The 143,408-nt window shown below is 40.5% G+C and overlaps 7 protein-coding genes, 2 long non-coding RNA genes, 1 other non-coding gene and 3 pseudogenes across 27 annotated transcripts in view; 5 read left to right on the plus strand and 8 right to left on the minus strand.

Annotated features, from left to right (window-relative positions):
* The window catches only part of LOC148293134 (uncharacterized), a 1,686-nt gene extending 1,215 nt beyond the window's left edge, over positions 1–471 (minus strand). The window contains exon 1 of the mRNA XM_088244604.1: positions 181–471. Within this exon, the coding sequence (XP_088100730.1) occupies positions 181–471 (291 nt within the window). The remainder of the gene's footprint in view (positions 1–180) is intronic.
* A 17,917-nt stretch (positions 472–18,388) lies between these two features.
* On the minus strand, positions 18,389–20,808 carry LOC110746217 (uncharacterized). Its single transcript, XR_015837182.1, has 3 exons — positions 20,368–20,808; positions 19,550–19,613; positions 18,389–18,613 (listed from the first exon to the last, which is right to left on the minus strand). It is a non-coding gene; the product is annotated as an uncharacterized LOC110746217 (long non-coding RNA).
* Positions 20,809–31,194: 10,386 nt separating this feature from the next.
* LOC110763516 (transcription factor ORG2-like) lies at positions 31,195–32,413 on the minus strand. Its single transcript, XM_021966312.2, has 3 exons — positions 32,076–32,413; positions 31,444–31,800; positions 31,195–31,344 (listed from the first exon to the last, which is right to left on the minus strand). Exons 1-3 carry the CDS (start codon positions 32,379–32,381, stop codon positions 31,279–31,281), a joined length of 729 nt encoding a protein of 242 aa, XP_021822004.1. The 5' UTR covers positions 32,382–32,413; the 3' UTR covers positions 31,195–31,278.
* Positions 32,414–38,606: 6,193 nt separating this feature from the next.
* LOC110763517 (transcription factor ORG2-like) lies at positions 38,607–39,600 on the minus strand (annotated as a pseudogene). The gene is made up of 3 exons (XR_015825828.1): positions 39,299–39,600; positions 38,830–39,177; positions 38,607–38,735 (listed from the first exon to the last, which is right to left on the minus strand). The product of XR_015825828.1 is annotated as a transcription factor ORG2-like (transcript).
* A 4,594-nt stretch (positions 39,601–44,194) lies between these two features.
* LOC110763518 (pentatricopeptide repeat-containing protein At4g18975, chloroplastic-like) lies at positions 44,195–45,068 on the plus strand (annotated as a pseudogene).
* Positions 45,069–45,584: 516 nt separating this feature from the next.
* Positions 45,585–47,848, plus strand: LOC110763514 (putative polygalacturonase At3g15720). Its single transcript, XM_088244605.1, has 9 exons — positions 45,585–45,749; positions 45,882–45,971; positions 46,087–46,317; positions 46,422–46,592; positions 46,697–46,904; positions 47,020–47,101; positions 47,204–47,312; positions 47,405–47,509; positions 47,627–47,848. The coding sequence occupies exons 1-9, from the start codon at positions 45,585–45,587 to the stop codon at positions 47,846–47,848; spliced, it is 1,383 nt and encodes a 460-aa protein (XP_088100731.1).
* Positions 47,849–49,271: 1,423 nt separating this feature from the next.
* LOC110760183 (defective in cullin neddylation protein AAR3-like) lies at positions 49,272–53,307 on the minus strand. 15 transcript variants are annotated; one of them, XM_088255845.1, is made up of 9 exons: positions 53,145–53,307; positions 52,865–53,047; positions 52,151–52,280; positions 51,900–51,951; positions 51,665–51,740; positions 51,463–51,544; positions 50,574–50,616; positions 49,708–50,439; positions 49,272–49,598 (listed from the first exon to the last, which is right to left on the minus strand). In XM_088255845.1, exons 2-6 carry the CDS (start codon positions 52,956–52,958, stop codon positions 51,513–51,515), a joined length of 384 nt encoding a protein of 127 aa, XP_088111971.1. In that variant the 5' UTR covers positions 52,959–53,047; positions 53,145–53,307; the 3' UTR covers positions 49,272–49,598; positions 49,708–50,439; positions 50,574–50,616; positions 51,463–51,512. The 15 variants fall into 15 exon arrangements, 9 of the variants coding, with proteins under 9 accessions (XP_088111971.1, XP_088111973.1, XP_088111972.1 ...); XM_088255847.1 differs by lacking the exon at positions 50,574–50,616 and having other exon boundaries at positions 49,708–49,994; XM_088255846.1 differs by lacking the exon at positions 50,574–50,616 and having other exon boundaries at positions 49,708–50,058.
* Positions 53,308–55,579: 2,272 nt separating this feature from the next.
* Positions 55,580–56,824, minus strand: LOC110763510 (transcription factor ORG2-like). Its single transcript, XM_021966308.1, has 3 exons — positions 56,510–56,824; positions 55,759–56,118; positions 55,580–55,645 (listed from the first exon to the last, which is right to left on the minus strand). The coding sequence occupies exons 1-3, from the start codon at positions 56,822–56,824 to the stop codon at positions 55,580–55,582; spliced, it is 741 nt and encodes a 246-aa protein (XP_021822000.1).
* Positions 56,825–62,439: 5,615 nt separating this feature from the next.
* On the plus strand, positions 62,440–85,226 carry LOC110763511 (uncharacterized). Of its 3 annotated transcripts, none has more exons than XR_015825705.1 (10): positions 62,440–62,904; positions 63,374–63,400; positions 63,685–63,853; positions 64,615–64,697; positions 65,433–65,647; positions 67,023–67,083; positions 67,268–67,354; positions 68,415–68,497; positions 68,907–68,952; positions 69,055–85,226. It is a non-coding gene; the product is annotated as an uncharacterized LOC110763511 (long non-coding RNA). The 3 variants fall into 3 exon arrangements; XR_015825706.1 differs by lacking the exon at positions 68,415–68,497 and having other exon boundaries at positions 69,055–69,153; positions 69,365–85,226; XR_002527738.2 differs by lacking the exon at positions 68,415–68,497.
* On the plus strand, positions 64,337–64,518 carry LOC148293135 (U2 spliceosomal RNA; annotated as a pseudogene).
* A 28,139-nt stretch (positions 85,227–113,365) lies between the features above and the next one.
* On the plus strand, positions 113,366–116,743 carry LOC148293136 (uncharacterized). The gene is made up of 3 exons (XM_088244743.1): positions 113,366–115,818; positions 115,916–116,021; positions 116,104–116,743. Exons 1-3 carry the CDS (start codon positions 115,472–115,474, stop codon positions 116,698–116,700), a joined length of 1,050 nt encoding a protein of 349 aa, XP_088100869.1. The 5' UTR covers positions 113,366–115,471; the 3' UTR covers positions 116,701–116,743.
* An 11,323-nt stretch (positions 116,744–128,066) lies between these two features.
* Positions 128,067–128,173, minus strand: LOC148293137 (small nucleolar RNA R71). The gene has a single exon (XR_015825906.1). It is a non-coding gene; the product is annotated as a small nucleolar RNA R71 (small nucleolar RNA).
* Positions 128,174–139,466: 11,293 nt separating this feature from the next.
* LOC110762181 (nucleolar essential protein-like protein) overlaps positions 139,467–143,408 on the minus strand; it is a 4,221-nt gene continuing 279 nt past the window's right edge. Inside the window, exons 2-8 of the mRNA XM_021964786.2 lie at positions 143,094–143,408; positions 141,970–142,062; positions 140,918–141,062; positions 140,700–140,810; positions 140,543–140,625; positions 140,400–140,457; positions 139,467–139,871 (exon numbers count right to left, since the gene is read on the minus strand). The exon at positions 143,094–143,408 is cut by the window's right edge and continues 16 nt beyond it. Of these exons, the coding sequence (XP_021820478.2) occupies positions 139,792–139,871; positions 140,400–140,457; positions 140,543–140,625; positions 140,700–140,810; positions 140,918–141,062; positions 141,970–142,062; positions 143,094–143,405 (882 nt within the window). The 5' untranslated portion in view covers positions 143,406–143,408 and the 3' untranslated portion in view covers positions 139,467–139,791. The remainder of the gene's footprint in view (positions 139,872–140,399; positions 140,458–140,542; positions 140,626–140,699; positions 140,811–140,917; positions 141,063–141,969; positions 142,063–143,093) is intronic.

A 143,408-nucleotide genomic window follows, 5' to 3' on the forward strand; every position in this document is an offset into this window, starting at 1 on the left:
TTCCGAGGTGGTAGAGCTTCTATGATGGACTTTGCTTTGTTCTTGTCAACCTCTATGCCTCTTTAATGGACCAGGAAACCTAGGAAATTCCTTGCTTGGACCCCAAAAACACATTTCTTAGGATTCATTTTCAATTTGTGCTGGCACATCCTTAGGAAAGCTTTTCTTAGATTAAAGTACATGATTCTCTTTTTCTTGAGACTTGATGACTACGTCGTCAATGTACACTTCTAGGGAATGGCCAATCATATCATGGAACATAGAATTCATTGCTGTTTGGTAGGTAGCTCCTACATTTCTTAGGCCAAATGTCATTACAACATATTCAAATGCACCTATATGCCCTGGACACATGAAAGCAGTCTTGTGGATGTCCTCTTCTACCACCATTATCTGATTATACCCTGCATTGCCATCCATGAAAGACAACATTTCGTTGTGAGCAGCTCCATCCACCAGCATATCTGCCATTGGCATAGGATATTCATCTTTGGGAGATGCCTCATTCAGATTTCTGTAATCTACACAAATTCTGACGGCCCCTGTCTTCCTTTTAAGGACTGGCACAATGTTGGCCAGCTAGTCGGCATAGATGGCTGCTCTGATGAATCCTACCTTGAGCAATCTCTCTACTTCTTCCTTGACTTTTAGTTCTGTCTCCATAGACATTCTTCTTCTGGCCTGTTTAACTGGAAGGTATCCTTCTTTGATTGGCAGCTTGTGTTATACTAATCCTCTATCCAGTCCGGCATCTCATGATAATGTCATGCAAAATAGTCTCTGAAATCATGCAGAAGTGCAATGATTTCATTCTTCAAAGGGTTCTTCCAGCAGTGCACTAATAAAAGTGGGTCTAGGATCCTCTTCTGTCCCTAAGTTTATCTCCTGTAGAGGATCTTCCACTTCTGGTAAAGAATCATCCAATGTTGTTGGTGCAAATTCCAATTCCTCCTCCTGTAAACTCTCTTCATGTTCTTTAATACTCTCATGCGTGAATTCTGCCATGTTAATGGCCAGATCCTGCATAGAGAGCCTTCTTTCTCCCCAGTATATCAACAATCTATTTGTAATGGATCGAATTGTTGCTGCTCGATGCTTTTCTTATTGATTGGGGCTAAACATCAGAGTTCTGGAGGTTCAGAACAAGAGGTCTATTCCAGTCCTCTAGGGAACTAGCTAGACCTTTCTCAATGAGTCTCTGGGCCATGACACCATGGGGGTGGCCGTTCTGGTTGACTCCAAAGATAGTGAAAGGACCAAGGTCATCATGATAATACCTGGCTTCAAAATACATTGCAGATGGTAGAAATGGCCATGGATCGGCCTCTACTATCTCCGTGAAGCCCTCTTCATGCCAAAGGGCAATTGTTGGTGTAGAGTGGAAGGAACACATAGACTCTGGTGAATCCAGTCCCTGCCAAGTAATGCATTGTAAGTGGTAGAAGTGGTGTCCACCACAAAGAAAGCAATATTTAGCATCTTGGTTCCTACTATGACATCCACATCTAGTATTTCGTGGGTTTTTGGTGATGCCCCCAGCAAAATTGGTGACTGTTAAGCGCGTTGGAATCAAGTCCTTCTCTGTTCTACCTATCCTTGTCAACAACCTGTGGGGTAATAGATTGATGGCTGCGCCTCCATCCACCATCACTTTAGGGATAGGAATTCCTCCTAAGTTTGCAGTGATGAACAATGGTCTGAGGTGGTTGGCCATCTCCTTGGTAGGCTTGGAAAAGCATATTCCTTTTGCGGCTGTCTTGATGGCAGTTCTGTCGGTTATGGATGCAAAATTTTGCTGCTCTGGTACCTCTCTCCTTCCAAGGTACTTTCTTGTCCCTCTACTGCCCTGAACTGTTCTGGCAGGACATAAACCATGTTGACAGCTAGATCTCCCTACAGCAAGCTTTCCAGTTCTGTTCCGAAAGCCTGGGTTTCTTCATCAAGTTCTTCATTATATTCCGCAGTCCAGTTCTCTTGACCTTCGGTTTCGAGGAATGCAGCCTGGTCTTCTGCATATGGTTCATAATCTACATGCTCCTCTTCATATTCTTCTGTCCAGTCCTCTTGATCATCTGCTGGAAAGACTCTGGACTGTTCCTGTGAAGATGAAACCTAGTAAAAAGAGGATCCAGCTAAACTGTCCTGTTGGTGTGTTAGCTGTCCTGCTTGAATACTTCTTTCTGGATCATTCTTAATCCTGGCAGAGTTGACATCTGGGAAATTTTTTGTATCTCTGCTGTTCTTCAAGAATGTGCAATACTGTCTTTGGATTCTCCTTTTTTGTGTTATGGTTAGCTCCAAAGTTGGCCTACCATTCCTTCCAACAGAATACCATCTGCCATCTATGATTGTAGCCAAAGGTTAAACATTTCCAGGTAGTTTCACTGGCACTTCCTTTTTTGGCAGTTCGGCTACTTTCTTAATTTGTTGGGTAGGTCTGCTATTGAACCTCTGTCTGACTGTACTTCTGGATAGAATTGGCACTAGTGTCTGCTGAGATAAAGTTCCAATTCTGTCAAAGACATATGTGGCAAGTGGGGTCTGTTTGTCCAGAGCTATTTCTAGTTTGCATTCGCATTTACAACTGCTGCACAGAACTACTCCAGCTGAGATAGTAGCCTTTGGTAGTTGATTAGACCTTTTCGTGACTCTAGTTTGCTAACTTCCACTGTTACCTTGTCTTTCTCCTGTTTTGGCTAGTTTAAATTGACCATATTTACCTGTGGCTGAGGAAAAGGATCTGTAGTGACAGTAGGAGGCTTCTCAGCTAGCTTCAACTTTCCTGTGGTTATTCCCTCTTGTATAATGTCCCTAAAAACCACACAGCTATTGGTGGAGTGGTTCCAAGAGTTATGCCACTTGCAATACTGCCTGCCTTTGAGCTCTTCTGGCTTAGGCAACCTATGAGGCGTTTCTATTGCCTTTTGTAAGAACATTTCATCAAACAAGGCATCAACCTTGGTCAAATCAAAAGAATAGACCTTGTTCTGTGCTGGCTTGTTTGGGACAAACCCGCCTGTGAACTTTGGTGGCTTGATCAAAGCCTTGCAGCTGATCAGGTGTTTCAACTTTGCCATTTCCGCCACTGCTATTTCCAATTCTGCATAATTCCCTTGGTCTTCTTCTGACTCTACTTCAACCAAATGGACTGAAGACGGTGGCGTTTTATAGTATGTGCCCTTAGAAGAATTTCTCTTATGTTGTTCTTCCTTTAGTATATGCTCAACAGATGATGCATAAGCATCCTCTCCATTGAATAAAGTGAAGTTTGGCATTTTAAATCCAGGGGGTAAAGGCATTTGATCAATGTAGGGTGGATACGGCTTTTTGTAAGTGGGCCTTTCTCCTCTTCTGGCCTCGGGCTCCATCATTTCCCTGATTATCCTCTGTAATGACCCCATGTCATTTAAAGCATTGATAGGGGGTTGGTTTCGTCCCTGTTCTAGCTGATTCTGTTCAGCCCTCTGCTCCATTCTGTACGGTCTGGGCACTTCTTCCTTGTGTTCTTCATCTTCTTCGAGATCTAGATGATTTCTCCCATTTGCCCCCAGTCTGTTCCTGTCATTATTGGCTAAGAGGTTAGCTCCTCCTTTGCCTCTTCTGCCTCTTGGTAATGGGGGGAATGGATTGGCATCCATTCTTCTGGGTCTGTAAGGTAACACTGCTGGATGTTCTGGAAGAGGTGCTGCTGGTTGGTTACGCAGAACTTCTGGCCGTAAAGGAATGAGTTCTGGTTGGTTCTGAGCAACCTGGACTGGTGCTGGACCTGCTGGAAAGGCTGGAACTTCCTGTTCTGGGATGGCAAAAGCCTATCCCCATTATGCAGCCTAAATTCTTCCATGTTCAGGCACTCTGGCTATCTGTGCAATCATGGGATTTTCTTGATAGGGCCATGCGAAGCGTGGTGGGGACCCAAAAGGGAGATCTAGCTGCTAGACCATAGGGTCTGGATTTGGATTCCATGCAATAGCAGCGTCTTGATCTTTCTAAACTGCCTATTAACTTGCCATCTCATCATGGTAGTCATGTTATCCAGGGTGTCCTGGCTTCTCTATACTGCAGCCTCCTGTCGGAGTACAGCTTCTTGTATTTGGCTTATCCACCTGGAACTAGATCTGGAACGTCTGCTTCTAGTACTACCGTCCGCTGACTGTCTAGCATCGCTCTCTTCTGATTCATGTACTTCCATTCGGACAGCTGGCTGTTCTCTTTCCATGGCTATACGTGGATTCTGGCTAGAACTTCCAAAATTCATATACTAAGAGAAGTCTTAGAGATATGTGTACTAAGAAGTCCCACTGGGCGTGCTAAATTGTTTCACCCGTTTTGTTTGTGTTCCTGTGATTGTAGGGTAAAAATCCCCATTGGCCTGAGAACCATTTGTGGTCAACAGGTCAACTTTCTTTTTCGCGAGCGTGCCACTGTTAGCAGTTAAGACCCTAACAGACTTGTGAAAAATAGATAACTTGCGCCCCAAGTTACTGACTTTAATCAAGTGATCGTGAAGTTGGGTGAGGAATATCTTCCCAAGTAAAGTTCTTTTCTTGCCTCAAACTGGTTAAGACTTTAATAATTTATCACAGTAAAAGCAATTGGGAGTTCTGGCCAAAATAAAAGCTTGGAACAATAGGTCAAACTGATTGAAAATAAAGATGACCTTTTGTTCAACATTAAAACAAAGTAAAGCTGCCATTTCTGCTTGAAAGAAAGGGGAAGCAGGAGCTTGGACTTTCACTTCTGCCTATATTATGATCTGTGAGCCTGGCTGGACTGGATGTATCTATATTGCAATTGCTTGTCAGTATCTTCAACTGATGGGACTCAGCTGGAAATCGATACCAATGTTGAAATTGGTAGAGCTTTAATCTGTTTTAGCCATGGAAAGGCTTGCTGGATAGGCAGAATTGCCGTTTCGTCAGTCTAGACTGGGCTGGAAGTGGCTAGATTGATGATTGGATGCCTGGAGCTGTACCAAGGTACTTGTTATGCCTGATGTGAAATGAAGGCAAGAGCTGGGAGCTGTTCTGAGTACTCAGAAGTACTTCTGGAAATTTGTTGAGGTTTTCTGCTTGTGGAAAAACCAGAATTCTGTCTGATTAGGCTTGAGCTGAACCAAATTTGTAATGAGTGAAATCTCGTTTTTCTCATTTGTGAGCTGTCTCTTTAAGTTGGATTGCTTGTGAGCTGGATTTTCTACAAGCTGTGTGGCTTGGTTGCTTCTGGAATCGAGTGCCTTTGGGATTTTTGTAAGCTAAAAAGCTTAATTGCTTCTGGATTTGAAGGCTTTTGAGATCAATTGATCTTTGATTTTGTCAATTTGACTGAGAGTTTCTGGCTTTGGCCATTTTGAAATGTTTGTTTGATTGAGTTGTTGGAGAGATTTTTTGAGAACACCATTAAAAAACGCAGACTTCACATCCATTTGAAACACCTTCCAATTCTTTTGCGCTACAAGAGAAATGATTAAATGAATGGTGTCAAGCCTAGAAACAGGAGCAAATACCTCAGTATAATCTTCTCCTTCTTTTTGTTTGTATCCCTTCGCCACAAGCCTCGCCTTGTAGTTTGTTGCATCGATTCAGCTGCACCAAAATGGATTCAGCTACATCCTCAACTTGTGATACTCGCAAGTGCACGAGCCGTTGGTAGTTTTGCATATGTAAGTGCGAGGCCGATTCCACAGGGATTGGTGATTGAATGATCCAATTTAGTTTCCCTATACAAAACATAAATGAAAAAAAAAAGGAAATAAATAAAACAAGAAAGAAAGAAAAGCAATTAACTCAAGCAAATAAGTTCCCAAGTTCAATTTAGATTTACGGATTAATTCTAGCTAAAGTATGATTAAGCCATGGTGTTTGGTCATAACCTTGTATTTTTAATTTGATTTATTTGTTGTCTAACCTAAGCATTAGAAATCCATTAAGCCTAGAAGAACATTTTAAACAACCAAGTATGCATCTAATCCTTGTTGTTGAATTTCCATACATACTCTTCCTATTCATAGTTCAATTCGAATTACAGTATGGTGTCTACTCTTAATTCAAACCAAGATAGCTAACATGCAAGCCTTAATGGTGATCAATCATTCAAACTAGCATATTAACTTATAAGCATAATGAATAAGAACAAAAACCATAATTGAAACTTGGAAACTAATAAAACTTGAAAACTAGAAATTACATTACAATGAAAAATAAAATAGAACTTAGAAAAACTTAAAAGAAAATTTAGAAAAAGGATTTTGTTACAACAATTGAGAACTAGAAAGGAAAACTAGGAGAATTTGAGAGAGAGAAAGGAGGGGAGCTCTAAAAAAGTGTTTGAGAGCTCCTCCCCTAGGGGTGTGTTTACAAGCTTGGAGAACCTCACTATTTATAGGCCTAAGAGAAGTAAAAATCTAATTATACAATTGAGTGCACTAATCACACTCACTTCACCTAACACACAATTGCATTTGAAAACAATTTCTCTTGTCTTTAGGCTTAGTGTTGCAGCTCCCACTTCATCTTCTTTTAATTCTTTTAGCTGCTGCAAAACTCCACTAACAAATCTCACCACAAACAATTAGCTATGCATGTGTCATGCATGACAATGCATTGCAGTCTTCTTTTGGGATTGTTTTGGGCTTGTTCCTCCAATCTGAAAAATCTGGAAAAATATGTATCTTGAAGCTCTTTGTCTTATCTTTTCAAGCATATGCAGCCCAGCTCAAGGAAAAATCGGAAAGACCTTCAAATGTCATTTTTGGCCCAGTAATGCAAATGCTGCCAAATTTGACCTTAAGCTGCCAAACTTGCATAACTTCCTCTAGAAGACTCGGAATCATGAACCGTAAAATGCTCCAGAAACTAGACTTCCGTATCTTTCCAATGATTTATGGCTCATTATCTAGTTCTTCCTGAGCAAGTACAGTCCAATCTATGAAGTTGACTGATCTGCAGACACAGTTTTGAACCCTTGACTCCAAAATGCATTAAATGAGTCTCAAAGCTTAATACACCAAAACAAATACAAAATAGATTAAAAGCACAAGTTTAACTCAAAAACATAACCAAATCATAAGTTAGAAGGATACAAAATGATATGTAACTATGCACCGATCATATTTATTTATGGACCCATCTGGATTCATCTTTGTTTTGTACACCCATTTCACACCAATAGGATCCTTGTGCTGTGGTAAATCGGTGAGCTCCCATGTATCATTTTTTTTCAATGGCTTTTATTTCTTCATCCATAGCTCTCTTCCATTTTTCTTCTTTGGATGCATCATCAAAAGAAATTGGGTCTTTTCCTGCAAAGAAAGCAAAATATACAGCTTCATTCGGCAAATCTAGATGCCGAGCATATTCATAAATTTATTCTAATCTTCTCATCTTTATCGGGAGTTTGGGAAGGGCCTTCATTGCCATTAGTTGCTGGTCTTGGAGAACTTTAGGAAGAGTCATTGGTGGAGTGACAATACTCATCACTATCATCTTGAAGAGTTGATGCTACACCATGATCATAAAAATTAGAGTATTCATCAAATTGAACATCTCGACTCACCAAGAATTTCTTTGTCTTTGGATTGTACAGCTTGTAGGCCTTGCTTCTTTCACTATATCCAATAAAAATGCATTTCTCTGACTTGTCATCAAGCTTATTGCTCACTGCATTTGGAACATGAGCATAGGCAATACTTCCAAAAATTCTCAAATGATGAACACTTGGTTTCGTTCCATACCATGCCTCATGAGGTGTGCAATCATTCAAAGCTTTTGTTGGTGATCGATTGATCAAATAAACTGCACATGCACTACTTTAGCCCACAATTCTTTCTACAAATTTTTCTTTGTCAGCATGCTTCTTACCATCTCCATGATAGTTCCGTTTTTTCTTTCGCTCACACCATTTTGTTGTGGTGTGTAACGAGCTGTCAACTGATGCATTATTCCATGATTTCTGCAATATTTTTCAAATTCATTGGAGAGATATTCTCCTCCATGGTCAGTCCTCAAAGTTTTAATTGGAAAAACCCACAAATTTCTCAACCTCAACCTTGAAATCTTTGAAAGCTTGAAATGCCTCAGATTTTTCTTTAAGCAAATAAACCCAAACTTTTCTTCAGAAATCATCAATAAATGAGATAAAATACTTGTTACCTCCATGCGATGTCACTGGCATTGGACCACATAAATCAGAATGAACAAGTTCCAGGGCTTCTTTGCTTGCCATGAGGAATGTGTAGCGAACGAATTCCTATGCTGCTTGCCTAGTTGGCATTCTTCACAAACATGATCTATATGATCAATTTGAGGCAGCCCATCTACCATCTCTTTACTTGACAACAACTTCAGACTTGCATAGTTTAGATGCCCGAATCTGTCATATGCTTGCTAGCTCCGCTGTCTAGATACCACACATCATCCATACTATCTCCATGACATGCGAACAATAAAGTTTCTTTGGACTCTCCATCACCAACCTTGCTTTCATGCATAAACCCAGCTGCCCCATTTTGTTTTTCATTTTCTTGCTTGAATCAACACTCTCTCATTATGTGCCCAGACTTGTCACAATAATAACACTTGAAATAACCGCGTCCTCTTCCTCTTTGAAAGCCATTTTCTCTTCCTCTATATGATGATGACGAACTGGAATTTTTCTCACCATCACTTGAATTGTTTGATGAGCCTCTTCCACTTTGAAAATTAGAATTTCTTCCTCTTCCTCTTCCGCCTTAATCACCGTCAGAAAATTGAGAGAGAGAGAGAGAGAGAGAGAGTGGTCTGTTTTAAAAATCCAACTTCGAAATATTTATGGTTGTGCCACTGCACTTCCGTTGACTACAACTTCTTCGTTAAAACTCCGATTTGGGCCCAGTACGTGTCTACGAACTCATGAGAGCGAGCTCTATGCAATGGTGCCACTCATTTCCTCAAAATCCTTCTGGATTAAAAATTGACCAAAGCACCCCTACTCCCAAGGGCAAAATTGTAATTTCTCAATTAAATAAATTGAATAAATGGTTAAAATTGGGTCAGATATAGAATGCAACCCCATTTGTTCAATAAAGTCATGCATGATGTTTGCAATTACGATGCATACTTTGTTCAGAAGTGTGATGCTGCTCGGGTTTTGGGGCTTCTTCCAAAGTAAAAGCTTACAGCTGCTTTACGAATGCTGGCATTTGGTGCATCTGCTGATCAGGTGGATGAGATTGCTAGGATGGGGAAGTCCACTACTCTAGAGAGCTTGGTCAGATTCTGTGATGCAATCGAAACTCTCTACACCAGTGACTACCTCCGCAAACCTACGCTTAGGGACCTCCAAAGGCTTCTACAAAAAGCCGAAGCTCGAGGTGGGAAGAATGAAAACTGGAGGAGTGATCAATCTAACAAGAATGATCAGAACAAGGGAACTTGCAAACACTGTAACAAGTTGCATTATGGTGAATGTTGGTTCAAAGATAAAGTCAAGTGTCATCGATGTAGCAAATTTGGTCACATTGCTAGGAATTGCTCTAGCAATATATAGAACAAGGCTGGACCAGTTGCTCATTTTGCAAAGAATCAAACATCGGGGATAGCCAACATGTTCTATGCCTCTCACTCGCTGTCAAAGCCAACTGACCTTGGTGCTTGGTATATTGATAGTGGGTACAGTAACCATATGACAACTCACGAGTCACTGCTCTCTAACATTGATAGGAGCTTGAAGTGCAAAGTGAAGATGGGAACATGCGAATTGGTTCAAGCTTCTGGAAAAGGGACCCTTGTAATCGAGTTGAAGGATGGTCCCAAATACATACAAGAAGTGATGATTGTACCAGGCTTATATGAAAATCTTCTAAGTGTTGGACAAATGATTGAGCATGGCTATTGGCTAGTATTTGGTGATTCCATGGTGAATATATATGCTGATAAGGAAATGAAAGAGCTGGTGGCTAATGTTCCAATGAAAGGGAATAGATGCTTCCCTAAGAAGTTTGAATTCATGAACCCCGTGATGGCAAATAAAGCATAAGTTGAGGATCACTCATGGAAATGACATAGAAGATTTGGTCACTTGAACTATGTTAGCCTGAAGATGCTACAAGATAAAGAAATGGTGGTTGGACTTCCTAAGTTGGAAAGTTTTGGAGATGTGTGTGAGGGCTGTGCTACGGGTAAGGCTCACAGAGAAGCATTTGACAAAACTAAAGTGTGGAGAGCTTCACAACCATTGGAGCTAGTACACTCAGATGTGTGTGGCCCGATGTAGGTCACTACAATTGGAGGAAACAGATATTTCCTCACTTTCATTGATGATCATACAAGGATGTGTTGGGTGTTCTTTTTGCAACACAAATCATGTGTTTTCTCAGTGTTCAAAATATTTAAAGCCATGGTGAAGTTGCGAAGTGGATTTTGGATCAAGAAGCTAAGATCAAACAGAGGTGGTGAATACACTTCAACAGAATTCAGCAAGTTCTGTGAAGACTTGGGGCTTGAAAGGCAATTAACAATGGCTTATTCTCCTCAACAAAATGGAGTTGCAGAGAGGAAGAATAGAACCATTATGGAGATGGCTAAAACAATGCTTCATGAAAAGAGAATGCCTACCAAGTTCTGGGGAGAAGCAGTTAGCACTGCAATCTACATTCTCAACAGGTGTCCTACAAGTGCTCTTAAGAACAAGACCCCGTTTGAAGCATTCAGTGGAAGAAAACCTGGAGTAAAGCATATGAGAGTGTTTGGTTCTCTCTGTTATACTCATATTCTATCTCAGTAGAGGGATAAGTTGGAAGAAACTAGTGAGAAGGGAGTCTTTGTTGGATATGGAACCAGCGAGAAAGGGTATAGGGTGTTTAACCTGAGAACTCAGAAAGTAATTGTGTTAAGAAGTGTGATATTTGATGAGAAATCTCTCTGGAATTGGGAAACAAATGAAGATGTGAACATGTCAATTCCTTAGAACAATAGTAAGGAAGCAGGGATGACTGAAGGCGAGATGGAGTTTGAGTCTTCTAATCAAACTCTATCTTCTCCATGTGCCCGATCTCCATCAAATGATGCCTCACCAAGTACCCGATCTGGACAAAGTACCCGATCTTCATTAAATGGTGTTCCACCAAGTGCCCGATGTACATCAAATGAAGCTGAAACGTCTGAACTTTATGATCACACACCTGTGAAGTGGAAGAATCTAAATGACATCTTTGCACAATGCAAAGTAAGCATTGTGGAACTTGAAAACTTTGCTAAAACAACTCTAGATGAGGCTTGGAATCAAGCTATGAGAGAAGAGATCACAATGATCGAGAAGAATTCTACATGGGAGATGGTTAACAGACCTGGTAACAAGCCAGTTGTGGGTGTGAGATGGATCTTCAAGACAAAGCTAAATCTTGATGGTTCTATCCAAAAGGACAAGGCACAGCTTGTAACTAAGGGATAAACAGAAAAGCCAGGAGTAGATTTCAACGAAACTTTTGCTCCAATGGCAAGATTGGATACAATTAGAACTCTAATTGCTCTCGCTGCTCAAAGGAATTGGAAACTTTTCCAATTGGATGTGAAATCAGCATTTCTAAATGGAGTGTTGAAGGAGGAAGTTTACATCAAGAAACCTTAAGGTTTTGAGGTTAAGGGAGCAGGAGACAAGGTGTATAAGTTGAAGAAGGCTCTCTATGGTTTGAAGCAGGCACCAACGGCCTGGTATAGTGAAATTGACACTCATCTTCTCAAATGTGAAGACTATAGAAGGTATTGGTACAGTCCTTGTGTCAATATATGTGGATGACATTCTATACACTGGAAGTAGCAGTGAAATGATGAAAGAATTCAAGGAGGATATGATGAACAAGTATGAGATGACTGATCTGGGCTTGCTGCATCATTTCCTAGGAATGAGGGTAATCCAGAAAGAAGGGAGAATCTTCATTCATCAATAGAAGTATGCCAAGACTCTGCTTGATAGATTTGGTTTGAAGGACTGCAAAACAATGAGCACACCACTAGTTCCAACAGAGACTCAAAAGAGAAGATGAAAGTGAACTTGCAGATGAGGAGACCTACAGGAAAATTGTGGGGAGTTTACTATATCTTACAGCAACTAGGCCTGACATCATGTATTCAGCTAGTTTGCTTGCCCACTTTATGCATGGATCCTCAAAGACGCATTTTGGCCCTACAAGAAGAGTATTGAGGTATGTACAAGGAACTCTGGATTTTGGCATTGAATATGTGTTTGGAAAATCTGGTGTCTTAATTGGATTTTGCGATAGTGATTGGAATAGTTCAGAGGAGGATATGAAAAGCACTCTGGGTATGCTTTTTCATTTGGCAGTGGTGCATTTTCTTGGGCCTCAGTGAAAGAAAACAATGTTGCTTTGTCAACTGCAGAGGCTGAATATGTAAGTGCTGCAGAAGCAACAACTCAGGCAATCTGGCTAAGATTTGTGCTGGGTGATTTTGGAGAGGAGCAACTGGAAGCTACACCAATTATGTGTGACAATACTTCTGCTATCACTACTACGTTTTTCTATTTCCGCGACGATAGTTTGCGCGACGAAGAACAAATCGTCGCATAAAAGATCATCGCGCGACGGACAATCATATGCGTAGCGCAAACTAGAGCGACGAATAAATTTCGTCGCGCAAAACAACTTCGCGCGACAGCAAAAACGACCGTCGCGTAAAACAAGGGGAAAAAACCGCCAACAAATATTCTGGCGCCTAATTCTTGCGCGACGACTAAACTCGTCGCAAATGACATCTTTGCGCGACAAAACACCTATCCGTCGCGCAAGGTACGATATACAAAACCATTAATCCTAAGCCTTAATTTTAATTTTGCCATCTAAATCATATGTTTTTCATTGATTTTAGTGAAGATCATCATTCATACCCTTTTAATTATGGGAATGGTAGAGGAGAATCTTTTTGTTTGGTTATCAACCTCCATACGAATAAATTTCAGGGTTATCAATTTCCGTACGAATCTTTTTGTAGGGTTATCAACCTCCATATGTTTTGAAACTAAAAAGCGTTCATTCAACTCTACAAAACTAATTTCAACGATCCAACCGTTAAATGTGTTTGTATATACTGTGAGATCATATACCCCAAAAATCGCAAATAACAAATATTCAGAGATCTAGAAATGGGACAAAATATTCAACGGTTATAAATGAAAACGTTTGCGCGACAAAGATTTGAGCGACGAAGACATATTCGTCGCCGTATCATGTTTAGCGCGACCAAAAAATCAATACGTCGCGCACAATAAATAGCGGGAAAACAAACAGTGTTCCAGATGTTTCGCGCCACAACTTTGCGCGACGAAACAGTAAATTAGTCGTGCAAGGTGGCTATCGTGGCTGCGTGCGTGTCAAACTGGGCTTTTGCGGGACGGAAAGTCTCTATTGCGCGACTAACATCATGTGCGACGAAACGATTGTTTCGTCGCGCAAAGGTGTGATGTCGGCATGTCTTTGCGCGCCGCGCAAGTCGATTTTGCATGACGGAATTTGTTTTGTGCGACGAAAAAATGTGTTCGTCGCGCAAAGATGTGATGTCGGCACGACTTTGCGCGTCGCTGAAGTGGAATTTGCGTGACTAATTTATTTGCGCGACGAATTAAGCCTTCATCGCGCAAAGCCGTCTTCTTTAACAGATTCATTTCAGCCATTGCAGAGGCAAACTGAAAAATCAGTTTTGCCTCTGCTTCTGCCCCTCTCTCTCTCCGTTCTCTCCATTTTCTCAGCTGCAAATCAGTTCATGACATATTGAAGAAGGTATTTTATTTGTTTTGTATTTATTTAAAATATCAATTTAATTTCTTTATATATTGTTTTTGTGAAATTATATTTGTATTATGTTGTTAAATTATGCACGGCAATGTACGAAGTTAATTGAAATTAACTTCATACATTTTTAATTGAAGTTCCCGTTCGAGGTTAGTTGGACCGCGCATGGGTGGGTAAACCACGACTACGGTCCAATTAATTCTTTAATTGTCCCATATTTTGGACAGTTTGGAAATGTATAGTCCTGTCACGTAGTTTACAGCTACAGGATTAGGTTTCGATTGTGGAGATTTCGGTGTCATCTCGGTACGTTCTTCGGGTGGTACGTAGGTATTTGATATCTACGGTACACCTCAAGAACTGTAGTGAGATGCTGCCAAAATTCATCCACGTCGAAATCTAATCTCATGTAGCTGTAAATTACGTGGCATGACTATGCATTTCCGAATGGGATAGGGCCCTTACCGGAGGCATAATGTGACGTTATGATTTTCTAAGAATACAACATAATTGTTGTATTGTGATTGTGGTTCCAGGAAATATGAGCAGAAGGTGGATACAGAACCCTAACAGGTGCGCAGATGAATACTTGGATGGAATCGAGGAATTTATTCACTTTGCACGGTCACACAACCCGGGTGCAACTAGAATCAGATGTCCTTGTAGGAGGTGTAACAACATGTTGTGGGATACAATTGAAAATGTTCCATTTTATTTAGTAAGGAATGGAATGATTGAGACATACAGCAGGTGGAACCATCACGGAGAACAATTAGACATTGGTTCGTCTTCAAGGGCCACAAGAGTGGACAATGTTGAACCTATTGCGGATGCTAATGAACAAGTCATGGATATTATACATGATGCTTTTCCATTTGCATCAACCAGCAGCAATCAGGAAAGGGAAGATGACGTGCCTACACCAATGGATAGTGCAGAGTTTGAACAGTATGAAGAACTGTTAAGAAATGCCAACCAAGAGTTATATCCGGGGTGCGAGAGCTTTTCCGTTCTTACGGCGATTGTGGAGCTAATGCACGGAAAAATAAAGTATCGTATGTCGAACCTGTGTTTCGATTACTTTTTGGGGGTTTTCAAGAGAATGCTTCCGACGGACAATTGTTTGTCGAAAGACCACAGACATGCACAGAAGATGTTGAGTGGTCTTGGATTGGGTTATGAAAAAATCTACGCTTGCAAAAACAATTGCATGTTATTCTACAAAGAGTATGAAACATTGGATACATGCCCTATATGCAATGAGTCGAGGTTCAAACAGACGTCTCAGAATAGAAAGACTAAGGTTCCACAAAAAGTCATGCGTTATTTGCCCCTGAAGCCAAGATTGCAGCGATTGTATATGTCGACACATACTGCCATAGACATGAGATGGCATAAGGAAAAACGGGTAGACAACGATGTGATGCGGCATCCTGCAGATGGGGAGGCATGGAAAGAGTTCGATCGAACGTTCCCCGAGTTTGCTGCTGATCCCCGAAATGTTAGGTTGGGACTTGCCACTGACGGATTCAATCCGTACGGGGTTCTAAACCAACACCATAGCACTTGGCCGATTTTCGTATTCCCATATAATTTGCCGCCTTGGAAATGCATGAAAAAAGAGTACATGATGATGACTGTTTTGATAACTGAGGATCCTGGCAGGTCAATCGATGTGTACTTAAGGCCGTTGGCTGATGAGCTCAAGGATTTATGGACAAACGGTGTGCGTACGTACGATAAATCCACTGGAAAGATGTTCACTTTGTGGGCGGCAGTTATGTGGACTGTGAATGATTTTCCCGCATATGCAATGGTGTCGGGGTGGAGCACAAAGGGTTATATGGCATGCCCTGTATGCAAGGAAGATGTAACTTCTGGTTGGCACGCTGGAAAAGTGTGTTACCTTGGGCATCGAAGATGGTTGCCATGGGACCACGAGTGGCGGGAAAAGGATAAAGAGTTCGACGGGAACAAAGAGCGTCGCGCAAGACCTAGAGAATCGTCCGGTGATCAAATCTTGGAACAGCTTAATCGTTTGGATTTTGCTCCGTTTGGGAAAACAGTTAGTCGGACTAAACCTGCTACACATATGAACTGGACGCACAAGTCTATGTTTTTTGAGCTTCCATATTGGTCGAAACTAAAATTGAGGCACAATCTCGACGTTATGCATGTTGAGAAAAATGTATTTGACACATTGATGGGAACGATTCTAGATATCAAGGAGAAGACAAAGGACACGATAAAAGCTCGTCTTGATTTGGAAAGAATGGGCATACGAAGGGGTTTATGGCTGAAAAGGGGCACTGATAAAGCTATAAGAGATCTTGCATTTTTTTCCGTGAAACCGAATGACAGAAAAGAGTTTCTACAGTTTGTATCGTCTGTTAAGTTTCCTGACGGATATGCTTCTAATATCGCACGTTGCGTGAATGTTGACGGGGGTAAATTTACTGGACTCAAGAGCCATGACTATCATGTGTTTATGCAACGCCTACTTCCTGTGGGGATTCGACACCTATTGCCGGAAGATGTAGTGAAGCCAATCATATTGTTGTCCAGATTTTTTTCCCAACTGAAGGCAAAAACATTGCGAAAGACAGACATTGATCAGTTGCGCCATGACATTGTCCAAGTCTTATGCAAGTTTGAGATGATATTCCCTCCGGCTTTCTTCACGAGTATGATTCATGTGATGGTTCACTTACCAGAAGAGCATTGCTTGCTGGTCCAGTCAACTATCGCTGGATGTATCCAATAGAAAGGTATATAATCATCATCATTTGTGTAAGCATCATTATCTTATGCTTCCTACTTGCTAATTTGCATCTTTTCATTTTATTTTGGCAGGCTACTCGGAAAGCTAAAAAAAAGCATACGCAACAGAGCGAAGCCCGAAGGATCAATTGTAGAGGCTTGGGTTCAATATGAGGCGCTTACTTTTTGTGGAATGTATTTAAAAGACGTGGACACGGCTTTCAATCGACCTCAGTGCAATAATGACGGAGGTGTGAGAAATGAGCAACTTTCTGTTTTTGCCCAAAGTGCACGACCCTTTGGAGATCCTGTACGAGGAGAGTCGTTTTCCAGAAATGACATGGAGGTAGCGCATTGGTCCGTATTGAACAATTGTGATGAGATAATGGCATATTTAGATGAGCATGAAGAGATGATGAAGCGAGAACATCCATCGCATTTGTATTCCAAGAAACACCGTGAATTGTTTCCAAAATGGTTTTTGGAATATGTAAGTTATAAGTGTTTTGTAATTGACATATATATTGTAGTATTTAATTTTCTCAAACTAACATGTGAATGTTTTTGTATAATATTAGGTGAATAAGTTGAAATCAGATAATTCCCCCACTTACAATGAAGAGTTGTATAACTTGGCATTCGGCCCAATTCGAGCTAAATTATTCTCGAGTTGTCATGTTAATGGCGTCAAGTTTTTAGGGACTGCACGAGATGACAAGTTGTGTACGCAAAACAGCGGTGTCCATGTTCCAGGTGGAGGGGAAAGTACGGACATTGATTTCTATGGCAAACTCACAATTGTCGTGCAATTGCTTTACAAAGACCGATACCAAGTCATCATGTTTAAGTGTCGATGGTTTGATACAAACCCAAATAGGCAGGGAAGTGTTAAAATCGATCAAGGGTTACTATCTGTGAACATAAACAGAACTTGGTATGATGACGACCCATACATTTTGGCAAACATGGCAAAACAAATTGTCTATGTAGATGACCCTAAAGCAGGGAGCGGGTGGAAAGTTGTTCAGCAGATGGATCACAGGAACGTATATGCTATACCAGAACTAGACCCATCTGACGTCGATGTCGCTGACCAACGGTCAGAATCTTGCATGGAAAATGATGCGGAAACGCTTTGCGATACAAATGTTGTTCAGGAACCGTTTCAGCTCGAAGGAGTGTCTTCAAGAGAAATACCAATTCAACCATTACAATTGACCTCGGTGATCTTCCTAGATACGATGCTGTAGTGGGCCCCAACAACGACGATGATGTAGTTATGGAGGGGGAGGAGGATGAGGAGGAGACTGAAAGTGATGATAGCGAAGACAACGAAGGTTATTATAGTTCGGATGATGAATAATGCAATTTATTTGTGACTCACTATGTTTTAGTATAGGTAATATCTTGTAATGTAATTACGTTAGTGTAAATATATTGGCAACTCTACTTTTGTTGAATATATGTACTTGATATATCTAATTTCCAATTATATATGTATGTGGCAACTCTACTGAGAAGATTAATGTAAAAAGCAATGAACTCAAGTCATTCATACTTTTTTAATTAAATTATTTTACATTTAATTATGGCGTAAATGCAAATTATTACAGTTAGGAAATGAATCTCGTGTCTGAAAAGTTGCACATTGACAGGACCCGCCCCGGATTTCCTCGGAACCCGGGTCGGATCCCGCCTAAATATCCGGCATTCCGCAGATGCCGGGCCCATGTACTAAAACCCGAGACTTTCTACCAAAATTTTGGCAGAGTCTCCCCTGTAAACAGGACATAACCCAAAAATTTCAACCTGTCAAAAACACAGATATTTATAACCCAACAGCCAGCATGCATTACACAATACATAGCATTTACAAACTATGGCCTCCGGCCTCAAAATACCAAAATTCTAACTGGGCAATAACAGAGCATCTAACAGAATTCAAAGAAAATAAAAGTGGGAAGGAAGTTTAACGATTTTACATAGCACAGAGGCCCTGAGAAGGCTCAAGTGCTGAAGCTCGTGAAAACAGGAGCACAAGACACGGCACTGCGGCTCGTTCCAGTCAACTACTGGCTGTGGGGCGCAAAACAGAAAATTGTGAGTGGACAAAACAACGTTTAGTTCAATTTAAACCAAAGTAGTATAACCCCACTGTTAGAAAACCATGCATGAACTCAATACATTAAAAACCATCATATTCATACATATATAGTTTGCTCAACCCGAGCTAAATCCGAAATTCAGTGAAACTTGCAAATCAACCCATCCATCCATCCTTTCCATTATAAAACTCAAATCAAACTCTCGAAACCCGTGCCCACCGGCACGACGAGCGGGGAAGTATCCTCGCTCAAAAATAAGAACAATTGCATAATGCTAAAATATGAGAGATACACTCTATATATATATATATATATAAGACACACCTAATTGTACCGGGGAAACAATCCAGCAGGGGATTGTTGACTAGCTCACAATTATCAGCCCTCAAACGGACTATGTGGCTAGGGACAAGCCGTCCAACTGGGGGACTAACTCTCAGCCAGCACGTACAGACGAAGAATCAAGACCCGTACGCCTGTAAACAGTCCTACGCGCGCAGACTACCCAATTAAGGGTCTACAGCGACACCCCGTTAAGGTATGCCCCGGGTTCCGATATTTCCAAGTATCACATTTCCATAATCCATTCACAAATCCAGGGGGAGGTACACGGGGTAGTGCTTATAGCACTTCAAACTGACAATCTATACCACATCTTTCCACAACTCATAAAACAACCCCGTACTTCCCACACATAGCCCTCAAAGATAGATAACAATTCACATATATCAATTCATATATACTCAAGATACTTAGAATATCAAAACCCAGAAAATATACCAAATACTTACGAACATATTAGTTTCACTTTAAAGCACAAATTAACTGTCAGTAAATCCTTAAATTCTTATACATGCAATTTCCAAGATAAATCCATGCTATTTATTTGAAAACAAAGTCCACTCACAAGTAGTCCCAAGCTGCGTGACCCCGAGAGGGTCCTGCCTGCTCCGAAGGCGGATTCGGATTACCTATTTCAGAATAGGAATACGACATAAAAATCCAACTCTTTAAAATAAGACTTTAAAATAAAATCCTAATTTTCCCGGGTTTCTAGCACGCACGAGGAACGAGACACTCCTAGGGTCCACCTAAGAGTTTCAAACGCTGGAAAAGTCTCGGAAGACACTCGGTCAACCGAACGGTCAAAACTCACGATCGAACGGTTATCGTAAATCTTAAACTTTAAATTATTGAACCGGAACATCCGGGGCTCCGATTCACGATCCGCGAATTCCTATACGATCCTAGGAATACCAGGAACAACATACGGGAAATTGGGTTTGATCCAACGGTCCAAACACATCAAACCCGAAAATCACATATTAGGTAAAATTAGTTCGAGGCCCAAACGATATCTAAATTGAGATCCGTAAACTCCTACGCGCTCGTGACAACACAAGGATCATTCTAGGATAAAGTATGACCTCTGCAGGACTGCCCACGAGCCGCCCCACGCGCTGCCGCGCGTGGGTGGCTTGATCACAATTCCGGTGACCGGAAAAACTTAGTATTTTGGCTCCAAACTCCTAACCTAGGTAATACACCTAATTTGGAACCACTTTTCTTCTTGGGTGAAGGCCAGAAAATGGCCGGAAGTGGCCGGAAATTTCAACTGAAAACCGGCTGTAGCTAAATTTCGAAATTTGACTTGTAATCTCTCAAAATTTCGGGAAACCTAACCAACAGGCAGCTAGAGCATGAAAAATAGATAGATTTCCATACCTCACTCGTCCAATTTGGTTGAGAAACGAAGGAGAACGAGCCTTTGGAAAATCTGCCAAAAACCAGCAAATTTTCTGCGTTTTTTCCGGTGGCTGCAGCGGCTGGCGACGGCAGAGATGGCGGGGGAGGAGACGGCAGGGCCGGGCTTGTGAGCTTGGCTCCGACGGTGGGGGCTACGGTGGTCAGTGGTGGTGGCTGGGGGTTTTGCAGAGGGAGAGGGAGTCGACGGGAGAGAGAGAGACGCACGGGAGAGAGAGAGGGAAATGAGAGAAAGTGAGGAAAAATAAAAAGAAAACTGATTTTATAAAAATGAAATTCTGGAAATTACCAATTAGGCCCTTAATGGTTTTTCGACCATAACTTCTTCGTTTCAAATCCGAATCGAGCCTACCGCGTGTCTACGGACTCGGCTCAGTACCACCTTTCTAAAAACACCACTTGCTGCTCCAAACTCTCTCCGGATAAAAATTGACCTTTTTGCCCCCACTTCAAAGGCAAAAATTGGAAATTCCAAATTTTAATTTAATTAAAATCCAAACTTAATAATATTTTGGGTCGGGATGTTACACACATCTTCCCAATTTCATCATATACATCTCAAATTAAGAAAGAATCTCAATGCTCATGTACTTGAGTTGTACTAAAATAAAAAAAAAGTACTTTTGTCTAAAACGACCGGTCTTCATTTTTGCGGGACGGAAATCTTCGTCCGTAATTGTTTTTGACTTTTGGTCCGCGCAGTGTTCTTTGTTTTTCTGTGTTGAATCCAACCGTATAAAAAACTCGAAATTTGAACTTACGGTCAGGAAGTTATAGATTAAAAACTGAACAGAGGTCGGAATTGCAAAAAAGGGTCCAAGAATCTGTAAAAAAAGACCGGTCGTCACTGTTAACCGACAGGTCTTATCATTGCGCGATGAATAATACTCTGGCGTCGCACAAGGAAGTTTTGCGGGACGAATAATTTCGTCGCGACAGTTAACAAATATGCAATAATCTTTGATTAATAGAAAATAATCTTGCGCGATGAAAATATTTACCCGTCGCAATAGGAGGTTATGCGGGACGCCGTGTTTCGTCGCGGAAGTTAACACATATGCTACAAATTTTTGAAATAATAGAAAATAATCTTGCGCAACGAACAAAATTACCCGTCGCGCATAAGACATGTCCAAAAAAATCTCAACTTATTGCGAAATAACATAAATAACCTTGTGCGACGAAGACTATCGTCGCGCAGTTATCTGGTCGACGAATAATAACGCCTCGTCGCAATCCTCGTTTAAAAAATAATCAATATAAATTATTTATTATTTTCTGTTTCACTTTGCGCGACGAATATGTATATTGTGTAACTAATCGTCGCGCAAAGTGTGGTTAAAAAAAACGGGGAAATTAAACTGTAAATATTTTTAAATGAACATCAAATTCCGTTATTATATTCATACGGGGTCAAGGTTTGTAGACGTAAAAAATCATCAAATTTGGAGTTAAATTAACCGTTAAAATTTGATTTTTCATTTGTAACCGTTGAAAATTTTGGTCCCGTTACATCATGTATGATTGTATATTTTTTCCAAATTTTGGCGTGTACGATCTCTGAGTATAAACCAACAACTCTACTGGTTGGATCGTTGAAACTACTTTCCTAGAATGCGTGTGTCCTGAAAACACTATATTAAAAAAGAATGACTACATTTTGTATATGTTTGTTAAATAGAACATACGAGTTTGTGGTATCCACTATTGTAAATATTTTTAAATGACGATCCAATTCAATCATTGTATTCATATACAGTAAAGGAGTGCACCCGTAAAAAATCATCAAAATCGGAGTTAAAAAAACCGTTAAATCGTGATTTTTAGTTTATAACCGTCGAAAATTTTGATCCCGTAACATCATCTTTGAATCTTGCATTTTTTCAATTTTTGGTGTGTACGATCTCTAAGTATAAACAAACAAGTTTGACGGTTGGATCGGTGAAACAAGTATCGTACAATGCGTAGCCCCATTAAAACAATATATTCACTAACATTTTATATTGTTTACTTTTTGTACTTTGTGCGACGAATATTTGTCTGATTCGTCGCGCAATAAACGATAGCGCGACGTAAGGAAATTGCCGTCACGCAAGGAAATTGCCGTCACGCAATGTAATTCTCAGGATTTAGGGTTCTGAAAGGGTTTAGGGTTTAGGGTTTAGGGTTTATGTTGCGCGACGATGTTGTTTTTCCGTCGCGTAAAGTACGAAATTTAACTTTGCGCGACCGATGTTTTTTCGTCGCGCAAAGACGCAAACATTTAGGGAAAGAAATGCGCAGTTTTGGTCTGTCTTCAACCTCTCTCACTCTCTCAGTCTCGACTTCAAAATCGCAGCCCCGATGCATTTCCGACTCATCCCTCTCTATCCCTCTCTATCCCTCTATCTCATCCCTCTCTATCCCTCTCTCCTCCATCCCCACTCATCCCTCTCAGTCCCTCTCTCCTCGGACCCCTCTCATCCCTCGCATTTCGTGGCTCCTCCGGGCCGCTCTCTCTCCTCCATCCCCACTCATCCCTCTTAGTCTCCTCCGTCCCCACTTATCCCTCTCAGTCCCTCTCTTCTCCGTCCCCTGTCAGTCTGTCGCCTCCTCCGTCTCCGCTCATCCCTGTTAGACGGCGGCCCCCCACTCTCTGTCTCGCTCGCCACCGCCAAACTGCCGTGCTCTCCGGTCTCCCTCGAAACCCAGTTGGTAAATTTCCCAACTCTACCCGACATATATTTTTTCAATTGTTAAGTTTTATTTCTGAAATTTTCGGATTAAGTTTGGAATTGTTTTGCTGTTTCAATTTGTATATTTATTTTGTAATTGTTTGAATTGCTGCTTAGTCTGATGGTTGGTTAGGATTTGTATTGGATTTGTATTGCGGCATCCTAAGTGTTTAAATTGCTGTTTCAATTTTATTTTTGTATTGGATTTGTATTTTTTATTTCAGATTTGTTTTTGTATTGAAATTGCATTGTGGTGTACGATTTGTGAATTTTTAGGTGTATTGCTGTTAGATTTCAGATTTGATTGGAGCATCTGCTGCTGTTTTTTGTATTTTGATTAATTTTCGGGGGCTTTAAACTATGTGCTACTAACCAAATTTTGTATTTTGCTTTGTATTTTTATCACATACTGACTATTTCAAAATTGGGCAGCAATTTGATTTTTCTTTATTATGTGCTTCTGTTTTTTGTAATATCATACATGTTTCTATTTTGTTTGCTTTAAAAAATGTGCTTCTGTTTTTTGCCATATAAAGAATACATGTTTCTGTTTGTTTTTTAAATATTGAATTTGTTGTTCATTAGGCTTTGAGGTTTTTTTTTTTACAAAATAATAATTTTAGCCAAGGATGTTTTTTTAATTGTAAGACCTTATCAGATGTCACAACTTATCAGACGTCGTAAGACGGTGATGACTTCACCTAGTTCAGCTCCCCCGACTGCGGTGTCAGCTCCCACTGGTGTAGCACAGTCGCAGGACATGCCAGTTTCTCCCCACGTCTCCCGGGCGCCGGTGTCATCAGAGTCATCAGTGGCGCAACCAGTTAGTGCCAGGCGGCGTCACCACTCTCCCAGCACGACCGACACCACGTCGCCATCTGCTGCTAGTGCGTCGGGGTCACAACCAGGTAAAGATTTTCCTTCAACTCCAGTTGTTTCAGACCAAGAATGTTAGTAGGATTTGTTATTTAATGTTAATTTTATATTTTTTTCCAGCCAAGAAGAACACCCGAGGACCCTGTCGCCAGTTGACGACGGCCAAAGTCACCCGAGTGAACAACAGTCGTATAAACATCGCATACGACGCGCGACATCGGGCTGCACCAACGGCTGACCAGCACAGCTCGTTGGCCCATGACATTGGATCCGTCGTTCGGACTTATTGCCCGATCAAATGGAAGTCCTGGAGGGTCATGCCTGATCATGTGCGGATGGAGATGTTAGGACACCTGTCGGTATGTATTCTATACCTTTTAATTGTTTTTCCCTTCAAATTTTATTTCTAATATTTAATGTATGTAATGAATTTATTTTAGACAAACTACAATTTGGAGAACGTCGGCGAAGAGTTGTTGGCCTACATCAACAGACTCTTTGCTGACAGGTACAAGCAGTGGAAGAGCGACTTGCATCACCATTTTCAGGCATATGATGATCCGCAGGTTGCTCTTCAAAAGGGTTGCCCGAAGGAGCTTGAGGGCCGGGAGGATAGTTGGCAGTGGCTCTGCGGTCATTTTCAAGAGGCCGATTATGTGGTATTTTTATATATTAAATTGAAACTTATTACATGTTTCTTACTAATGTGTATTTAATTTTTTATATTTCATTTCACTTTCAACTAATACGTTTTATTTTTTATATAACAGAAGAAGGCCAAAGCAAATAAGGGCAATAGGCAGAGGAAGACTCTTCTCCACCATTCAGGTTCCAGGCCCTTCTCTTATAGGATGGAGGCGCGGCGCCAGGTAATAATAAAGTCATTTTTATTTATTTTTTAATATGTCATTAATATTAATTTGTTTTTTTCGTACTAACATTTTTTTTTTCTGCTCAATTTAAAGGGGGGGGGGGTCCAAATTCCCAGAGATTGATGTATTTGGCGACGTTTATGTTCGACCTGGGAATGAGTTGGCGGAGTCCCTTCATGTAAGTAGCCTTTAATTTAAATTACTATGTAAGCGTTCAAGTTTTTATAGTTATTATATGAATGTTTTAATTCATATTTTATGTTATGTTCAACAGATGATGAAGATTGAGAGGAGCCAGTTGGTTCTTCAGGAGTCCGCCTCCCAGCTTCCTCCCGATACGCCGCTCGAGTCCGTGGTTCCTCCATCAGATGCAGGGTTTCAAATCCTGACTGAAACCTTGGATCAGAGTCTCGGGAGGCGCCCAGGGACATATTGTCGAGGGATGGGGAATGCCAGGCAGCGGCCACCTAGACCCCGTGAATCATCGGAGTCAAATGAAGAGGTGACTGCTTTGAAGACAGAGGTGGCGGACCTCAAGAGTCATTTGTCTCATATTCTACAGTCCCTCGCTCACTCCGGCATTTCAATCCCGCCTTTTACTCCCCCATCGACCTCCGAGCATGGCAACCACACCTCTCCCCCTGTCAACAATGTCCAGACCTCCGAGCTGCATTTGCCAGACGACAATGTAGATCTTGGAGGGTTGTTTGATTAGATTTTAACATTCTTAATTACATTTTAAATATTTCTATTGTACTAAATACATTATGTTATAACATTTTACATATTTCTCTTTATTACCTTTTCTAATTGCAATTTCATTTCATTATTATTATTATTATTTTTTAAAAACCAAATTTATTTTTTTTACCAAAATAATTAAATTTAATTTTAAATTAATAATAAATTTTAAAGAATTTATTCTATTTTGCGCGACGAAAGAATTTGTCTCTCTAGGTAAATGCGACAAAAATGTTTCGTCGCGCAAATATTTTAATCACGAATACACTCGTCGCACAATACCTGCGCGACGAACGTTAGTCGTTGCGCAGTGTCCTTACAACGACTATGTTTCGTCGCGCAAATATTTTAGACACGAACATACTCTCGTCCCTCTACTTTAGCGCGACGATTACTATTCCTCGCGATATGTTAATGCAACGAACGTACTTTCGTCGCGCAAAACTTTGACCGACGAAAAATCTCATCGTCCCGTGAAATATTGTGCAACGAAGGTTTACCGTCGTGCCTTTTGCGCGACAATTCGAATATTTTCGTCGCGCAAAGTCATTCTTTACGATCTTTGCGCAACAGATTTTGCGCGATGAATCTTCTGTCGCATTACTATTTGTGCGACACAAATGTACTTTGCGCAACCAAAACTCCTTCGTCGCGCAAATACAAAAATCTAGTAGTGTATAGCTATGTCTAAGAATCCTATGTTCCATCAAAGGTCAAAGCACATAGGAAGAATGTTCCATTTCATCAGAGATGCAATTCAAGAAGGAGTGGTGGATTTGATCTATTGCAAAGGTCAAGATCAAGTTGCAGACATCTTCACGAAGGCATTACCAAAGGAAAGGTTTTGCATTCTAAGAGAGCTACTTGGAGTGAAATCAGCAAACCATTTAAAAGGGAGTGTTGATGTGTAAATTGGTTTACTGATTTAGTGTTACTGTTTTACTATTTACAGCCAGAATGTCTAAGTAACATCAGCTTATACGGTTTTGCAGAAATATTGTTCCAGCTCCTTCTTTCATCTCCTTCCCTTTTCTCCCTAAAATCCAAATCAGTACCTAACATTTCAACAGAAGTAATCTCATATTCTTTCCTACATTCAGACTACTGTATTTACTTACTGTTTTAGTTTGCATAGAGTCAACTCTATTTATTATAATTGTTGTTTCCTTTGTACTAGAAAAATTATTGAAGTCCTAAAAGGCATAGAAAAGAACCTATCACTACGCCAAAAATTGAAAGCTACGTCACCTAAAAGATGTCGAAAAGTGAATTTCACGATGTTGTTTTAAAATTGGCTACAAATCACGTCAGCGTTTATAGAAGCGACGTCCTAGGATATCTAATACGGTGGTTTATGAAAACATATTTCAAAACCACGTCGGTTGTCAAGACAAGGTGACGTGGATTCAAAACACGCTAAACACTGTACACTCAAGTGACCTAAATTTTCACGACTCGCGCTTGCTCTTCTAAGTTTCCCTCTCGTTGCACTCGATGAAAATTTCCAATCTCTCTCGACCTCTCCCTATCTAGACCTCACTTGGTTCAAACCATCTCTCTCTCTCTCTCTCTCTCTCTCTCTCTCTCTCTCTCTCTCGTTCTATCATATATATATATATATATATATATATATATATATATATATATCTCTCTCTCTCTCTCTCTATCTCTCTCTCTCTCTCTCGTTCTATCATATCTCTAAGGTCGTCATCTCTTTCGCGTTCACTGTGGGTTCCGTCGATTTGGAGTTGTCTTGCCGTTGCTACCGTCGGCATTGGCGTTCACTGCCCTACCCTTGGCTATCGTTGACATTCGCGTTCGCTACTGTCGATTTCTCATTCCCTGGGCTTATGCCATTGGAGGTCACTGAGCTCCCTCAAGTTCATGACCCTTCATCAACACTCTCGGGTACTTTCGCTAAGCCTTTGATTTTCTCAATCACGAATTTGGGTTTGGGCTTCTCCCTCTTCTGAGTCAGAGATATGTTTTTTTGGCTTGTTTGGTTAGATTGGAAGGCTTCTCCCTTAAGAAATACTGTTGTTCATATTTTAAGAATTACTCATGTTCCTTCATTTTGCTTGATTTGGTTGTTGCGGTGCTATTTTCATGCGTTGTTTATTTATTTTGTTTTGTTCTTTCTGTAGATTTCTTGTCATTGGTAGATTTTGATTGAAATTGTTGGGTTAATTGAAATAGGTTCTGGGTTCTATAGATTTATGTTTATAGCAAAGTGGCATGCTGATATATGATTGAAAATATTAGAGTTGGGTGTGAGGATATATGGGTGGTGGATAAAGTACATGTCAATAACTGAATGAAGTTAATCATGTATGACATTTCTCTATTTGATTTGTTTCAATGTATGAAGTTTTCTATAATTTGAGAATTATATTGTAATGTACGAATTTTACAGATCAAAAACCATGATATGTGTCTCTACATTTAGTTACTTAAAGGTTATTTGATCATTGTACTATAGCTCTGATTTTGTGCACCTTACTTAACGTTCATCATTTTTCTGTAATTTTCCTACTATGGCTGTGATATTTTGCAGGTTTATATCTTTAATTTTCCTACACTATGGGGACATCAACAGGCCCTCAAAAAAGCCACCCAATTCTCCCAAAAAGAACCTATGCATGACTCCTAAAAAAATGAAATTGGTTCCAGCTCATTCCAACGATTCAAGTCCGAGTACAATTACATCGAATTCTGGGAAAAAAGCCTTGCGGTATGAACACAATGCCCCAAGTTATAAAGAGGAAAAAAGCAGTAATAGAGTACAACACCAAGTGTATTTGTTTCATCCCACAAGTCCTTGTGTGTTTGAATTATTCTTCAGTTTTTTTGAACGTCAATTATGGTCTTTCACTTGAGAGCAAAACTTGCTAGCCTGGACAACTTTCAGCCATATGTATTGCTCTTTTTCTCCTTATGAACACGTGAAGGTAATAGCTTATCCAAGTATATTATTGTCGTGCTTCTTTTGTGAGATCATGCTCTAACTCTTCTTTTTTTATTTGCAGATTTATATCTTTTCACCATCATTTTATTTATAATTTTTTTCCTTTTGCAGGTTCCCTATGGTCCTTTTATGCTCATTTTTACTGGTTTTCTATGGAAATATAGTTCAATGGTAAAATTTCTCTTTCACTAATTTTATTTGTTTATAATCTTAGCTTTTTTTTTCTTTCTGTCATTTTGATTTATTTACAGGGATGATGGAGGAGACTTCAATTGTGCATCATTTGTATGTTTGGATGAGGAAGGCTTGGATTAGGAGTACATAGGTCTTGTTAGGAAAAGCTTGTACTACTTAATTACCATGTATCAATTGAATATTTATATTTAATTGGTAGGAAGTATGTTTGTTGTAGACTAAAGATTGGTTAACCATGTAATAACTATTGAATCTTCAAGTTTTATGAATGAAACTATTTTTGAGTGTATATATTCATTAATAAAGCATTACGGTTGGTTTTCTAGTTAAAATCGTTGTATAGCATCATAGGAAACCAAAAGGAACTAAAATGTAATAACTTGGGAACTTATTAGACGACAGTTTTTATAATAAATTGTGGTCTTTATAAATAATTAACGACGATTTTTATAAAACAACCGTTATCTATACAAATAATTAACGACGGTTTTTATAAAAACTGTCGTCTTTCCACCTATAATTAACGATCTTTACCTCTAAATAACGACGGTTGTTCTTAAAAACCGTCATCTTTATATAACAACAATGACGGTTTTCTTTAAAAACCGTCGTCTTTATAGTAAATAACGATGGTGAAAAGCCGTCGTAGTTTGACTCCCAAAAAGATGGCGGTCGATTTAACGACGGTTTTCAAAGCATTACAACAACGGTGGATCCCCGTCATCTATTTCGTTTTTTGCAGTAGTGTATATTCGACTCACAGTGGCTCGATTAGAGGGTTATATTATGTGGGGCGCAATTTATTGTTCATTCATTCAGTGTATTAGACATTCTCAAGTACTTGGCCTATTTCTGAGGCTAAGGCGATTTGGGGTAAAAGAAGTAGCTTCTGATTCCACCAACAAATAAAAAATGTCTGTGAAAAAATTAGATCACTTCAACTAACAAGATAATTTTTTTACGGATTGACCTTTCAGATTGCAATCAATGTTTTACAGTCCTTATGCTGGTTTGCTCAACATTTCGTGATGCTTCTAGGAAAAGCCAATTAGTAAACAGAGTAGGCCAGCTTTTTGTCATGAACTTATTACTTTTCCCTTTATGGTGTTGTCAGCAGTTATATTTTTAAGACAGATTACTGATATGTGAGGTGCAGGTTATGCTCTCTTATATGGATTACTAATAATAGATTCAATTTTTCTTTAATTTGATCTAGGATAATTATCAAGTGAACTTTGTTAGATTAAAATGTTTGACGCATAACTTATAAATCATACACTTATACATATGTTCTTATAGGTGTGGAGATGTTACCAGGGAGTTCCTCTCTCTAGGAAGAAAATCCTAGTTTTGAAGACTTAGCCGCCACCCCCTTTGGAGGTGGGTGGCCTCTACATTTCCCCCTCCCTCCCCGCCCTTTTCCTTCCTAGTTTCCAGTCCGCTCCTCCCCTCCCTCCTTTGCTTTCTTTTCCTGTTCCTATTTCTCTTTTCCTATTCTTTTGATTTGGCTGGGCATTTTTGTGGTTGGGTTTTGGTGGTTTAATTGGGTTTTAGCCCTTTGTATTTGGTTTTGTTTCTTTTGTAGATCAGGGATTTGAATCCCCTGTTTTCACCCAGTTCCCTCCCCCTCCCAGCCTGTGCTGGGATCTGGGGTTGGTCTTGATGGATTCAGCTGTCTGCCCAATCTATCGGTTGCCCTGTGGTCCTGTGGTGGTGGCTAATGCTACGAGCTCTTTTTTTTTTTTTGGTGAACTACGAGCTCTTTTCTTCTCCAGGGACTGCCTATCAATTTTGGTCGTTCTGGGTGGTTTTGTTGGATCTGTGCTTTTCCTGGAGTCTTCGAGCTTGCTGTGCTCTTTACAGGTTTCTGCAATGCATTTTCTCTCCTCAGTGTTGGAGGTTGTGTCACATCGTTTGGTCTTAACCACTATCATCGGCTCTTTGACTCCACGGATGTTTCTTCCGTTGTTTATCCTCAGTGGAACTTATGGAGTTTGGGATGCCCTTAAAGTGCAAATAGCACTTATTGCTTGGATTATGGTAGCACTACTCCTACTAGGTGTAGCTTGGGTGGCTTGCTCACCACCATTTTCTGTTGGTTACTGGTTTCTTTTTGGTGGTTGTCAGCTTGCTTTGGTGGCACGGCTTGTGGCTGTTGGATTGTGCGGCACATACTTGTTATTGGTGTTAGGGTTTCCTAATGTTGTGTTGTGTTTTGTGGGCTTTTGCCTTTTGTGGGCTTTTTGCCATTATGTGGGCTCTTTGCCTTTATGTGGGCTTAATGCCTTTACATGTGCTTTATGCATTTTGTTAGTTTTATTTGTAGTGTGATCTATGTCTGTTTGTATTGCATTTTGTGTGAACTCAATTATTTGAGTTCATTTTGATGTAATCTGGCTTTGACCTTCTATTTAATGAAACTCAATTCCGACAAAAAAAATAAGGTTGGGTACTTTCAACCAGTACTTTACATGCAAAATTCATATGGAAATAACTCTCTTGCCTTTTCTCACGCATAGAAGGACATGAGCTTCTCGCTTAAATTCTCACATTCTAATCTGTCAGCTCGTTCCACCTGTATATAATATATAAGATATTGGTTAGTTGTGGCACTTTGTAAACAAATTAGTTAGATCGAAGCAAGCTAAATATATGTTGTACAAAATTAACATACCTGAAGATGTATAATATAGAAGACCCTCCCTCCAGATGACCGGAAGGAAGAAGCATTTAGAACTTGAAGCCCCTCCTCCTCCAAATTTAGCAATATCTCAGATAATAGATTGTTGTGGGTCTTCAAGGTGGATATTTGAATTGCTACTGCTCTATCACTAAGCCGATAGGTTGAAACGGCAGATAATGAGCTCCGAGCTGTGCTTTTTATTCGCTTCTCCTCATGCATTGCAGCTTCTTGCTTACAAGTTCTTGATAAGAGCTCCTCCCTCTTTCGAATTAATCCCTCCACTTGCTTTTGAAGCTCTGGTATATATTTCAGCACGTGCGAAATTGTATTCGGAATGCTTAATTTTTTCTGTAACAATCACATGGAATTAAAGAAAGTTACGCGGTGTTCATAACTTTCTTGTGTTTAAAATTGATACTCCAAAAGTTTTCCTCGTCATAGAGTTACATATGTTGTCAGACTGTTAATTCCGGCTGTACATGTAGATAAGGTGAGTTTTTGTTTGAATCCACAGTCCAAATTCATAGTCTGCCCTGCCGATATATTATATGCCAAATATCTGACAAGAGAAATGAGGAAACTGATGCAGTTCGATGTTAATAAAATCATCATTTTGTACGTACCCCTTGATCGACAGGAAGCAGTGAACGCAGTGAGGAATACAAGCTGTTCATCTTCTTGCGACGGTCACGCTCGCTAGCATTATGGTTAAGCTTCTTCGCCATTGTGGAAACGCCGGAGTAATCGCCGCTGATAGCAGTGGAAGGATCGAGGTCAACTTGTGGCTGATGAGATGGAAGGATATGAAGGAAGGACTCTGCACTTTGATCAATAGAACTGTCTCTGTAGAAGTAGTTCTGGTCATGACTTAAGAGATCCTCTGAAGGCCATGCAATGGTTGAAAACATAGGAGGAGATAAACCTAGCATGATGTACGATGATCAGTTAATTTGGGGCTGCGTTTTGGCCAAATTTTCTTAGAAAGTGAGATATTCATGTCATCTATATATACAAACAGCCGTCATTTTCATGATTCATCTCAGCATTTGTTAATTAAAATATTGGTTTTTTTCTTTACAAAATGAACATATGCTTTACAATAAGATATGGTTGTGAAAATGACTTGTCAACTTCCACTGCGTGTGGGCATGTGCCCTTTGTTGGGGGAGCGATCCACGTGGCTTAACCTTATGTATTATTACTATTAAGGTTTAGAGTTCAGTCTTTAATAGTAATAATAATAATAATAAACTCAAGTAATAAGTCATGTGAAGGACACCTGATTTTTTGGATGTGAAAAAGTGGATGAAATTCGAAAAATTTGACAATAAGGGCAAAATTTGATGTTTAAATGAGTTCGGATGGTAACTTGGCTGATTTTTTAATTCTAGCGTTATAGTTCGAATTTGAGTAAAACAGTTGAAAATCCAATTGGAAAACATAGAGATAGAGACCCAAATAAGTCATGATAATTAGTTATCTCTCACTCTGATGAATGTTTATGCATAGAGGCGAGGATATTGTAGTTTCGTACTTTGAGTAACACTAGAGGGATTGTACTTTTTTGCCAAATTAATTCGATCATTATAGTGTGACAGTTTTTTTAATTAATAATTTACTCTATAATTCATGTATTAAGAACACATCAATTGCAACATAATATGATCTAGTGTCATTTTATCTTTGACGTTGTATAAACATGTTATATATTGTTAAAATTCCCAACTTTGCTTTCGAATACTTGGAGTTGAGAAATGTTGATATAAAAGATGAGAGTTTTTTCAAATGCATTTAAATGCTCCGTGGGTTCTTTCCAGAAGTTACTGTAAATGTGCTCTTCATTTTATACCCGAGTTCAAATCCTCTTATCCACAGTTTAAATTAAAATAAAATCTTGTCTGTATAAAAGAAAAACAAAAAATTGTCTCGGGTTTGGCTGAGGTCGAAACTGCAAAGGAATAGAGTTGGTGAGATTTCTTACAAGATTCACAAATAGTTGGAAGTGCAGACAGCGCGTGTCAAGCATTAACATACACGAGGCCACGACGGAGTTTGCTACTTATTCCACGTGAATAAGCTGCTGTGTCCCATGGAGACCGCACATCCTCCTTATATGCAGAAACAAACATTTGTATATCTATATATTTTCACACAAGCAACAAATGACGTTTGCTTTGTTGACATTTTCCCTTGCAATGTGTTTTTCCTGTTCAATATAAGTTCATTGATTATCTTTCGACGTTAACTAAGCTCATATATATATATATAATATTCTTTTTTAACGAATCATATAGTCCTATGATTTCATCTACTAATAAAGTTATCAAATGAATTGTAATTACATTGAAACGATAGAAGAGGATATATGAGTTAATATATGCCCTAAAGTTGAAAATATCATAAAAATTATTAAAAAGGGGTCTCACAATTATAGGAATTGAAATCTGGACTTGAATTCATTATAGGACTAACTCTTTTAGAAGATGCCATGCTGCCACTTGGACTCGAACCGAGATGCTCTAGCATTGCTTCCTAAGAGCAACGTGTCTACCAATTTCACCACAGCAGCTTATTTTGCTTCGTAAGAGCAGCGTGTCTATCGATTTCACCATAGCGGCTTATTCTGCTTCGTAAGAGCAGCGTGTCTGCCGATTTCATTGTGTACAAGAATTTGTGTTAAGATTTAACAACCCGATTAAGTTAGGTATTAGTATGGGTGTATCAATTATATATCATGTTATGTATATATACATACAGAGAGCTTCCATTGAGTGATCCTTGAAATAAGCTTATTTGAGGGACACCCTTGTAATGCCCACTCCGGATTGTATTTCACTAATCCAAACTGTCTGTTTTGTAGATATTCATTCAAAGATAATCTCTACAAAAAAAATCACTTAAATCTGATATCACTTGAGTACCCAATTAAATTATTGAAATTTTAGTACTTTCTTGAAGCACCATCTTCGTTGATTTTGTAGGACACAATTAGATGTCTAAACGGTTTCCGATTTGTCTAATTTTTTGCAAGGATGATATATGAATGAAGACCTAAAAAATAGATGGTTTGGATTGTTCAAAAAATATATATATCGTAGGGTACCCTAAATGGCGTCTCTTAAATAAAATTATTTGAGGGATCCCTCAAAAGAGAGCCAGGGGTAGGCATAGACCAGATTCAATTAGTTTCACCTAAAAATCGTGACCAAACCAATTACGATAAAACGATTTGGTTCGATTCAGTAATTGAAAAAGTAAGGATGGAAACCAAACCAACCCAATTCTTTTTCCTTTTCCGTTTGTAAGCCCTTTTTTTTTCTTTCTCATTTCTAGTGTATCAAACCATCCTAAAATTTAACATGCTAATATAATTAAAATTCAAATATCAATAACTTAACTTTCATCAAACTTCACATTCAACATCCTGATATAATTATTATCGAATGAAAGGGCTGCACATGTAATATAAAATAAAATAAATATAAATATACAAGTAGATCGTCCGGTTCAATTTAGGTCGGTTTGTCAAAACTCAAAACCGAATCAAACCAAACCATCACGGTATGGTTTGCTTTTTTAAACCGTTTGAATTCTCTTTAGGTCAAAATCAAACCAAACCAGCTATTACGGTTTGCTTAGGCCAGTTTAGTCAGTCGGCCGAATTGATGTCCACCCTAACTATAGGAATTGATGTCCACCCCTAACCATAGGAATCAAAACAAGAGTGGGGTCTGCAAAAAATCAGCAATCAGACTCCTGATTCATTTTTCAAGAGTGGGACTCCATAATAAGGGCGGTATTGTGATTACAGCTAATCATCATGAGTCATGAACATGATTAATCACTCCGATGGTAAAAATGATAGAAATTGTTTGTCGAATTTAAAGTTAATTTAATTATGACATTAAAAAGGGAAAACAAATTAGTTTTTGGGTTAATAATTATTAGATTTAACTACCTGAAAGAATTCCTCAACATATGTGTGTTTTTCATTCCGATGGGATTAGTAAGTGAAGAACATGTTAGACTCCGACTTTTCCCTTTCTCATTGAAGGATAAAGCCAAGGGATAAAGCCAAGGTATTGCTCAACTCTGTCACTGCCGATCTATCACTACTTGGGAAGGTTTGGTCGAGAAGTTCATATTAAAGTGGTTCCTCGCTCAAAACACGAACGCTTTGGGGAAAGAGATTATGGGTTTTGCTCAATAAGATGGACATCGGTTTTAATTATGAAAGTTGGAAGGGCTATAAAGATATGTTTTTAGGTATCCTTCCTCGTCATGATTTTATCACATGTGGCGAAAGGTCCAATAGTTTTTTGAAGGTTTCAATCCCCAAAGTCGAAGCACGTTTGAGTCAAGGGTTTTTATGCCCACCCCTAGGGTTTGACGCGACATAAGTCTGTTGTTTTTAATGAACTTAATAGCTTCCCCCTCTATTGTGTTGTCAGCTGTTGATGTTAGGACAGATTGCCAATTTTTTCCGCCAAAAATCAGTTATTTCCAACGGCAAAAGAACTCTTTTCTGAGGACAATTTAGGTGACGGAAATAGTGAACACTTCATTGACGTATTTCCAATGGATGGTACTTTGTTGTCGGAAATAGTGTTTGTTCCGAGGATATTTGGAGTCCCTCAGAAAAAATTGGTCGCAAATGACTACCTTTTTTTTGTAGTTTTGTTGCCATGCCTTTTGATCATGGCTTCCAATTTTCAATTAGTATTTACATGGCATTGTCTAAAATTTACTCTAGTTTCGTTCATACTCCCATGGTTGAGACTAATCTTCTCCATAAGTTCCTGCTGTTGAAGTGAGTCTCCTAATTAATCAAGGAGATTTATTTCCTTGATTAATTAAGGGATTTACTTTCCTATTTTATAGATTTATTTCCTTGATTAATTAAGGGATTTACTTTTCTATTTTATATAGTTGTCAAATCATTGTATAATTAGGAGATATTTTCCTAATCCTTTACTGTATCTAATTCCTGGTAAAGCACTCATGTAAACTCTTATATATACCTCCTTATGGAGAAGAATAAAAGAAGAACCTAACATATTCAAAACCCATATTCATATTTTAGCATGGTATCAGAGCAATCGATCATCGGTTGTCTCTAAATTCTCATATCAAAATTTCTCCTCCCCTCCTCTTCAAGGGGGGGAGGGGGAGTGAAAAAGGATCTGTTTCTTATTCTCATGGAGATTTTGCCTCTTTCTTGACTCCGACATACCCTTCTCTTCAGGGGGAGAAGAGAATTGAAGAGAAGTTTCTATGTTCTTAAGCCGTGTTCACAGGGTTTCTGTGTCCTTTAGCCGTGTTCACAGGGTTTCTGTGTTCCTTAGCCGTGTTCACAGGGTTTCTGTGTCCTTTAGCCGTGTTCGCAGGGTTTCTGTGTTCCTTAGCCGTGTTCACAGGGTTTCTGTGTCCTTTAGCCGTGTTCACAAGGTTTCTGTGTTCTCTAAATCCTCGTATCATCGTATCGCATTCCTCATATCCTCGTATCCTAAATCAAATTCCTTGTTTCAGATTTAGATCTAAACCCGAATCCCTCGTATCGAATTCCTTGAAACACGAACCCGTATCCCTGAATCCTGAATCCTGAATCCCGAAACCCTGAATCCTGAAACTCTGAAATCTGAATCCTGAATCCTGAATCCTGAATCCTGAATCCCGAAACCCTGAATCCTGAAACTCTGAATCCTGAATCCTGAATCCCTGAATCCTGAATCCTGAATCCTGAATCCCGAAACTTTGAATCCTGAATCCCGAATCCTGAATCCCGAAACCCTAAAACACATCTTTTTTTATCTTATTCTTAAATCCTTCCGCTGCCATGGATATCGTATCCAAATCCGAATCCGAATCCGAATCCGAATCCCAACCTTCCAACCTGAATCCGAATCCAAATCCAAATCTGAATCCGAATCCGAATCCCAACCTTCCAACCTGAATCCGAATCCGAATCCGAATCCGAATTTGAATCCCAACCTTCCAACCTGAATTCAAATCCAAATCCAATTCCTACATCAAATTCATCAAATCAAATTCCTAAATCAAATGTCGGTCGCTAGTGGAAAGCGATCGCCCCCCCCCCCCCCCTCTTAGTTCTTCGAACACGGAGAATCTGTTTCAAAACTACCAGTTGCTAGTGGAAAGCGACTGGTAGTCAAAGAAGCTGTTTCAAACTGACTGGTCGCCAAAATCCAGCGACCGGTCACCAGAGGAAAACGATCAGTTTTCTCCACACTGTCAAAATCAGGAGGAGGAAATTGAACCGTCTTATGAGATTTTTTCCGCTTCAGTCATCTCCCTAGCATCACACTCAGGAGGAGAAAATTGAGGAGTTTGTGCTCGCTCTGGAGAATTCTTCAGCTCCAGTACCACACCAATCACTTGCTGAGGACGTCATTCAGAAGGCACAGAGCCTGCATATCATATTCTAAAAAAAAGGAAGAATCGTGGTAAACCTCCAATTCACTACGAAGAAGATCTTAATGCAAATGGAAAATATCCCATCAACAATTATGTATCCATCAACAGATTATCAGAGTCACGGGTACACTTTGTGAAGCAGTTAGCCGACATACCTGTTCCCAACAGTGTAACTGAAGCACTAGAAGACCAAAAATGGGAAGAAGACATGAATGAAGAAATGCGAGCTATCCAGAAGAATGGCACATGGGCACAATGTGTCTCATAGGAATGCAGTTGATCGAATCTTAAGACTCACAAAAGCATGCGGTCAATCCTGATGTTCTACTTTTCATATGTCCTCTCAAACATTCGCGTGGATTATCGACTTGGGTGCTACGAATTTCATGACTCACTTACCAAATTGGGCATTTGACGTATATGCACCAACTTGAGGAGGAGTGTTGAAGTGAGTCTCCTAATTAATCAAGGAGATTTATTTCCTTGATTAATTAAGGGATTTACTTTCCTATTTTATAGATTTATTTCCTTGATTAATTAAGAGATTTACTTTTCTATTTTATATAGTTGTCAAATCATTGTATAATTAGGAGATATTTTCCTAATCCTTTACTGTATCTAATTCCTGATAAAGCACTCATGTAAACTCTTATATATACCTCCTTATGGAGAAGAATAAAAGAAGAACCTAACATATTCAAAACCCATATTCATATTTTAGCACCTGCTACACACTGCACATCAGAACCAAAGATTCCTACGGGAATAACTCCTGCCTTTTCTCAGGCATAGAAGGACATGAGCTTCTCGCTTAAATTCTCACATTCTAATCTGCAACTTCTTTCCACCTGTATATAATATGAAGAAAAGATATATAAGTAGGGATATTCGTAGTACGTACGTACGTTGTAAAAAAATTATTTATATGGAAAATTAACATACCTGAAGATGTAAATTATAGAAGACCCTCTCTCCTGATGACTCCAAGGAAGAAGCATTTAGTACGTGAAGCCCCTCCTCCTCCTCTAAATTTAGGAATATCTCAGATAATAGATTGTTGTGAGTCTTCAAGGTAGATATTTGAATTGCAACTTCTCTATCACTAAGCCGATAGGTTGAAACAGCAGATTTTGATGAGAAGCTTTTTATGTCCTCCTGCATTACATCTTCTTGCTTAGAAGCTCTTGATAAACACTCGTCCCTCTTTCGAATTAGTCCCTCCACTTGCTTTTGGAGCTCCGGTATGTATTTCAGCACTCGCGAAATTGTATTCGGAATGCTTAATGTTTTCTGTAACAATCACATGGAATTTTCACAGTTTGAGTATGTAGCAGTAGTATTCTAATAACAACTGGGAAATTACCAAACTAATGCAGTTCGTTATTAATGAATGAAATCATTTTGTACGTACCGCTTGATCTGCAGGAAGCAGTGAACGCATTGAGGAATACAAGCTGTTAATCTTCTTTCGGCGCTCACGCTCACTAGCGTTATGATTAATCTTCTTAGCCACTGTGGAACCCCTGGAATTGTCCCCGCTCATAGTTGTGGAAAGATCGAGCTCAAATTGTGGCAGCTGAGATGGAAGGATATGAAGGAACGACTCTGCAATTTGGTCAGTGGAACTGTCTCTGTAGAAGTACTTCTGGTCATAATGGGATCCTCTGAAAGCCATCCAACGGTTGAAAACAAAGGAGGAGATAAAGCTAGCATGATGTGATGGTAAGTATGGGGCTGGTTTTGGTTTAATTTGGTTAGAAAGTGAGGTGACCATGTCAGTTATATATACAAGTTAAAACCAGCCGTCGTTTTCATGATTCATCTCAGCATTTGTAAATTAAAATCTAGAAGATTAGTGCACTTAACTAAATAAAATACTGGATTCTAATAAGAGTAATAAAATGGTTGAGAAAATGACTTCTCAACTTCCGCAGCGTGTGTGGGCATGTGCTTTTCTGTTGGGAAAGAGATCCAGGTGGCTTAACGTTTAAAATAATAATAATTATTATTATTATTATTATTATTATTATAATTAATAATTAAATTAGTTTTTACTTTTGGCTTCTTTTTTATTTATTTTTTTTTTTTTGAAATTTTGATTTCAAAGTAATGACAAAGATTTTAATTCTACATTTTGTGCGCTTACTGTTGTTGGCGGACTCCTCCCTATTTTATATTGAAATTAGGAATGCAATCTATCGCCTTTTTCTATAAATAAAAAATTGACATCATTTTCAAGTTGCAGTTTCTGGACTATTTCAAAATTAAGGAGAGAGTGAGCAAAAATAATTAAGAAGATAAAGAAATGCTTTGCAAATGCAGATTGCATGCGCGTGTCATGAATAAAATACACGAGGCCTGGTGAGAGTTTGTTACTTGCTGCACGTGCAAATGCTGCTTTGTCGCGTGGAGAGCGCACATCGCTTCTTCTTCTCCTTCTTATTCCTGCAAGCTTATTAGCTGACATGCAAACATGACGTTCCCTTTCTTGACATTTTGGCTTCTACTGCGTTTTTTAAGAATAATGTTTTCGAGTGTACATTAATTTATAAGGACAAAGCTAGTCATTGAAATGTTTAATATGCTAAGGTGTTTGGACATGTTTTGTTTGTCGGTATTTCGTTTGTTTTAAAAAAACTAATTGTTTTTCATGGGGTCTTTGATGGGAATGGTTGCTTTGCATGACTAGTCATCTACACTAGTCGTCTGAATTGAATGGTTCTCATTTTTTTGTGGCTTAAGACTCAGCAATTCTACTGAACACAACTTTTTACTTTCCAGCATTCACAACTCTCTTATTCCTTAGCTATGTCTTTGGCCATCAAGTCATGTTGTATATGCTTAACAGGGATCGTGTGTCTTTTGGTGAAATTAATTTTCACACTCTAAAAACCAAGACCATTGGTTATGACACAAAGCACAAAGGCTCACTTGTCTTCTCCCTGTCTTATTTACACCCTTTGTTTGTGTTCACCCCTTTTTGTGTTTAGTACCTGTGAAATGGCAGGGTAAAGTTCCCCATTAATCCAAAGACCATGGTTGGTCAATAAATTAACTTTCTTTGTGTGTCGAGCGTGCCACCGTTAGCAATTTTTCAATTCTAACAGACTTGAGAGTAAAAATAACTTGCGCCCCAAGCTATTGACTTTGAACAAACAATTGTGAATTTGGGTGAGGAATATCTCCCAAGTAAGTTCTTTTCTATGCCTTAGACTGCTGGTAAGGACTTCATAATTTATCTAAATAAAACTGGGAAGTAAAGCAAAAATACAAGTGTTTGAAAATAAAAACAAGTTCAAGAAGAACTGTTTGAAATACAGTAAATGAAAGGAACTGCTAAGTCTGGAAATACATCAAAATATTGGACTTCGAATTCTGCCTGAAATGCCATTTCTGAGACCATTTTAGTCAAGCTGGACTGCACTGGATTGTGTGGTTGGACTGGACTGCCTGGACTGGACTGGACTGGACTGTCAGGCTGGACTGAATTGGCTGCACCTTCAACTAATAAATATTAGCTGGAAATCGATACCAATGTTGAAATTGGTAGAGCTATAATCAAGTTGAGTTGTGAGTGGCTGGGAATTCTGAGCAGAATCTCAAGGATAGCTTTGAAGGTCCTTGGTACCTTTGTTGGTTTTGCTTCTATTGAAGGCTAGAATGATCAGTGAATTGACTGTTTCTTTTGTATTTGTTTTGTTGGTTCCCTTTTTTCAGTTCTCATCCCTTGTATTTATAGGAATTTTGGTTCCTAAAAATATCTAGAAAATATCAGTTGTGATGAATATCTTTTCCTTGTAACTTGTGAAGAAAATATCCCTCTTTTGAAGGCACATGGATGTTTTGCAGAGATACTCAGCATGCTTTCTCTAAGAATTCCTTTTGAATACCTTCTAGCCATTTTTGTAACTTGTGCTTCAAAATATCTTAACTGATGAGACCACACGGGTCTGTAGTTCCTAAGACTTAAATGGCTATAGGAGATAACTTTTGCTTTTACCTTTCTGTTGATATGGTCTTGAGTTAATGAAGGTCAGACCTCAAGTTTCAAAATATGTAATCTGGAAACTTGGGAAAGCTATTTTGGCTTATTTTATCTCTTGGAATGCTATGGGCTTCTTTTCCAATTTTTGGCAAGTGGAGCCCGAATAGCCAGTTGGGCTGATGAGTAAAAATAAGTCCAAATGTATTTTGGCTAGAATGGAGAGTTTGGCCAAAAAGTGCAAATTTTGGTACAAACAGTTTGAACACTGGGGTTGTGTTTATGTATGGTCGTGTTTGGATGATGCCACTTTGGCCTATGACCAGTCATCTCTTGATAAGTTGTGTTCCCACATTTAATGATTTAGCCTAACATAATTCTTGAAATCCTTACGAGTCTATTGTGCTATATGAGTTTTGGATTGTTGGCTAATTTATTTTGTGGTCGTTAAATTTTGGGGGAGGTTCTTTAAGATGCATTTGTTTTGGCACATTCTTGCTAGTTGTTTTATCATTTTCATACATCAATGTTGCCCTCCTAAGCCTTGTCTTCGTTGATTGCTCTCTTTTGTTTTTAGGATGTGTTTATGAGGTTGTTAGTCTTTTGATACCACCTCAAATTTAGACATGTGTGACTAGTCCGTTTCACTTGAATTTATTCCCTCTAGGGCTTGCCCATTGTTTTCCTAGGCTTTTGATGGTTGGATTGTACCCGTAAACCTGAGTATTTTTAGGAAGAGTCAAACTCAAAATCTAACAATTCTCAATTTTGGTACAAACTCAATAGGGAGTCTGTGAAGCTTTATTTTATGCTATACACTCCATTGTAGCTAAATAGCTCAAATAAGATATGAACATTGTACACAATCTTTTATAATGAAAATAAATAGTTATTCAATCTATCTTATACGAAAATCAAAAGCTTACACATGAGGCTCTTGTACATAATGATCAGTTCAAATTTGTTAACCTTTTTTGTTTCATACCTTGGTCATTCTACAATCTGCAAAGATAAATTTAACCCAAAAATATAATGAAATTGATTCCTCCCTCAAAAGGAAACAATAGGATAATAGAATTAATTGATTTTGCATCTTTTACTGAAAAAAGAAAAAGAAAAATTGTTCTGATATGTTGGGAAGAAACCTCCACAAATATCATTATTGCTCAGGGACATCACGGCTTGGTGGAACAACAATCAGTATTACATTAATACTTTAATTAGAAAATTTGGAATAAGTCCAAAATTGAGAATATAAGTTGGGTTTGATCCTCGCATTTGTTGTTGTTGATATAAGTCCTTTAACTTTTCTACTAAATAGGATTACATTCCTTTTTTAGTATTTTCTGATGTAAATTTATTATTATTATTATTATTAATAAATTATCTGGTTGTTCCTATTATACCGTTGAAGTATAAATCATGTAAAAAATAATTTATAAGACAACTATTACGAGATCTACAATAATAATGTAGATATATTATTATTATTATTATTATATACTCTTCTAGATATATTATCATATGTATATTGTCCTCTTGCCTATTGCATAGGTATATTATATATGTGTTTTTTCATATTTTCAACAATGTGTAATAGTATTTTAGGTACCTTTTATTTTTATTTTTATAGGTAACATACAATTGTATTTGTCTATTTTTGTATCCGACTTATAAGTAGTCTTCTATGTTTCTAACTTATAGGTAGTCTTCTAATTTATGTTCCTAACTTATAGGTAACACGTGTTGGCTGCGCAAATCTTACGGCCTAGCATTTGAGGCCGAGAGAATGTACGCCAACATAGGTTGTCCTACTTAGGAGTCATTCTATAGTGGGAGCCTAATATATGGCCCTTAGGTGAGGTCATATATCTTAACCGTTAGATCAAGCTAACTAATTTAATCCAACGGCTAAGAGATAGGGCCTCACCTAAGTATAAGGCCCTCACTATAGAATTCTTGCTATACTTAACTGCTCAAAATATTGGAAATTAAAGAAGAGAAGACGAATGTTTGTGAGTTCAGGAAATTGTACTTGTTGCCAGTTCCCCTTATCAGGAATTGATCAGGTGAACAACTGAGCAACCTTATTCATAATTTGTCACATTTCTTTCGAAGTCTACCTTATTCTACTTGGGTATTTAATTTCACTTCTTGGCTGACTCATTAGAGGAAGACAACTGAAGCAGCTTTGTCATTGATTGTTAAGGAAAGCAAGAACAAAATTGTCATGCATTTACTTTCCCGCTTGATTTCTAAAACTTGGAAGTTTTCATTTAACAGTCTTCATCTCTTTTTCTTTCTTTTTCTCCTAGAGAAATTTGCATGAAATGTAGGAAAACAATCAAGAAGGTGGGAAGTGAAGAGCACCACTTATGGCAGAAAAAAGACTCGGCTGGGTCTGGGCAAAAGGCACTCAATCTTGTCAGAATTGTTAGTCTTCTTCTTAAGTTTCATAATCTTGCCTTTTCTCTTTCAAGCTTTATAACCGTATAAAACACGTTTATTGTTTGTATGGGATGTATACCATGTTTTTTTCGAAGTTGCAGATTTTAGATAAAATGTTTGAGATCCTGTTGCTGCTCTGTTTTTTCTTCATTAACATTGAAATGACAGGTCTCCGGACTTCCTAATGAGAAAGAGACAGTTTATGGAGCATTAGATAAATGGACAGCTTGGGAGACTGATGAGTTTCCATTGATTGCAGCGGTTAAGGCCTTGAGAATCCTAAGGAAGAGGAGTCAATGGGTGCTTGTAATTCAGCTATGGCTTCTTTAGACTGTACTTGGGATTGTGTAGAATTGGTAGGTACTGCTTTACTTTAGGTGCAACTTGCTCGTAATGACCCCTGTTCTAATGGTTTTAGGGATATAATTTTTTGTATATAGATTAACTTGTTTGATTAGCAAAAGTTTAAGTAAGGCCCCATAACAAGGCAAATGGATGGATGCATTATAGATGGCTAATCCTTGGTGCTGGTTAGGTGGCAAAGTGGATGTTGAGCAAAGGCCAAGGAGCAACAATGGGAACATATGACACCCTTCTGCTGGCATTTGATATGGATCAGAGGCTGAATCACTGTGGAACATGATTCTGCACACGCCTACACGCTCTAGCTATCTCAAAGCGGCTGTTTTCTAGGATGATATCTTTGTATGATCATCATGACAAGCAAAATAAAATAGCATGTCGCCAATAATGGTAAGAAGCAATTAAAGTCATTGACCAATCCTCTAATGATTCGAAAACCAGTTTCCTTACTTAAAAAACGTGACTACTGCTCTCTTTTTTCTTTGGTAGTGAATACACATGCAATTAATTAAAAATAAATCATTGTCATAATATTTGGAGCTCATCTAGTTTCACCTTTTATAAATCAACGCTTATGTAATAAAAGTAGAGATGCGATTCTACCTTCAACATGGAAAATTTGATTAATCAGAAGAAGTATTTCGGTTAAGGTTGACAAAAGAAAGAAAGAAAGAAGAACAAAAAAGAGAGGAAAGAATTTGAATTCTCAATTGATTGATTGATTGATTGATATTTTTTATTTCTTTCTATTTTACGTTGTTTTGATCACATGTATGCATGCACTATACACATTATATATATAGCTCTCCTCCCACCAACATTTCACTGCGATCTGAGTTCTTTCTAGAGCTCCAAAGCCTTGTCTTTTTTTTGTCTCTCGATCTAAACCCTAAACCCATTAGAAATGAAGGTCCCGCTTACCGCCACCGTCTTGGTCCTAATTATTTGGCTAATTGCTTCACCTAATCGTTCATGTAGTGCTAGAATAGTCCTGCCAGATGATTTCGATTTGTTTGATTATGGTGCTGTTCATCACAACACCCAAACTGATGATGAGGGTCTTTCTCAAGTATGTTTACACTATTTCTTCATCCTCTTTTATTTATTTATTATTTTTGTTTGCTTTTTTTTTTTTTTCCCATTGATCTAATTTGCGTTTTCTTTTTAATTTTATGTTTTGTATTAATTGTGAAACTAAAAGGAGGCCTTCTCAAAAGGATGGGAGACTGGAGCAACAACAAGAGATTCATTCAATCGTGCGAATGCCCAAACTGAAAAATATGATCCACAAGTACATAGTTCTTCATTTTCTCTCTCTCTCTCTCTCTCTCTCTCTCTCTCTCTCTCTCTCATTAAATTTTCTATTTTCTAATGAATTTTCTTCTTGATTGTGCAATTGAAAGCAGGCCTTCTTGGAAGCATGGGAAGCAAAAACAAATACTTTCAATGTGGTAGATTATGGTGCTGTTGGGAATGGCCTAGTAGATGATACAAAGGCCTTCCTCAAGGCATGGGGAGCTATGTGTGCATCATCAACTCAAGGCACCCTTACCCTGGTGGTACCACAGGGCAAAAGATTCTTGTTAAATGCTGTGGCGTTTGAAGGGCCTTGCAGGGCTAGTAAAGTAAATTTCCAGGTAAACAAATGTCGATAATTCACATTAACTTTAAAAACTAAAATAATAATTGATGCCTATATTATTGCTATTACTTTTATTTATAAACTCTGTACGTTTTACAGATACAAGGGAGTATTGTTGCACCGAATAACATTGGTGCATGGACAAACAAGGAGATGTGGATTCAGTTTTCGAATGTACAAGGTCTATCGGTCAATGGAGGAGGTCGAATTGATGGAAACGGCGCTGTTTGGTGGAAAGCTTGCGGTAGCAAGGGCTGCCAGAGACCAACTGTATGTCAATGATCCGAACCGTAAATTATTTTTTTGTCAACTAAAATTGAAGTTGAAACTGTTACTTAGGATGAGTATTTATTAATTAATGCATGGTGGTGCAGTCTCTTCATTTCAACAAATGTCATGGCTTCCAATTGAGTCGTCTGGCATTTTTCAATAGCCCTAAAAATCATATAAGCATTTGTAGCTGCAATGGCCCCCGAGTTTTCGGTCTCTTCATTTGGGCTCCTAAAGACAGTCCAAACACAGATGGAATTGATATTTCCGAATCAACCCGAGTCACAATTCAATCTTCTCATATAGCAACTGGTAATTATATATGGTAAACCTTTTCTTAATTAATTTTAATTTATGATGGTATTGGTGTAAATTATTATTTAATCAAATTCGTTCACTATTTGTTTTGCTATATATATATATATAGGTGATGATTGTATTGCCATCAATAGCGGTTCATCTTATATCAAGATTAGGGACATTAAATGCGGACCAGGCCATGGTATTAGGTAATCATTCATTCATTTTAATTACATGAAAATGGCTTAGTTATTAATTAATTAATTAATTAATTAACTGATATCTATGTGTGTGTGTGTATATGTATGTAGTATTGGCAGTCTAGGTCAACATGGAGAATACAGTCAAGTGGAAGAGGTGCAAGTGAGCAATTGCACCTTCAAGGGGACAACAAATGGAGTGAGAATCAAGACATGGGAAGTAAGTGAGACATGCGTATCAAATTGAATTGAATGCGAGAGTAACTTAATTGATTTTGTAACTAATGTGATTTTTGTACGAATTGAATGAAGGGCGGTTCGGGATATGCTAGGAAGATCACTTTCGAGGGGATCACATTTGAAGACACCAAAAATCCTATCATAATAGACCAGCACTATTTCGCTAAACCTACTTCAGCAATGGACATAAGCAAGGTGAAATAAAATAACATAAATTGATTCTCTAAATAGAGCAATATGATATGATTTCTTACTAATTAGAGTGAGTATAATTGTGTAATTTGGATTGTGCAGTCAGTACAAGTTAGCGACGTGACGTACCGAAACATAAACGGAACTTGCGCTGATGAGAAAGCCATAACTTTGGCCTGCGCAGGGGGCGGATGCACAAACATTGTGATGGACAACGTGACCATAAAATCGGATCTTCCAAACAAGAGGTCTTATGCTTACTGCGACAATGCCCATGGCACCTCATCCTTCTCTGTGCCTTCTGTCCCATGCCTTTCGCATTGAAATAGCTTCTATATCCCTAGCCTTAGCCCTAGCCCTAGCCCTAGCCCTAACCTAGTAGTTGGTGGCTTCTATGTTTTTTTGGTTTTTCTTTTTCCTTTTTAGTTTGCTGATGTAACAATAAATTAATTATTAAGAATGGAATCATTTATGTTTTGGTTGGTAGCTCCTCCAATCAATATATAGTTCACAAATTATATAGCCTTCCTCTTCTTCAGTGTCAAATTAATTCCCATTGATTTTTTTTGAAAATATATTTCATTGACAGAGCTAAAAAAGGAAGGAAAAAAAACATTATTACAGCGCTCTTGCCTTAATTGCTATAAAGGCTTGTATTCTGACTCCGCTTTGCCTGTTTTTCTCCTTCGTAAAGGAAGGAAGTATTATATATGGAAACAAAATTCAAGGAAAACAAGGTAAATTTTCAATTTTAGTTGGAAGAAGAATAGGATTGGGGGTCACCGAGATTCCAAATGTCACCAAACGAGTGACTTTGAGACCCTAGTGTTTTTTATTATGGGAGCTTTAGTAATACACCCAAAATAGGAGCTGAAATTATAAAAAAAACCTTACATGAAATTCAATTTAGAAACATACCCAAAAACCATTTATTACATATGGAATAAGTGTTGAAGTTACTATAAATTACATCTCTGCCATTGATTAACTTAAAACAAGCCCAACACAAAAAAACTCAAAAAAAACCCAAAACAAGCCCAGCAAGCCCGAAATACATTGTTAGTATCATGTCATAAAAATACAGTGTTAATACCATGTCATAGAAGTACATTGTTAATATCATTCCATAGAAATACATTGTTAATACCATCAGTGGCGGATCCAGGATTTGGAAGTTGAGTAGGCAGAAATTACACATTGCATGAATACGTGTACGGATATGCTGATACAGAAAATTTCCAAAAATGCAAGGCACCAATACAATAATTAAAATAATATAAATAGCAAAATTAATATTACATCCTTCATGTTATAATCATCCTAAGAAAAAAATATGAATCAAATGCATTTTGATTAAAAAAAAGATTAATACATGTAAAAACAATTACAATCTATTGCTAAAAAAACTACACTCTAGTGTTCAAGAAATTGGATGTCCAAACAATTTTATCCAATCCAAAATAATCATAGTCCTATACCACTTATATATAATCACGTGATTCTTTACTACTTTTATCCTTCTATCCCCCACTCCCCTTCTTTGTCTTTTTTTATTATTATTTTTTTCACTTTTCCCTAGGCTTGTCGATTCCTTCTTCTCTCTCTTTTCTATATTTTTTTTCTTCTTCTCTTTCTCGTTTCCTTCATCTTGTTGCTTCATATCTAACTATTTTTATTTCCTGACCATTTTCGGGTAGGCAGCTGCCTACCCAAAACATGGCTAGATCCGCCACTGAATACCATTCCATAGAAAAATATTGTTAATACCATTTCATAAAAGTACAGTGTTAATACCATGTCATAGAAATACATTGTTAATATCATTCCATAGGAGTACATTATTAATACAATTCCATAGGAGTACATTGTTAATACCATTCCATAGAAAAATACTGTTAATACCATTTCATAAAAGTACATTGTTTATACTATGTCATAGAACTATCTTGTTATTACTATGTCATAGAATCATCATGAGTCCTTTCCAAAGGCATAAACTTTCCCAGCATCACTGATCATCATTGTCCTGCCAGCCCCAGCAGCTGCTTGAACAATTTGAATGCCTTGCAAAGATCTGCAACATAACGGAGTTCCATTAACTTTTCTTTTAAGTCAACTAGTTCTCTTTTCTTTTTCTTGCATTTTACAGAATTAGGTCTAAGGAGTGATCAAGAATTGGCAACCTGATTTGCCGAGGCCTCCTTTCCTCTTCAGTGGTGCCATGTCCAAGCTGTCCTGAGTTGTTAGAGCCAAATGAATAGATAGCTCCTTTTGAAGTTACAGTAATGCTGTGACCCGGCCCTACTATTGCCTGTGATTTCTCCCTTCTGAAACATGCCTCTCTAGCCAACAAGAACTTCAAGACCAGTTTTCATCAAACCCCCACATCTTTGCTTCAATTCTTGACGTTTCTCCACTGTCATTGGCTTAAATATACCACTCTTTTGGCACATGTCTAGAGTAGCAAGCTCTGATATGGACAATTCAAAGTTAGGAGCAAAGTTTGCAGACTGCCAGAAAAATGAGCATATTGCCTGCAACACACACATCCAAAATCAAACCAGCAGCATTATCAATTCTAAGATTTAAAACACCAATCCATTACCAAACTTTAGAGCAACAGGTCACTTGCCTCTAGCTTTGCAAGGTCTTAAGGATCCAAATTGCATGCAGTAAGGACATGAAGGACAATTGAGGGGTTGGCAGCTAAAGAGAGTTCTCTGGGGATTAAGGTCCCAAAGCGATGGCATTGCCTCATTTTGAATGTTGGTACAGGAGTGGCAACAACAATAGTGGTAATTAGCTGGTCAAGAATGTTATGGTATTGTATAGTTGGGGTTCCACTAGCTGTGGCATCCATTGGCAATACCAAAATTCGCAGTGGCCAAGCTTTGGAAAGGAGAAGTTCTAAATTGCTGAAAATTATGAAATATTGGTACAACATTTACCACATTACTCCTCTCAATTATCCAACATTAGCATCTAAAGTTTTAAAATGAACACATTCTTGCTAATTTTATTCATGGATAATCTATGCAGGGGTATCTACCTTGACAAATATGTTATTGATCAACAAACTTCAAGTCTCAAACCTACAAATAAAAAAAATACCTAAAAAAAAACTCTTTATATGACAGCAACTACAAGAACAAATAATGCAACAAGTTATGTCCAATCAACATGTCATAAGAAATGGTGTCAAAGCAACAAAACAGAAGGCATGTACTGGACTTGAGGTTTCAAAATCATTTACAACAAAAGACCAAACATCTGCAAAATTAGAAACCAGAGAAATTCACAACCCGACCATTTTGATCATAGTTCAACCAAAGCCAAAACTGTAAATTTTCAGACTATCCAAATCAAAAGGGGTTAACAAAGAAACCCAAAACCTTAAAACAATTATAAATAAAAAATAAATAAAAAACTTGAGGTAGACTAAAAGATGGAAAACTTTGAGAAGTAGAATACTAGTAATAACAAGATACCTCTACAAGAAAAAGAAAAAAAAGTAAAAAAAGTACACTATTAATACTACGTCATAGAAGTACACTATTAATACTATGTCATAGAACCATCTTCCTAGTAAAAATCACATTTTGCATATCATAAACTTCAAGTGCACATCTATATATAGAGCAAATTATAGAGCATTCTTTGTTACTGAGAATATGTTAATACTATGGCATAGAAGTACACTGTTAATACTATGTCATAGAAATAAACTCAGTTGCTGGGTATGAACAGTATAACAACTATTCATACCACTTACTGGAAGTTAACAACTACATCATTTCATTTACATAATAGGTAGGATAAAAGTGTACAACTCCATACCATTCAAAATCAATACACAAACAAGAAGAAGAAGTTGCATTTGAATCAACAAACAAACCCTAGAAAGCATTGAGTTGTAAGCAACCTCAGAATGTTTGTACCTCAACAAAATCACACCATTGATTCAGCAACCGAAACCTCCCAGCTAATACTAACCTCCATGCAGTAATCGCTTATTTACAGCTGCAAATAATTCAAGAAAAAAAAAAGAAAGGGAAAGGAGGTTTCATAGGGCTATTCTCAGGAATGAACAGAAACGGCTAAGAATTATTATAATGAGTTTTATAAAGCAAGAAAACTCACTGATATTTTTCTGACCATTTTCATGGCACATAAAGAAAACAAAATCGTAGAAGCGGGAGAATTCAGAAAAGTCTACCTGCAAAGGGAGGATTTTTCTTTTGTTAATGGAACGCTAAGGTAGGAACCACAATTTGGCAATAGCATATAAAGCACTCTTTTTTTTTTCATGAAGAATTAGACATCACTCATCAATTAACAATAATCTACTTTAAAAACTTCGATGAATAAATCTTACCACCAAGTCTAACCGGGACATTAGCTTGAAAACTTCATCAAAAATTGATATCCTGTCAAAGCGGACACTCTACTTTATAAAAATCTGAAATAAAAGGGGAAACAAAATGCTCAAATGCTAAAATTAAGTGCCAGAATGTTACTTAAAATTGGAAAAAAGGTTCTACAGCTTGATACAGGATGACCACATCCTAAGGGTGCTCCAAATCATGTTCTGTTGAATAACTGTAGCTTGTATATAGAGATTTATACCTAGGATGTAGTTTCAACTGCACTAGATTTAAGAGCTGAATTAATGCCTCCCTAGAATATTTAGTCATCTGTGATTCATTGTTTCCTCTGTAATCATCCCCATGACCGTATCCATATACTGTCCTGACATCTGCCATTTAATAGTCAGAATTACTACTCTAGACTCATTAATAATCCAAATTGAAACTTTTAAAATGACGGTCATAATTTACATAACAAACAACTCATATCTGATTAACGAAAAGAATGCTTTTCTTCCTACGTGCAGGTAGAGTGTGTATATATATATATATATAGTAGCAAAACCAGGCTAGATAACTTATATGTCTCAAACCACTGAAAAAGGAATTTTAACAAGTAAACAACATTATTATCCTTCTCTAATAGCAGAAGCAGTGGTAAGACTGAAACAAAAATTGCTAACTAACAATAGCTTAGCATGTACATCATACAAATGGTAAATGTTTATGCAAATGCTCAACCATTCAGCTAAATACTAAAAACACAGTACCAGCATTACAAATCATATTAGAACTAACACAAATAAGCAAGCAAGTAATTTTCAGATTTTTTTTTATCAATTTATTTATCGCAATTTGTAAACGAAATGCAAAACTAAGGAAAAAAACCGTAGACATATTCAAATTAATCACAAAATCGCAAAGAAACTGCTCAACAAGCTTCGAATTTCGGCGATAATCAAACCGATCATACCAATATGATTCGGCTGACCTTGAAATGGTATCTTCGTTCTTCTTAAGCTCATCCTTGTGAGCGTTCTCTCAGATCTGGTGCAGTATGTGGCCATGAGTGTTTGGACAAAATTACGGCTCAGAAGCTGTGGGCGTGGATGAGGTATCTCCTTCAATCTTTCCTGCTTGTGAATCAAACGAAAACCTGAAAAAATGACGCTGTTGAGGCCACTTGAGGATTGAAAATTCGAAATGGAGAAGAGAAATTGAAAGTGAAAGAAGCGATGAGGAAGATGACGAACCTAAGTCTTGGAAGAAGAACCGATAAGAGCGTTGCCTAGAGCACGGAAAGGATTGGCGGAAGAAGATGAGCCTGGAACCGCACGAGCTGCTCCACGAGTTATGAGCTTATGCATCGCCATGGTCGATGCTCTTCGTCTTCTTATTCCTCTTCAATCTACAGCATAATTGTTATTAAATAAAAGATTATAAAATAATAATAATAAATAAGTCGGCTGTTTCTCAAAATTGCACCCAAAAGGGCAAAACCGTAATCTAATATAACTGTTGAATTGAAAAAATCAACAGCTGTTGATTTTTGGGTTTATTTTGGGTGTGTTTATATACATTAAATAGTATAGGGTTTATTTATAGTTTTATGTCTAGGAATGGGTATTTAACTAAATTTCTATTTTATTATTTTAATTATTGATATTTATTAATATATTTATCAGATAATAGATATTTATTAGTAAATATATTTGAACTTAATATTTTGTATTAACTTTTCTTGTGTGTAATATTGTTTTAGGATAAGTTTCTTATTTACTAGCATCTCTGCACAAGCGCCGTGCGACCTAGAGGTTTCTCATGTTATTCTTTGCAATTGTATTTGTATTTGTTGAGAGACTTTCTATTATGCAAATATTGAATTTGTTGCTTCATTTGCTCCCGCAATGTACAAAATCATTGAATTTGTTCCCACTGGGCCCTGCCCATTGTTTTCCTTGGCGTTTGATGGTTGGATTCTACCCGTAAACCTGAGTATTTTTAGGAAGAGTCAAACTCAAAATCTAACAATTCTCAATTTTGGTACAAACTCAATAGAGAGTCTGTGAAGCTTTATTTTATGCTATACACGCCACTGTAGCTAAAGAGCTCAAATAAGATATGAATGTTGTACACAGTCTTTTATAACGAAAATAAAATAGTTATTCAATCTAGCTTACACGAAAATCAATATAGCTTACACACGAGGCTCTTATACAATCTGCAAAGATAAATTTAACCCAAATATAATGAAATTGATTTCTCCCTCGAAAGGAAACAATAGGATAATAGACCTAATTGAAATTTCACCTAAGTAGACTAATGATTTTGCATCTTTTACCAAAAAAAGAAGAAAAAAAATGTTTAGCATAGCACAAATATGTTGGGAAGACACCTCCACAAATATCAGTATTGCTCAAGGACGTACGCCATTGTTTGAAGCCATTCAACATGACTTGGGATTTGATAACGTTACTTGTTTATGGAAGTATAATGAAGGACTGACTGTTTCGCGGAACAACAATCAATATTACATTAATACTTTAACTAAAAAATTTGAAATAAGTTCAAAATTGAGAATATAAGTTGGGTTTAATCCTCGCATTTGTTGTCGTTGATATAAGTCCTTTAACTTTTCTGCCAAATAGGATTACATTCCTTTTTTGTATTTTCTGATATAGATCTATTATTATTATTATTATTATTATTATTAAATTATCTATTGTTCCTATTATACCCTTAAAGTATAATTCGTGTAAAAAATAATTTATAAGACAATAATTATGAGATATGCAATAATAATGTAGATATATTATTATTACTGTTATATACTCTTGTAGATATATTATCATATGTTGTAGGTATATTGTCCTAGGCTATTGCACAGGTATATTATATATGTGTTTTTTCATATTTTCAACAATGTGTAATAGTATTTTATGCACCTTTTTTTTTTTGTAGGTAACATACAATTTTATTTGTCTATTTTTGTACATGACTTATAGGTAGTCTTCTAATTTATGTTCATAACTTATAGGTGGTTTTTTTAAAAAAAAAACATTTTTTTAATGCAATCTTAAGTTAGACTTATGGCATGTTTACTAATGTGTAATCGGGTGAGGAGTAATTGAATTGAGCATAAATTGAATTGATGAGGAGTTGGATTAAGGAGAGTTAGAATTCGAATTCCCATTGAAGTTGTTTACTAAACCATATGGTATTAGGGTAGGAGTGATACTGATTCCTTATAAGTTTACTAAATTCTCATGAATTTGAATTGAAACCAGTCTAATTACTAAAATTCCCTTATTGTTGGGTTTATATGACAAATCTGGAATTTTAAAAATTGTGTAGTTATAATGGATAAAAAAAAGATAGGTTCTTGATGGGTTAGTTCTTTAGGAATTAGAATATCACCTCCCACTCAAGAATCCAATTCTTCCAAAATAAGGAGTTGAATTTCTAATTTTGTGTGGGCCCCACTTTCATTTTGATTCCGACTATTAGATATGTGGAAATGACATGGAAATATATTTACATAAATTTCAGTTAATAACTAAAGGATCCCATGGTTGACACTAATATCTCCGTAGCCCTTCTATACACTTCAATTGAACGCGGAGAGAGCAAATGGGGTAACATATTCTGTCAGCACAAAAACTGCTGTGGGAATAACATTTTCCTTTTCTCAGGCATAGAAGGACATGAGCTTCTCGTTTAAATTCTCGCATTCTAATCTATAACTTCTTTCGACCTGTATAATCGATAATGCATAAACAAAAACATAAAAAAAAAAAACATATCAGAATGGATTGAATCTAAACAGCAATAGAAGTAAGCTAAATATATATGCAGTACAACAAATACCTGAAGATGTAAATTATAGAAGACCCTCTCTCCAGAGGACTCAAAGGAAGAAGCATTTAGCATTTGAAGCCCTTCCTCCTCCAAGTTTAACAAGATCTCAGATAATAGATTCTTGTGGGTCTTAGAGGTGGATATTTGAATCGCAACTTCTCTGTCGTTAAGACGGTAAGTTGAAACGGCAGATAATGAGCTCCCAGCTGTGCTTTTCATTTTCTTCTCTTCATGCAATTCCTGATCTTCTTGCTTAGAAATTCTTAACAAAAGCTCCTCCCTCTTTCTAATTAGTCCCTCCACTTGCTTTTGGAGCTCTGGTATGTATTTCACCACACGCGAAATTGTGTTTGGAATGCTTAATTTCTTCTGTAACAATAGCATGGAAATAGTTTCAGAAATTATTGTGAGTAAGATTCAGTACTTTCTCATGTCTATACTGAAATTTACTCGAGAATATATTGGATAATTCACAAGATTCAAGATATGTTGAAGTAAGAAATGAAGAGAGGGTTGAAGGATTTTTCATTTTGCGCTGATTATAAGGGACAATATATATATATTATAAAGTCTTGATATCCTACTATTTTGTGGGGATTAGAAGGAATGCGATTCCTTTAAGACTAATTCAACTTCAACCTTCAATTTGGACACAGTTTTGAAGTTGGCCTCCATTTCTTCTTTCAACATACCTTGTATCATAGTGAGTTATCCAATCCTAAGCATCAAGAGTGGCCTTAATAAATTTCATAGTACGTACCATTTGATCTGCAGGAAGCAGTGAACGCAACGAAGAATACAAGCTGTTGATCTTCTTTCGACGATCACGCTCACTAGCATTATGGTGAAGCTTCTTCACCATCGTGGAACCGCCGGAGTACTCTCTGCTTACAGTTGTGGATGGTGTGGAACGAGCAAGCTCAACTTGTGGCAGCTGAGATGGAAGGATATGAAGAAACGACTCTGCAATTTGATCCGTAAACCTATCCCTGTAGAAGTAGTTCTGGTCATGACTTTTGGGATCCTCTAAGGGCCATCCAACGGTTGAAAACGTGGGAGGAGATAAAGCCAACATGATGTGATTATTTGGAGATGTGTAAAGGTCTAGTTTGCTCACAAATTGAAAACATATATATATATATACATATATACACATAGGCATTTTTAAATTTAAATGTAGAAGGTGACTGATTTTGATTAATTATATAAAACTGGCTTGTTTATAAATAAATAAAATTTAGATTACAATAAGATGGTCGGCAAAATGTCTTCGCAATTTCCACTGCGTGTGTGTGGGCATGTCTGACGTGTCTTCTGTTGGGAGAGAGATCCAGGTGGATTAATCTGTAGGTAGATTACTACTCACCTGTAGGTAGTCTTCTCTAATACCATTAAGAAAGTTGAGGTTTCATTCCAAAACCAATTGATTCCTTATAAGCCTACGCAAAGTCGCTTTCGATGTACCCTCAACAAGTAGGATCCATTTTGTGGTTGATGAAATTTTTGTCTAGAAGTATCTTGTGCAGGTCTCTTCTTGCAATAGGAATTATGCAGACGGATCAGGCACAAGATCTAACAAGCCAATCAGAATTTATCCACGAACGTTAATATAAACAATAACTTCCCAAGTTTTTGGCTTTCAAAACCAAAGGTTGACATCATTTTTTTATTATTATATTCTTTCCTCAAAACTACAAAATTAATTAATTGAGAGAGCAAATATTTAAGAAGATTTTGGAAGTGCGGACAGCGCGTGCCATGCATAACATACCACGTGCTTAAGTTGTGTATCGCATGGAGAGCGCACATCCTTCTTATTCCTCATTTTTTAATAACAACCTAATTAACAAACATTTAACTATATCTATATAAGGTTATCCAGACATGCAAACATGACGATCCCTTTATTGACATTTTGGCTTCTACTGTGTTTTTTTTATAAGCAAAATGTTATAAAGTGTACATTAATTTAGAACGATTATTTTGTAAAATATATAGGTCATGTTTGGTGGGCTGGACTGAACCAGACTTCTTCAATTAAAATAGACTAAAATCCTATATGTTGTTTGATGGGCATAAATGCACCCTGGGATTCGTTGGGCCTCATGTTTTGATCGGATACCAATCCAGTGAATGAGGGTTTCGAAGCCTCCACCTCCGCCTTTCGCTTTCTACGCAGAGCACCTCCTTCTTCTCATCGTCTATTTTTCTTCTTTTCATTCTCCCATGTGACTTCAACACCTCTTTGTGCCATTATGAAAGTAGATTTATTTCCTCAATGCATCTACGGAGCTGCAATTCTTTGTTTTGATTCTCCCTTCTCTCATCTCCTCTCAACTATCATCTTTTGTTTCTCATCTTATATTTCTCTCTAAATTTTTTACTTAAATGTTAAAGGTCGAGATCAATGGTCTTTTGGGTTTTTTTTTTTTTTTTTTTTGGTTGAATGTTTTCTTTCATATATGATATGGTTTCATTTTTTGGATTTTTTTTTTCTTTTCAAATTACCTTTTTTTTTTGCTGGATTACAATTTTGTTTCTCCTATCTCCTGTGTCTTGTCTCTACCTACAAGAAGCCATGGATCAAAGGCTTCAAGAATTCAAATCAGAATTTTCGCCTCTTTTTTTCTCTGAATTCAAACCAGAATTTGGAATTGCCCTCTTCTTTACGAAAGAATCTCAGATTTGTGTTTTTTTATTTATAAATATTGGTTATGTAATACATTGTCCCTTTTCTTTACAATGATGGGCTCTGTATTTTATTTATTTATTTGATCAAAGATGATGAGTTATGTTTGTTTGTTCATAAAATTTAGGGTAAATTGCTGAAATACCCCCTGAACTTGTACCTAATTATCAATTTACGCTCTGACTTTTTTATTAGCAAATTAAGGGTTCGAATTAAATTTTATTATCAATTCCCCCCTTACCGTCTAAATCAACAACATGTCATCCAATAATCCATCAAATCATTTAAAAAAAAATATTTTTTGAAAAAATTAAAGCAAAAAAACAAAAATGAAAAAAATAAATCCTATGGACCCCACCCCCCCTTCCCCCCAAATTAACTAAGGTGAATTATTTCTGGAGAAGACCCAGAAATTGAAATGGAATGAATTGTTTGTTGGGAGGAAGCATAAAGTATAGCTCCAAATGCATCTGCAACTTCCCACACACACAAACAAGCCAGCCACAGAGCATACGGAATAAACCAGAATTTGCAATTTACAAGCCCACCAACACAATCAAACATTCTCTCTTTCTCGTGGTCTTCTTCTCTACCCCATTCCCCCATGACCACTAACCCTTCACTCCAAACCAATCCCCCCACCCTTCCTTCAGTTTTTTTTTACCCCCATACCATTCACCCCTTCCCATCCTAACCCGATTCCACCATGACTACTACCCCTCAACAAACCCAGAACCCACAGACTCACCCCTATCCCCCATCACAGACCCACCCTCCATGAACCCATAACCCAAAACCCCCGATTCCCCATTTCAATTTAATGAAATCATCCACACAACGCCCAACCTTTAAAATCAATACATGTGCCACACCAAGCAAATAAGCAACATGCCATGCTACAAGCTTAAGTGGGCCTAAGCCACGCGAATGCCTAGGGCTTGCTGAGCGGGTTGTGGTATGGATGGTTAAGAGCATTCACGGGGCCCATTGATGGGCCAAGAGGTGGAAATTTTGGGTTGCTTGGGAGCCCCAAAACTCGAGCCCATTTCTTGAGCCCAAATATGTGGGAAAGTATGAAAGAGAGAAAAAGATAGCCCATTACCTTAGAAAATTGGCCCATCCCCTTAGTAAACTAGCCCAGCACCATAGGGAATGCCCCAAGTGACTTAGAAAATATTTGAAAGTCTCCAACACATGGCTAATTTGGATAGAGATTTGTATAGGTTGCTAGTAATCTCCAACACATGGCGAAAGACAAATCCCAACACAGGCCATCTAAAAAACCAAAGGATACTTGAGCAAAACACCCTTCAGACCAGCGCCATTACCCACTCATTTCTCCTACCAGCTCTTGCCATGAAATAAGGGAGGAAAGAAGGAGAGATGGTAGCCAAAGATGGGAGATGGTCACAGGGACAACTGCGGAAGGCTCTAGTCTGTGTGTTTGGACTGAGAAGGATTTCACAAAATAGGGATGAATCAAAGGAAGAGAAGAGAAATGGAGGGGGAGACTTGGCTGATTTGGGAATAACCAGATAGGGTTTCTTGAGAAGAAGGAGCTTCCAGCGCCTATAAAAGGAGGCACCTTCTACCCAGCAAAACAACTCATCAAAGGCAAGCAACCACATCTAGAGAGGGCAAGCAACCACATCCAAAGAGAGCAACCATCACCTCTCGTCTCTGGAACCCTTCAATTTCAAGCCATATTCTTCCATTGCTTCCCTTTTTCTCTTCTGTCAAGCCACCCAGGAGCCTGACGAAGCTTTCGTCAAGCTGTTGGAAATCTGCTAAAGCCACCCATGCTTCCATCTTCTTCCTCTCTTTCCCATAAACACATCCAGAGAGAGCAAGCATCACCTCTCACCTCTGGAACCCTTTGATTTCAAGCCATGTTCTTCCAATGCTTCCCTTTTTCTCTTATGTCAAACCATTCCAGAGCCTGACCGTCAAGCTGCTGGAAACTTGCTCAAGCCACCCATTCCTCTCTCTCTCTCTCTCTCTCTCTCTCTCTCTCTCTCTCATGCTAAACTCACGAATGCTCAACTCCCACGCAACAAGCTTCTCATGCCAAGCCTAAATATTTATCTGTAAGTAACTGTTGGTTTTGTTGGTGAAGGAAGCCAAGGTGTTTCATAAGGCTCTACGAACCTTTCGAAGCACTCTTGGGGTATGATTCTTGAACTCATACATAGGGGCAATTCCAGCGATTTGCTCTTTACAGTAGCCTAGGCCCATTTGTAGTTGCGGGAATGAAAAAGCCCCCATAACTGTCATACGATAACCAAATTCGAATCCGAGCATACTGTTGTGCTCAGGACGACATGAGGATTATTTTAGGATACAACGGCCCACCACAGAGTGGCCCACGCAACTCCACACGCCCCAGTAAGGCATGGGTGGCTTGAGTAAATTCGCGGTGACAGAAATTTCTCAAATCACCCAACAATACCTATACCTATGTGACCAGGACAACTAGGGTAGCAATTTATACAACTAGGCCGACCTCCAAATTGGCTGGGAAGTGGCTGGAAAACGATGCCAAAGTCAGACTAGGTTTCTAATCGAACACTCACGACTTCAAATCGATCCAAACCAACTATCAAAATAGCTAGAGGACGTTGAGAGGATGAAAAAACATACCTCACTCGACGGATTTGGTTGCCGGAAACGCCGTGGCCGGCATCGGAAAAATTCCAAAAGTTCTCCTTGTTCCAGTTGCTAAACCATGCAAAATCGATCGGAGAAATCTAGTGGGCTAGGTAGAGGAGGAGGAGAGGAAGATTTTGGAGGTAATTTCATTGAAATCCGTGGCCGGATGGCGATAGAATCATCGTCTGAAACTGCCGGGGTCAAATGGGAAGAGAGAGAGAGAGAGAGAACAGTCGGGGGGAGAGAGAGAGGACTGGTCTGGTTTTTAAAAAATCCAACTTTGAAAAATTTACGGTTGTGCCACTGCACTTCCGTTGACCACAACTTCTTCTTTAAAACTCTGATTTGGGCTCACTATGTGTCTACGAACTCGGGAGAGCGAGCTCTATGCAATGGTGCCACACATTTCCCCAAAATCATTCTGGATTAAAAAGTGACCAAAGCACCCCTACTCCCAAGGGAAAAATTGTAATTTCACACAAAAAAAATTTAATTGGATTAAATCGATTAAATTGGGTCAGGGATGTTACAGCAACCCCCATGGACCACAGATCCCCAATTCCTCGACCCAACCCCCACATACTTGCCATTATCCAATCCTCCCTTACCATCCTTGCAAAACATAGTCATTTCCAATGTTCAGCTCAAAATCACTTAATACCCACAAAAAAATACAACAAAACCAGATGGCTTCTCTTGTTGAAACCACAATTTTAAGCACCTTTCAAAGCTCCAGACCACCAAAACACAATAGAATGGCAACTAGATCTGTACCAAAATGTGCAAACTTGCAGACCTTGATGCTTAAATATTCAAAAATAATTATCTTTATCGAGGATGGAGATAAACTGACAAGGAACAACACTATCCTTAGCTGGAACGGAGTTGTCCTAGTGTTTTTTTAAACCCAAAGAGACAACACCAAACACAAAGAAGCTATACAAATTCTTCAAGATCAGCAAACAAAACCAATGTGATTCCCAAAACCAAAACCAAAACCAAAACGTTTGAAGCAAAGCGATCTCTCTACTACGGTCTAAGAACCAGAGGAAACATCACCGTCTCATCGATCTCGATGGTTTCCATATCTAATCTCCGAGACATCTTCTGCGGTCTAATGGGTTGGGAGCAACATGGTTGATGCTTGTGTGGGGCTAAATTGACGGTAGGTCCTCAATTGGTGATTTTTAAAAAGTTTGAGTCTTTAATTTACTGAAAAAATTATTAAAGGGCTAAATGGACAATATGCAACTCGTTTAGGGGGTAATGCAAAAAATCCAAGTTATAATGAAAGAGTTGTGATTTAAAAAAGTTCAACGGCAATTTCGACATTTTAGAAAAATTTGGTTTAATTTCCAACCAAAAACGAAAATTTTGGTTTAAATGTCACTCCTAGACGTCACACTCCCAGCGCCCGGGCCCCACCTTTCTATATCTCTCGCTCTGATTTTCCCTCAACGCTCGCCGGCGTCTCTCCCCCGTCCGAGCAGCAATGGCCGCCGTTTTTGTCCCAAAATGTTCCCCTGCTTTTCCTCTACCTATTCTATCAAAATTAAGCCCATCCTACCGCAGTGGAAAACGGTGGCTCGTTCGAAAGAAATCCCAGAAATAGCCGCCGATTTCGAGCTATTTTCGGTGGCGGTTGCCGTTGCCACCTATTAGGTTTTGATCCCCGCCCTCGAAGGAAGCTAATCCACCAAAGAGCCCCCTCATTGGTCCACCGGTGACGGAGAATCGAAGCTGGATATTTTTCACAGCCACCGAAGCTTTTCCGGTGAGATTTCGGAAAATCCGGCCACCATCAACCGTCGACCCAGGTATAAAGTTTGATCCTCTCATCGTACTTGACATTTTGACAGAGGTGGCGACCGGCGATTTTGAGTTTCGCCAGCGCCAGATTTTGAGTTTGATCCTCTCAAGGGTATAGGTAATTAGGATTGTTATGATAGCATGTGACTTTAACGAAAAGTTGGGATCAAGCTCTGGTGCTGCTGCTGTGGCTGTTGTTGTCGACTTGTAGTTATTGTCGTTGTCTTTGTTCTTGTAGCAAGTTGCTTCATTGTCGTTGTAGTTGTTTGTTTGTGCCTTCATTTTAATTGTAAAAGTAAAAATGAAAACTTATTGTCTTCCTTTTGGATTTTGGTTTTTAAGTGGCAGTTTCTCGTTAGGTGTTATTCATAATTGTTTCAAATTAAAATAATTTTCTTATTTATTTATTTTTTCTTCACTTTTGTGAAGAAAAAGTTGATGAAACCAATCTGAAACTTCTTTATGATTTTCTTGCAGTGATACTCAGATTCACCCATAGCAGCCGTAAGTGGCGACAAAGTCTGGCTAATTTTTGTGTTTCATTTATGTTTGTAATATAGTGTGCGTGTGTGGATGGCAGGGTGTGTGTGTGGTTTTTACTTGATTTGGTACTACATATTTTAAGGATGTTTCGCTTTGGGCAATATTCTCCCAATACTTAATAAATTTGAAGGAAATAAGGAAACAAATGAAATTAAAACCCGACATGGATTTGGGCAAGGTTTTTATGTGTGGAATTTCTCATTTTGTGAGAAGTATTGGTGCTAAGTTTAATGAGACTTGACCAGGTATATCTGGAAAGGGACGTTTGTGGAAGTGGGCAAAGGAATATCACCGAACGTTGAACAAGTTTTGGAATTACTGTTGAATAAGGAAGAGTTTCTGGCTTTTGCACCAGACACCGAAGAAACAAGGTCAATGATTAACATAATATCGGTTAAATTTCCCCTCTTGAAGGTGCCCATTCTTATCTATCGCCTGATTTTGTTATTTTTGGTATGTAGTTGTGTGTTCATGCACATGCTAGGCACATTCTTTTTCTTTAGCACATCTGAGCTCACCTCTTCTGTATTTTGAAATTTGTTTTTAAAAGCATTGAAGTCTTTGTTACATATGAGATTTGTTAAGCACCCTACATAGAATGGATGATATTGGTGTGGGACTCCAGTTACCCTCAATTAGATATCAAGAGTGTATTGTCTTCATTCTAGCAAACTATTGAAAAAGAAGATGTTTTGTTAACGTTACCATCCTGCTTTGATTTTCTTAAATGGTGTCCATTTGCATGGGGAGGCTTCATCTTTAGATTATGATTTTGGGGCAAACATAATTCATTAGTGCACTATTGTGGGGGACACTTGGTCAATTAGGCTCTGTTTTTTTTGTTGTTGTCTTTTTCCTAATAAAAAAAAAATTTAGGGTTAAGTTCTTGGCTTTCTCGCACTTTCTCGGCCTTTTGGTTAAGAACAAGTGTAGTATATGTTCTTATTAGAAAAATCTTATTTTCTGCCACTTCCTTTTAACTGTACGTATTAGTTGCAAAGTTCTGAGCTTTGTATTCCCATATGGTTCTCTTCATCACATTCAAGCATGGCTTTGTTACTTGGAATTTGCTTGTATAAATTAGAAAATGAAATAGGTTTCACAATGTGTCTTTTCATTTCCTTCACAAGGGTTTTCATTGCTCAAGCTAAATAAAGTCCATTTCATACTTACAGAATGTTTCTAGAGTTTACAAAGATGAACAGGAGCTGGAAACCTATATAGGCTCAGATCTCTATGGTACCTGCAATCAAATAATGTAAGTCGTACTTTTGTATCACAGTATGGATCTGAGGGAAATTTCCTTGAAATGAATTTCGATTATAGTTGGAATTGGAGAAGTATGAAAGACTAGTGGAGAAATGCAAATTACCAAAATTGTTTCTTTTGATGGTTTTCTAGTACTGGTCAAACGTTTCCTGCCTAATATTTTGCTGATTAGTGATCTCTTGGACTACATGACTGTTGCTATTCATGTATGCTTGATTCGCGTGAAGCATTGATTCAGTGCATTATAGTTTTCATCTTTTTAAATGTGGCTTTGGCTTTTGTGATATTATCTGTATGATCCACACGTCTTCATGAATTGAATGTGAGGTCTAATCATGCATGCGTGATTTTTGAAAAAAAAAGGAGCCAACTATCATACCTGCACCAATTAAATGTTTATCATAGTGTGGATAACTGTGCTGGAGATATTACATTGGTTATGGTATGTTCTAATATCTGCACACTCTAATTACTTTACAAATTAAAATGTGTTTTGCTTTTGTTTTTATTTTATATTTTATAATTGTTTAATTTATTTTTTTAAAGTAGTTATCTGTGACTTATGCTTATAGTTTAAAATTCTTACTATACTGTATTTTATGTGATGGCCATTGTGTGATCACTGGATGGCTATTTTTTGAACAACGCAAGTCTGTTTGATTCTATGAGAAGTCACATTATTAAATTTAGCTGTGTCACTGAATAAACTGAGCTATTTGTTTAGGAATTGCTCGAATCCAAAAATCAAAGGAGCAGTAGTATTTCATGACCAAGGTCCCCAATTTTTTGATTATAGCATACGTCTCAATCACATGGGCTTTCTCAAGATTTCCTGACGTTAAATCCATCATGGACACAAATGGTCCCTAACTTAATGACTTGGAACTGGGAGAAAATACAGTACCAACAATGCAATACAGCTTCAGCGGTTTCTTAACTGTATGGTTGCTTCGTACCTTCGCCACTTATTGATTTTTGATATCTTACTTTCATTTGTTACTTTAGTTGATGTATGGAGCTTTGTCATAATTATATTTATATTTTCTAAAAAGCTTTCTGTTCTCCCGTTGTGTTCCCAAAATTTGTCTATACAAAAAGTTGGGTTTGGATTATTAGTTCTTTTTATGCAATTCAGGTTCTAGTTAAAAGTAATTTAATAATTGTTTTTTAACGTTCGTTTAAGTAGATCATTGGTGATGGTTTTCTGAATCTGAATGTTAAGTTGAAAATCCAATTGATTAGTGGCACAGACATAGACAGTCTTTTTTCCTGGCTTCTTCCTCAACTCATTCATCTATATGCCGGTGGGAAAAAAAATATCCCTTACAGAATATTGGTTTTTAAAATTTTGGTATGTAAATCCCACAATAGAAATAATATCACATGTTGTCTCTAGTAACGCATAAATTGTTAGTACGTGGTATATTTTTTAGAGTCTTTCTATATGTTGTTCCAAAAGAATCATAATTTTGAGCCAAGTGTAGTTTGTGTCATACTCAAAGTTTGGTGCCAAGTATGATATTTTTTTTTCCCAAACATAGGGCTTACTCATGTTGGTCGGATAGGGTTTATTTATACCAATACTGGCGTCTGATATTGTTGTTGCTTGTCCATTCTCAGACACTCTCTCAATGTTTCATAGTGTGACTCATAAATTTGTTGTAATGGTGAATGATTCAAATGTTAATACGATATCCACTTATAGACCAATCTTCAATGATTCTGAAACTTGATGTATTGACCTTTAATAAGTTTAATGATTGTTATTAAACAATAGTGCAACTTCTAACTTTCATCCTTGTTAAATATTGTCACAATTTTTTTTTTTGTTTCACAAAATATTTTCTGATTCTGTCTTGATAAGCCCCTTATCTTCAATAAAATTGTGGGTGAAACTGCATGTATATTTGTGAAATGTGTGTCCATTCTTCTTATGCCTTTATGCTATTGCAGTTCCAGCAAGTTCTGGATTCCTTTATAATTTTTGTGCCCCAACAATCTGACACCAAAAATATAGAACTTCCTTCATCTTTGCCCTCTGGCTAACCTTCCTCTCTTAATGTGCCATGGACGAGTTATGGTCTGTCAAACATTCAAATAGTCCCATTTCCAACTCGTGAATACACTGATGATGAGTTCCAGTCCATCATAAAAAGTGTCATGGCTGTATTGTATGTATCTCTTGAATTTTTTATTTCTTTTGCTTTTCGATTTTTGTATTGTTCATGTTGTAATCTTCAGATCACAATCAATATTTCTTAGCATTAATATATTGACATTTTCTGTTTGGTTGTTCTGGAACGTGGATGAGCAGGTATATTTTGGGATTTCTCTACCCAATTTCTAGATTGATCAGCTATTCTGTGTTTGAGAAGGTTTGCTAATTGTTATTATATTTTACTTGAAATAAAGCTCAAGATTTACCTTATTCACCTCATGGTTTCTGTTTATTTCTTTATGTTTTTTTTTCTTCTTGGTTAATGTTATGGACGAGAGTAATTTGTTTGTCATCCTTTATGTTCCTGACTGCAACTTGTTTTTTTATTCATAATGTTTCAGGAACAGAAGATAAGAGAAGGTCTTTATATGACGGGGGTGGAGGATGGGATACTCCATCTCTCATGGTTTATTGCATATAATTTGCAGGTTGGTTCTTTGTTCTTTTGTATTTTTGCTTAATTTATGAAGAAGTCTCAGCAAGAATTCAATCAATTTAACCTCATTTTTTATAATTTTGTTATATTATAAATTTATTATTTAAATAATTATTGCCACCATTGCATGCTCTTGTTTTTGTTGGAGGATTTTTGAAATATACTTCAAACTTTCAGTTCTTTGGCTTTGTAGGATAACTATTGTTGCATGGCTCTAGTATGTGCACTGTTGAACAATGATTGAGTCTCAGCATTGATCAACTTGCAAGAAAAGAAGTGTCTCCTCTGATTGATAAAGCAACGTAGTGTTAATGTACCGTAGGTATTGTGTGTTAGGTTAGATCATGAATATAATTAGGTACACTAGACAAGAAGAGGGAGAGGCTATGTTTAATTCGTTTTTCTGAAATTTGAGTCCATTTGGTTTGAAGGAGATGGTCTATTGATAGGTTATGTTGCGTTGGTGGTAATCTAGATCAAGTTCTATTTGAATAAGAGTAGAAAATATAACGTTGGACTTTTCAGTGCTTGTCATCCCTAACAATATTCTGTGGGGGGGTTTTTTTTTTGTAGTTTGATTTCTTCTGCAGTTTGTAGTTTCTTCTGCGATTATTACGGTTTGTACCATGGATAATCATTTCAAGTAGAGTGATAAGAAAGTGGTGTTCATTCACTTCTTCTTTGGACTAAGTGCAATTATGCTGTCATTTTTAATGACTACATTCTTCACATGAGCGAAGACAGCTGTTGCTGTTGGGACCCTTTGATTTTCTTAAATGGTGTCCATTTGCATGGGGAGGCTTCATCTTTAGAGTATGATTTTGGGGCTAATATAATTCATTAGTGCACTATTCTGCCCCTTCCTTTTAACTGTATGTATTAGTTGCAAAGTTCTGAGGTTTTTATTTCCACTTCATCACATTTAAGCATGGCTTTGTTAGTTGCTTGTATAAATTAGAAACTGAAATAACGGGTTTCACATTGTGTCCTTTCATTTCTTTCACAAGGTCTTTCATGGCTTAAGCTAAATAAAGTCCATTTCATACTTACAGAATGTTTCTATAGTTTACAAAGATGAATAGGAGCTGGAAACCTATATAGGCTCAGATCTCTATGGTACCTGCAATCAAATAATGTAAGTCGTACTTTTGTATCACAGTATGGATCTGGGGGAAATTTCCTTGAAATGAATTTCGATTATAGTTGGGACTGGAGAAGGATGAAAGACTAGTGGAGAAATGCAAATTACCAAAATTGTTTCTTTTGATGGTTTTCTTATGTTGGTCAAACATTTCCTGTTCAATATCTTGCAGATTATGATCTCTTGGACTACATAACTAGCTATTTATGTATGCGTGATTCATGTGAATAAGCATTGATTCTGTGCATTATAGTTTTCATCTTTTAAATGTGGGTTTGGCTTCCTAAAATTATCTGTATGATCCCAACATCTTCATGAATTGAATGTGGATAACTGATCATTGAACCAATTTAAGGAATCGATAACTTGTCTTAATGTTGCTTATATGGCTGTTTATCTACAGTTGACGGAGAATTTTGGGCTTTTTGCCATGATTCCTCTTGGAAAAGGTGCGCCTCTCCTCCCTGTACATTTCCCTTAAGTTAGTCGATGTCGTTAGTGGTTGTCGTCGGTGCCACGAGCTTGAGAAGCTCCTATCACTTTTTGGCCAGGGCCCAAGAGTAAAATTTGTTCTCCTTGAAGAGCTTATGCTAGTGGTATACTGCTTGTGCCAATCTGGCCACTCCTCAAGCCACCAATCGCTACTGAAGGTGAGTGAACTGCTTAGTGGTGCCCCACTTTGCTTTGTAATTGTCCCTACATCGTTCGATGCACGACGATAAACTTGGATTGGTGAGATTTCGTCGTTTGATAGGCGAACGAAGTTTCGCCTATTAGGCATTGATTGATCTGGACGGATCCGACCGTTGGATCGGTCCTAGCTTCTGATATTTTGTTCCCTGTGTCGTTTGGAGTGTGTAGGAACTTACAAATCTAGAATTGGAGGTTTGAATCTTCCGGATCGACTATTCTAGGGTTAGGGTTGTTGATCGTCCGATTGTGCGATCGGACGATGATGCACGATCGGACGATGATTGGCCATCAGTTCGTAGCCAAACTCTTTGGACTTATTTAGTGGGTTGTTTGTTTTTATATCTATATTTTGTATTCTTGTTTTAATGAGAATTGTTTTGAGACGCTTAAGGCTTTGTGATTTGAGTATGATGTTTTGATTTACGATATGAAATGCCTCCAAAGTTTTGTTTGATTATTATTCAATTCATGCCTTATTTAAGTAAGGTTTTGGGTGTTATGTAGGTATGAATTTGGTTTTTAAGAATATTGTTGTTTTAGTTTGAGCTCGTGTTCTACCTATTTAGTTTTGTGATAGTTTTATTTAATTTATTTCGAAGAGAATGTTTTCTAGTGCTTAAGAATGTCTGAACTAGTTGTTAGCTTATCGATTGATCAGAGGATTGGTTTGGTTTTTTTGTGCTGAAGCTTTTTATAAGAACTACGAGTGGCTTGATCCTATGGAAAGGGTACGTAGGCAACCTATAGTCGATCTAGGTGCAGCCACCAAGTTAGGCTTTTAGTAGTATGTTTAATTTGACAGAACGGATCTTGATAACTTATCTATGTTATTATGCAGGTTTCATGCTCTATTATGTTTGATGAGTGATTTATGTCGTGTAAAAGGGCCCGAGGTCCATTGAAACTTTTGTTCTTTGGTGTGGTTTATAGATTGTACATGCTGAATGGTTGGGAGATTTAATTGTGTTTTCTTTGTAGAAGACCTGCCAAGTGTAGGACATGCACCGGGTTCATCATGAATAACAAGAGGGGGATTCGGGGCGGGTCCTGTTAGTTGGTATTAGATAAGTTAGTGATTTTGTAGACTTGTACGTTATGTGCACCCTTCGTAAGACTTCTTAGGATGTACTCTTATTAATTAGTCTTAAGATGATTGCCTGTAGTTGTGTTTAGTATACAGGTCTCTAACAAGGAGAACAACTTTTACTCTTGGTTGTCTAATTTACCCCTTCCTTAGTTGCCTTAAAATGTTTGCATGTACCTTTGTTTAGTATACAAGTGTCCGGTCAGGATTTCTCTACCCACATGCTATATTTTTCTACACAAATGGTTAGCCAGTTTCCCCCTTCACCAGTTGCCTTTAGATGTTTGCATGTAACTGTGTTAAGTATAAAGGTGTCAGACCAGGATTTCCCCTACCACCTGTCTGATTTGTGTGCACATGTGGTTAGCCAGTTCCCCTCATTCCTACTTTCCCTCAGATGTTTGTCTGTACTTGTGGTTTAGCAAAAGGATTAACCCAGCCACCTGCCCGATTTGTCACACAGGTGGTTGGCCAGTTTCCCATTTCCTAGTTGCCTTTAGATGTTTACATATACATGTGCTTAGTAGATACTTCTCCGACCAAGATTTCCTCAGCCACCAGCCCGATTTGAGTGCAAAGGTGGTCTGCCGGGATTTTCCTATCCACTTGCCCGATTTGATTGCACAGGTAGTCTGCCAGGATTTTCCTATCCACTTGCCCGACTTGTCTGCACAGGTGGTTGGCCAATTTCAGTGTTCCTAGTTGCCTTCCAATCTTAGCATGTATCTATTCCTTTAGATGTTTGGATGCACCTGTGCTTAGTGCACAGTTGTCCGACAAAGATTTCCAAAGCCACTTGCCCGACATGTCTGCACAGGTGGTTGGCCAGTTTCCCCCTTCTCTAGTTACCTTCCGACGTTTGTAGGTAGTTGTGTTTAGTGTAGAGCTGTTTGACGAGGATTTCCCTATCCACCTGCCCGATTTGTCTACACAGGTGGCTGGACGGTTTTCCTGTTCCTAATTGCCTTCAAATCTTCGCATATACTTGTGTTATATATACAGGTGTCCAGCCAGGATTTGTCTATCCACTTGCCCGATTTTGTCTGCACAGGTGGTTGGTCAGTTTCCTTTTTCCTAGTTGCCTTCAGATGTTTGCATGTACATGTGCTTAGTAGATACTTCTTCGACCAAGATTTCCTCAGCCACCTGCCCGATTTAACAGCACAGGTGGTCTGCCAGGGTTTTGTTATCCACTTGCCCGATTTGTCTGCACAGGTGGTTGGCCAATTTCCATTTTCATAGTTGCCTTCCAATCTTAGTATGTATCTATTCCTTTAGATGTTTGGATGCACCTGTGCTTAGTGCACAATTGTCCGACAAAGATTTCCAAAGCCACTTGCCCGACATGTCTGCACAGGTGGTTGGCCAGTTTCCCCCTTCTCTAGTTACCTTCCGACGTTTGTAGGTAGTTGTGTTTAGTGTAGAGCTGTTTGACGAGGATTTCCCTATCCACCTGCCCGATTTGTCTACACAGGTGGCTGGACGGTTTTCCTGTTCCTAATTGCCTTTAAATCTTCGCATATACTTGTGTTATATATACAGGTGTCCAGCCAGGATTTGTCTATCCACTTGCCCGATTTTGTCTGCACAGGTGGTTGGTCAGTTTCCTTTTTCCTAGTTGCCTTTAGATGTTTGCATGTACATGTGCTTAGTAGATACTTCTCCGACCAAGATTTCCTCAGCCACCTGCCCGATTTGACAGCACAGGTGGTCTGCCAGGGTTTTGTTATCCACTTGCCCGATTTGTCTGCACAGGTGGTTGGCCAATTTCCATTTTCATAGTTGCCTTCCAATCTTTGCATGTATCTATTCCTTTAGATGTTTGGATGTACCTGTGCTTAGTGCACAGTTGTTCGACCAAGATTTTCAAAGCCACTTGCCCGACATGTCTGCACAGGTGGTTGGCCAGTTTCCCCCTTCTCTAGTTCCCTTTCGATGTTTGCAGGAAATTGTGTTTAGTGTAGAGCTGTTTGACGAGGATTTCCCTATTCACCGGCCCGATTTGTCTACACAGGTGGCTGAACAGTTTCCCTGTTCCTAATTGCCTTCAAATCTTTGCATGTACTTGTGTTATGTATACAGGTGTCCAGCCAGGATTTGTCTATCCACTTGCTCGATTTTGTCTGCACAGGTGGTTGGTCAGTTTCCCTTTTCCTAGTTGCCGTTAGATGTTTACATGTACATGTGCTTAGTAGATACTTCTCCGACCAAGATTTCCTCAGCCACCTGCCCGATTTGACTGCACAGGTGGTCTGCCAGGATTTTGTTATCCACTTGCTCGATTTGTCTGCATAGGTAGTTGGGCAAATTCAATGTTCATAGTTGACTTCCAATATTTGCATGTATCTATTCCTTTAGATGTTTGGATGTACCTGTGCTTAGTTCACAGTTGTCCGACCAAGATTTCCAAAGCCACTTGCCCGACATGTCTGCACAGGTGGTTGGCCAGTTTCCCCCTTCTCTAGTTACCTTCCGATGTTTGTAGGTAGTTGTGTTTAGTGTAGAGCTGTTTGACGAGGATTTCCCTATCCACCTACCCGATTTGTCTACACAGGTGGCTGGACAGTTTCCCTGTTCCTAATTGCCTTCAAATCTTTGCATGTACTTGTGTTATGTATACAGGTGTCCAGCCAGGATTTGTCTATCCACCTGCCCGATTTTGTCTGCACAGGTGGTTGGTCAGTGTCCCTTTTCCTAGTTGCCTTTAGATGTTTGCATGTACATGTGCGTAGTAGATACTTCTCCGACCAAGATTTCCTCAGCCACCTGCCCGATTTGACTGCACAGGTGGTCTGCCAGGATTTTGTTATCCACTTGCCCGATTTGTCTGCACAGGTGGTTGGCCAATTTCCATTTTCATAGTTGCCTTCCAATCTTTGCACGTATCTATTCCTTTAGATGTTTGGATGTACCTGTGCTTAGTGCAACGTTGTCCGACCAAGATTTCCAAAGCCACTTGCCCGACATGTCTGCACAGGTGGTTGGCCAGTTTCCCCCTTCTCTAGTTACCTTCCGATGTTTGTAGGTAGTTGTGTTTAGTGTAGAGCTGTTTGGCGAGGATTTCCCTATCCACCTACCCGATTTGTCTACACAGGTGGCTGGACAGTTTCCCTGTTATTAATTGCCTTCAAACTTTGCATGTACTTATGTTATGTATACAGGTGTCCAGCCAGGATTTGTCTATCCACCTGCCCGATATTGTCTGCACAAGTGGTTGGTCAGTGTCCCTTTTCCTAGTTCCCTTTAGATGTTTGCATGTACATGTGCTTAGTAGATACTTCTCCGACCAAGATTTCCTTAGCCACCTGGCCGATTTGGTTGCACAGGTGGTCTGCCTGGATTTTGTTATCCACTTCCTAGATTTGTCTGCAAAGGGGGTTGGCCAATTTCCGTTTTCATAGTTGCCATCCAATCCTTCCATGTATCTATTTCCTTAGATGTTTGGATGTACCTGTGCTTAGTGCACAGTTGTCCGACCAAGATTTACAAAGCCACTTGCCCGACATGTCTGCACAGGTGGTTGGCCAGTTTCCCCCTTCTCTAGTTACCTTCCGATGTTTGTAGGTAGTTGTGTTTAGTGTAGAGCTGTTTGACGGGGATTTCCTTATCCACCTGCCCGATTTATCTACACAGGTGGCTGGATAGTAACCCAGTTCCTAATTGACTTCAAATCTTTGCATGTACTTGTGTTCTGTATACAGGTGTCCAGCCAGGATTTGTCTATCCACTTGCCCGATTTTGTCTGCACAGGTGGTTGGTCAGTTTCCCTTTTCCTGGTTGCCGTTAGATGTTTACATGTACATGTGCTTAGTAGATACTTCTCCGACCAAGATTTCATCAGCCACCTGCCCGATTTCACTGCACAGGTGGTCTGCCAGGATTTTGTTATCCACTTGCCCGATTTGTCTACATAGGTGGTTGGCCAATTTTCATTTTCATAGTTGCCTTCCAATTTTTGCATGTATCTATTCCTTTAGATGTTTCGATGTACCTGTGCTTAGTGCACAGTTGTCCGACCAAGATTTCCAAAGCCACTTGCCCGACATGTCTGCACAAGTGGTTGGCCAGTTTCCCCCTTCTCTAGTTACCGTCCGATGTTTGTAGGTAGTTGTGTTTAGTGTTGAGCTGTTTGACGAGGATTTCCTTATCTACCTGCCCGATTTGTCTACACAGGTGGCTGGACAGTTTCCCTGTGTTCCTAATCGCCTTCAAATCTTTGCATGTACTTGTGCTATGTATACCGGTTTCCAGCCAGGATTTGTCTATCCACTTGCCCGATTTTGTCTGCACAGGTGGTTGGTCAGTTTCCCTTTTCCTAGTTGCCTTTAGATGTTTGCATGTACATGTGCTTAGTAGATACTTCTTCGACCAAGATATCCTCAGCCACCTGCCCGATTTGACTGCACAGGTGGTCTGCCAGGATTTTGTTATCCACTTGCCCGATTTGTCTGCACAGGTGGTTGGCCTATTTCCATTTTCATAGTTGCCTTCCAATCTTTGCATGTATCTATTCCTTTAGATGTTTGGATGTACCTGTGCTTAGTGCACAGTTGTTCGACCAAGATTTCCAAAGCCACTTGCCCGACATGTCTGCACAGGTGGTTGGCGAGTTTCCCTTTTCCTAGTTGCCTTTAGATGTTTGCATATACATGTGTTTAGTAGATACTTCTCCGTCCAAGATTTCCTCAGCCACCTGCCCGATTTGACTGCATAGGTGGTCCGCCAGGATTTTGTTATCCACTTGCACGATTTGTTTGCTCAATTGGTTGGGCAATTTCCATGTGCATAATTGCATTCCAATCTTTGCATGTATCTATTCCTTTAGATGTTTGGATGTACCTGTGCTTAGTGCACAGTTGTCCGACCAAGATTTCCAAAGCCAGTTGCCCGACCTGTCTGCACAGGTGGTTGGCCAGTTTCCCCCTTCTCTAGTTACCTTCCGATGTTTGTAGGTGGTTGTGTTTAGTGTAGAGCCGTTTGACGAGGATTTCCATGTCCACTTGCCCGATTTGTCTACACAGGTGGCTGGACAGTTTCCCTGTTCCTAATTGCCTTCAAATCTTTGCATTAACTTGTGTTATGTATACATGTGCTTAGTAGATACTTCTCCGACCATGATTTCCTCAGCCACCTGCCCGATTTGACTGCATAGGTGGTCTGCCAGGATTTTGTTGTTCACTTGCCCGATTTGTCTGCATAAGTGGTTGGGCAATTTCCATGTTCATAGTTGCCTTCCATTCTTTGCGTGTATCTATTCCTTTAGATGTTTGCATGTACCTGTGCTTAGTGCACAGTTGTCCGACCAAGATTTCCAAAGCCACTTGCCCGACATGTCTGCACAGGTGGTTGGCGAGTTTCCCCCTTTTGTAGTTACCTTCCGAAGTTTGTAGGTGGTTGTGTTTAGTGTAGAGTTGTTTGACGAGGATTTCCCTATCCACATTCCCGATTTGTCTACAAAGGTGGCTGGACAGTTTCCCTGTTCCTAATTGCCTTTAAATCTTTTCACCGCCCCGATTTGTCTATCCACCTCCCCGATTTGACTGCACAAGTGGTCTGCCAGTGTTTTGTAATCCACTTGCCCGATTTGTCTCCATAGGTGGCTAGCCAATTTCCACGTTCATAGTTGCCCTCCAATCTTTGCATGTATCTATTCCTTTAGATGTTTGCATGTATCTGTGCTTAGTGCACAGTTGTCCGACCAAGATTTCCAGAGCCACTTGCCCGACATGTCTGCACAGGTGGTTGGCCAGTTTCACCCTTCGCTAGTTACCTTCCGATGTTTGTAGGTGGTTGTGTTTACTGTAGAGTCGTTTGACGAGGATTTCCATATCCACTTGCCTGATTTGCCTACACAGGTGGCTGGACAGTTTCCCTGTTCCTAATTGCCTTCAAATCTTTGCATGTACTTGCCTCTCCACTTGCCTGATTTTGTCTGCACAGGTGGTTGGTCAATTTCCCTTTTCCTAGTTGCCTTTAGATGTTTGCATGTACATGTGCTTAGTAGATACTTCTCCGACCAAGATTTCCTCAGCCACCTGCCCGATTTGACTGCACAGGTGGTCTCCTAGGATTTTGTTGTTCACTTGCCAGATTTGTGTGCACAAGTAGTTGGGCAATTTCCATGTTCATAGTTGCCTTGCAATCTTTGCATGTATCTACTCCTTTAGATGTTTGCATGTATATGTGCTTAGTGCACAGTTGTCCGACCAAGATTTCCAAAGCCACTTGCCCGACATGTCTGCACAGGTGGTTGGCGAGTTTCCCTTTTCCTAGTTGCCTTTAGATGTTTGCATATACATGTGTTTAGTAGATACTTCTCCGACCAAGATTTCCTCAGCCACCTGCCCGATTTGACTGCATAGGTGGTCCGCCAGGATTTTGTTATCCACTTGCCCGATTTGTCTACCCTGGTGGTTGGCCAATTTCCTTGTTCAGAGTTGCCTTCCAATCTTTGCATGTATCTATTTCTTTAGATGTTTGGATGTACCTGTGCTTAGTTCACAGTTGTCCGACCAAGATTTCCAAAGCCACTTGCCCGACATGTCTGCACAGGTGGTTGGCCAGTTTCCCCCTTATCTGGTTACCTTCCGATATTTGTAGGTAGTTGTGTTTAGTGTAGAGCTGTTTGACGAGGATTTCCCTATCCACCTGCCCGATTTGTCTACACAGGTGGCTGGACAGTTTCCCTGTTCCTAATCGCCTTCAAATCTTTGCATGTACTTGTGTTATTTATACAGGTGTCCAGCAAGGATTTCTCTATCCACCTGCCCGATTTTGTCTGCACATGTGGTTGGTCAGTGTCCCTTTTCCTAGTTGCCTTTAGATGTTTGCATGTACATGTGCGTAGTAGATTCTTCTCCGACCAAGATTTCCTCAGCCACCTGCCCGATTTGACTGCATAGGTGGTCTGCCAGGATTTTGTTATCCACTTGCCCGATTTGTCTGCACTGGTGGTTGGCCAATTTCCATTTTCATAGTTGCCGTCCAATCCTTGCATGTATCTATTCCTTTAGATGTTTGGATGTACCTGTGCTTAGTGCACAGTTGTCCGACCAAGATTTCCAAAGCCAATTGCCCGACATGTCTGCACAGATGGTTGGCCAGTTTCCCCCTTCTCTAGTTACCTTTCGATGTTTGTAGGTAGTTGTGTTTAGTGTAGAGCTATTTGACGAGGATTTCCCTATCCAGATGCCCGATTTGTCTACACAGGTGGCTGAACAGTTTCCCTGTTCCTAATTTCCTTCGAATCTTTGCATGTACTTGTGTTATGTATGTAGGTGTCCAGCCAGGATTTGTCTACCCACCTGCCCGAATTTGTCTGCACAAGTGGTTGGTCAGTTTCCCTTTTCCTAGTTGCCTTTAGATGTTTGCATGTACATGTGCTTAGTGGATACTTCTCCGACCAAGATTTCCTCAGCCACCTGCCCGATTTGACTGCACGGGTGGTCTGCCAGGATTTTGTTGTTCACTTGCCCGATTAGTCTGCACAAGCGGTTGGGCAATTTCCACATACATAGTTGCCCTCCAATCTTTGCATGTATCTATTCCTTTAGATGTTTGCATGTATCTGTGCTTAGTGCACAGTTGTCCGACCAAGATTTTCAGAGCCACTTGCCCGATATGTCTGCACAGGTGGTTGGCCAGTTTCACCCTTCGCTAGTTACCTTCCGATGTTTGTAGGTGGTTGTGTTTAGTGTAGAGCCGTTTGACGAGGATTTCCATATCCACTTGCCTGATTTGTCTACACAGGTGGCTAGACAGTTTCCTTGTTCCTAATTGCCTTCAAATCTTTGCATGTATTTCTGTTATGTATACAGGTGTCCAGCCAGGATTTGTCTCTCCACCTGCCCGATTTTGTCTGCACAGGTGGTTGGTCAATTTCCCTTTTCCTAGTTGCCTTTAGATGTTTGCATGTACTTGTGCTTAGTAGATACTTCTTCGACCAAGATTTCCTCAGCCACCTGCCCGATTTGACTGCACAGGTGGTGTGCCAGGATTTTGTTGTTCACTTGCCAGATTTGTGTGCACAAGTAGTTGGGCAATTTCCATGTTCATAGTTGCCTTGCAATCTTTGCATGTATCTATTCCTTTAGATGTTTGCATGTATCTGTGCTTAGTACACAGTTGTCCGACCAAGATTTCCAAAGCCACTTGCCCGACATGTCTGCACCCGTTGGCGAGTTTCCCCCTTCTCTAGTTACCTTCCGAAGTTTGTAGGTGGTTGTGTTTAGTGTAGAGTTGTTTGACGAGGATTTCCCTATCCACCTTCCCGATTTGTCTACAAAGGTAGCTGGACAGTTTCCCTATTCCTATTTGCCTTCAATTCTTTGCATGTACTTGTGTTATGTATACAGGTGTCCAGCCAGGATTTGTCTCTCAACCTGCCCTGTATGACTGCACAGGTGGTTGGACAGTTTCCCTTTTCCTAGTTGCCTTTAGATGTTTGCATATACATGTGCTTAGTAGATACTTCTCCGACTAAGATTTCCTCAGCCACCTGCCCGATTTGACTGCACAGGTGGTCCGCCAGGATTTTGTTATCCACTTGCCCGATTTGTCTACCATGGTGGTTGGCCAATTTCCTTGTTCATAGTTGCCTTCCAATCTTTGCATGTATCTATTCCTTTAGATGTTTACATATATCTGTGCTTAGTGCACAGCTGTCCGACCAAGATTTCTAAAGCCACTTGCCCGACATGTCTGCACAGGTGGTTGGCGAGTTTCCCCCTTCTCTAGTTACCTTCTGAAGTTTGTAGCTGGTTGTGTTTGCTGTAGAGTTATTTGACGAGAATTTCCCTATCCACCTGCCCGATTTGTCTACAAAGGTGGCTGGACAGTTTCCCAATTCCTATTTGCCTTCAAATCTTTGCATGTACTTGGGTTATCTATACAGGTGTCCAGCCAGGATTTGTCTCTCCACCTGCCCGATATGATTGCATAGGTGGTTGGCCAGTTTCCCTTTTCCTAGTTGCCTTTAGATGTCTGCATATACATGTGCATAGTAGATACTTCTCCGACCAAGATTTCCTCAGCAACCTGCCCGATTTGATTGCACAGGTGGTCTGCCAGGATTTTGATATCCACTTGCTCGATTTGTCTGCACGGGGTTGTCCAATTTCCATTTTCATAGTTGCCTTCCAACCCTTGCATGTATCTATTTTTTTAGATGTTTGGATGTACCTGTGCTTAGTGCACAGTTGCCCAACCAAGATTTCCAAAGCCACTTGCCCGACATGTCTGCACAGGTGGTTGGCCAGTTTCCCCCTTCTCTAGTTACCTTCCGATGTTTGTAGGTACTTGTGTTGATTGTAGAGCTGTTTGACGAGGATTTTCCTATCCACCTGCCCGATTTGTCTACACAGGTGGATGGACAGTTTCCCTGTTCCTAATTGACTTCAAATCTTTCCATGTACTTGTGTTATGTATACAGGTGTCCAGTCAGGATTTGTCTATCCACCTGCCCGATTTTGTCTGCACAGGTGGCTGGTCGGTTTCCCTTTTCCTAGTTGCCTTTAAATGTTTACATGTACATGTGCTTAGTAGATACTTCTCCGACCAAGATTTCCTCAGCCACCTTCCCGATTTGACTGCACAGGTGGTCTGCCTGGAATTTGTTATTCACTTGCCCGATTTGTCTGCACAGGTGGTTGGCCAATTTCCATGTTCATAGTTGCCTTCCAATCTTTGCATGTATCTATTCCTTTAAATGTTTGGATGTACCTGTGCTTAGTTCACAGTTGGCCGACCAAGATTTCCAAAGCCACCTGCCTGACATGTCTGCACAGGTGGTTGACCAGTTTCCCCCTTCTCTAGTTTCCTTCCGATGTTTGTAGGTAGTTGTGTTTAGTGTAGAGCTATTTGATGAGGATTTCCCTATTGACATGCCCGATTTGTCTACACAGGTGGCTGAACAGTTTCCCTGTTCCTAATTGCCTTCGAATCTTTGCATGTACTTGTGTTATGTATACAGGTGTCCAGCCAGGATTTGTCTATCCACCTGCCCGAATTTGTGTGCACAGGTGGTTGGTCAGTTTCCCTTTTCCTAGTTGCCTTTAGATGTTTGCATGTACATGTGCTTAGTAGATACTTCTCCGACCAAGATTTCCTCAGCCACCTGCCCGATTTGACTGCACGGGTGGTCTGCCAGGATTTTGTTGTTCACTTGCCCGATTAGTATGCACAAGCGGTTGGGCAATTTCCACATACATAGTTGCCTTCCAATCTTTGCGTGTATCTATTCCTTTAGATGTTTGCATGTATCTGTGCTTAGCGCACAGTTGTCCGACCAAGATTTGGAAAGCCACTTGCCCGACATGTCTGCACAGGTGGTTGGCCAGTTTCCCCCATCTAGTTACCTTCCGATGTTTGTAGGTAGTTGTGTTTAGTGTAGAGCTGTTTGACGAGGATTTCCCTATCCACCTGCCCGATTTGTCTACACAGGTGGCTGGACAGTTTCCCTGTTCCTAATTGCCCTCAAATCTTTGCATGTACTTGTGTTATCTATACACGTGTCCAGCCAGGATTTGTCTATCCACCTGCCTGATTTTGTCTGCACAGGTGGTTGGTCAGTTTCCCTTTTCCTAGTTGCCTTTAGATGTTTGCATGTACATGTGCTTAGTTGATACTTCTCCGACCATGATTTCCTCAGCCACCTGCCCGATTTGTCTGCACAAGTGGTTGGCCAATTTCCATGTCCATAGTTGCCTTCCAATCCTTGCGTGTATCTATTCCTTTAGACGTTTGGATGTACCTGTACTTAGTGCACAGTTGTCTGACCAGGATTTCAAAAGCCACTTGCCCGACATGTCTGCACAGGTGGTTGGCCAGTTTCCCCCTTCTCTAGCTACCTTCCGAAGTTTGAAGGTAGTTGTGTTTAGTGTAGAGCTGTTCGACGAGGATTTCCCTATCCACCTGCCCGATTTGTCTACACAGGTGGCTGGACAGTTTCCCTGTTCCTAATTGCCTTCAAATCTTTGCATGTACTTGTGTTATGTGTACAGGTGTCCAGCCAGGATTTGTCTATCCACCTGCCCGATATGACTGCACAGGTGGTTGGCCAGTTTTCCTTTTCCTAGTTGCCTTATGATGTTTGCCTATACATGTGCTTAGTAGATACTTCTCCGACCAAGATTTCCTCAGCCACTTGCCCGATTTTACTGCACAGGTGTTATGCCAGGATTTTGTTATCTACTTGCCCGATTTGTTTGCCCAGGTGGTTGGCCAACTTCCTTGTTTATAGTTGCCTTCCAATCTGTGCATGTATCTATTCATTTAGATGTTTGGATGTACCTGTGCTTAGTGCACAGTTGTCCGACCTAGATTTCCAAAGCCCCTTGCCCGATAGGTCTGCACAGATGGTTTGCTAGTGTCCCCCTTCTCTTGTTACCTCCGTTGTTTGTAGGTAGTTATGTTTAGTGTAAAGCTGTTTGACGAGGATTTCCCTATCCACCTGCCCGATTTGTCTACACAGGTGGCTGGACAGTTTCCCTGTTCCTAATTGCCTTCAAATCTTTGCACCTCCCCGATTTGTCTATCCACCTCCCCGATCTGACTGCACAAGTGGTCTGCCAGTATTTTGTTATCCACTTGCCCGATTTGTCTGCATAGGTGGCTAGCCAATTTCCATGTTCAAAGTTGCCCTCCAATCTTTGCATGTATCTATTCCTTTAGATGTTTGGATGTACCTGTGCTTAGTGCACAGTTGTCCAACCAAGATTTCCAAAGCCACTTGCCCAACATGCCTGCACAGGTTGTTGGCCAGTTTCCCACTTCTCTAGTTACCTTCCGATGTTTGTAGGTAGTTGGGTTTAGTGTAGAGCTGTTTGATGAGGATTTCCCTATGCACCTGCCCGATTTGTCTACACAGGTGGCTGGACAATTTCCCTGTTCGTAATTGCCTTCAAATCTTTGCATGTACTTGTGTTAGGTAAACACGTGTCCAGCCAGGATTTGTCTATCCACCTGCCCGATTTGTCTGCATAGGTGGTTGGCCAATTTCCATTTTCCTATTTTCCTTTGGATGTTTGCATGTACATGTGCTTAGTAGATACTTCTCCGACCAAGATTTCCTCATCAACCTGCCCGATTTGACTGCACAGGTGGTCTGCCAGGATTTTGTTATCCACTTGCTCGATTTGTCTGCACAGGGGGTTGTCCAATTTCCATTTTCATAGTTGCCTTCCAATCCTTGCATGTATCTATTTCTTTAGATGTTTGGATGTACCTGTGCTTAGTGCACAGTTGTCCAACCAAGATTACCAAAGCCACTTGCCCGACATGTCTGCACAGGTGGTTGGCCAGTTTCCCCCTTCTCTAGTTACCTTCCGATGTTTGTAGGTACTTGTGTTGATTGTAGAGCTGTTTGACGAGGATTTTCCTATCCACCTGCCCGATGTTTGTAGGTACTTGTGTTATGTATACAGGTGTCCAGCCAGGATTTGTCTATCCACCTGCCCGATTTTGTCTGCACAGGTGGTTGGTTAGTTTCCCTTTTCCGTGTTGGCTTTAGATGTATGCATGTACATGTGCTTATTAGATACTTCTCCGACCAAGATTTCCTCAGCCACTTGCCCGATTTGACTGCACAGGTGGTCTGCCAGGATTTTGTTATGCACTTGCCCGATTTGTGTGCACAGGTAGTTGGCCAATTTCCATGTTCATAGTTGCCTTCCAATCTTTGCATATCTCTATTCCTTTAGATGTTTGGATGTACCTGTGCTTAGTGCACAGTTGTCCGACCAAGATTTCCAGAGCCACTTGCCCGACATGTGTGTACAGGTGGTTGGCGAGTTTCCCCCTTCTCTAGTTATCTTCCGATGTTTGTAGGTAGTTGTGTTTAGTGTAGAGTTGTTTGATGAGGATTTACATATCCACCTGCCCGATTTGTCTACACAGGTGGCTGGACAGTTTCCCTGTTTCTAATTGCCTTCAAATCATTGCATGTACTTGTGTTATGCATACAGGTGTCCAGCCAGGATTTGTCAATATACCTGCCCGATTTTGTCTGCACAAGTGGTTGTTCAGTTTCCCTTTAACTAGTTGCCTTTAGATGTTTGCATGTACATGTGCTTAGTAGATACTTCTCCGACCAAGATTTCCTCAGCCACCTGGCCGATTTGACTGCACAGGTGGTCGCCCAGGATTTTTTGTTCTCTTGGCCGATTTGTCTGCACAAGTGGTTGTGCAATTTCCATGTTCATAGTTGCCTTCCAATCTTTGCATGTATCTATTCCTTTAGATGTTTGCATGTATTTGTGCTTGGTGCGCTGTTGTTCGACCAAGATTTCCAAAGCCACTTGCCCGACATGTCAGCCCAGGTGGTTGGCCAGTTTCCCCCTGCTCTAGTTACCTTCCGATGTTTGTAGGTAGTTGTGTTTAGTGTAGAGCTGTTTGACGAGGATTTCCCTATCCATCTGCCCGATTTGTCTACAAAGGTGGCTGGACAGTTTCCCTTTTCCTAATTGCCTTCAAATCTTTGCATATACTTGTGTTATTTATACAGGTGTCCAGCCAAGATTTGTCTATCCACCTGCCCGATATGTCTGCACAAGTGGTTGGCCAATTTACATTTTTGTATTCTCCTTTAGCTGTTTGCATGTACATGTGCTTAGTAGATACTTCTTCGATCAAGATTTCCTCAGCCACCTGCCCGATTGGACTGTACAGGTGGTCTGCCAGGATTTTGTTATCCACTTGCCCAATTGGTCTACACAGGTGGTTGGCCAATTTCAATGTTCATAGTTACCTTCCAATCTTTGCTGGTATCTATTCCTTTAGACGTTTTGATGTACCTGTGCTTAGTGCACAGTTGTCCGAGCAAGATTTCCAAAGCCACTTGCCCGACATGTCTGCACAGGTGGTTGGCGAGTTTCATCCTTCTCTAGTTACCTTCCGATGTTTGTAGTTAGTTATGTTTGGTGTAAAGTTGTTTGACGAGGATTTCCCTATCCACCTGCCCGATTTGTCTACAAAGGTGGCTGGACAGTTTCCCTATTCCTATTTGCCTTCAAATCTTCGCATGTACTTGTGTTATGTATACAGGTGTCCAGCCAGGATTTGTCTATCCACCAGCCCGATATGTCTGCACAGGTGGTTGGCCAGTTTCGCTTTTCCTAGTTGCCTTTAGATGTTTGCATGTACATGTGCTTAGTAGATACTTCTCCGACCAAGATTTCCTCAGCCACCTGCCCGATTTGACTGCACAGGTGGTATGCCAGGATTTTGTTATCCACTTGCCCAATTTGTCTGCCCAGGTGGTTGGCCAATTTCCTTGTTCATAGTTGCCTTCCAATCTTTGCATGTATCTATTACTTTAGATGTTTGGATGTACCTGTGCTTAGTGCACAGTTGTCCGACCAAGATTTCCAAAGCCACTTGCCCGACATGTCTGCACAGGTGGTTTGCCAGTTATCCCTTCTCTAGTTACCTTTCGATGTTTGTAGGTAGTTGTGTTTAGTGTAGAGCTGTTTGATGAGGATTTCCCTAACCACGTGCCCGATTTGTCTACACAGGTTGCTGGACAGTTTCCCGGTTCCTAATTACCTTCAAATCTTTGCATGTACTTGTGTTATGTATACAGGTGTCCAGGTAGGATTTGTCTATCCACCTGCCTGATTTTGTCTGTATAGGTGGTTGGCCAGTTTCCCTTTTCCTAGTTGCCTTTAGATGTTTGCCTGTACATGTGCTTAGTAGATACTTCTCCGACCAAGATTTCCTCAGCCACCTGCCCGATTTGACTGCACAAGTGGTATGCCAGTATTTTGTTATCCACTTGCCCGATGTGTCTGCACAGGTGGCTAGCCAATTTCCATGTTCATAGTTGCCTTCCAATCTTTGCATGTATCTATTCCTGTAGATGTTTGCATGTATCTGTGCTTAGTGCACAGTTATCCGACCAAGATTTCCAAAGCCACTTGCCCAACATGTCTGCACAGGTGGTTGCCCAGTTTCCCCCTTCTCTAGTTACCTTCCGATGTTTGTAGGTAGTTGTGTTTAGTGTAGAGCTGTTTGAAGAGGATTTCCCAATGCACCTGCCTGATTTGTCTACACAGGTGGCTGGACAATTTCCCTGTTCCTAATTGCCTTCAAATCTTTGCATGTACTTGTGTTAAGTATACAGGTGTCCAGCCAGGATTTGTCTATCCACCTGCCCGATTTGTCTGCACAGGTGGTTGGCCAATTTCCATTTTCCTATTTTCCTTTGGATGTTTGCATGTACATGTGCTTAGTAGCTACTTCTCCGATCAAGATTTCCTCAGCCACCTGCCCGATTTGACTGTACAGGTGGTCTGCCAGGATTTTCCTATCCACTTGCCCGATTTGTCTGCACATGTGGTATGGCAGGATTTTCCTATCCACTTGCCTGAATTGTCTGCACAAGTGATTGGCCAATTTCCATGTTCCTAGTTGCCATCCAATCTTTGTATGTGTTTATTCCTTCAACTGTTTGCATGTACCTGTGCTTTGTGCACACTTGTCCGACCAAGATTTCCAAAGCCACTTGGCCGACATGTCTGCACTGGTGGTTGGCCAGTTTCCCCCTTCTCTAGTTACCTTTCGAAGTTTGTAGGTAGTTGTTTGTGCCTAATAAATCACGGCCATGAGCTGGCCGAAGGAGCCCCCTTTCTCGGCCCTGGCACTTGCTCGTAAAACTGAAATGCAGTGTTTCAATAAGGTGCTTTGCCTTCCCGAAGACAAAAGAAAAATGCTAAGGCATGATCATCTCGGCCTCGAGTGCAGGCCTGGGCTGAGGCTGAGGCCGAGCAAAATCGCTGCCAGAAATATTAAAGTCAGATCATCACATGATAGCAGGGACCCATGCTTCATTTAATGAAGTAGTGCCTGTTTTATGCAGCAGACCCACTGGCCACAAATAAGCATTTAATGCATGAGGGAAGGTGGGAAGTGACTGAAGTCAGGTTTTGGCGACAGAAGACAGAGTGATTAGACGTAGACATTCTCACAAGAATTCTTGCAGCTTGAGAGATTAGGTCACCAGCTATCAGAGCAATAAATGCGTCTCCACGGCTAGAAGCTCAGAACCCACGATCAAGAGCGGCGGCCGAGATTCACCGGGATTTATGGGGTCACAGCACCATGCTTCACGATCCCAAATGTCGATTGGACTATCCACTTGCGCTAATCAGACTCCACTATGCGTAATTTCAGTACTCATCCAGGAACTCTTCCTATAAATACAAGGCTCGAGCTACATTCAAAGGGTTCAAACACCAAACAAAAGCCTCCCACGGAGCAACTTATATTTTCCTGTAATGTACTTTCAATATTTTACTTGCATTCCTAGGAGTAGTGATAGTTTGTAAGGAAAATTCATCCATCAATATATCATACGACCCTTGATTTTCAAGCGCCGGAGCACCATCCCTGTTATTCGCTCACTCACCCCAGATATCATATGACCGTCGCTCCCTGAGCAGCGCGCCGGAGCAACGCCCGAAACCCACCAACAGCACCACCCAACGGCCTTGTAGTTCAGGCCGTGAACCTAACAGCTGAGACTAGTTCCTCTCTCGGCTTTAATCGTTTGATTAGAAGACGAGTTCAAACAGGCGCATCACTAAACCATTCTATCCCCATTAACCACCTCGACGCACGGTAGACCGTGCTGGCACGCCCGCGCACAACCGCACCGCACCCAAAAGCAGAAAATCGCGTGTCAACGCACATCCCCTCGGCCCGGAACTCCAGGCCGTGAGATTTGCGCGGCAGACACTTTTGGCACGCCCGGTGGGACTCTTATCAAAACTTATGGTGGAAACTAGGGCACAGGCAAAGCTAGAAAACAAAGCAGTCGAAATGACTTCTGAGACTCCTGAGTCTACTTCACCAATCACCATCACCGAGACCGAACATACGGTCGGGATATCAGCCAGCGTTCCAATAACGACGGATTGTACGGCCGAGTCCATGCAGGAACATGCAGTAGTGGAGGAGCTGATGTCCAAGCAGGCCTACAGGATAGAAACATCATTCATGGCCGCAATGGACAGGTTCTCCTCAGAACTGCGAACGCTTTTTCAGGAGAGGATGCCGGTAGCCTCGCCCACGATACCTCCCAGAGCCGGACCGAGGAGCGAAGAGTGCGAGAGAATCGAGCCTTATGGCGAAAGCAGCAGCCTCGGCATATTGGCCCACACCCAAGCATCCGGCTACGGCCAGCATTCTTTGCCGCCGACAAACAGCTGGGGGAAGTCCCAGCCCACATGGGCGAATTCGGGACCAACCTACTCGGCAGAGACGACGCGCGGACCACTCCATGCTTTGGCCGTATCACTGGGGCACGGCAGCCTCGCGCATCCTGTGATCCATCCACTCGGCCCAGTTCACACTGCGGCCGTCCACACCCATCCTGGCCCAAGCAACGCGACAGCCGTATCATCACAGCAGTACGGTCAGAGCAATCCGACCGTTTCACCACCATTACAGGTGTCGTTGTTTTCATTAGGCTCTCACCTTCACTACGGTTCGGCCAATCCCCCGGCAACGCATACGCACCTTGGCCAGACCCACGGCGCTCATCTGGCGTCGCCCAGCGCGGTCATCCCAGCCGAGCCCCTTGTTTCACAGCCCAGTGTGGAGTAGCCGATTCGGACGCCCAGAAGCTACGCCTATTCGTTCATTCTTTGACCGGCACCGCGTTCTCATGGTTCATAAACCTTCCGCCGAACTCAATAAGGGATTGGTCTGATATGGAAAGGGCGTTCCACGAACATTTCTATCAGACCAACCGAGAAATAACGGTCGCCGAGCTGGCAAGGATGAGCCAGGCGTCGGACGAATGACCTCACGATTACCTACAATGATTCAAAACATGTAGGAATTGGTGCCGCACGAACCTACCAGAGAGGGAGTTCGTCAAGATGGCCGAGGAAGGCTTGGAATTCGAATACCGGAAGAAATTCCAGGAAATCGAATTCTGGGACATGCATGACTTGACCAACAAGGTGGACAAGTATGCGTCCTTGTTGAAGGAAGAGATGCAGAAGAAGACGGCCTCAAAGGGGACCTACTAGAGGAATCCCATCGTTAGCTACGCCAAAGCAGACGGCTCCGCAGGGGCCGAGAGCGATGAGGTAGAGATGAGCTTGGCCGAAGTCAACATAGATAAACCCTTCGTCTGTAAAGGGCTTGTTAAAACCGACAATAGCCGCACAAAAATCCCCGACACTAAGTTCGCAACGCGGGAGACGAAGGCATACACTTTTGACTTAACAAGGGCCGAGGCTATCTTCGACCTACTGTTGGCCGAGAAAATGGTCAAATTATCTTTCGGCCACAAAATTCCGAAACCCGATGAGCTTAAAGGGAAGACATTTTGTAAATACCACAGTTCTTGGTTTCACAACATCAATAACTGCGTTGTCTTGCGAGACGTCATCCAGAAATTAATAGACGCAAAGAAGCTTCAGTTTTCGGAGAAGGCGGCCATGCATGTTGACTCCAAGCCGTTTCCTCCACCTGTTGTCAACATGGTCGACGCCCAACTCCCAGCCGGGTATAGGGAAGCTCGGTGGACGGCGAAAGAAATGGGGCCATTGGCCGAATCGAAGCCATTGCTTTGTGAGCAATGCAAGCATGAGGTCGGTCGGCCCAGGCCGCAGGAGAACAAGAGGAAGGCCGCCGAGCCATCTCAGACAACCACAAAGAAAGTCGGTGGTCAGTACGACCGTCAGTCGGCCAGTGGAGCCGTTTTCAGCTGACTGGGGCCACATACTCCCGGTACCTCGATGGGCTACAAAGACAAGGCCACCCCTAGGCCATTGAAAACTTTCAAACCACCGGTCATACAAGATGACCGTTGGTATCATGCACGGCCTGGGGGCAGGGCCGAACCACTAACAAAAATCCAGCTGAGGAGAATGCAAAGACAGGTTCAGCAGGCCAGAATTCATACGACCGAGGCCGAAGGCTTCAAGCGCCAAAGAAAAATGGCGGCTACAGACGGGCCATCATCCAAACCGGTTGTTCCCTCAACAGCAAAAACGACCAGCACCAAGCCATTGAGGACATGGCGCGCTAGGACGGACAAGAGTCCCCATGGATCATCGGTCATTTCAGTTCAGCCAAAGGCCGCGGTCATGGAGAAAACAGACGAAGGTGTCGTCGACATAGGCTAGACGGGCCCTCAAGGAGGAGGTCGAAGCCTCGGACCCCCCCTGAGATCAAAGCATCCACGACCGGTAGCCCGGGGACCGCGAGACCTATGATCGAAGGTTTCGGTGATCCTTTTTTCGGGCACGAGGCTGAAGACGACCCCGCTTTAGGAATCTCCGATGAGGAATATGAGGGGATCCTCGGGATGATTGAGGAAACGGTCCTCGCCAAAGACGGCTCTGAGGCCGAAGAAGAAGCCGGTAGGGGAAACCCGCGGGAGCCGGAGGAAGTCGGCATCAACATGGTCATGGTGCTACCATCCGAGTTTTCAGCCCCTGGAGGATGACGTGGCTGAGGAGCAGTTAGATCTAAGGCCAAAGACAAAGGAAGAATTGTTGGCTGTAGCGTTTAACGAGGTGATACCAAGAGACGAGCCAAACAAATACCGGCACTTGAAGCCGTTGTACATCTCGGCTCACATAGAGGGTGTGCCCATATCCAAGGTTTTCGTTGACTGTGGGGCGACGGTCAACATCCTTACTTATTCCTTGATGAGGAAGCTAGACAAGTCAAAGGAGGACCTCATCCCTAGCGACGTGGTTATGAGCAGCTTTGTCGGCGACAAGTCTAAGACTATTGGTGTATTGCCCTTAAAGATTACCGTGGCCGACCAGACAAGGGTCGCGGCCTTCTACGTGGTCGAATCCAGCGTCGACTACAACATACTGCTCGGTCGCGATTGGATCCATCAGTCTGGGTGTATACCGTCCTCTCTCTTCCAGCTATTATTCTTTTGGGATGGCCAGAAGGTGTCTATACACCGGGCCGATGATAAGCCTTTCGAGGCCAACGCCGTACAAGCTCGGATCTACGACGACGATGTTGGATGGGTTGTTCTCACCGGCCACGATGCAAACGGCCGACCAACTAGAACAACGGCCCAGAAAGTACTGGAGTTAGGCGCCGAGAATATCCGACAGGATTCGGTGCGCGAAGTATTGATCGACCTCACCAGCCTTTAGATGACAGACAAGGCCACTAAAGAGGAGGGGGCAACGGCCGTGAAGGATTTGGTAGAAAGACTGCTGGAACATTGGGCGGAGGAATCCTTACGGCCAAATTCACCAATCAATCTGATCGAATTCCTCCACGAATCGGACGAGACGGACGCTTTGACTTTGGACGACCTAGAAACGACGCCTGCCGAGATGGAGGATGACTACCCTGAAGTCCAGGACCCTTTGTTAGAAATAAATGTAGGGTTGGAGGCCGAACCACGGCCTCTTTTTGTAAGCGATCTTTTGGATCCTAAGTTCCTCGGCCTGCTCCATGAATATAAGGATTGTTTTGCTTGGGATTATCACGAGATGCCTGGGTTGCCGAGAAGTTTGGTCGAACACGAATTGAGAATCAAGGATGGGTTCAAGCCTTTCCAGCAGCCGCCAAGGTGTTTCTCGACCGAGGTACAGCTCAGGGTCATGGAGGAAATTGAACGGCTCCTCAAGGCCGGCTTCATCCGAACAGCCCGGTACGTTGAGTGGCTTGTACCAGTTTTGAAAAGGACTGGGGCTTTGAGGGTTTGCACCGATTACCGAAATCTGAACCTCGCAACCCCCAAGGATGAATACCCCATGCCGGTGTCAGATCTCCTGGTGCACGGGGCCGCCAAGCACGAACTCTTGTCTTTCATGGACGACCATGCGGGTTACAACCAGATTTTCGTAGCCGAGGAGGATGTCCACAAAACGGCGTTTAGGTGTCCAGGAGCAATCGGGACCTATGACTGGGTAGTCATGTCTTTCGGCCTAAAGAATGCCGACGCAACATATCAGCGAGCTATGAACCTAATTTTCCACGACCTCATAGGCCGGACCGTTGAAGTCTACATCGACGACGTGGTTGTAAAGTCCCCATCCAAAGCAGACCACGTAGAACATCTCCGGCAAGCTTTTGATCAAATGCGGGCACATGGCCTAAAGATGAACACAAAGAAATGTGCTTTCGGCGTCACCGCCGGGAATTTCCTCGGTTTCTTGATTCACCAACGAGGAATCGAGGTAGATAAAAATAAAGCTACGGCCATTATGGCGGCTCCTCCGCCAAGAACCAAGAAGGAGCTCCAGTCATTTCTCGGCAAGGTCAACTTTTTGAGACGATTCATACCCAATCTGGCAGGGAAAATCCGGCCGTTGTCTCCATTGCTGAAACTGAAAGACACGGAACGGTTCGTATGGAGGACAGAGCATCAGGCGGCCCTCGACGACATCAAGAAATATTTGTCCCAACCGCCGGTCCTTATGCCACCAAAAAGAGGGAAACCATTGATGCTTTACATTTCGGCTTCAGAGGGCTCTATCGGCTATCTGCTGGCTCAGAACAATGAGTCTGGGCACGAACAAGCGGTGCACTATCTAAGCCGCACCCTCAACACGGCCGAATTAAACTATTCGCCGATCGAGAAATTATGCCTAGCGCTTTATTTCGCGGCCACCAAGTTGCGGCATTATGTGCTTCCTTCGGTCTTTCAAATCATCTCCAAGACCGATCTCATCAAATATATGCTTACTCGGCCGATCATACGCGGTCGAATTGGGAAGTGGACGATGGCATTATCCGAATTTACCTTTCAATACGTAGCTCAAAAATCGGTCAAGGGTCAGGCATTGGCCGATTTCCTAGCACATCACCCGACCCAGGGACAAGAAGAGGAGTTGGAGGTCGAGATCGGTATGGCCCGCATGGAAAAGAATTATTGGACCATGTACTTCGATGGCTCCAGCACCGAGGCCAGGTCAGGAGCCGGAGTTGTGATCGAATCTCCTCAAGGGCAAAAATGGTAGTTCGCATTTCAACTCGACTTCAAATGCACTAATAATCAGGCTGAGTACGAAGCGCTCATCATCGGTCTCGAGATTTTGAAAGAAATGAAGGCAACCCGTGTTTTGGTCTACGACGACTCTCAGCTGGTGATTAACCAACTGACCGGGGAATACCAATGCACGAGCGAGAATTTAGCCATGTATTATGTGACGGCCCTCAACACGGCCGATGAATTTTCTAGAATTTCCTTTGTTCATATACCGAGCGCCGAGAACGGCGAGGCCAATGAGATGGCCCAGGTAGCATCAGGCGTAAACATCCCGAACACCAACCGCGATCGCGTGATAAGGATTGAGAGGTGTACCTTGCCAGCTTTGGCCGAACGGGGAATGGCAGCACAAGTGTCTTCGGCCGATATCACCGACGAGATCAGCACGGCCGAAGCCAACTGGCGCTACCCCATAGTGAAATATTTGCATAACCCTTCTGGCAGCCATGAGAGGACTACACGTTTCCGAGCTCGGTGTTATTTGATTTATCAGAACGAGCTGTATCGAAAGGGATCGGATGGCTTATTACTCATATGTCCCAGCGCCGAGGACATCAAGGTCATCATGACTGAACCCCACGAAGGGATTTGTGGTGCTCACCAGTCTGGGGTCAAGATGAGGTGGTTGGTTCGGAGGCACGGCTATTACTGGCCGACCATTTTAAAAGATTGCATAGAATATGCGAAGGGATGTATCAAGTGCCAAATCTACGGCCCCATACAAAGGGTACCGGCCGAAGCCCTCCACCCGGTTACCAAACCATGGCCATTCAGAGGGTGGGCGGTGGATATCATCGGCAAAATCCATCCGGCTGCATCCAACCAACACGCATGGATTTTGGTGGCGACCGACTATTTCACCAAATGGGTCGAGGCCGAGTCCTATCGGTCAATATCCAGCGCACAGGTGGTCAAATTCTTTGAGAATCACATCGTCCACCGGTTCGGTATTCCAGAAACTATCACGGCCGATAACGGCCCTGTATTCGCATCGGCCGAGACACGGGAGTACATCGAGAAGCTCTTTGGGCTTACTGAATCTCAAAGCGATCGGCCACGGGCACATCTCCTTACGCCTTAACCTACGATCACGACGCCATCGTCCCAATGGAATTAAAAGTTCAGTCTCTTCGTGTGGCCGAACAGCCTGAACAAGAGATGGGGAATTATGCATAAGCCATGGTTCAGGAGTTGGAAGATTTGGAGCAATCTAGACTCGACGCCTATAATCTAATGCAGGCACAGAAGCAAATTGCGGCGAGGGCTTACAACAAAAAGGTTAAGCAAAAAGCTTTCGCCGAAGGCGACCTGGTATGGCGAGCCGTGCTTCCTATTGGGACAAAGGACCCTCGGTTCGGCAAATTTTCGCCCAATTGGGAAGGGCCGTTCATTATCGAACGAATTCTTGGCCGAGGTGCATTTCAGTTAAGAGATAGAGATGGGGAGTGGCACAACCTGCCGATCAATGGCCAATATTTGAAGAGATATGCCCCGTCATTATGGGAGACGGCCGTGAAAGAGTTATGAGATTTACAAATGTCAAAAGTGGAGTATGCAACACGACAAAGACAAAACTAGAGGAAATCATACTTCATTTTATTCATTTAGTTTAAAAGGGGGGACACGTTTACAAGGAGACGGCCAGGTCATGGCCGAGTACAAACACACATAAGAAAAATCACGTCCTAAATCTACGAGCTTCGGCTCCATGGTCTTCTTGCTAGACAATCAGACGCTTTCCCCCGAGGCAGGACCTCCGCCACCCATATCGACATCAGCCACGGCCAGCCTGAAACCAAGGCTTCACTCCAGGCCTTGGAAAGCGCAAGGGCCGTCACTCCGGACACGGAAAGCAACTGCCACTCCAGCCATGGTAAGCAGTCGCCATTCCGGCAGTGGCAGCGGCCGTCGTTCAGGCCGTGGTAGCGGCCATCACTCTGGCCATGGTAAGGGTCGTCATTCCGGTTATGGTAGGAGCCATCACTCCAGCCATGGTAAGGGCCGTCACTCCGGCCATGGATGTGACCAGGGTACTCAGCCGCATAAATTCGGCCACATTGGGGTCATCATCCCAGGTCCTCCCATCTTCATCAAACTGCCAAGTCATCTGGACCAGGCCAAGTTGCCAAGTCATGAGACTCAGCAGATATGGCTCCCCGGTTTTGGAAGGGCTGCAGTAGGAACCATTGGGGCAGGTTGAATTAAAGAAGGATGAGGCCCAAGGATTAAAAGGAAGGCTACAGGATGTTTGAAGCGAGAAGAAAGGTCACTGAGTGATGGAAAGAAGGCTGAGAAAAATTGGGGAAAGTCAGTATGAACCTTCGAAGAACATGAACTCAGAGATTTTGGGAGTGTGGAAGAAAATGCGAAGGAGTTTGGGTTTTACACTAGCGCTGGAGTTCAAAACACAGAAGTATGATTCTCGAAAGATGAAACGGCCTGATAGCGCACTCAGAACACGCGAAGATATGAAAGAAACCTGGCGGCCGACGTTTCGATTAGCAAGGAAAAATGATGGCTTGTGCGAATTAAGAGTGCGATGACGTGGCGAAAGTCCAGAGACCGTCATTTCACTTGACGAGGCAAGACGACGCCTCGAGTAAGCCTGGGCAATAATGACCTGCACGACGTGCTTGAGGCATTAAATGCGCCGACTGGCCTGCGCATTTAAGGCCCCAGTTGTCAATCACTTCAGAAGAAATGCAAAGGGTCCATCCCTTGGAATCCATTCGGCCCCTACCCATGCCGAGGCCGAAGAATTCAGGGATGTGGGGGCAATGTTTGTGCCTAATAAATCACGGCCATGAACTGGCCGAAGGAGCCCCCTTTCTCGGCCCTGGCACTTGCTCGTAAAACTGAAACGCAGCATTTCAATAAGGTGCTTTGCCTTCCCGAAGACAAAAGAAAAATGCTAAGGCATGATCATCTCGGCCTCGAGTGTAGGCCGAGGCTGAGGCCGAGCAAAATCGCTGCCAGAAATATTAAAGTCAGATCATCACGTGATAGCAGGACCCATGCTTCATTTAATGAAGTAGTGCCTGTTTAATGCAGCAAACCCACTGGCCACAAATAAGCATTTAATGCATGAGGGAAGGTGGGAAGTGACTGAAGTCAGGTTTTGGCGACAGAAGACAGAGTGATTAGACGTAGACATTCTCACAAGAATTCTTGCAGCTTGAGAGATTAGGTCACCAGCTATCAGAGCAATAAATGCGTCTCCACGGCCAGAAGCTCAGAACCCACGATCAAGAGCGGCGGCCGAGATTCACCGGGATTTATGGGGTCACAACACCATGCTTCACGATCCCAAATGTCGATTGGACTACCCACTTGCGCTAATCAGACTCCACTATGCGTAATTTCAGCCTCGATTACTCATCCAGGAACTCTTCCTATAAATACAAGGCTCGAGCTACATTCAAAGGGTTCAAACACCAAACAAAAGCCTCCCACGGAGCAACTTATATTTTCCTGTAATGCACTTTCAATATTTTACTTGCATTCTTAGGAGTAGTGATAGTTTGTAAGGAAAATTCATCCATCAATATATCATACAACCCTTGATTTTCAAGGCGCCGGAGCACCATCCCTGTTATTCGCTCACTCACCCCAGATATCATACGACCGTCGCTCCTTGAGCAGCGCGCCGGAGCACCGCCTGAAACCCACCAACAGCACCACCCAACGGCCTTGTAGTTCAGGCCGTGAACCTAACAGCCGAGACTAGTTCCTCTCTCGGCTACAATCGTTTGATTAGAAGACGAGTTCAAACAGGTGCACCACTCAACTATTCTATCCCCATCAACCACCTCGACAAACGGTAGACCGTGCTGGTACGCCCGCGCACAATCGCACCGCACCCAAAAGCAGAAAACCGCGTGTCAACGTACATCCCCTCGGCCCGGAACTCCAGGCCGTGAGATTTGCGCGGCATACACTTTTGGCACGCCCGGTGGGACTCTTGTCAAAACTTATGGTGGAAACTAGGGCACAGGCAAAGCTAAAAAACAAAGCAGTCGAAATGACTTCTGAGACTCCTGAGTCCACTTCAGCCAGCTTTCCAATAACTATTTGCGCGGCAGACAGTAGTTGTGTTTAGTGTAGAGTTGTTTGACGAGGATTTCCCTATCCACCTGCCCGATTTGTCTACAAAGGTGGCTGGACAGTTTCCCTGTTCCTAATTGCCTTCAAATATTTGCTTGTACTTGTGTTATGTATACAAATGTCCAGCGAGGATTTGTCTATCCACCTGCCCGATATGTCTGCACAGGTGGTTGGCCATTTTCCCTTTTCTTAGTTGCCTTTAGATGTTTGCATGTACATGTGCTTAGTAGATACTTCTCCGACCAAGATTTCCTCAGCCACTTGCCCGATTTGACTGCACAGGTGGTCTGCCAGGATTTTGTTATCCACTTGCCCGATTTGTCTGCACAGGTGGTTGGCCAATTTCCATGTTCATAGTTGCCTTCCAATCTTTGCATGTATCTATTCCTTCAGATGTTTGCATGTATCTGTGCTTAGTGCGCAGTTGTTCGACCAAGATTTCCGAAGCCACTTGCCCGACATGTCTGCACAGGTGGTTGGCCAGTTTCCCCCTTCTCTAGTTACCTTCCGAAGTTTGTAGGTAGTTGTGTTTAGTGTAGAGTTGTTTGACGAGGATTTCCCTATCCACCTGCCCGATTTGTCTACAAAGGTGGCTGGACAGTTTCCCTGTTCCTAATTGCTTTCAAATCTTTGCATGTACTTGTGTTTTGTATACAGGTGGCCAGCCAGGATTTGTCTATCCACCTGCCCGATATGTCTGCACAGGTGGTTGGCCAGTTTTCCTTTTCCTGGTTGCCTTTAGATGTTTGCATGTACATGTGCTTAGTAGATACTTCTCCGACCAAGATTTCCTCAGCCACTTGCCCGATTTGACTGCACAGGTGGTCTGCCAGGATTTTGTTGTTCACTTGCCCAATTTGTTTGCACAAGTGGTTGGCCAGGTTCCATGTTCATAGTTGCCTTCCAATCTTTGCATGTATCTATTCCTTTAGATGTTTGACTAGTACGCAGTTGTCCGACCAAGATTTCCAAAGCCACTTGCCCGACATGTCTGCACAGGTGGTTGGCCAGTTTCCCCCTTCTCTAGTTTCCTTCCGATGTTTGTAGGGAGTTGTATTTAGTGTAGAGCTGTTTGATGAGGATTTCCCTATCCACCTGCCCGATTTGTCTACCCAGGTGGTTGGCCAGTTTCCCTGTTCCTAATTGCCTTTAAATCTTCGCATGTACTTGTGTTATGTATACAGGTGTCCAGCCAGGATTTGTCTGTCCACCTACCCGATTTGTCTGCTCGGGTGGTTGGACTGTTTTCCCTTTCTCCCGTTACCTTCCGATGTTTGCAGGTAGTTGTATTTAGTGTAGAGCTGTTTGACGGGGATTTCCCTATCCACCTGCTTGGTTTGTCTACATAGGTGGATGGCCCGTTTCCCCCACCTCAGTTGCCTTTTATATGTTTGTATGTACATTTGCTTAGTAGATAGTTGTCCGACCATGATTTCCTCAGCCACCTTCCCAACACGTATGCACAATTGGTTGGCTAGTTTCCCCCTTCCTTTGTTTGCAGGTAGTTGTGTTTAATGTAGAGCTGTCTGGCGAGGATTTCCCAACCCACCTGCCCGATTTGTCTGCATAGGTGGTTGTCCTGTTTCCCTTATCCACTTGCCTGGTTTGTTTGCACAAGTGGATGGCCAGTTTCCCCCTTCTTAGTTGCCTTTAGATGTTTGCATGTACATGTGCTTAGTAGATAGTTTTCCGAATAAGAATTCCTCAGCCACCTGCCCGATTTGACTGCACAGGTGGTTTGTCAAGATTTGCCTATCCATTCTCCCGATTTGTCTAAATAGGTGGTTGGCCAGTTTCCATGTTCCTAGTTGCCTTCCAATCTTTGCTTGTACCTACGTTTTGTATACACGTGTTCGGCCAGAATTTGTCTCTCCACCTGCTGATTTGTCTGCAAGAGAAGTTGCCTTTAGATGTTTGCCTGTACTTGTACTTGGTGCACAGTTGTTCAACCAAGATTTCGAAAGTCACTTGCCCGACATGTCTGCACAGATGGTTGGCCAGTTTCCCCATTCTCTAGTTACCTTCCGATATTTGCAGGTAGTTGTGTTTAGTGTAGAGCTATTTGACGAGGATTTCCCTATCCACCTGCCCGATTGGTCTACATAGGTGGTTGGCCAGTTTCCCTGTTCCTAGTTGCCTTTAAATCTTTGCATGTGCTGTGTTTTCCATACTTGTGTCCAGCCATGATTTGTCTATCCACCTGCCCGATTTGTCTGCACGGGTGGTTGGCAAGTTTCCCCTTTCTCCAGTTACCTTCCAATGTTTGCAGGTAGTTGTGTTTTGTGTAGTTGTTTGACGAGGACTTCCATACTCACCTGCCCGCTTTGTCTCCACAGGTGGTTGGCCAGTTTCCCCCTTCTCATTTGCCTTTAGATGTTTGCATGTACATGTGCTTAGTAGATAGTTTTCCGACCAAGATTTCCTCAGCCACCTGCCCAACATGTCTTCACAGGTGGTTGGCCAGTTTCCCCTTTCTCCAGTTACCTTCCGATGTTTGCAGGTAGTTGTGTTTAGTGTAGAGCTGTTTGACGAGGATTTCCCAATCCACCTGCCCGATTTGTCTGCACAGGTGGTTGGCCAGTTTCCCTTTTCAAGTTGCCTTTAGATGTTTGCATGTACATGTGCTTAGTAGATGGTTGTCCGACCAAAATTTGCTCAGCCACCTTTCCGACATGTACGCACAAGTGGTTGGCCAGTTTCGCCTTTCCTTTGTTACCTTCCCATGTTTGCATGTATCTCGGCAGATATCTTTGAATCCAGTTTGGAAGGCTTGGGACTGAGCCTCAACAGACAAAGGGGTGCAGGATGCCATTGAAACGGATTGAAGTCGAGTGTTTTGAAGAAAAAAATTTGAAGTGAGAATGATGAACATGAAGAACACCGAAGAGCTGAAAACCCAGAAAAAAGGTTTAAAGAACTCGTGGCTTTTTAGGCAGAGTAGAAGGAACGGATGAAATCGTTGTCACAAAAGAATCACTGAGTAGAAAGAGAGCAGTTTGTAATTCGAAGTTTGAGAAGGTTGGAGAATTGAGAGAAAATTTTGGCAAAGCTTGCGCGTCTAAAAATTCTGAAAGCATAAAAAGGAACGAAGAAGGCTGGGTTTTTATATTGGCGCTCGAAGTCGAAACGAACAGGAGTGGCTCTCTAGAAACAACATAACGTTCTCTCGAACGACGTAACAGGCCTGGCGACATACTTGAACGCACGATGACGTGTCGAAGCCCTGGAGTCCGTCGTTTTAGTTGATGAGACGAAACGACAGCTCACGCAAATCGAGGCAATGATAACCTAAACGACGTGCTTACGTATTAAAGGCGCCGACTGACTCACGTATTGAAAGCGCCAACTGTCAAAGTCACTTCAAAGGAATGCAAAGGGTCCATCCCCTGAAATTCATTCGGCCTTTATTCGTACCGTGACCGAAGAATCCGGGAATGTGGGGGCAATGTTTGTGCCTAAGAAATCTTGGCCGATAAAGCTGACCGAAGGAACTTCCTCTCAGCCCTAGCACCTACCCACGGCCGAGCGTTGCAAGTCGTTGTTCGTTTTCTTTCGGTAAAGGCAAAGGTGAGCTGTGAACGCAAAGCCATCACGGCCTCGATGATCTCGACCGAGGCCGAAGAGAGTGATAATTCCTCTAATACACGGCCAAGATAGGAAAGTCAAGTGGCGTCACCATGTGGCATCGAGGTCCCACGCTTCATTTAATGAAGTAACGCCTCTGACTCCGGCAGAAGACCCACGTCATGTAAAGAACATTTAATGTGCAAGAGAGGAGATGAAGTGATTGAAGTCAGGATATGGCAAGTAAAATCAGGGGTTATGTGCGAAAATCTCACAACTTGTAAGATTAAGTCACCAACCATCAGACCAGGGCATTAAATGCTCCTCCAAGGCCCAAGACACAAAGCCCATCATTAGGGCGGCGGCCGGGATTTATGGGGGTCACACCACCATACTTCACGTCCCCAAACGTCAGTTTGACCAACCACTATCTCTGATCAGCCTCATCATGCAGATTTTCAGCCTGATTTTCTTCTCAGGACCTCCCCTATAAATACCGGGCTTCAACTACATTTAAAGGGTTCAACACCAAACACAAGCCTCCCACGGAGCAGATTATATTTCCCTGTCATTTACTTCCTGTCATTTATCCTCTTGTAATGCATTTTCAATACTTTTACTAGCTTTCTTAAGAGTAGTGACAGTTTGTAGGAAAATCCATTCATCAATATATCATACGACCCTTTATTTTCAAGGCGCTGGAGCACCATCTTTGTTATCTTTCCGTTCATCTCATATATCATACGACCATTGCCACCCGGCAAAGCGCCGGAGCACCACCTAAAAACCCACCATCAACACCACTATTAATGGCCTTGCAGCTCAGGCCGCGAACCTGACGGCTGAGATCAATTCCTCTCTCGGCCACAGTCGCTCTGATTAGAAGTCAGACTCAAACAGGAGCACAACTCATCTGTTCACCCAATCACATCATCCTCAAACGCACGGTAAACTGTGCTAGCAAGCCTGTGCACAACCGCACCGCACCAAAGAAGGACGACTTGTGTTGATGCGAATCCCCTCGGCCCGGAGCACCAGGCCGTGAGATTTGCAACGCCAACAAAATGTTTGCCTATACATGTTTTTAGTATACAAGTGTCTGACCTGTATTTCCCCAATCACCTGCCCAATTTGTCTACACAGATGGTTGGACAATTTCCCCCTTCCCTAGTTGCGTTCAAATATTTGCGTGTACCTGTGTTTAGTATACCGGTCGCAAACCAGGATTTCCCAAGCCACCTACCCGATTTGTCTACAAAGGTGGTTGGCCAGTTTCCCCGTTCACCAGTTGCCTTCATATGTTTGCATGTATCTGTGCTTAGTACCTAGTTGTCCAACCAAGATTTCCTCAGCCACCTGCCCGATTTGACTGCACAGGTGGTCTGCCAGGATTTGCTTGTCTGCACAAGTGGTTGGCTAGTTTCCATGTTCCCAGTTGCCTTAAGATGTTTGCATGTACCTGTACTTAGTACACAATTGTCCGATCAAGATTTCCTCAGCCACTTGCCCAATATGTTTGCATATGTGTTTTGCAATTAGCTGTGTTTAGTGTAAAGCTGTCTGACGACGATTGCCATGCCCACTTGCTCGATTTGTCTGCACATGTGGTTGGCCAGTTTTCCCTTCCCCTGTTGCCTTCAAATGCTTGCCCATACATATTTTTAGTACACAAGTATCAGACCTAGATTTCCTCAGTCCCCTGCCTTATTTGTCTCCACAGATGGTTGGACAATTTCCTCCTTCCCCAATTGCCTTCAAATGTTTGTATGTACCTGTGTTTAGTATACAGGTGGCCGACCAGGATTTCCCCAACCACCTGCCCGATTTGACTGCACAGGTGGTTGGCTAGGATTTGCCTATCCACTTGCTTGATTTGTCCATACAAGTGGTTGGCCAGTTTTCTCGTTCTCGGTTACCTTTAGATGTTTGCTTGTAATTGTGCTTAGTAAACAATTGTTTGACCAAGATTTCCTCAGCCACTGCCAGACATGTTTGCATAGGTGGTTGGCTAGTTTCCATCTTCCCTAGTTACCTTACGATGTTTGTTGGTAGCTATGTTTTGTGTGGAGCTGTCTGACAAGGATTGCCCTACCCACCTCCCTGATTTGTCTGTCAAGGTGGTTGGCTAGTTTCCCCTTCCCCTGTTGCCTTCAAATGGTTGCATATACATGTTTTTAGTATACATGTGTTTGACCTGGATTTCCCCAATCACCTGCCCGATTTGTCTGCATAGGTAGTTGGACAGTTTCCCCCTTCCTCATTTGCCTTCAAATGTTTGCATGTACCTGTGTTTAGTATACAGGTGGCCGACAAGGATTACCCAAAACCACATGCTCGATTTGTATGCCTAGGTGGTTAGCTAGTTTCCCCATTCGCCAGTTACCTTCCGATGTTTGCAGGTAGTGGTGTTTAGTGTAGAGCTATCTGACGAGGATTTCCCTACCCATCTGCTCGATTTGTCTGCACAGGTGGTTCACCAGTTTTCCCGTTCCCAGTTGCCCTTAGGGTTTAGGGTTACAATCCAGTCACTGGTAGAGTCTACATTTCCAGACATGTCATTTTTTATGAAAGTTCATTTCCCTTTCACATCAACTTTCCCCTGCCTCAATCATTCTCTAATCCTACGGTTTCCAGCGCTCCAGCCTTACTTCCTCTACCCACCTTTTCACAACCATCAACTCCTCCTCCACCCTCTAACCCTTTTCCCTTATCACATACTTCACCCCCATCTTCCCCCTCTTCCTCCTTGCACTCTTCTCCAACTCATAATTCTCCAACCATTCCTTCCTCATCTCTACCTATCAATTCCTCACCCACTTCTCCATCCACAGACCCTTTACCTATCCCACCAAATCTGTCTATCCCTATTCATATTTCTCCACCACCCCAACATATTTCCACCAATACCCATCCAATGGTTACAAGATCCAAAACTGGGTCTCTTAAACCACGAGCTCTCTCCACCAAACATCCCCTTCTTTGTGCTTTGTCCACCACCACCCAAAATACCAACTCCCACCACTTTCAAACAAGCCTCTAAAATCTCTCAATGGCAGCAAGCAATGCGTGAGGAATTCAATGCCCTCCAACAAAACCAAACTTGGACCCTTGTCCCCTTTCATCCTTCTCAAAACCTCATTGGTTGCAAGTGGGTCTATTGTGTGAAATACAAATCTGATGGCTCTCTTGACAGGTTTAAAGCAAGACTTGTGGCTAAAGGTTTCCACCAACAAGAAGGTTTAGATTACAATGAAACATTTAGTCCCGTTGCTAAGCCTACCACCATCAGGCTCATTCTTTCTCTGGTTGTCCAAAATGACTGGTCGGTTACACAATTGGATGTCTCCAACGCCTTTCTTCATGGTCACCTTCAAGAGGATATTTTCGTGGTGCAGCCCCTTGGCTTTCTTGATTCCTCCAAGCCTCAGCATGTTTGCAAACTGAAGAGATCTCTTTATGGGTTGAAACAAGCTCCTAGAGCTTGGTACGAGGAGTTGTTTCACTCTCTTCTCTCTCTAGGGTTCAGTGCCTCAATTGCTGACACCTCTCTATTCATCAAGGCAGACACCTATATCACCTTTGTCCTTGTCTATGTAGATGATATCCTTATTACAGGTAGCTCCCCTTCATTCTGCAACTCTCTCATTTCCCAACTTGGTCTTCAATTCTCTACGAAAAACCTTGGCCCCTTGCATTACTTTCTTGGCATTCAGTTTCACCGCACCCCCACCTCTCTTTTCCTTTCCCAATCCAAATATACACTTGACCTTCTTACTCGTGCCTCTATGGTTGCTTGCAAGCCTTGCTCATCTCCAGCGTCTCCTACCAAACTTGACACTGAATCTGGTATGTTGCTACCTGACCCTACCCTCTATAGATCACTAGTTGGTGCACTTCAGTACATTACTTGGACTAGACCCGACATTGCCTTCGCCGTTAATCAAGTGTGTCAACACATGCATACACCTAGAACTCCCCACCTCATTGCTATTAAAAGAATTTGCGGTATCTCAAGGGTACTCTTGATCATGCCCTCACCTTCACTAAAGGCTCTTCTCACATCACTGCCTACTCCGATGCTGATTGGGCTGGTTGTCCAATTGATCGTCGTTCCACGACTGACTTTTGCATTTTCTTTGGCAATAACCTTGTCTCTTGGAGTGCAAAGAAACAAAATTCAGTTTCTCACTCATCCACAGAACCCCGAATATCGCTCACTAGCCCACACTGCTGCTGAAATCTCTTGGCTATGTTCTCTCCTCAAAGATCTCCATTTCTTCTTACCTCAAGCCCCTCTCATTCTCTGTGATAATACGAGTGCTTTAGCCCTTGCCGCTAACCCCATTTTTCATGCACGCACCAAACATGTGGAGGTCGATTACCATTTAATTCGAGAACTGGTGGTCAATGGCCTTATTCAAATTTCTCATATTTCCTCCCCACAACAGTTAGCAGATATCTTTACCAAGCCTCTTCCCAAAACACAGTTTTGTCATCTCTGTTCCAAGCTAATTGTTGCACCATCCAACATTAGCTTGAGGTGGGCTAATAACAATACACAGCATTCCATCACAACCATTGATGCAGCGCCACAAAGCACCATTGATGCAGCGCCAGCATGCACCAGCTAGCAAAGACCAAATATGACTCAACATATGCTCAGCATATTCTCCTCCCAAACGGTTACCTTGGTTGGTCCTTATCTATTAGTGTTTGGGCCTAAATTTGGCACGCCCAGTCCAAAAGCAAAAGCCCACATCATTTTTCAGGCCACCTGATTGGGCCTAAAAGTTGAAGCCCTCAGCCCATCAACGCGCCCAACCCATTATCCAATAAACAGGCCAAAGCAATGCACTCGGCCCAAACACTGGAGGCTTGGAAGCAGTCAAAATCAAGAAAAGACTTGGGCCTCGAAGGAACTCAAATTGGGTTTGAAACAAAACTTGACTCAACTGGTTTTAAATTAAAAGAAAAAGAGACAGACCCACGTGACCCTCTGTTCCAAGAAAAGTCAACAATTTCAACTAGAATTAATAAGGGATGAACAGGGACAGATATAAAGAAGAAAGTCTCTGAAAAGACTCTGCTGCCAGGAGATCAAGTTCCGTTTTGTTTATTCAAGGATATTCTTCTACTCAAAAGAATGCACAATTTTCAAAAGATAAGCAGACTCTGTTTCTATGAAAAGCAAATAAGCGGAAAACAGGGAGTTGTTCAAAAACTAAGAACTTACCATCACAAGCTTCAAATTCTTGCAAAAGCAGTCGAAAAGGAAGAAAAGTATGGCACCCCATCAAAATACAGGGAAATGATCACTTCAGGAACTGATTGTTGAGTGTTTTACTTGCCAAAAATGGATAGAACTCCTTTTCTTTTTCTTTGTTAATTAAAAGATATTTTGAGATTGTTTGCCGCCCAAATATTAAAAGAATCAAAAATCCCAAAAGCATTTCTTATAAATACAGGAGAGAGTGAACACAATCGACACACAATCAACACAACCAAAAACTCAGTCAAAAGACGAACACTCAAGATGATCACTTGATCTCAGAAAATCTTCAAACAGATTCAAACAGACCCAGAGTCTGAAACATTTCAATTTCAAAAGCTTCACAACAAGCTTGCAGAATCATACTCCTTTTTCCCAGCAAGACAGTTAGAACACTGTTTCTTATTCAAATCCCAGTTCGCAAACCAGCAAAACGAGATTTCTCTCGTTACAAATTTGGTTCAGTAAACCCAAGACAAGCAGAGTTTGAGTTTTCACGAATACAAAAAACCTCAACAAATTTATGGAGAGCCTTGACTAAGCAGCACAGGTACCACAGTACAGTTCCAGCTTAAGTCCAACCACTTCTGCCCCTTTCAGACTGGAAAAGTCCCAGTTCTGCCCATCCAAAAGCCTTCCAGGGCTTGAAATAGATTAAAGCTCTGCCAAACTCAAGCTTTGGCATCGATTTGCAGCTGAAGCCTAGTAGTTGAAGTTGTTAAAAGTCCAGTCCAGCACAGGCATACCCAGTCCAACCCAGGACAGAGGCATCTACCCAGACAGAAATGGAAGCACAGCCCTCTTTTTGTCTTTTCATAGTCAATTTTCCCTTTTTGAGCTTTGTAAAGGGGAGTTCTGCCTGAAAGCGGTTCACTCTGTTATCATCCATTCTGGCCAGAACTACCAGTTTTATACTGTGAAAAATTATGAAGTCCTTACCAGTCTAAAGCATACAAAAGAACTTACTTGGGAGATATTCCTCACCCAAATTCACAATCGTTTGTTCAAAGTCAATAGCTTGGGACGCAAGTTATTTTTACTCTCAAGTATGTTAGAATTGAAAAATTACTAACGGTGGCATGCTCGACACGCAAAGCAAGTTAATTTATTGACCAACCATGGTCTTTGGATTAATGGGGAACTTTACCCTACCATCACAGGAAACAAATCAAAACGGGTGAACAGGCAGTTCTTTGAATAATATAACAACCATGATGCAATGGCAAGTTAACAGGCAGTTCAGGAAAGACCGTGAGGCTGCCATGGGCAGAATTATGAACCCTGATGCTGTGGTTCAGCAGCTAGACCTTCCTTACGGTCCTCCACCAGGACTAGCATGGCCATATCAAGAGAATCCTCTTATTGCACGGATAGCTGGAGTACCAGGGCCTGAAGAAATCCAAGCTGGACAGAGGGGAGGAGCCCCTCTCGCCCAAGAACATGAGGCTCCAGCCAGGCCAGAAGGTCCTGCACCAGTTCAGGTTCCCCAGAATCAGCCAGAACCACCTGTTCCACAACCAGTGGCCCCACGAGACCAACCTCTACCACCTCTGCCTGAGGCACCAGCCGTGCTACCCTACAGACCTAAAAGAATGGACCCTAATCCATTTCCTCCACTAGCAAGGGGCAGGAGAGGCAGAGGTGGAATTAACCATTTTGCCAACAATGACAGGAACAGACTAGGGGCAAACTGGAGGAACCATCCAGAGGTTGAAGAAGAGGAAGAACACAGGGAAGAAGCTCTGCCCCGACCATACAGAATGGAGCACAGGTTTGATCATGACCAGCCAGAACAGGGACGGAATCCACATCCTGTCAATGCTTTGAATGACATGGGGGCATTACAGAGAATGATCAAGGAGATGATGGAACCGGAAGCCAGAAGAGGAGAAAGGCCTACCTATAGAAAGCCGTACCCGGCTTATATAGACCAGATTCCTCTACCCCCAGGTTTCAAAGTACCAAACTTCACCTTGTTCAACGGAGAAGATCCTCATGCTTCGTCAGTTGAACACATAGGCAGATTCTCTGTCCAATGCATAGCAATAAAGAATAATCCTCTGTTGAAACTGAGGCTTTTTGGAAATTCTCTCTCCGGACAAACTTTTACCTGGTATACCAGTTTACCAGCTACTTCTGTTCAGACCTGGGAGCAAATGGAAAACGTTTTCCATGATTACTATTTCAGGATCCAGCCTGAAGTCACCATCAGTGATCTTGCTGTTCTCAAGCAAAGCAAAGACGAACCTGCTCAGGATTTCATAACCAGATTCAGGAAGCTCAAGATGAAATGCCGAATCCCTATGGAAGAAAGACACTTCATTCAAATGGCTCAAACCTCCCTAAAAATTTCTCTGAGGAAGAGATTTGATGGGATACTGTTCGGAGATCTGGCAGAACTGGCGGATAAAGCATCCAAATATGAGGAGCTGCTCAGGGAAGAACAGCAGAAGAGGAACTCTTCCAAAGGCACATACTACAAGACCCCTTCTTCTTCAATCCATTTGATTGAAGTAGAGTCAGAAGCGGATACAGAAGGCTCGGAGGAAAGAGAAATTGCAGTGGCAGAAATGGCAAAGTTAAAACATCCCATCAGCTGCAAGGCTCTTACAAAGCCACTAAAGGACCAGAAGCCGCCACCATTCACAGGAGGATTTGTTCCAAACAAACCGACACAGAACAAGGTCGATTCCTTCGATCTAACCAAAGTTGATGCTCTGTTTGATGAGATGTTGTTGCAGAAAGCGATAGAGACGCCTCATAAGCTACCCAAACCAGAAGAACTTAAGGGCAAACAATATTGCAGATGGCACAATTCTTGGAATCATTCCACCAATAGTTGTGTTGTTTTCAGAGATGTCATATAGGAAGGAATAAGGGCAGGGAGATTGAAACTAGCATAAAAACCTCCCTCAGTAACAACAGACCCTTTTCCCCAGCCTCAAGTCAACATGGTCAACCTAAATTGGCCAGAACAAAGGGGAAATAAACCAGCGGCAGAAGCTAGCTCTAGCAGGGGCAGGAGAATCACAAAGGAGGATTTCCCAAGGCCAACGGCGACCATCTCAGCTGGGGTAGTACTATGCAGCAAGTGCAGGTGTGAAAGTGAGTTAGAAGTAACTATAGACAGGTAGAACCAGCCTACATCCAGCGTGTTTGATCGGATTGGAACATCGCACCAACAAGGCCTAGTTCCGACCCCCTTTAAAGACAAAGCCAAACAGAGGGATTACTTGAGGTCGGCCCAGCACAACAGAAGAATGCCAAAGTAGCCCAAGAAAGAAACCAATTAGGATGCCCAGAAATGACAAACCTTTGGCAACTATCATAGAGGGAAGATGGTATTCCGTTGGAAAAAATGGCAGACCAACTCTAGAGTTAACCAGAACTCAGAAAAGGAGAGTTCAGAGGCAATATTGCACCTTCCTCAGAAACAGGAAAGACACACAGGTACCGCCAGAACCAAATTCTGCCATAAGGAGAGAAAATCCAGAAGTGACTCCTCAAGTAGAACAAGCAGGATATCAACCGTAAAAGCTGATAAATACAGAATCTCCAGGCAAGCCCTCCATCCATTCGACCTCATCCTCAGTCGATCAACCTGAACTTCCACAAGTACAAGCTGGATCCGAACCTGTTCCAGAAGAAGAACAACAAGACTGGACTGAAGAAAATGAGGAGCAGCTAGACTATGAGCCATCTGCAGAGGACCAAACTGGTTTCCTCGAGACAGAAGAATAAGGAGATTGGACAGAAGAGATGGAGTATGACGGAGGATTAGATGAAGAAACTGAGGCTTTTGGTGTGGAATTGGAAAACTTATTGCAGGGCGATCTAGGCATTAACATGGTATTCATCTTATCAGAAAAGTTCAGGGCAGCAGAAGGACAAGGAAGCACTCTGGAGGGAGATGTATTCTCGCAAGAAAGCTTTGAGTGCAAGCTGGCAGAAGTAGAAGAGGCGCCATAACAGCAACCACCTGCTGCCAAAACAGTTGGAACTACCATGAAATCAGTCACAGAACAGCTCTGTTTCTCTAAATCGACTAGGGAAATGGCTAATCACCTCAGACCTCTTTTCATAACTGCAAACTTTGGAGGTATTCCTATTTCCAAAGTAATGGTAGATGGAGGTGCAGCCATTAATCTTTTGCCACACAGGCTGCTAAGCAAGATGGGCAGAACAGAGAAGGATCTAATTCCAACACGTCTGACCGTCACCAACTTTGCTGGGGGCATCACTAAGACTCATTGAATCCTGGACGTGGATGTTATAGTTGGAACCAAAAAGCTGAAAATTGCATTCTCTGTGGTAGACACCACTTCTACTACCTACAATGCATTGCTTGGAAGGGACTGGATTCACCAAAGCCTCTGCGTTCCTTCTACTCTGCACCAACAGCTAGCCCTTTGGAATGAGGAAGGTTACATGGAGATAGTAGAGGCCGATCCACGGCCATTTCTGCCTTCTGCCATGTGTTTTGAAGCAAGGTATTATCACGATGACCTCGGTCCTTTCACATTCCTTGGAGTCAACCAGAACGGCCGCCCTCATGGTGTCACAGCCCAAAGGCTCATTGAAGACGGTCTGGCCAGTTCTCTAGAAGACTGGAATAGGCCTTTTGTTCTGAACCTCCAGACCTCCGATGTTTAGTCTCAATTAACAGGAAAATGATCAAGCTGTAACAATCTGATCCATTACAAAAAGATTGTTGATATACTGGGCAGAAAGGAAACTCATTGCACAGAATCCAGCCATCAACATGGCAGAATTCATGCATGAGAGCATCAAAGAACAGGAAGAGGGTTTACAGGAGGACATATTAGACTTCGCGTCAACAGCACTAGATGACTCATTACCAGAAGTAGAAGATCCATTACAGGAGATAAATCTAGGGACAGAAGAAGATCCAAGACCTAGTTTCATTAGTGCACTACTAGAAGAGCCACTCAGAAGTGAAATCATCGCACTCTTGCATGATTTCAGAGATTGTTTTGCTTGGCATTATCACGAAATGCCTGGACTGGACAGAAAGTTGGTAGAACACAAGCAGCCTATCAAAGAAGGCTACCTTCCAGTCAAACAGGCCAGAAGAAGAATGTCCATGGAGACAGAACTAAAAGTCAAAGAAGAGATAGAAAGGTTTTGAAAAGAAAAATAGGGGCAGTAAGGATCTGTGTGGATTACAGGAATCTAAATGAAGCATCCCCCAAGGATGAATATCCTATGCCAATGGCAGATATGCTAGTAGATGGAGCTGCTCACCATCAAAATGCTATCTTTCATGGACGGCAACGCAGGATATAATCAGATCATGGTGGCAGAAGAAGACATCCATAAGACAGCCTTCATGTGTCCAGGACATCTAGGTGCTTTTGAATACACTGTAATGCCTTTTGGCTTAAGAAACACAGGAGCCACTTATCAAAGAGCAATGAATTCTGTTTTCCATGATATGATAGGACATTCTCTAGAAGTATATATAGATGAGGTGGTGATTAAATCCCCGGAAGCAGGAGATCATGTGTCAAATCTGAGAAGGGCATTCCTAAGAATGAGGCAACATAAATTGAAAATGAACCCCAAAAAATGTGTTTTTGGAGTACAGGCAGGGAACGTCTTGGGATTTTTGGTACACCAAAGAGGCATAGAAATTGACAAAAATAAAGCAAAATCTATCATAGAAGCTCAACCACCTCGGAACAAGAAAGAACTGCAAAGTCTCCTAGGTAAAATTAACTTTCTAAGAAGGTTCATATCCAATTCTGCAGGAAAAATCCAACCTTTTTCTTCCTTGCTAAGACTAAAACAGGAACAAACTTTTAAGTGGGAGGATCAGCACCAACGGGCTTTTGAAGAAATCAAGCACTACCTCTCGAATCCGCCAGTTCTGTCCCCACCAAAGAAAGGCAGACCACTCAAGCTCTATGTGTCCGCATCAGAAATGTCCGTTGGAAGCATGTTAGCCCAAGATAACAAGGAAGGAAAGGAACAAGCAGTCCACTATCTTAGCAGAACTCTGACAAAGGTGGAAAGAAACTACTCTGCGATCGAAAGGCTTTGTCTAGCCTTGTATTTCACTGCCGTGAAACTCAGACACTGCATGCTACCATTTACCACCTATATCATTGCCAAGACGGACCTAATCAAATACATGCTAACAATGCCAATGTTGAGAGGCAGAATTGGGAAATGGACTCTGGCTAGGATAGAATTTGCTTTCAGATATGTCCCTCAGAAAGCTATCAAGGGACAAGCTGTAGCAGATTTCCTAGCCGATCATCCAGGAGAAGAAATTGAAAATATGGATTCTTTGGATATAGCAAATGCAGATCTACTAACAAGAGCTCATGTTTGCCTTAACAATCCCATTTATTCGATTCATCTCACGCCTTGGAAATTGTACTTTGATGGATCAAAAACTCACTTAGCTTCCGGAGCAGGGATTGTTCTAGAGGAACCTTTGGGGATCAGACACTGCTACTCCTTCTAGTTAGATTTCCAATGCACCAACAACAGAGCTGAATATGAAGCTCTAATCATCGGCCTCGAAATATTGGTAGAGCTCACAATCGTTTGTTCAAAGTCAATAGCTTGGGGCGCAAGTTATTTTTACTCTGAAGTCTGTTAGAATTGAAAAATTGCTAATGGTGGCACGCTCGACACACAAAAAAAAGTTAATTTATTGACCAACCATGGTCTTTGGATTAATGAGGAACTTTACCCTACCATCACAGGAAACAAATCAAAACGGGTGAACAATTGGTCCCTTCTATTCTATTCTAGAATATTTGTAAAAGCTGTCTATAAAAGCATTCATTTATTCACTGTGTAACACACAGAGTGAAAATATATAATACAAAACTTCCTTTTTGTCTTCTCTGCATTCCTTTTCTCTTTATTTACAACGTCGTGTGTGTGTAAACCCCGCCATTGTTTCTCTTTTAAAGATTACGTTTGTTAAACGTAAGTCTTTTATTACTATTTATAACGTCGTTCATTTATTAGCGCCGACGTGGTTTGTTGGTGTTTGTAATAATATTTTATTCTATTTAATTCAAAATATTCATAATAAATTCAAAATAAATCCAAAATAATTCACCGTCAACTCCTATGAAGTCACTATGATATTTTCTTCCCCCTTAAGCTTTAAAAAAATGCAGTTTGATTTATACAAATTTAAAATGACCACCAAAAAATAATTGTTTTGATGCGTCACAACATCACTTATAGTTTGATGGTTTAGGGTTTAGGGTTTATGGGGATAAAGGTTTATTTTTGGGGTTTAGGGTTTATGGTTAATATATATTAGGCCGTAAAACCATAAACCCTTTTCTAAAATTATTTTAAAATATATATATAATTTAGGAATTATTTTTTATGGTTCAGGGTTTAGGGTTTAGGGTTTAGGGTATAGGGTATTAATGTAATAAATGTCATGTTTATTTATATTTTTAACGACGGTTTGTTTGCTTTCCGTCGATGATTTACGAAGAGCGCTTTCTAAACCGTTGTTTCTTTAAAACGACGTTGTACACAAATAACAACGTCATAATTTTTTAAAAAGAGACTAAAAGGTTATTCAAACGACGCTCTTGGATCTATAGACGACGTGGTTGAATTGAAATTAGACGCCGAGAAGTTAAGAGTTTAAGTCATGGAATATCGTTTGTACGTCGTGTTTTGTGTAAAAATGGCCATAGTTTTGCGTTTAAACAACGTCTTTTTTACAAGTAAGTCGTTTATTACTATTTATAACGTCGTTCATTTCTTTACGCCGACGTGGTTTGTTGGTGTTTGTAATAATATTTTATTCTATTTAATTCAAAATATTCATAATAAATTCAAAATAAATCCAAAAAATGCAACGTCAACTCCTATGAAGTCATTGAGATATTTTCTTCCTCCTCAAGCTTTAAAAAATGCAGTTTGAGTTATACAAATTTAAAATGACCACCAAAAAGAAAAATGTTTTGATGAGTCACAACATCACTTATAGTTTAATGGTTTAGGGTTTAGGGTTTAGGGGGTTAAAGGGTTTTTTTTGGCGTTTAGGTTTTATGGACGAGATATTTTAGGCCCTAAAACCCTAATCCCTTTTCTAAAATTATTTAAAATATATATAATTTAGGTTTTATTTATTAGGGTTTAGGGTTTAGGGTTTAGGGTATATTTGTCTATTTAATTTTTTGTTCATTCCACCCTAAACCCTAAACCCAACGCGCACGAGTTCGAATCCCAGCAAAACCAAACCCCACATATATACTTAGTTTCTAATACGTCAGTTTTTTTTTTAGGCATACGACGACAGTTTTTTAACAAACCGACATCTGTATTTTTATACACGACGGTTTTTTAAACTACCGTCGTGGTTTAATTTCGCTGGCCTCTGTTTTTTGTTAGCATTAGACGACGTTTTTTGAATACCCGTCGTCTATATATGTCCAATACGTCTGTTGTTGTTTAAAAACCGTCGTCTGTATTCTATATTACTTGCTATTAAAACCCTATATAGTCTGCTATAGTGATGGTCATTGCTTGTCTTTTCACTTTATTATACATAATAGGGTATAGTGTCGAAGATGGATAACTCATGGATGCACTCGGATAGAAGATCGAAGGCATATGAGTTAGGGGTGGAAGCATTTTTGAAATTTTCTGTAGAAAATCTTCTAACTACAACACATATCCGTTGTCCATGTGTTAAATGTGTGAATTTGAAATTGTTTGGGGTTGGAATTATAAGGGATCACTTATACTTTAATAGAGTTGACCAAAGCTATAAGAATTGGACATTTACGGAGAACCTTGGGAAGCAACTACTAATGCTAGTAGAAATGTTGAAGAAGATGATGACCATAGTAGGTACAGTTTTGTGTCTGAAGAAATAGAGATCGATGATAATGATTTTGGATCCGATCCTTATGAGTTTGCCAATGTGATTGGGGATGGAGATAAACCATTGTACCCTGGTTGTAGAAAGTACACCAAGTTATTGGCATTAGTGAAGTTGTATAATTTGAAGGCAAAACATGGGATGAGTGATGTCTATTTTACAGAATTATTGACACTTCAAGGCGATTTGCTTCCAAAAGGAAATACAATACCAGCCCCTATGTATGAGGCAAAAAAGACTTTGTGTGCATTGGAGCTGAGTTATGAGAAAATCCACGCATGCCCTAATGATTGCATCTTGTATAGGAAGGAGTATGAAGATTCAACTAATTGTCCTACTTGTGGTATGTCAAGGTGGAAGGAAGGCAAAGATTCAATCTTGAAAGAGGGTGTGCCAGCGAAGGTGGTGTGGTATTTTCCTCCAATTCCAAGGTTTAAAAGGATGTTTCAATCACATGAGACAGCTACGAGTTTGACTTGGCATGCTGCTAGAAAATCAATTGACGGTCAGATGTCTCATCCGGCGGATTCCCCGTCTTGGAAACTTGTTGATGATAAATGGCCCGAATTTGGTAATGAGCCGAGAAACTTGAGATTGGCTCTTTCATCTAATGGATTCAATCTCCACAGTTCTCTAAGTAGCAGATATAGTTGCTGGCCAGTTATCTTAGTTACATATAATCTCCCACCATGGCTGTGCATGAAACGAAAGTTCATAATGTTGACCTTATTGATATCCGGTCCTAAACAGCCCGGAAATGATATAGACGTCTACTTGGAGCCTTTGATTGATGATTTAAAATCTTTGTGGGATGGGATTAGATGAGTGTATGATGCACATATAGGAGAATACTTTACACTCAGAGCTGCATTACTGTGGACAATTAATGATTTCCCTGCCTATGAAAACTTATCTGGTTGTGTGGTTAAAGGATATAAAGCTTGTCCAATATGCGGCGATGATACACCTAGTCACAGGTTGAAAAATGGCCACAAAATTTATTACATTTGGCATAGAAAATAGTTACCAATCAATCATCCATATAGGAGGTAAAGTGCAGCTTTTAATGGGAAACCCGAATATGGCACGCCTCTCGAGCCATTAACTGGAGAAGAAGTGTTGCATATGGTTGAAGATATTAATTACATATGGGGCTCGAAAAAAGGGGGAGGTGGAGGTGAAAATGATGATGATAGATTTTGTTGGAAGAAGAAGTCAAAATTCTTTGATCTCGAGTATTGGAAATACCTTCTAGTGAGGCATGTCCTAGATGTTATGCACATTGAGAAGAATGTTTGCGATAGTATCATTGGTACATTGCTGGGATCCCTGGAAAAAATAAAGATGGGATTGTTGCTCGGTTAGATTTATTGAATATGGGGGTCAAAACTGATTTGCAACCCGAGTATGGAGAAAGACGTACTCGTTTGCCTCCAAGGCCTTGGAATTTGTCAAGAGCAAAGAAGAGAGCGGTTTGCAATTCTTTCTATGGTATGAAGGTCCCTAGAGGTTGCATTGCTGAGCGTTATATAGCTGAAGAAGCTGTAGAATTTTGCACCGAACAGTTATCTGATATTAGTACAATTGGAGTGCCATCAAGTCAGAAGATAGGAGTTTCAAAGCCATTATCAGGTTGCACAGTGAGCTTAGTTGATCGGGACATGTTGAACCAAGCACATCTATATGTCTTGGAGAATACGGAGGAAGTCCTACCTTATATCGAGTATGAGTTTTATTCTTTAAGTTTCCATTTTTAATTATTCGTTATGTTTATCTTATATGTTTGGGACCGTAATGCTTCAATTTTTCGTGTCATGTAGGGAACATATGATCCACATCAAGACCGCTTATCCAAAATTTAGAAAGAGAACAAAGTGGCTGCAAGATAAGCACAATAGCACTTTCATTCAATGGCTACGCTTCAAGGTAAATGTTATTCAATAACATATTGGACTTTTAATTTTCTTCTTTCTATGTTAGATTGAATTAAGATATGATTAATTTGCAGGTTCAAAGTGAAATTAATGAGGAAGACAATCATGGCGTATCAGAAAATTTAAGGTGGCTAGCAGCTGGTCCAAACATGGCAGTGCCATCATATATGAGCTATCTTATTAAAGGTGTTAAATTTAACATCAAGGCACAAGATGATGTGCGGACAGTTCAAAATAGTGGAGTTTATTTACTTGCACATACTATGCAAGTTGCTAGTGCCAAGGATAAAAATCCAATTCTCTCAAATATGGGTTTTTATGGTGTCATTCAAGAAATTTGGGACCTTGACTACCAAAAGTTTACAATCCCAGTCTTTAGGGGTGATTGGATAGATAGTACTTCTGGCCTTGTAGTCGACGAACTTGGATTTACCCTTGTAGATTTGAGTAAAATTGGATATAGGAATGACCAATTTGTTTTGGCTTCTCAAGTCAAACAAGTATTTTTTGTTGACGACCTAATGCATCGTGGTTGGTCGGTAGTGTTATCAATGCCTAATAGAGAATATAATGATGTTATTGGTGATGATGTCTTAGGTGATGTGAGAATTGAGTGTGAGCCATTTATTAGAGGGATGCCAAATGTTGACACATTTGATGAACACGGGTGAGTTTGGGAGTCAAAATATTCGAGATGGGTATGAAGATATATGGATTGAATGATGCTCTTGTAATTTATGAAATTACTTATGCCCTAAACGACACTAGTGTATGACATTAATTTTGTAATAAATTGTAATGTGTTTTCTTCACTTTCATTATGCAGGTTTTGGCCACAAAACAATCAGTACAAAAAATACTGGTTCAGGATTATAAAACGATGGTCCTGATAAAAATGTGAAAAACAGACGTCTGTTTTAATAAAATTGTCATTAAAAAACAACATTTTGGAGCATTCAACGATGGCAATGTATTTACCGACGTCTATAAGAAACGTAAAAATAAAGAACCACGACGGTATTGTGAAACAGTTATTAACAATATCACGTCGGAGAAGCCTAAAGAGCTGACATGTAAGTACAAATAACACGACTCCAATCCCATAATACCGACGTCTAAAAACGAGATATCTAACCTAAACGTTACAAAAGACGACGTCTTAGATCATGAACTCGTCCGTAACAACTCAAAAATCGTCGTCTTAAATTTTACCACGTCGCTTGTTATCTCATAAACGAAGTGGAAAAAGAACAATTCACGATGTTATTTGAAATCCAGAGGTAAATTTGTTGACGTAAAGAGATATTTGGACGTCGTTCTTTTACAAAAACAACGTTATATGGGAATATCCGCGTCTTTTTTTTATAATTATGTCATGAAAAGTATTTTCCACGGCGATTGGCTGACAAACTTTGCCGCCTCAAATAGATTAGACGACTGTCCTTTTGGTAAAGACGACGTATAAATGTCGAAACACGGCTGTCTTTTATATGATGACGACGTTGTCCATCAAACACAACGTTGTCAGTAGAAATAAATGTGTCGTAAGTAATGACCCTAACATATTTTCCACGTCGTTTATTTTCAGATCATGTCGTGAATATGAATTTATACGGCGATCGACTGACAATTTGTGCCGTCTAAAATATATTAGACAACGATCATGTTTTTAAAGATGACGTATAAATTCTGAAACACGGTTTTCTTTTTTTTGTGGACGACGTTGTTCATTAAATACAACGTTGTCTTTAGAAATACATGTGTCGTAAGTAATGACCCCAATCGCTATTTCCATGTCAATATTAATGGAAAAAACGAAGTTGAAAATTTATTTCACGACGGTTATATAAATAGTGGTGACGTAGTATGGATTACTAACGTCGTCTTTTATTTATTTAAAGACGTCATAATTATATTTTACGTTTCTTCTTTGATCATGTGATGTGAAAGGTATATGTAACGGTTGTGAGTTTTAGTTTTCGTCGTGGTATGCATCTCTTGCGGCCATGTTCTGTTAAAATATGTCATGTGTTGCCTTGTAAACAACATTTGTTTGTTAAAATTGGTCGTCTATTCTTATCCTTGACAATTTTTTTGGCTCATTTTTCAATACACAGACGTCGGTTGTTATTTGTTAATGACATTGTTTGTTATAACAACGACGGGGATTTACCGTCGTGGTTTTCTTTTGGAAAATATGTCGGTCGATTTCACGACGGTTTGAAAACCGGATACACGACGGTGAATTCCCGTCGTCTTTTGCCTTTTTTGTAGTAGTTTTCTGCTATTTATGCTTTCAAAGTTGAGAAATTTATAATAAAACTCATTTCTTGCATTGATTGTATATATAAACGCTAAAAGCTATAAATTGAAGAAAAAAATTACCAAAAAGGAACAAATGATGTGTGAAATATCATTATTATCCTTGCATTATGATTTTTAGAAGAAAAAATAAACTCTTATGGTAGTGTTTTAATTTTTAAGTTTTTCAAGGTTTGTATGGTATATTTGGTCCATTTGAGAAGTCAAAATGAGTTTTTTTCCTAAGGTTCGAGCATTATAGAGCATTTCTATATTTTGGGCCCTACTTATGGGCTTGCATGTGAAAAGCCCTTCAAAATTCCAGAATTACAAATTTGAATGGAATTGCGAAGGTAGTTTATTATGAGGTGTTCACAATATGGACCTAGATTAGAAAACCATTCAGATTACAATATAAAAGAGATCTTATTTAAATCCTAAAATCTAAATGGTTCCCTTTTTTATACAAGCGATATTAATGAGAGAATATAGAATAATACTGTACTACCATGTCAGCTGGTGGTACTTCAATTCAAAATATAATTTTTTTTACGGCTGGATTTAATACTTTTGTTTTAACTTTAGAATAAGATTTTTTTTATTTTAAAAAAGAAAGAACCCAAAGAAGCCGCCGGAAACCACCTCCCACCACAACCCAATCCCCATCCTCGCACTTCTTCCACCAAACCCAATAGTCCACGGATTAAGGGCTCGTTTGGGAGTGCTTTTGAAGCAGCAAAAAGCACTTCTAAATGGGCAAAAGCGCTTCTGTCTTTTAAAAATGGTGTTTGGCAAAAAATGCAAAAGCACTTTGGGTGAGATCCAAAAGCACTTGGAGTGGTTTTGGAAGAAGCACTTGAGAGGTGCTTCTTCTTAAAAGCGCTGTAGGACAAAAACAAGGGAAGCACTTGGCTCCCTTTAATGAAACTTTTAAAATGCCAAAAATACTCATATTTAATTTTTTTAAATGCCAAAATACCCTCCCTTTCTTTCTTTTTCTCTTAATGATGACCAAAGCAAAGTCATTTCCTTTCTTCTTGTATTGTTCTTATTTACGAGCTTCCCAACGGTGTTATTCAAAATTTTGAGGTGGTTCTTGCCAATTCCTTTTTAATTTCATATATTACGCCCACATGTCCACTAAACTTTTACACATCAAAGTATGCAGGGGACAATTTGGTTGTTGGAACTTGGATTTCCTTTCTTGCTGTTGCTGCAAACCTCATCTTTCCTCAAACTTTTTCTAGGTTTTTTTTTTATATCCTCTTGAGCCTCACTTATGTCTACAGATTGTGTTGTTATTTTAGATTTTCTATGAATTTATTTTGGGAATTTCATACTTTTTTAAGTCATGTTTTTATTTTGGGATCCTATGAATTTTTATTTCCTGTGTTTATTATAATATTTTGGGATTCTTTAAAAAAATTTTAAGTACTTTTAAAAGCGCTTTTACTGTGTTAGCCAAACACTCAACAAAATATCAAAAACGCTTTTATGTAGTGTAAAAGCACTTTTAAATGTGACATCCAAACGACAAACTGCTTCTTTGTAAAAGCGCTTATGTCATAAGCGCTACTGGCATAAGCGCTACTAGCATAAGCGCTTCGGGAAGAAGCATTCCCAAACGAGCCCTAAGAAAATTAAAATTAAAAAAGCAAGCTCATTTAGGGACTCAACAGGTTTTTGTAGTGTGCTGGTTATTTCTTTTTGGGTTTGTTGATAATCATTTGTACAGAAACCACAAAGGGAATAATCAGTTTTTGTTATTTCCAGTGATTTCTTTATGTGGTTATTGTTTTAGATTAACCAGGTGGCCAACCAAAACCCTTGGGCGACTGGGTTGGGTGGTTGGTAGTGCAAGGTAGGAAGATTTGGGTTGTCGTGGGAGATGGTTTCCGGCGTCTTTGGTTTTTTGGTTTTTTAAATATTATTCTAGATGGCAAAAGTCCAGTTGTAAAACAAAACACTATAATTTTTTTAAAATGACACATGACATATTTTGAATGGAAGTACTTCTAGCTAACGTGATAGTACAATACCATTCTATAAGTTCTCGATATTAAGAGAGGGAGAAATTTACTCTGAGAAACTCGGATATGAGAGTAAATGTTCTTAATCACTTTAGGAGCCCCTCGCTAAATGGCTCTTTGATTAAATAATCAATAGTCGACCTTTTCTTATTTCTATTATACAATTTTGAATTTAAAAAAACAGCATACAAAACTAAAAGGCCATCTGACGAATAAATTAATTAATTAATTAAAATGCTTAATGACTTGGTGAGCCAAGTCTCCCCTTAGCAAGGAAAACACCCTTCTCTCTTGTCATACATTAATGGAATGATATTCTTCGCATTCAGAATGTTGCACTCCATTCTACAAGTTCTTTCTACCTGCAAACCGAACAAATTAAGAAAAAACATCAAACAAAATGCAGTCTCCAATAGTAACAACAATTAACATGCCAAACAGTTTTTCTTATTGTAGTTATTCCAGTTGTTGCTTGTTTGTTTTACGCTTTACTATAAGGGTGGTACTTTAACTATAACCCGAGTTACATTTTGGTCCATCAATTCAAGTGTAGGTTTTATACTCCTTATATTTGGACTTGTGCTTCACTATTAGTCATTTCCATCAACTTCATTAATATTTTTCTGTTAAATATAGGACAAAGTAATGAGAAATTTCACTATACAAATAAAATATAGATAAAAACCAGAATGAAGTGCACTAAATAAATGAGTACATATGTTGGAGTGAAACGAAGTGACTAATAACTGCACGGAGATTTGCCTACTTATAGAACTCATCAGAGAGGGTGTGACTCCAGGCTCAGGGGTTGACAATAAGGGGGCCTGGCTCATGTACTCCTTGAGCTCGCTGAAAGCTTTGTCACACTCTGGGGTCCAAGTGATGTTACGCTTAGTGCCCTTGAGGGCTTTGAAGAATGGGGCACAGCGATCAGTGGCCTTGGAGATAAACCTAGATGTCCTTGACCGTCTTCGCTATCGTCATATCCAAGATGGCCTGAATCTTTTCTGGGTTAGCCCCAATACCCCGCTGGCTGATCATGAAGCCGAGGAATTTGTCTGAAGCTGTTCGCACCACTTTGCAAAACCCAAGGGAGGTGTCGTATAGCAGTGTAGCTCGGAAGTCCGAGTGTCGTTTCCACAGAGAGCGGTGTAAAGAAAATAACAGAGATGAAAAAGAACAATTGTGATTGAGAGGTAGATTTATGCAAGATTTGATTTAAAGAAAAATTAATTGATTACAACACTAAGGCATTGGGGTTCCACTTTTAACATAAGCATGCAACTCTTAATAATTTGATCCACAAAATATTTTCCAATGTAGTTGTTCAAAATAATTAAAGCTCTTTTTAATTTCCTTTAGAAGTATTCTAAGCATAACTTGTACCATTAACAACAAACTATCAAAAAATAATCTTCATCAAAATTCTATTAATCTTTAGTCTTCTCTTTTAAAAGAATGAAAGTTTTTACTACACAATGGGAAAAACATGATTGAACCCATGAAATAGATTATCAAACATTCATCAATTAATTAAAAAGAAAACTACAAATTCTATTTGAACAAAAACTACAAATTCACATTAAAGCTTAAGTTTGGATCAAACTAATAAAAATTACATACTCATATTAAAACCTTTCTCCCTAGCCTTAGCTAGGGAATTAGTTCCCCATAAAATACATAAAACTTAAACAGAAATTTAGAACTATAAAGATGGAGGAAGGAGAGAAAGCTCAAGAGTTGTGGAGCTTGGGTGTGGTTTGAAGGCTTGTAGAGCTTCCTATTTATAGCCTTAAATCTCAACAACAACAGTCACTAGGAAAATATTAAAATCTGAAATTCTTATCCCTTTCAATGCAAAACCGTAGCCCATCTCTTCATTGTTTCTTCTTTTGGCATGGGTGTGGCACTTCATGCATTCTTTTCAATTCTTTTCTTCTTGGTTGCTCCATCCATTGCTACTTTTCCTTTCTTTTATGCCTTGGTGTGGCACTTCAACACTTTATTATGCACTTCCATACTTTCCTTCTTCTCTTTGTCGGGTGGTACATCATTGTGCATGCATTTTATATTTCTTATTTTAGCATGGGGGTCTGCCTCTTTCTTTTGCTGCCAACCCATGTGCTGCTAGTCTTTGTTACTGGCTAATAAAGTTCTTTGCTGCTGCACATGTGTTGCTAGAAAAACGAATTCTTCTGAACCAGGCTTGGTGTAGGAAGGCCTGAGGTTTCAATATGTATCCAATGGGGCTCAAATTTGGATATGTTATAATAGACACCCATTGGAACAACTTTCATGAAGAATGCATTCCCATCTGAGCAGTAAAAACGTGTATTTTGGGGCTTGCAAGCTGACTGTCGAAAATGGACTGGAGTTTGGGCTTCATTTCTTTTCTCTCCTTGGGCTGCTGCACAAGAAATAGCTACCTAATAGAAAAATCAACTGAATTAGCCTTTATTTCAATGAAGTGCAAATGGATTTGTAAAATGCAATGTAACATTCTAATTGGTTCAAAATTCATTGAAACAAAGTACTAACAAATATAGATTAGGGATAGAAATTGTAATAATTATGTGTTTATCAGAAGCCACGCCAAAGGCGCACTTCGTGGGGTTGAGTCTCATTCTGTACTGCTTCAGGATGGCGAACATAGTGGAGAGGTTAGGAATGTGCTGGTTAGCGGTACGACTCTTGACTAGCATATCATCGACATAAACCTCCATAGTGTTGCCGATTAGTGGGGCAAAGATGCTGTTCACAAGGCGCTAGCATTTTTGAGGCCGAAGGGCATTACCTTGTAACAATAGAGGCCACGATCTGTAATGAAGGAGGTGTGGGCTTGGTCATCAGGGTGCATGAAGATCTGGTTGTACCCAGAATAGGCATCCATGAAGCTAAGAAGGGCATGGCCTGCTGTGGTGTCCACGAGTTGGTCGATTCTGGGAAGAGGGAAGCTATCCTTCTGACAGGCCCGGTTAAGGTTGGTGTAGTCCACACACATGCGCTAGCCTTTCTTTGGTTTGCGGACCATTACTACATTGGCCAGCCAGGTGGGATAGTTTACCTCCCTGATGAATCCAATGCTGCCTAGCTTGTCCACCTCCGCCTTCATAGCTTCGTACCTCAATGGGTCGTAGGCACGACGCTTCTGCCGAACAGGTCGGATGGCAGGATTAATGCTGAGCCGATGAGAAATGACATCAGGTGATATGCCAGGCATGTCATTGTAGGACCAGGCAAACACCTCGGAGTTAAGGCGAAGGAAAGCTACGAGGTCAGAGCGAAGCTCCTGTGAGAGGGAGGTGCCGATCCGGGACGTCGTCGTGGAGGCTAACCAGCTCAAGGTCTTCCACAGGTTCGGCCTGTTGGGTACCGGATTTCTCCCTAGGGTCCTCAGGTCGTTCAGTGCCGACTGGAGAAGGGGCTAGGGCCTTGGTTACCGTAAGGGCTTAACCCTTGGGTTGGCGGCTGGTGGATTTGACTGCCGAAGCATAGCAACTTCGGGCACTCAGTTGGTCGTCGCGCACCGTGCCTGTGCCATGGGAGGTAGGGAACTTCAGTATTAGCATATGTGTGGAGACGAATACCTTCATTTGTGCCAAGGATGGGCGGCCGAGGATGACAGTGTAGGCTGTGGGACAATCCACGATAAGGAAGGGAGTGGTGGTGGTTGCTCGCTAGGGTGCTAAACCAATAGATATAGGGAGATGGATGCTGCCAATGGGCTGAACTACATCGCCAAAGAAGCTCACAAGGGGTGTGATGCTTCAGTCAAGCAAGTGAGCGGGGACCTGGAGTTCGTTGCAGGCATCAGCAAACATCACACTGACCGAGCTGCCAGTGTCCACCAGGATACGTCCAATGCCGAAGTTAGAGATGTCTGCCCAGATAATGAGTGGGTCATCGTGGGGGAGAATAACACCACGTTCTTCCTCTTCGCAGAAGGTAATGAGGGCCCAGCCTGTCCTTTGCATCTTCAGCAGGCATCCTTGCTCGGTGCTGAAGACCTGGTGAGCATAGGAAGAGCGAATATAATGTTTGATGGAGTTGTTGGAGGATCCAGCTAATATAGGACCACCACTGATGGTGGAGATCATGTTGATCTGCCGTTGGTGAGGGTTAGGTGGGGGTGGGAGATTGTGCACATATTTATCCAGCTTCCCCTCACGGATGAGTCCCTTAATGATGTTGCGCAAGGTCATACAAGATTCAGTGTCATGGCCACTGAATTGATGAAAGCGACAGAAGACACCTGTATTTGGCATAGGCTTGCTGGTCGGTCGTCTTGGGGGGGGCTTGGGTATCATTGGTGCCTCGTGCACCAGGACATTCTCATAGGTGGTGTTGAGGGTGGTGAAGACCTCGAACCTAGGCTTGGGTGTAAAGGGGAGTGGAGCCCGATCACCTGTCCTTGGGGGGTTGCCTCCGCTGGACTGGTGATGGATGCCATGTCTGCCACGCTTCCCATTGCTAAAGGTGTGCTGGTAGCTATCCTTCCTCTTGGGGTGCTGGGTACCCTAGTTGTCTTGGGTGGGAGCAGAATACGGAGGTGGGGCTGGGTCGTGCCGAGGTAGCCGGGCCACGCTTGGAATTAAAGTACTCAGCCTTTGCATGGACAACGGCCTGCTTCATTAGTTCGGCGTAGGTGTTCCATTGGTTGTTGTGGACCAGGTAACGGAAGTTGGACTCGCGAAGGCCACTCTTGAAAGCACCGAAAGCAGCCCGATCCTCGATATCTGGGCAACGAGAGTACTCATGGCTGAAGTGGGCTGCATACTCCCGAAGGGGTTCATCCTCACCCTGCCGAAGCATGTATAAGTCGTCCGCGGAGTACAAGCGATCAGTCTGGATCATGAAATGGTCGAGGAAGGTTTGCTTCAAGCTATCAAAGGAGTTGATAGTCCTAGGGTTTAACTGATAGAACCAATTTAGAGCAGCGCCACTGAGGGTAGAAGGGAAAAGAAGACACATTCCTTCATCACTGAGGCCCTTGCATCCAAGGGCAGACTGGAAGGAGTGGATATGGGTGAGGGGATACTTGTTAAGCTCATAATTTCATACATATACATGCCCAATTTACTTACTTCTTTTGCTTAGTTCCTATAATTCTAAGTTATTTCCCTCCCTTTGTGTGTTTTGTAGGCCAATAGAGCAAGAGAGCATAATTCATGCAATTCAAGCATGTTAAGGCCTAATTTGGATGAATGGAAGAAGAGCTTAAAAGACAAACTCATTTTGGCTACAGCCCCCTGCCAGTCCAGTTCCGTAGGTCATATTGCAAGCTTTGTTTCAGCAACCTACACAGCTCGGATGAGGCAGCATTCTTCATGAAAGTTGTTCCAATGGGTGTGTACTATAACATATCCAAAAGTCAGCCCCATTGGATAAATATGGAGTCTGTTACCTAGCAAACACAGAGCCATGCTCAGGATGGATTTTATCAGCGCGCAAAATGAGTTAGCAATTTGTTTTGGCCTTAACTTCCTCCTCCGACCTTGGATTGGCCCAAATGACATATGGCTGGAAAGAAGACATTCTGAACTTCAATTTCGAGTGCTTAAAGTCCTAATTTGATTAAGAGAAGCCCAAGTTGTAAGCCCTTGAAGTTGCTGGTTATGCTGACCTCAGCATGTGCTGGTTGGATGCTTGGTCATGGTGAGCTAGGTATGAGCTATCATTTCTGGTTGGAAGCTTGGTCATGGTGACATGAAGATGAGCTAGGGCTGCTGGTGGGATCTATTGGTGAAGTGCATCAACCAATTCAGATTTTATAATGCAAGTGTTGTATGCATTAGCCATATTGAATTCAGATTTGTCACTCCCCTCTCCCTATAAATACCACATCCATTCCACATTCAAGACACAACAAATCCTGAGATTCACAACCCCCACAATTCACTCCAACCATCCTCAAACACTCTCAAAATCCCAAACACTCCAACAATCACCAAAACAACTCCAGCAAACCTCTCTTCCATTTCCCTACGAATTTCATCTTCCTTAGCCATCACCACTCACTCAAACTCATCCCAAATCACCTCCATATCCTTCATACATCTTTCTAGAAGTGGGGAAGCTCTTGGAGAAGCATTAGAAGTGGAGAAGCACTTGGAGAAGCCTTGGACACCACAAGAACTTCAGAAAAAGGGTTTTTCTACTCTTATTGTATTCATTATGTTTTCTCATTTCTGTTCAAGTCTCTTTTCCATTATGAGTAGCTAAATCCATAACTAGGGCTTCGATGTAACCTAACATGAATATTCTGGGTTTATAAGTTTGGAGTTTCAAGTTTGATTCATGATTCATGTTCTTATTCATTATGCTTATAAGTTAACATGCTTGTTTGAATGATTGATCACCATTAGAACTTGTTTGTTAACTATCTTGGTTTGAATTAAGAGTATACACCATGCTTTAATTCGAATTGAACTATGAATAGGAAGAGTATGTATGGACATTCGACAACAGGGATTAGATACATACTTGGTTGTTTAAAATGTTCTTCTATGCTTAATGGGTTCCTAATGCTTAATTTTAGGTTAGACAACAAATGATCAAATTAGGGAATTAGGAACACAAGGTTAGGACCAAACACCATGGCCTAATCATACTGTAGCTAGAATCAATCTTTGAATCTGAATTAGACTTGTTACTTGAATCTTTATAACCCAGAATTGAATTGTTATGGTGATTCGAATGCCCTAGTCTCAAAATCTGTTTTCCAACTCTTAAAACCACTCTTTGTTACATTTGTTTACTTGTTTTTGTTTGCAATTTCATTTTGCTTCTTTTGTTCAACAATCACAACCACTCTTGTTTTAAATTCTGTTTTAGACATAACCTCCTACTTTCTTGAATTTGGTAATCTAAGTACATAACTAGTTTTAACTTCTCAGTCTTCGTGGGTACGACCTCGTACTTGTCTTGCTATACTACTAATTGCCCCGTACAATTGCGAGTTAACATAATATTAACAACAAATTTTGGCGCCGTTGCCGGGGACTGAACGAAAGTTCTTCCCTGGTTATGTGCCCAAGGTTACCCTATTCTTTTTAGTGTTTCTAATTAATCTAATTTTCTGTTTCAGGTAGTTTATGTCTAAAAATCCATTACTTGAACAAGTGAGGTCTTCGTTCCAACGTTCTAGATCTTTGAACGCAGGACCATCATTGCAACCCAGACGAGTGACCTCTGAAATTCAGAATCGTCTAGAAAGGGAGTTGTCAACTGCAAAAGAGCAAGCTCTTGCTACATTTACAAGTCTTGCTCTCCACACTGAACTTCCCGGTTCTTCACTTTCAAATTCGGAAGCAAGTTCAGACCAAGAAGAAGAAGAAATGATGGCTGCCATTGAGTTCATGGGAGAACTTGATATCCCAACAATTCCAGCATCTCCTTCAAGCATTTTGCTGCCCACTGTAGCTCGAAATTATGAGCTTAAATCTTCTCATCTTAATATGCTGCCTTCCTTTTATGGTTTACCTAATGAAGATCCATTGACTCATATAAAGGATATTTTTAATGTTGTGAGTTCTTTTCCCTTGACAGGTGTGACAGAAGATCAACTTCGAATGAGAGTGTTTCCATACACTTTAAAGGATAAGGCGAAGTATTGGTTGAATTCTTTGAAGCCTGGTTCACTCACTACATGGTCTGCCATTCAAAAGAAGTTCCTGGAAAAATACTTCTCCACGCAAAAGACCGACATGCTTAGGGACAAGATCTTGTTATTTGCACAGCAAGATGATGAATCGTTTTGTGAAGCATGGGAGAAATTCAATGGGTTGCTCAACCAATGTCCTCATCATGGGATTCCATTGAAGCTTCAAATGCGTATGTTTTATAAAGGACTAACCCCTTCTAGTCATAATATAGTCACCAATTTTGCAGGTGGTTCTTTTAAAACCAAAACTCCAGAAGAAACGTACGAACTCTTTGAGGAGATAGCAATGGAGACCCAACATACGGATACAAGAGGTAAACGTGTTATTAGTGGTTCTAATGATGCTTCTAGTGTGCAGATTTCAAAACTGGAACAAAAGCTAGATGCTCTTCTTGCATTAAACTCAAGAAGCCCTCCGAAGGAAGTGTGTAGCATTTGTGAATCTCATGACCATGCTACCACAGCTTGTCCACTTGGGGCTGGATATCCAGAATTTGTGCAAGAGCAAGCTAAGTTGATAAATTCCTACAACCAAGGTCCAAGAAATGATCCATACTCTCAAAGTTATAATCCAGGTTGGAGGAATCATCCAAACTTTTCATGGAGAAATACCCAGAATCAAGCAAATCCCCCTTCATTCCAAAGGCCACAACAATCATCATCATCATTGGAAGATATAGTGAAGCAGATGGCAATCAACCAATCCAATTTTCAGCAAACTACACAAGCTGCCATCTCCAAATTGGAAGTCCAATTAGGCCAAATAGCTGCTGAAATAACTCAAAGAGTGCCTGGGAAATGGCCAAGCCAAACTGAGATCAATCCAAAGAACCCAGAAGCCAAGGCCATTCATGTGCTCAGATCAGGTAAGATCATTGATAATAAAGATGATTCTAATCTTTCAAATGATGTTGTGATTGTAGAAAATGAAGAGGAGGAGACCATGGCCACGGAAGGAGAACAACTCAAAACTTCTCAATCTGCTCCTAAGGCCAAATCAGATTCTCAGAAATCCGATCAATTCCAATTGCATAAAAGGGATGACAAATTTGTGCCACCACATCTTCAAGAAGATAGATACGTGCCACCCACTCCATATGTTCCACAGATTCCATTTCCAGGCCGTCTTAAGAAAGCAAAGCAAGATAAGGCTTTTAAAGAGATTTATGATATTTTGAGTAAAGTTAATATCAATTTGCCTTTGCTTGATCTTATTGAACAGATTCCTGCATATGGAAAATTCATCAAGGACTTGAAAACTCACAAGCTCAATTTCGCTCCAAATGAAGGAGTAAAGCTCGACCAGAATGTAAGTGCTGTATTGCAAGTGGAAGCCATAGCCACCAAAACCAATGATTATAAGGTGGTGCTGAAGTTCTTGAAGGATAATATTTTCACAAGGTTTGGTACTCCAAGGGCTGTCATTAGTGATGGAGGCAGCCACTTCTGTAACAAGCCATTCGAAGCACTCATGAAGAAGTACAACATCACCCATCGAGTCTCTACACCATATCATCCGCAAACTTCTGGTCAAGTGGAAATAAGCAATAGAGAAATTAAGCACATCCTGGAGAAGGTGGTGAACAATACAAGGAAAGATTGGGCAGCCAAGCTCAATGATGCATTATGGGCTTATAGGACAGCATATAAGACTCCCATTGGAATGAGCCCGTATCGTCTTGTGTTTGGGAAAGCTTGTCACCTGCCAATGGAGCTTGAACACAATGCTTTTTGGGCCATCAAGAAGTTAAATTTTGATCTAGACAAGGCAGGCCATGCAAGAAAGTTTCAGCTGAATGAATTGGAAGAAATTAGACATGAGTCTTATGAGAATGCAAAGCTTTACAAAGAACGAACCAAGAGTTACCATGACAGAAACATTCAACGGAAAGAGTTCTCCAAAGGTATGTCAGTTCTTTTGTTTAACTCACGTTTGCGTCTCTTTCCAGGAAAATTGAAGTCTAGATGGCAAGGCCCATTCACCGTGGTCAATGTTTCTCCCTATGGAGCTGTGGAGATTCAAAACCCTAAAGATGGCTCGACTTTCAAAGTAAATGGACAACGTTTAAAGCCATTCTATGAGGGAGTTTCAGCTGGCATCCAAACTGGCCATGTGGTAGATCAACTTCCCTTCGTACCATCAACTTAGCTGATTGCACAATGTCTTGCCAAGACAGTAACTAAGGCGCTTCTTGGGAGGCAACCCATGTGTTCAAGAAGAAGGTGCTTGGTAGCAATCGACCTAATCGCATCAAGGGGGAGCATTTCAATCCTTTCTCTTTACTTGTTATTATTTTAAATTTCTGTTTTTTTTTTTATATAAAAATTTAAAAAAAATTTAAAAATTTAAAAATTTAAAAAGATTTTTCATATGAGCTAACTTATGGTAACTCCAGTGAGCACTTCCGTCAATACAGTGTCTAGGAGTTCTTTAGGCGACACCTTCGGTGTCTAAGAAGTTTGGGTTTTAAGCGGGACCATTGTGACCCCTCCAACCTTCCCGGATCCCCTGGCTGTGTTTTCTGAGGCCCTTAACTGGTCATCCATGAGTTGCTTATATATTCATTTTTTTTATTTTTTATTTTTCCTAAACCTTCTTCTAAACTTTTCCCTTTATCATTTGTTTGTTCTCAATCATCTTTTGTATGCTTTCACATTGAGGACAATGTTCAATTCAGGTCTGGGGGGAAGGTTTTCAATTTCAATTTTCTTATCCATTTGTGTTTTCAATTTTCGTTCTCTTGTCACAATTTTTTTTTTTTTTTTTTTTTTTTTTTATATTTATTTTTTATTTTTTATTTTTTTTAAAGAATGTCATACAATCAATGCTATGGAGCTGCTATTTGAGGTTTTCATATCAGAATTTTGCACTTCACAAAGCTTTTGCTCTTAGAATTCTGGTGGCTAAAGTACCACGCTCAAATTCTTGAAGGAAAATAGTGGAGACTACCCTAGTGAGCTATATCGAGCCTAATTGCTTTCTTGAGAGGGTTTAAAGTGTTCTATTTCTCATCCATACTTATTTTCTTCAATTCACTCTAATTGATCTCATTATTCCATTTTGATTGAATACTAAGGATGATTCTCTTTTGCAGATATCATGTGCTTGCTCTCATTCATGAATGAACTCATTGAAGTGATGCTAGGCTATGTGTGCATAACCATTCTATGTGCTTTCTTTTCACCCTACCTATATGTGTGTTCCATCAACCCTCTTGAAGCCAAACACTTAAAGCCTTTTCTTCTATCACCCTCATCATTTCCCTACCTTTGTATCTCAATCTGAGATACTTGACCTATTGTAGCCATACCCTATAGCTTAGAAATATACCAAGGTGTGCCAAGATAAAGTTTGAAGCAAGGAAGTTGCAGCCATGTACCTAAATAAAGATGATGTGAATCTGTGCAATGAAGTTAATGAAGATGCAGATCAAATCAACGAAGATGAAAGTGTTTCGATTTGATCTAAGTGTGAAAAATAAAGTCTATGCCAGGAGATACCATGAAGTTTGCTGCCATTCCAATCTAAATCAATGATGCCTTGCAGATTAATGAAGCATGCAACCTTGGTATGTTCTTAAGTTATTTGTTTTTCCTTCCAATTCTTCCATTTCCCCTAAACCTTAGCCTTTCATTACAACATTGTGAAAGACCTAGCTGATCTTTGAGGATGTATTCATGGGTGCTGGTAAGTATGTGTGTATCTCTATTCTTAGTATTTAATTCCTTTCATGAGATCTAACCAAATTTGTGCTTCTATTTCATACACTCACTTATGCTTTCTTGAGAGAATTAAAACATAGGTTCTGAGTGATTGAGTGTTATCTGTGAGAATTAGAGTCGAAGCATGTTCTCTATTCAAGGTTTGAGTGTGCTTGCTTTGAAACTGTGTGCCTTTGAGCTATAGCTTCCACTTGTACACACTGATTGATGACCTATCTTGGCAACTCTATGGTGTTGGAGGTATGACTAAAACTTTCTTTCATTTTCATTAGTTGATTTCAAAGTTGTTTTTCTAACCATTTTGTTTTGTAGAGTTAGAAAAACGTTTGTGGGTATCGTATCTGTTAAACCCTCAGGAGACACAACTCCTCCTACTAGGGATGCCTAGAGGTTTAAAGGCTTGTTGCATACGCTCAATGCAATCGAGTTACCTACGAAAATGGTCTAGTTAACTTCTTGTTTTGTTTTTATCTTTGTTTCTCTTTTGTTTTGCTCGAGGACTAGCAAAATCTAAGTTTGGGGGTGTGTTAAGCTCATAATTTCATACATATACATGCCCAATTTACTTACTTCTTTTGCTTAGTTCCTATAATTCTAAGTTATTTCCCTCCCTTTGTGTGTTTTGTAGGCCAATAGAGCAAGAGAGCATAATTCATGCAATTCAAGCATGTTAAGGCCTAATTTGGATGAATGGAAGAAGAGCTTAAAAGACAAACTCATTTTGGCTACAGCCCCCTGCCAGTCCAGTTCCGTAGGTCATATTGCAAGCTTTGTTTCAGCAACCTACACAGCTCGGATGAGGCAGCATTCTTCATGAAAGTTGTTCCAATGGGTGTGTACTATAACATATCCAAAAGTCAGCCCCATTGGATAAATATGGAGTCTGTTACCTAGCAAACACAGAGCCATGCTCAGGATGGATTTTATCAGCGCGCAAAATGAGTTAGCAATTTGTTTTGGCCTTAACTTCCTCCTCCGACCTTGGATTGGCCCAAATGACATATGGCTGGAAAGAAGACATTCTGAACTTCAATTTCGAGTGCTTAAAGTCCTAATTTGATTAAGAGAAGCCCAAGTTGTAAGCCCTTGAAGTTGCTGGTTATGCTGACCTCAGCATGTGCTGGTTGGATGCTTGGTCATGGTGAGCTAGGTATGAGCTATCATTTCTGGTTGGAAGCTTGGTCATGGTGACATGAAGATGAGCTAGGGCTGCTGGTGGGATCTATTGGTGAAGTGCATCAACCAATTCAGATTTTATAATGCAAGTGTTGTATGCATTAGCCATATTGAATTCAGATTTGTCACTCCCCTCTCCCTATAAATACCACATCCATTCCACATTCAAGACACAACAAATCCTGAGATTCACAACCCCCACAATTCACTCCAACCATCCTCAAACACTCTCAAAATCCCAAACACTCCAACAATCACCAAAACAACTCCAGCAAACCTCTCTTCCATTTCCCTACGAATTTCATCTTCCTTAGCCATCACCACTCACTCAAACTCATCCCAAATCACCTCCATATCCTTCATACATCTTTCTAGAAGTGGGGAAGCTCTTGGAGAAGCATTAGAAGTGGAGAAGCACTTGGAGAAGCCTTGGACACCACAAGAACTTCAGAAAAAGGGTTTTTCTACTCTTATTGTATTCATTATGTTTTCTCATTTCTGTTCAAGTCTCTTTTCCATTATGAGTAGCTAAATCCATAACTAGGGCTTCGATGTAACCTAACATGAATATTCTGGGTTTATAAGTTTGGAGTTTCAAGTTTGATTCATGATTCATGTTCTTATTCATTATGCTTATAAGTTAACATGCTTGTTTGAATGATTGATCACCATTAGAACTTGTTTGTTAACTATCTTGGTTTGAATTAAGAGTATACACCATGCTTTAATTCGAATTGAACTATGAATAGGAAGAGTATGTATGGACATTCGACAACAGGGATTAGATACATACTTGGTTGTTTAAAATGTTCTTCTATGCTTAATGGGTTCCTAATGCTTAATTTTAGGTTAGACAACAAATGATCAAATTAGGGAATTAGGAACACAAGGTTAGGACCAAACACCATGGCCTAATCATACTGTAGCTAGAATCAATCTTTGAATCTGAATTAGACTTGTTACTTGAATCTTTATAACCCAGAATTGAATTGTTATGGTGATTCGAATGCCCTAGTCTCAAAATCTGTTTTCCAACTCTTAAAACCACTCTTTGTTACATTTGTTTACTTGTTTTTGTTTGCAATTTCATTTTGCTTCTTTTGTTCAACAATCACAACCACTCTTGTTTTAAATTCTGTTTTAGACATAACCTCCTACTTTCTTGAATTTGGTAATCTAAGTACATAACTAGTTTTAACTTCTCAGTCTTCGTGGGTACGACCTCGTACTTGTCTTGCTATACTACTAATTGCCCCGTACAATTGCGAGTTAACATAATATTAACAACAATACTCCGTGCCAGTGTAGAAGGCAATACGAAGTGGCTGAATGTCCTTCTCCTGATGATAGTTGAGGATATGCTCAGTGAAGGGGCCAGGTCGTGGTTTTGCCCAGAGGGGCTGGTGTCTGCGATGCTGCTCGCTCTCCAGGCGTCGGACCTTCTCAAAGAGGAGGCGCATGGCCGGGTCAGCATGTGGAAAAGCGTTGGATGCTGAAGGTCTATAGGGTTGGGTAGGTGGGATCGGATAGTCTTCCCAGCCCTCGAAATCTTCGGAGCAATGGATTTCCCAGTCCTCAAGGTTGTAAGGTTCCCAATCATCTGAGTCCCCGACTTCCTCCGTGGTGGCTGCACGGGTGGGCTTCGACAAGGGCCCAAGTTGAGTTGCCTTTGGGTTGTGGAGGTCCACATTAATGTTGATTGGGTCTGGTCGACGCTCCAAGATACGGTGCCTACAGTCCCATAGACTTTAGCTGGGGCGTTGGGTTGGCCTTTTGGCTGGGGAACATGGAGAAATTTCGACTTGGTTACCTCTGGGTGGAGGTGACCCTTGCCTTTGTCAGGCCTATTTTGTATGGGAGTGCTATGACGGGAGGTCAGTGGATGGTTCAGCTGGGTGTGCCCAATGTCCTGAGTGTGGTCCTGTTGGGTGAAATGGTGGCCTTTGCCCTCCAGACTATGTTTCAGGGCTCGGCAATCGTGCTCCAGTTCCACATTCTTGGTGCGAAGGTGTTCGTAGTTCTCGAACATCTTCGCGACGCTGGCACGGAGGCGCTCCACCTCCGCTTAGAGATCTCCTCCTGCCGAAGGTTTCCTTCGGGAGGACTCCCCATGGGGGGGTATGGCGCTGGGTATCGATGCTTTCCTCACTCAGCATGCTAGAATGTGAGGTGAAGAAGAGGCGACGAGGCTTGATGGGAGAAGGAGCCAGCGGGGCAGGTAGAGGGAGTTGGGAGTCAAAGGTCGATTCCCACAGACGGCGCCAAACTGTTGATGCTCTTTTTGGGAGAGGGTCAACTTAGAGAGAAGGGGATTGTCTTCAACAGGGAAAATGGCTAGGACCTTCGGTAGGGAAAAGGGCTAGGACCTTCGGTAGGGAAAAGGGCTAGGGCCTTCGGTGGTTGGGTACCCTGCAGAAGACAAAGTAGGAGAAGCAGTCGTTAAGCTTCGGACACCGGTGTGGTGCCGGCCGAAGGCTCTTCGATGCTCAAGTCAGCTATAAGTGGTAACTTTGGCAGAGTAACAGTAAAAGTGAGAAATTAGTTACCCCTTTCATCTTGGGTACTGTTCCCGATTTATAGGGAGGTATAAATGGGAGGTTTGTGCAAAATTCCGATGTGGGACTTTGTGCTAATCGTTGTGGTGGTGACACGTGTCCTTGGAGATTAGGTTCGGCAGTCGGGAGCTTCGGCAGGTGTTGGTCGCCTTGGAAGGGTGTCTTCCTTCGGCAGGGAAGAATGCGTGTCTGCCTTTGTGCTAGTCGCTTTGGTGCTAGGTATGCTCGGTTGATTATGGTGTAACACATTCCTTCTCCTATGCTCGTGGATTTGATGAAAGGGCACATGGTAACCGCATGCCCTTTCTTCCTTCTCACTAAAATAAGCCATTTATAAAGCTTACTAACAATACATATATGGTGAAGGCAACCACTACATTCACTTAATATATTCTTGAAACTAAAGCTGTGAACATCACTCGTGGTTGTGGTAGACATATTTGTATAAATCCCAATTGATGTATTTTATACTCTTTCTTCTCTCTAACTAGTAAGCATTTGATTGGCGGCTAGTACTTGAAAATTGTGGGCTGCCATGACTGCGAAAATGAGGTTGTTTCCAAACAGGATGATTCCAGAATGTAGGGGACCATGGGGGCTTTCTTTTATCTGAAGAATCTTGTTGCTTGACAAATTAGAGACCTTCAATGTGCTGCATACTCGGATTCCCTCAGTATAATTGCAAAGAAGGTACCTCTCTTCTTCCTAGTGACAAGTTCTTGATGTAGATGGAGCTGACCTTACTAGAAAACACATAACGGCACGCCATGTGTATAATTTTGAGCGGTGAACTGTAGGCAGGGTCGTTTGTTACACAGGATTGACTTGGACTAAATTTAGTCTCATGTTTGTTTCATCTAATCCTAGTCTTAAATGAGATTGCTAATACCGAGCCCACCAAAAACACCTCCTTAGGAGGGGACTAATAAACCCATGTGGAAGGGAAGGATTAACTAGTCCTATGCTCACCAATGTTTAACATCCATATATTATATTGTAAGGGTTAATGACCTAAATGGTCCCCTAACTATTGCCCTATTATCATTTTGGTCCACCAACTAAAATTTTCAATTCAAACGTCCTTAAACTTTTTATTTTGTACCAAGATGGTCCATCCGTCAAAGTCTGTGTATTATTCCGTGAAATCGAGGGACAAAACTGTATTTTTAGGTGAGTATCCTCCTCTAAAAGGGTTATTGATCCTAATGGTCCCCCAACTATTGCTCTAGTATCATTTTGGTCCACCAACTAAAATTTTCATTTGAACCGTCCTTCAATTCTTTTTTTTTTGTATCAAGATGGTCCTATTGTTAAAGTCTGTCAATTTTATTGTTAAATTGAGGGGTAAAAATGTCTCTGTGAATTAAAATAGTAATATATAATTAAAAATTAAAGGAAACTAATATAAAACTTAAAAAAATTGAATCTCACCAGCCACATGGCTTTTTTTTTCGTGAGACTGACCTAACAATTAATAATAATAAATTCTCTATTGTATAAATTAATTAAAATCACATAAATATAAAAATAAAATAACAATTTTTTTAAAAGAGTAAACAATAATTAAAAATTAAAGGAAACTATTATAGGAACTTGTACCTAATTTTAAAATTGAAAAAATTGAATCTCACCACCAACATGGCTTTTTTTTTGCTGACATGGACTTAAAAAGTAATAATTTTTTTCTCTATTGTTTAAATTAATTAAAAAATTTAAAATCAGATCAATACAAAAATAAATAACAATAAAATTGACGGACTTTGACAGTAGTACCATCTTGATACAAATAAAAAAAAAGAGTTGAAGAACGATTCAAATGAAAATTTTAATTGGTGGAACCAAAATGATACTAGAGCAATAGCTGAGGGACCGGAGGTATTTTGGTTTTGAACGATAGAGCTTCTCAAAAAGTCGCATATACCCTTCAAAACTCAGTCACGTGGCAATCGCGTGATCAAAAGTAACGGAATTTCTAATGGATGGACCATCTTGGTACAAAATAAAAAGTTTAAGGACGTTTGAATTGAAAATTTTAGTTGGTGGACCAAAATGATAATGGGGCAATAGTTTGAGGACCATTTAGGTCATTAACCCTATATTATAATAATAATAACATTTATTATTATTATTATTATATACCCATATATTTTATAATATATACACACATATAGTATAATACAAATATATACACGTATATTATATATGTATATAATATATGTAATATATGTATAATATATGTATATGTGTGTATAATATATATATATATACATGTATATATATATTACATATATATATATATATATATATATATATATATATATATATATATATATATATATATAATATACATATGTATATACAAGGGCGGAACTACATGTAGACTAGAGTGGGCTTCAGCCTGGTGCAAGATTTAACAAAATACTAATTTGGTGCAAATTTTATAAGATATTTCCTACTCCCCACGAATATTAGTCCACCATTTGTTAAGCTAGTTGGCCCACAAAGTCACATACTTGCAATATATTTGTGGTTTGGAGGCCACGTGAGTGGGAACCATTGTTTCTTCTCTTTTCTTCTTCTTCCGATTTACAGGTTAGCATTTAGATCTACAAGTGCAACAAAGCTTTTGTGTTTATGCCTCTGTGTACATGTTTTGGATATGCTACTGCTATGAATTGTACTTTTGTTCGTGTTTCTGCTTCCCACAGTTTCAGTTTCTGATTCCCACTTGGTTCTTATTGTATCAATTAGCATACCCAAACAAAAAAAAAAAAATTGGTTCTCATTGTTTATATAGATCTTCTATACAAAAAATTAAAATTAAAATTTTAGCACACCTCTAGAAAAATTCCTGGTTCCGCCATTGTGTATATACAAATATATTATTATTATTATTATTATTATATACATATATACACATATACTATAATATACATATATATATACACACACACATATATTATATAATATATCACATATATAATAATAATAATAATAATTATTATTATTATTATTATTATTATTATTATTATTATTATTATATACCCATGTATATATTATATATTATAATATACATATATATTATGTATATTATAATATATATATATATATATATATATATATATATATATATATATATATATATATACTTTGAAAAATAAAAAACTCTAGTCTTAGTCCTAGTCCTAATCCAAGCATACACCAAACACTGGATAATTGTTATTCAATTTAGACCAAGCCAAGCCAAGCAAAGACAGTCCCTAAGCATAGTCCATGCCAAGACAGTCCTATGTAACAAACGACCTAATATACATATTATGATTTCGAGTAACTTTTCGTTTTACTCCTAGAACTATATCAACATTTGTCAACTCCAGACTACTTTCTTCAGCCACTTTGTCCCGTGAATTATACTAAATTGGTCAATCTACCCCTTCACTGTCATATTGCTAGCAATTCCACTCAAGATGTCGTAAAGTAATGTACTAACTTTTGAGGACCTCTTGATCATTTCAGGTCGTATTCTTTACAAAAAGTGCTCAAAAGTAAATCAAGTGTAGATGATGTGACTTTCCAAAATGACATTTAAGGCCACATTTTGTAAAGAATACGGCGATAAACGACCAAGGGACCATCAAAAGTGAGTCATGCGTTAAGTATGTGACTTTATTTTACGGCATTTTGAATGGAACCGCTAGTAATTTGACAATATGAGTGGATTGGTTTAGGGCAAAAACGATATATTACTCTATAAAACAGCCTGAACTGACTGCAAGGGGTCTGAGGAGATGAATTTCCATGATAATGGCCCTCCAATCCTAAGATAAAGAGGGAAATTGAATTCTCGTGTTCTTTGAAAATGCTGAAAACAACATAGTTGTAGTCAAGTTTTCATCATGAACTTGCATTTGATCTCGAAAAATATATTCAGATGTTGTAAAAAACAACAGAAGGAAAGTGTATTACATGAAAATGGAAGATAAAACATGTATGTTGTCGGAATCGACCATTCGTAGATTTCATTCGAGTTTGTGTCTTAGCTTGTAAAATATCTACAGATCATGTATCAACTTGAAAATATCCTGATAATTTGGTGGTTATATGTAGTTGACCCATTAGTTAATTTACAGACGAAGATGTGTATAAATTTCCACCATAACCCTCAAAACTTCATCAAATGATAGACAGAGCTAGAACATAATCTGATACAAACACTTCCAAAAACCCTAAAAGCAATGAGCCTGAAAGATCATGCATCACATAGATAAGAATAACATTAAGTGCTAAGATTCAGACTAAAACCAGAAGAATGGTTCACAAAATATCCCACTTTCCCGCCAATGCTTGGCAAATCATCGAAATACAAAATGCAGCACTCAAGGGGTAACCAGAGACTGCAAAAATTGATAAAATAAGATGTGTTAAATTGCATATCACTGAATTCAATAACATAGCCACAAGCATTAAAAATTCAAAGTTCAAAAGAAGATTAAGAATTAAAAAATAAGGACCAAAGCATGAAAGATTGCATAAATGTACAGTTATGTGCTTGAATTCAAGCAAATTTTGATCATCAGGTTTTTCATTTTTTTTATCTCACTTACCACATATGAGATTTCAAAACTAAGAATATTAGTTAATATGTTATAGACTTCACTTCAATTCTTGAATGGAATGTTAAACAATGGATAAATGTTTGCATTTGTACCTAAACATTTCACAAATATTGTTTCTAGTATTGTTATGTTCTTCTGATCAACGTAGTCTAGTCAAAATTCTAATCCTTCAATCAGTTCAAAACTGGAACCATTTTAACCTTTGGAAGTCACACTGATCAAAAGGTTCCGCAAACTTCAAAACAGCAGAAGAAAAATATGCCTAAAAAATATTAAATATTATACTGATGAAAAGCAAGGACATACTTGATATAAAATCATCAGTATAGTCTGTCTCCACTTTTCCATGAGCCATCGCACCAACCTGAAAAATACAGGTATTATAACATAGCTGCAAGTATAAACAGATAATATTCAAACTTATGGCCAAAATGTTAGTTCTGACATACCACAAAAACAAAGTCTCTATTGTTTTCAGCAGCAGCAACATAATTCTGCATGCTAACTAATTTTTCTGAACTGTATGAGAAGCCTGGAACACAAGAATACATCTTCAGTTTTCATTACAGATATGACAAAATTGAATATAAACCATGATATACTCACCTATTTTGCGAGAGTTGACAGGTAAATACTGTGTCACGGGGTTCTTTATCACACGCATAAGTTTCTCACGCTTACCAACAGCAGAAATACTCAGTTTTTGTAGCAGTTGCACTGCAAGGTGGTTGGCAGGAATAAAATAATGACAAAATGCTATCCAGAAAATGTAAAGAACAGAGAAAAATTATTTTGTATAAGATCAGAAATACAGATGAACTTACACATGACACCACAGAACCGCTTAAATGTCCTTGGGATACGAACATGTGGCTTAATTTCAATAAGAACACCTGCTGCAGTTCTCACGTACACATTTCGCAACTTCCCAGCTTTATTAATTGGGCTATCCAAAACCATAAGGAGAGCCTGTAGATATCAAATATTTAGTTAGGATCACATAACACTTCAGTATACTAGAAGCAAAACAATAAATCCTCTTTTTTTAATAGGAAAGAAAATTCATTGACTAAATGAATCAAAAACAGAAACAAAAAACAAGAATACAGAAAAATACATCCAGAATAACAGAATAAAGCATTAGGAAGCAGCAGCCCACCAATCAGAAAAGATAGCAACGAAAGAATTGCCCCTAAACTCTGTCAGCAGCCAAGCCATAATGAAGCCCAAAATTGAACCCTCTCCCACAAGTATTCCCTCTCCTGCCCCTAGCACCATGAAACACCCCTGTATTCCGTTCCATCCAAATTATTCAGAAAATAGCCATTATAGCACATCTATACGGGAACACACCCCTCTTCCTACCTCCAAAAAATTGTGGTGCACACATAATAAAGCCACACAATATTCCAGAACAACCCAGCTCAAATCAAACTCTCTAGACAGCCTAACCCATAAAAACGAAGCAACCAGGCAATGAAGAAAGAGGTGATCTGCATTCAGCACCTCTTTTTGAATAATGACACGTGTATTAACCCTCCTATGAGCAATAGTTCAAGCAAAAACCAGTAGGAGGTACTTTTAACCTTCCAAAGTACAAAACAGGGGCATAAAAGAAGAAAGACAAGGAATTTCCATCAGATGTCGTGAGTAGGATTTTCAACCCCTGATGTCTACAACTTCCGAGTTTATCCTAATTTGTTTTCTACCAACTGCTTTCTTTCATTTTGCTACTATAGGAATGAGTTCACTTTATGCTTATTCACAAAAATTTAAACCCAAAAAAAAAAAAAAAACAAGAGAAAAGTGTATGAAGTTCATAAAGAAAATTTCATGGAATACAATATACATGGGACAATTAGCCGGAGTTGCTAACCTGATGAACGATATCGGGCCTGTAAAGACCAGGATCTCTGTTGTTCTTCCGCAAGAAATTTGAGTGATCATCAGAATTCAATAGCTGATAAGTCTGTAAGAAGAAAAAAAGTTCAATTTTTTTAGAATAAAGACAAAGGGTTCAAAGACGGCAAAGCAACACCAACACTGAAGAAACAAACTAAACCCAAGCCAGAAAAGCCTAAGCACTTGGCGAATCCAGGATTTATACCCCGAGGGGCCAAAGTGTACAAGTTCCCAATTTTTATTTTAATGAAAAGTACCTTGTAAAATTAATCAATACTACTATCATTCATAATTCATGGAAAACAACATCACAAGATGAATTCTCATAATCAATACTACTATCATTCATAATTCATGGAAAAATATCTTGTGCGCCAACGTATTAATCAAAACACAAAACCCTATATCAATTAACCAAACAAAAAGCCCCTAAACAATAATCAACCAATAAACAAAACTACTCTAATAAATCAAACCAATGTGAATAAATCATAAATTTCATTCCAATTAAATATATTATCATTAACGGTGTGCTGGCTTAATTTTTTGGCTTCGTTTCTACATGGTTGGAGTGGAAGAATAGACAAGGGGTGTGCTGACTTATTTTGATACAAAACAAACGATGGGTTTTCCTTTTTAAACACAAATCATTAAGGAGACAACTGAAACAGCACTACGTTTCGTTTACAATCCAAACAGACCGTTTCACTAATGGCATAGAAACCCAAAAGCAATGCGAACCCCTTAGTGTGAAATCATTTAAGAAAAAGAAAGGCCTTCTTCGCATTCGCAGCAGCACCTCTATGATTTAGAAGTGCCTGAGGCTGTTAAGTGAAATCCGTGAACATAACAGAAACATAACAGAAGACCCCTCTCTCTGGGGATCATTTCAGCGAACACTTGGTGTGCACTCTGGAGTCGCCCACCAACCGTACAATGGGTCGAGATTGGAGCTTCCATTAAGGATATGGGTAGGTTCACGGGGTCAACCGACCCCTTTTGTCCCTCTGTGGATCTACCCCACCAGCTCCTCCATCCAAACATACAAATGAAAACACAAAAATAAGCATAAATAACAGAATAACAATGAAATTGTACCTTTCCAACTTTGGCAACTTCCAAAGAAGCTCTCTCAAGGATGAAGATGGCCCCAGGTCCGTTCTTGGTGCTAAGTTCTACAGGGGTTATTGGAATACCCTCAAGTTCAATTGGGTTACCCACTTTTTCTTCTCCTTCGTTTCCATTATTCTGTTTCTCAACCATAGCTCCCTTGTTAACGTCCTCTGGCTGTGAAGCCTCTGTTTCTTCTGGTTCTGACGCTTCTTCTGCTTCGTCTGCTTCTTCTACTCTTTCATATTTATCTTCCCTCTTCCTTCGCTTCTTTCCCTTCACTGCATATGGCCTCACCATTTT

This window comes from Prunus avium, chromosome 7 (genome assembly GCF_965620075.1).
Source record: "Prunus avium chromosome 7, drPruAviu1.hap1.1, whole genome shotgun sequence".
Taxonomy (NCBI): domain Eukaryota; kingdom Viridiplantae; phylum Streptophyta; class Magnoliopsida; order Rosales; family Rosaceae; genus Prunus; species Prunus avium.

Bases quoted from the DNA above. Each gene is read 5' to 3' on its own strand.
- LOC110763516 (XM_021966312.2), bottom strand. From the start codon at position 32,381: ATGCTAGGTTTATCTCCTCCTATGTTTTCAACCATTGCATGGCCTTCA. The intron at 31,801-32,075 runs GTACGTACAAAA...TGATTGTTACAG, and splicing joins TGCTTCCTGTCGATCAAGGG to AAAAAATTAAGCATTCCGAA. The intron at 31,345-31,443 runs GTATGTTAATTT...TATTATATACAG, and splicing joins TCTATATTATACATCTTCAG to GTGGAACGAGCTGACAGATT.
- LOC110763514 (XM_088244605.1), top strand. From the start codon at position 45,585: ATGAAGGTCCCGCTTACCGCCACCGTCTTGGTCCTAATTATTTGGCTA. The intron at 45,750-45,881 runs GTATGTTTACAC...TGAAACTAAAAG, and splicing joins ATGATGAGGGTCTTTCTCAA to GAGGCCTTCTCAAAAGGATG. The intron at 45,972-46,086 runs GTACATAGTTCT...AATTGAAAGCAG, and splicing joins CTGAAAAATATGATCCACAA to GCCTTCTTGGAAGCATGGGA.
- LOC110760183 (XM_088255847.1), bottom strand. From the start codon at position 52,958: ATGGCCACATACTGCACCAGATCTGAGAGAACGCTCACAAGGATGAGC. The intron at 52,281-52,864 runs GTATGATCGGTT...ATTAAATGGCAG, and splicing joins AGGTCAGCCGAATCATATTG to ATGTCAGGACAGTATATGGA. The intron at 51,741-51,899 runs GTAAGATTTATT...CTCCCTTTGCAG, and splicing joins TGTCCCGGTTAGACTTGGTG to GTAGACTTTTCTGAATTCTC.
- LOC110763510 (XM_021966308.1), bottom strand. From the start codon at position 56,824: ATGTTGGCTTTATCTCCTCCCACGTTTTCAACCGTTGGATGGCCCTTA. The intron at 56,119-56,509 runs GTACGTACTATG...CTATTGTTACAG, and splicing joins TGCTTCCTGCAGATCAAATG to AAGAAATTAAGCATTCCAAA. The intron at 55,646-55,758 runs GTATTTGTTGTA...TCGATTATACAG, and splicing joins TCTATAATTTACATCTTCAG to GTCGAAAGAAGTTATAGATT.
- LOC148293136 (XM_088244743.1), top strand. From the start codon at position 115,472: ATGGGGGTCAAAACTGATTTGCAACCCGAGTATGGAGAAAGACGTACT. The intron at 115,819-115,915 runs GTATGAGTTTTA...CGTGTCATGTAG, and splicing joins GAAGTCCTACCTTATATCGA to GGAACATATGATCCACATCA. The intron at 116,022-116,103 runs GTAAATGTTATT...ATTAATTTGCAG, and splicing joins TTCAATGGCTACGCTTCAAG to GTTCAAAGTGAAATTAATGA.